The sequence below is a fragment of the Melanotaenia boesemani genome, chromosome 4 (genome assembly GCF_017639745.1).
Source record: "Melanotaenia boesemani isolate fMelBoe1 chromosome 4, fMelBoe1.pri, whole genome shotgun sequence".
Lineage (NCBI taxonomy): Eukaryota > Metazoa > Chordata > Actinopteri > Atheriniformes > Melanotaeniidae > Melanotaenia > Melanotaenia boesemani.
This window is the reverse complement of record NC_055685.1, coordinates 2,924,963-3,041,092: the sequence shown is the minus strand read 5'-3', so window position 1 is coordinate 3,041,092 and position 116,130 is coordinate 2,924,963. Positions and strand designations below refer to the sequence as shown.

At 40.7% G+C, this 116,130-nt stretch overlaps 4 protein-coding genes and 2 long non-coding RNA genes across 9 annotated transcripts; 5 read left to right on the top strand and 1 right to left on the bottom strand.

Annotated features, from left to right (window-relative positions):
- Window positions 1-19,042: 19,042 nt before the first annotated feature.
- Window positions 19,043-19,696, top strand: LOC121638587 (39S ribosomal protein L4, mitochondrial-like). The gene is made up of 3 exons (XM_041983448.1): window positions 19,043-19,260; window positions 19,338-19,411; window positions 19,515-19,696. Exons 1-3 carry the CDS (start codon window positions 19,250-19,252, stop codon window positions 19,658-19,660), a joined length of 231 nt encoding a protein of 76 aa, XP_041839382.1. The 5' UTR covers window positions 19,043-19,249; the 3' UTR covers window positions 19,661-19,696.
- Window positions 19,697-26,154: 6,458 nt separating this feature from the next.
- LOC121637951 lies at window positions 26,155-27,425 on the top strand. Its single transcript, XR_006009972.1, has 3 exons — window positions 26,155-26,201; window positions 26,314-26,376; window positions 27,371-27,425. It is a non-coding gene; the product is annotated as an uncharacterized LOC121637951 (long non-coding RNA).
- Window positions 27,426-27,740: 315 nt separating this feature from the next.
- LOC121638581 (neuroblast differentiation-associated protein AHNAK-like) lies at window positions 27,741-43,232 on the top strand. 3 transcript variants are annotated; one of them, XM_041983438.1, is made up of 5 exons: window positions 27,741-27,821; window positions 33,484-33,522; window positions 33,668-33,785; window positions 40,575-40,706; window positions 40,866-43,232. In XM_041983438.1, the coding sequence occupies exon 5, from the start codon at window positions 41,208-41,210 to the stop codon at window positions 43,071-43,073; it is 1,866 nt and encodes a 621-aa protein (XP_041839372.1). In that variant the 5' UTR covers window positions 27,741-27,821; window positions 33,484-33,522; window positions 33,668-33,785; window positions 40,575-40,706; window positions 40,866-41,207; the 3' UTR covers window positions 43,074-43,232. The 3 variants fall into 3 exon arrangements, with proteins under 3 accessions (XP_041839372.1, XP_041839373.1, XP_041839374.1); XM_041983439.1 differs by lacking the exons at window positions 27,741-27,821; window positions 33,484-33,522; window positions 33,668-33,785 and adding an exon at window positions 39,660-39,753; XM_041983440.1 differs by lacking the exons at window positions 27,741-27,821; window positions 33,484-33,522; window positions 33,668-33,785 and adding an exon at window positions 39,660-39,753 and having other exon boundaries at window positions 40,866-41,208.
- Window positions 43,233-44,592: 1,360 nt separating this feature from the next.
- On the top strand, window positions 44,593-51,974 carry LOC121637682. Its single transcript, XR_006009921.1, has 2 exons — window positions 44,593-50,009; window positions 50,189-51,974. It is a non-coding gene; the product is annotated as an uncharacterized LOC121637682 (long non-coding RNA).
- Window positions 51,975-65,905: 13,931 nt separating this feature from the next.
- On the bottom strand, window positions 65,906-88,490 carry LOC121637755 (ectonucleoside triphosphate diphosphohydrolase 4-like). Of its 2 annotated transcripts, XM_041982004.1 has the most exons (14): window positions 88,307-88,490; window positions 85,077-85,178; window positions 84,803-84,988; window positions 82,673-82,878; window positions 72,898-73,048; window positions 72,587-72,690; window positions 71,489-71,551; window positions 71,254-71,402; window positions 71,001-71,167; window positions 70,206-70,407; window positions 69,738-69,857; window positions 67,519-67,604; window positions 67,062-67,223; window positions 65,907-66,696 (listed from the first exon to the last, which is right to left on the bottom strand). In XM_041982004.1, exons 2-14 carry the CDS (start codon window positions 85,082-85,084, stop codon window positions 66,480-66,482), a joined length of 1,821 nt encoding a protein of 606 aa, XP_041837938.1. In that variant the 5' UTR covers window positions 85,085-85,178; window positions 88,307-88,490; the 3' UTR covers window positions 65,907-66,479. The 2 variants fall into 2 exon arrangements, with proteins under 2 accessions (XP_041837940.1, XP_041837938.1); XM_041982006.1 differs by lacking the exons at window positions 84,803-84,988; window positions 85,077-85,178; window positions 88,307-88,490 and adding an exon at window positions 83,061-83,146 and having other exon boundaries at window positions 65,906-66,696.
- Window positions 88,491-92,921: 4,431 nt separating this feature from the next.
- Window positions 92,922-105,208, top strand: LOC121637756 (mitoferrin-2-like). The gene is made up of 4 exons (XM_041982007.1): window positions 92,922-93,405; window positions 99,071-99,299; window positions 99,436-99,492; window positions 103,023-105,208. The coding sequence occupies exons 1-4, from the start codon at window positions 93,064-93,066 to the stop codon at window positions 103,604-103,606; spliced, it is 1,212 nt and encodes a 403-aa protein (XP_041837941.1). The 5' UTR covers window positions 92,922-93,063; the 3' UTR covers window positions 103,607-105,208.
- Window positions 105,209-116,130: the final 10,922 nt, after the last annotated feature.

The following is a 116,130-nucleotide window of genomic DNA, read 5'->3' as shown; positions in this document are numbered from 1 at the left end:
ACAGTAATTAGCTGGTGAGCAATAACACTTAAGCTAAGTCTGAACATGGCTAGCCGCTATGCTAACGGTAGCTAACGTAACCTTGTCATGTGAGCGCAGACATGCAGGAAATGGTGAAGATGACACATTTTTCACCTATTTTACAATTAGAATTTGAAACGAGAGCTTACCTGCAAGTGACACGCTAGCTTGAACTCGCTGTTGTTTTTTATTGATTTTTTCAAATGTTTTTCTCTGTCCTGTCCCGACTGGTGATGTCCCTCCTCTCTGTGAGCTGTCAGCCCTTAGCTGCAGGTCAGGCTCGAGGTGGTCATCATGACAGAATATTGTAGCTTGTTATAATAGTTGTAATTTGTTTGTTGTGCTAGTTTACCATAGAAAAATACATTTTTCTGAAAAAAAAACAAACAAAAAAAAACTATTATTTGATTCCTATTCCATTTACTCATAAATAATAATTACATGTTTTGTTTGTTTGTCTATGGCAAATAATGAGGGCACATTGGCGCCCCAGGAAAGGCAGGTGAAGTGTCTTGCCCAAGGACACAATGGCAGATGACTGGCGGAGCGGGAATCGAACCCCCTCTATATATAGGTTCATACTAACGAAGAACCCACTCCAACACACGAGACACTGCCGCCACCGATCATTCTATGACAATCAATATCTGTCTGGTGCTTGCTGGTTCAGCACAATGGACTTATCCAGCGGCTACTGGCAGGTTGAGCTTGAGCCACAGGACGGAGGAAAATCAGCATTTAAAACCAGCAAATGGCCTGTTCCAGTTCAAGCTCATGCCAGTGGGTTTGACAAATGCTCCTACTTTTCAAAGACTGATGGAGCTCAAGCTCCATGGTTTGCACTGGATAGACTGTTTGCTTTATCTGGATGATGTCCTCATCTTCAATCACTCCTTTGCTGATCATCTTCAGAGCCTCGGTGAGGTGTGTTGCAGATTTCGCTCAGCCAGTTAGAGTTAAAGGCCAGGAAGTGTCAGCTGGCACAGACACAGATAACATTCCTTGGACATGCTGTTTCCAGCCAGGATCTCCTGCCGGATGCAAAGAATCTGGAGAAAGTGCGTGGTTGCCTGTTGCAAGAACAGCCACAGAGACGAGAGTGTTTGTCGGACTGTGTTCCTACAATCGTAGATTTGTCAAGAACTTTTCCATCATTGCTGCTCCACTGCACGCTCTCACACACAAGGGAGCCTTATTTACATGGACTGTTAAATGTGAAGATGCATTTCAGTCACTGAAACACGCCCTCACAAATCCTCCAGTTGTGATCCATCCCATCTTCACACAACCTTTCTTACTGTATACTGATGCATCACAGATGGGAATTGGTGCAGTATTCACACAGCGTCAGGACAATGGAGAACATGTTATTGCCTATGCCAGTCACTCACTCAGCCCGTCTGAAAGGAAGTGGTCTACCTTTGACTGCAGGCTTTGGGCAGAGCTCTGTGGATAATGATGGCAGACGTAGCCGATGGTTATCAGAGCTGGTTGTATATAACTTCAATCTCATACACAGAGAAGGAAAGCAGCGTGCCAATGCAGATGTCATAATAATAAATAATAATATTACATTTTATTTAAAAGCGCCTTTCAAAACACCCAAGGACACTGTACAAAGGAACATTAAAATAGTTTAAAAACCACTATGTACAAAACAAACATTAAAACAGTTAAAAACAATAAGTACAAAACTAAACAGAATGGAGGACAACAGAAAGAAGGAGAATGACTAGATGGTATAGGACTGTCTGAACAAATGTGTTCTTGTGTTGTTCTCACTCAACAATGTTAGATTAAATTTCCTTGCAGATTATATCCCCCTTCATGACTAAAAACACTTTTTGTATGTGGTCAGGTAGTAAATTATTTCAGGCTTCATACATTATTATTGCTGTTTGTAACTCCACAAAAATCCCTGAATTCTAACGTTTTAACGTCCAAAACAGTACATTGTGTTTACTTGATGATTTTTGTCTGTAATTAGTGACTTGGTGTTTGGCAAATTAGATGAAAGATGATATAATGGCAAATTAGACTGAGTTATTTCTCATCGTTGTGTCTTGAATTTAGGAATTGCTGTGCTCCATTTAAAATCCCCAACTACACCACTGATGAACATCTACACTGGGATTGATGGGAAAGATTGGGACAAACACAGAGCCAAGACCAGCCTCGCACGTCCTCAGACCAGCCCACCTTGCAGCATTCAGATCTTCCACCGTCAACCTCCGTGACTTCAGCCAAGCTGTTTCACTTTCCAGCCCTGTGCCAGCCTGATGACCAAGATCCTTCTGCCTTTATAATGTGCCTTACTATAACTGCTCTGTATGTATCAGCCACCAGAGTTCTTAAAGAAAGCTTTTGTTTTTGCCTTTTTCATGTTTCTTTGTATCTGGATGTTTTACTAAAAGACACACGCATGAATCGTCTGAACTGAAAAAAATCGACTAACTGAAAAAAATGAGTGAGAATTTGTTTATTGTTGTTTTATTTATGTCAGCTTTAGGTGACGGTGACACTGTTGTTTACCAAATTGTATTAAAATGAATATAACTCCACATCTGTTTGGCACAGTTAACCCTACACCTGAGTTTAGTTACCAGGATGTTTTACTTTGAGGATGACTCTAGTTTTTATCCACAATTGAAACTTTAAGAAGACGTGTTTAGAGTCGCATAGAGTAACAAAGAGCCAGAGTTCACAAAGTGTGCTCAGAGTCCACTTTTGAATAGGTTCAGGTTACCTCTCTCTGTACCTGTGAAAGGCAGCCATTGCACTGGCTGCACATGAAGGAGAATAAGGAATGTCAGTAATATTTGTTCTAAACTCAGTTTTTATTGAATCCTCCTCTCTGGAAAATAAATATTCATGTTCTGATCCGTGTTGAAAAAGTCATGGATGGACACAGTAGCAACGTAATTGTGCTAAGTGATCATATATTCACTACAAATGTCCATTTTGTTTGGGGATTTAACATAAATGAACTAAACATAAGTTGAAGTATTTGTTTGTTTTGCTTTTGTTTATGTTTTTTTATTTCTCACTAAAATGCCATGTTCAAAGTTGTCCATAATATTCTTCAGTAATGAATAACAATCCCTTCTGCTTTTTGCACGTCTTTACCTGAATTTTAAACCTCTTTGGCAACTGTATCCTTGTCTTTAAGGTTGAAAAGTGTTCATGTGATGTGAATAAAGAAATGATAGAATCCTGCAAATGTCTCTTTTTGTATGATGGGGAGGGGAAACTGGGACATAAATGAAAGCAGATATTTAATTTTGACCATGTTAGCAGTCTGACTACACATGCAAACCTGACTTTCTTTTGCAAGCTGTGAGCTGAGGAGCTAAATTTATACAAATCTATAAATTTTATACAACTAAAAACCACCAACCAGGCCAGAAATCTGGGTGTAGTGATGGACTCAGACCTTAACTTTGAGAAACACATTAAGGGAATTACAAAATCAGCTCACTATCACCTTAAGAACATGTCAAGGGTAAAAGATCTGATGTCTCAGCAGGACCTGGAAAAACTAGTCCATGCATTCATCTTTAGTCGGCTTGATGATTGTAACAGTGTCTTCACAGGTCTACCTAAAAAATCAATTAGACACCTGCAGCTTATTCAGAGCTCTGCTGCTCGAGTCCTCACTAAGACCAAGAAAGTGGACCACATCAGTCCAGCTCTGAGGTCTTTACACTGGCTGCCTGTTGGCCAGAGGATAGACTTTAAAGTTCTGCTGCTGGTCTAGAAAGATCTGAATGGTTTAGGACCAAAATACATCAGAGACCTCTTGACCCAGTATGAACCTACCAGAACCCTCAGGTCATCTGGATCCAGTTTCTTATCAGTCCCCAGAGTCAGAACCAGACATGGAGAAGCTGTATTCAGCTTCTATGCTCCACATGTCTGGAACAAACTCCCAGAAAGCCTCAGATCAGCTGAAACACTCAGTTTATTTAGATCCCGGTTAAAGAGCCGCCTGTTCTCTGCTGCACACGTTGTAGCCTTACAACCATCTTTACAACTTTATTAATAGACAACAGGGCTGGACTGGGACAAAAAAAGTGGACATTTTGAACCGAGACTGGCCCACCAGGTATTGATGGAAAGACGACCACGCCTATGAATGAAAAATATCTTTCTTATGAGACTGCTTATACACTGCCTTCTTAATTTATACAGACGTGGACAAACTTTTTAACTCTTATTTATTTTTATTTATTTATTTATTTTTCCTTTTGTGTACCTTGGGTGTAGAAAGGCGCCAAGAAATAAAATTTATTATTATTAATTCACAAAGAAAACTTTGCTAACTGATGGCAATCTTGCTTTAACTGTCACGATGAGAGACTGTAGCTAGAAGGTGGACCCAAAAGAAGAAAGAGGGGAGTGGTGAGAAAGAATACATTTTATTTTATGCTTGGGTTCATCTGTTGGTGACTTGGTCCGGGTGATGATTACGTCTCCTTGATTGATTGGTGATGATTACGAGGACAGAGGATTAGAGGAGGCTGGATGGAAATTCTTAAGGGGTGCGTCTGGAAAACAGCTTTGTGTTTGGTGGCAGGCAGTGCGAGCAGGCAGGTTGGCAAGGCGTGAACGAGGCTGGAAGTCCTGATGCACCGTTCTTTTCAGAGGCTCTCCAGCAGCTTGTTGAAGCCACCTGAAAACCTGAGGAAAATACAAATAGCCAGGTGAGGGCTGTATGGATCCACGAGTAGACTTACAGAAGAAGACCTGATTACCACAACAAACGTTCTGCGCGAGACGCCGTTGCCATGGTAACTGCTGAAGGAGCTCGGAGTATGAGAGAAGGACGGAGCAGGCGGTACCTTCAACATCACAGGTAAGCTTAATTCCCCTTTCTTTATATAGATGTTTTTTAAATAGCCTTGCAAAGAGCAGACTTTAAAGTTAATCATAAACTTCAACCAGAAGCATCAGAGGAAACATCTCAGTCTGCAGCTGCAGAGAAAAAACCACAACCTGCAGGACCTTAGACACCAAGCTGGTTTCTGATCATCATACGCAGAGAATGTAATGATTTTAAACTTGGTTAATTACAATTTTGTTCTTGTGTTTCTTTCAGGTGCAATCTCTCCAAAGCTGGAGAGTTAGTGTGCCAGAAGAGGAGCAGACTGAAGTCTGACAGAAAATACGTTTTTAAATAAAAATCTATGACACATCACAAAGTTGTCAAAGTTTTTTTTCTCATAATACGTTTCAAGATTCAAAGTGTCTTTGTCATTTGCACAGTTAGGAAACAAGTTTCCCTGAACAATGAAAATCTTACTTTGCCGTCCAACCTGAATGCCATAAAACATTATAAAATAAAAATAAACAATTTGAAAAAAAAAAAACTAGATAGACGATAAAAAAAAAACTGAGTAAATAATCTATGTACATAAATGTGCAGTGTGCTATAAACTGTTGTTCCACATTTAACAACGATCAGCTATGCAAAAGAAAACAACTCATGAGGTAGACGAAAACACGCATTTGCAATATCTATTATAAATAATAAGACACATAAAACAGTAAACAATTTTATTACAACGGTATAAAATAACTAACACAGTCACTATACCTGTTACACAAACACTCCTTCCCTCATGCCTTCCCACTGAGTAACTACTATCATTACAGATTGGTTTACTTAAGTTAAACCACAATTCAGTTACCTAAACAAATGTTACCTAATACCCCTCCTTGTTATTTATATGAACAACAGAAAATAAATATTCACGCAGTCATGAGAGATAATCCAGCAAAGACTGGAGCTCCTGCTGGATCTTAAATAGCAGCCTGATGACAGCAGGTGGATCCAATTGTTGCTCCAGACTCTGCCCTGAATCGTTCAGGAAACATGCTCACCCCAACCTGAAACACCTGCAACACTCAACACACACAGCCAGGGCATAAACATGACATTAACTTTAAGTATGAAAACTCTTAATTACTCGCTGGCTGCCTGCACACCTGCAATGTTGATAAAAACAAGCCTGTCTACGTGACTCTTAAGAAACAACAAAAGCTGTGATTACCGTAATCTGAAGTGCTGGGAAACAATATCTTGACTTTCAAATATATACTCACATAGCCTTTTTTGGAGTAGGGATCTTTTAGAGAAGGGAACAATGTCACTATCCTCATGCACACTGTTCTTTTGTCCATAGGTGGAGCACGCCTGTGGGGGTTAATGACACCATGTATAAAATCCAAGGTAAAGAAAATCCTAGAATCCTAAAAAGATGTGCTTCATACACTGCATTAGTAGTATTACCAAGATTTAGTTTGGCATCCATCTGTGTTATTGCTTTTTTGATATCTTGGGGGCAATCCTTTCCTTCTGTTATGAAGAACCTTTCTCCCTCCAATCACGATACCCGCCCTCTGTAATAGTCTACGGCAGGACCAGATCTTAGTGCCATCAAAAGTGACACGCTTTGGGGTGTCAGAGTGTAGGCACCAGATGAAGAGGTTGCAGTATGATAACCTTTAGGGCACTACTAATAGTAGGTAATTGCTGCCAGATGATTCAAAGCCACAGCTCATTGGACATGTAAAAGTACTCGTCACTAAAAGTGCCATGAAGAATTTCCCTTACCCAGACTTTTCCACCAGATCAGCTACAACAATGTTGACAAGTCCACGCCGTGTTCGCTCCTTCATCTCTCCTCTCACTGCATATGCTTTAAGCATCTTCTCCCCCCAGGCTTTTGTTCCACAACTCTTTTGACCAGCTTGGTAACAGGAAAATTAAACAGTGTTACAACCAGCCTTAAGGTTATAACAAAACAACGCCGAACAACCAAGAAAACCAATTATAATTATTTATTAAACCCAAAAATTAAGACAAAATAATATAATCATGAAGTGTGATTTTCTGTAATATCAGTAATGTCAGAGCGTGCTTGGTGGTGTGTATAAATATAATGAATGCAGTGTTATATGATGTAGAACTAAACCTAAAACAACAACGCGGTGCAGCGGCGCAGGTCCGGCCTGGGAGCGGAGCCAAGAAAAAAGACCTCTGGCCGATTGTAGGCGGGTCTTATATACGCCCCGCCGAATACTCCAGCTGCACCTGCACACAAACATAATTAACAAAGCCACAAAAGAAGAAGGGGTCGTAACACCACCCCCCATAAAAACGGGGGTCATGGGGAGTCATCCCCGTGAACCACCGAAACAAAACCAAAACATCAAAACACAAACGTGTACAAACACCCAACCAAATTTACCCTCACCATCACCTCCACCGGCACCTAAAGGGGAAGAGAATGTGAGAAACAGGGCAACCACCACACACCAGGGAACCCACAGACCGAACCACAGGAGCTCTCGACAACGCATCAGCCCTAATAAAGTCACGCCCCGATCAAACAGAGTAGGGGTCATCCGGCACCGGAACCGACGGTGCCAGATGACCGGCACTGACAGACCCAGCACGTTTTAAGAAAAGCAGACACATCTTTTTTCGCCCCCGGCCAGAAAAAATGCCTGCGTAGATGCAAATATGTTTTCCGCACACCAAAATGACCAGAGTCGTCATGAGCAACTCCGAGGACAACAGTGCGAAATATAGATGGAACCACAAGCTGAAACACAACCTCACGCACCCGGTCGCCCCCAAATGTCCACTTCCGAAACAATAAATCATCATGCAGAAAGTACCCACTCGCCACGCTTGCTATTTCCGCCCCCGGGACAGCCAGACCAAAGGCCACTGTCAAAGACGGATCAGCACACTGTTCCCGGACCAACTCCTCGTGAAACACCTCAAGAGGAAAATCTGCCACAGACAAACCAACGTCCTCCCTCACAGCGACCGCATCCAGCGAAGCCGCGCACATAGCACGCGTATCGGCACACTCTGGAAACACCCTAGGAGACGGAGACAATCCACCCCCCTGAACAGACGGACACAGCGCAACCACAGGGGAGACTGTCACACGAACACCACTGTCACCAACAAGCGAACCGGCAGCGCGCAGCAAGAAGGGAGAAGCAGACCAAACACGGCCGCCCGCCAGGCCATTCCCCAAAATAAAATGAATTCCATCCACGGGCAACGCGGCCCGCACGCCCACAGACACTTCCCCACGCACCAGCTCACAGTCCAAAACCACTCTATGCAATGGAGTAGGCAACGTTGTCAAGCCCATGCCACGACCCACAACATAATCACCAGTAGCCGAACGGGAAGAGAACGGGAGGACCGAACACACAACATACGAATCATACGCCCCCGTGTCTCTCAGAATCCGAATAGGTGTTTTCGCGCCACCTGTCAAGGACACAAACCCAGTCCGAACAAAAGGGGCATACGAAGCCAGCGCGTCGGGGACATGCAAAGGATATGAAGTGCACACTCCAGCAGCGGCAACAGGAGAACCATCCGGATCTGCAAACGCGGCCGGATTAACATTCTGAGTCGAGGTTTTCCCCCTAGATGACAACACAGGACAATCCCCCTTCCAGTGGCCCCTCTCACGGCAGTAGTGGCACACGTCCGCCCCGGCACGCCCGTCAGGCGGAACATCCCCACGACGCACGGACGCAGCGCGGCGCTCACCACGCTCACTACCCGGAGAAGGCTCATCACTATACAGAAACTGGGACTTATGAGTCAAAACATAGTCATCCGCCAGCGCCGCAGCCACAGTCTCGGCCTTTTGCTCACAGATGTACGTGGCAACCGCACACGGCACCGAATCCTTCAGCTGTTCCAAGAGAATCAACTCACACAGCCGACCAAAATCAGCCACTTTCGCAGCTGAGCACCAGCGCGTGAAATGCAACCTCAAAACCCGAGCAAACTCGAGATAACTCTGCCCAGCGGCCTTTCCGCAAGACCGAAACCGCTGTCGGTATGCCTCAGGCACCAGCTCATAAGCCTGCAAAACAGCTGCCTTCACCTTAACATAATCCTGGCTATCCGACACGGACAGCACAGAAAACGCCTCCTGAGCGCGGCCCACCAAAACGCACTGCAACAACAAAACGCGCGCCGAACTGTCCCACTTACGTGCGTCGGCCAACCGATCGAAAATCAGGAAAAAAGAGTCCGGATCGTTCTCCTGAAACTGAGGCAAAAGGCGCAAGTTACCAAGAACATCAAAAGTGTCGGCAGCAGAGGAACCCGACAACGAGCGCACCGCAGCGTCACTGAGCCGACATGCCCTTAGTGACTCCAGCTTCACGCGTTCAATCTCAAACTGCAAGCGCAGCAATTCCTTTTGCTGCTCAAACGTCAAACCCGGCGGTAACGAAGCCGCACCCGGCGTCAGCGAAGCCGCACCCGGCAAAGAATCCGACGGAGGCTTAGCCAAAAAACACCTTTCTCAGTCAAATTGGCAATCAGGATGGCCTTAAAATTCTCCTTAAGACGTTTGCTATCAATCTCAACGTCATAATAACGACCAATCTCCAGCAGCTGATCTTTCGTACACTCCTCCAAAAATTCCAGCGAGGGAGAGCGAAAAAACTCCGACACTCACCATGACTGTCCCCACACAACACAAACACCGCAAGCCAAACGACAAAAACAGCACCAACAAACAGCAGCAGACCAAATGCCCCGCTACCACACCTGCCCAACAAAACTTACCTAACACCAAGCTCAACCCTAGTCTTCACGCAGGTCAGCGGCGGGCACTTATGCACTGAAAACCAGCGGGGACGCGAGGCAATCCACACAGATCACCCCCACAAACCCCGCGGACGTGCTCCCGAGATCACTGCTGGCGCAGCGAACACTAGCCGCGCCCCCGCAACACTAAAAAAAAAACACAGACGAAGCCCAAAGGAGCAACGTCTCCACACCTAACCGGGGCACCGAGCCTGCAACCGACCGGCTAAGCCGCAAAAAGCGAATACTCAACTCACCCCGGCCAAACGAAACTCCACTCCCAGCCAACGACGTCAGCCGCACGCGCCAAACACCAAACAAAGAACAACCAAAACAAACCACCCAACGCAAACTCAAAAGAACAACCACGGCGCACCAAACGAGAACACAAAAACCCGAGAAAAACACGGACGAGCCCCCATTTGTTACAACCAGCCTTAAGGTTATAACAAAACAACGCCGAACAACCAAGAAAACCAATTATAATTATTTATTAAACCCAAAAATTAAGACAAAATAATATAATCATGAAGTGTGATTTTCTGTAATATCAGTAATGTCAGAGCGTGCTTGGTGGTGTGTATAAATATAATGAATGCAGTGTTGTATGATGTAGAACTAAACCAAAAACAACAACGCGGTGCAGCGGCGCAGGTCCGGCCTGGGAGCGGAGCCAAGAAAAAAGACCTCTGGCCGATTGTAGGCGGGTCTTATATACGCCCCGCCGAATACTCCAGCTGCACCTGCACACAAACATAATTAACAAAGCCACAAAAGAAGAAGGGGTCGTAACAACAGTAGGACCTCCAAACAAAAGATTTATTCTAAAAATATACACTACTTACAACATAAGGAGAAATGTTATAGAAGAAAACATCACCTCTTTGGCCTGTGAAGAACTGTCATCAATATGCCGACTTTTCAGGACATCAGAAAGATGTCATCAATGCGCTGTCTTTTTGCTGACATCAGAGAAGCATCACTGTCTGAGCATGATGATAGTGACAAGGTGTCTGTACACCAGGACAGCACACAAGTATCTGAGAAGGAAGAACACATCATTTTCACAAAACATCTTTTCCCTGTAGTTTCATTCAACAATCCACAGGCTCAGGAGTTGAGATAGTATGTGTAGACTGTAGACTATGTGCTATTGATTCCAAGCCTTTTGGTGCTTGATGTGTGCCATGTTTTAAGCAGTATAGGCCATGATAGGTAGCCAGCTAGATGGCAAGACTGACTGCTTGCAAGACTCAGCGCTGTTATCGGCCAATCCACTGATGAGATCTGAAAGATTGGTAGTTGTGGCAACAACAGAAAACAAATCCAAAAGGACACTGCTTAAAACCTGATGGGTTATTTTTCAACACAAAACTGCAAGTCTATAATGTACACAGTAATCATAAATAATGTCAAGTGCACCATTTTAGGATTATTTTAAAGAGAAATAACATGAACTGATTTAGATTTAAGAGAATAAAATAAACCATTAAGTTATTTTCTTGTGAAGAACAAACACTTATTCAGACTTGTTAATAGCTGAAGCAAATATAAACATGGATGAGAACCAGCTGCCTCTGATTTGCAGCATACCCACCTTTTTCCTCTTTCTGCATTCCTCACTATTAAAACTACTTTGCAGCACTTCTGTTTCAAAGTTTGACATCAGAACTTCTCTTTAGTTAAATGATTTTACTATTTAAAACACTCCAGAAGATGTAGATGATCCTTTTCTTCTTTGTATTGCATCACTGTATCTGCATTAATGTGAAGAGAAAGAGCAGAAACTGAATAAAGTATGAGAAATATCTTTTTACCGTCTCACCAAGAGTAAATCCGAAGCATGGGAGAGTGTTTGGGAATCTCCTCTGATCGACCTCCTCAAGTCTCATATCAGTCCGACTCCCTGCCTCCATCCTGTGGCGAGTCGGCAAATAGCAAAAGAATAAAAATCAGCTGATCATTGCTCACTAAGCTTTTACAACAATTTAAGATTTCAAATTTGCAGTAAAATACCCAAACGGATGCTAGCAATTAACCAGGTATAGTAAGTGTAAAATAAATGAGCTGCAGCGGCTTGAAAACTGACATTTACTTGAAGCACAATTGCATACTGCTGTCAACTTCCACCAGTATGAAGTCCAGATGGACTTCACTAAAACGGTTTCCATCAGCATGTTTGTGAGCACTAAGATGAAACATAGTAAGTGGTTCTGCTACCGTGAGGTTGCTAACGAGGATTGAGGACAGCAGGCAGACAGAAGCGTTTTAAGCTGTAATTTAAATGAGTTTTGGGGGATTAAAAAACTATGTAGGAAAAAAGAAAGCAAAAAAAAGCCAGCGAGCCTTGATCCACTTGTGGTGCCAACTGGAGGCAAGTGTCTTGCCCAAGGACACAATGGCAGCTGACTGGGGGAGCGGGGAGATATATCCAATTTTGTGGCCTGCTGGCTGGTTCGCCTGCTGCTACCGACGGCGGGAGGTGGTATTGAACCCGGTCTCGCCAATCTTTTGATTTCTGGTTCCCTGCTCAACCCTCTAAGCCACTGGCGTCCCCAACTGTTTTAGGACTGTTAGGATGTTTTATTTGGAAAAGTTTGAGAAATTAAAAAAAAAAAAAAAAGAGTCAATTATGCTTGTGAAATGTTAAGCAGTATTTTGTATTACACAATGAAATTTTATTGCTGCCACTCAGCTATTGCTGCTAGCTACTATTGAGTGTTACTTTGTTAGCTTGCTAATCATTTTGCTAGCTAACGTAACTTCATACGTGCTGGGAGTAGGGATGGTGAAAGCGAGGCCTCATGAAGCATTGAGCCAACTTTGACCCAAATGCTTGAAAATGGCTTAGTGTTCTGAATCATTTGACCAAACCAAAGAGCTCCATCTGCTGGCTGTGGGTGTCTGATGTATCAGAAGGACAGCACTGACATCTCACATCTGTCATCCCTATCTCAACTTTGAATACGTGTTCAATAAACGATACGTAATCTACCATCAGAGTGAATATTTATTTTCTGTTGTTCATATAAATAACAAGGAGGAGTGTTAGGTAACATTTGTTTAGGTAACTGAATTGTGGTTTAACTTAAGTAAACCAATCTGTAATGATAGTAGTTACTCACAGTGGGAAGGCATGAGGGAAGGGTGTTTGTGCAACGGGTATAGTGACTGTGTTAGTTATTTTATACAGTTGTAATAAAATTGTTTACTGTTTTATGGGTCTTATTATTCATGAGTTGTTTTCTTTTGTATAGCTGATTGTTGTTAAATGTGGCACAACAGTTTATAGCACACTGCACATTTATGTACATAGATTATTTACTCAGTTTATTTTGTTTATCTTCTATCTAGTTTTTTTTTTTCAAATTGTTTATTTTTATTTTATAATGTTTTATGGCATTCAGGTTGGACGGCAAAGTAAGATTTTCATTGTTCAGGGAAGCTTGTTTCCTTACTGTGCAAATGACAAAGACACTTTGAATCTTGAAATGTATTATGAGAAAAAAAACTTTGGTAACTTGGTGATGGGTCATAGATTTTTATTTAAAAACGTATTTTCTGTCAGGCTTCAGTCTGCTCCTCTTCTGGCACACTACCTCTCCAGCTTTGGAGAGGTTGCACCTGAAAGAAACACAATAACAAAATTGTAATTAACCAAGTTTAAAATCATTAAATTCTCTGCTGATGGTGATCAGAAACCAGCTTGGTGTCTAAGGTCCTGCAGGTGGTGGTTTTCCTCTGCAGCTGTAGACTGAGACGTTTCCTCTGATGCTTCTGGTTGAAGTTTATGATTAACTTTAAAGTCTGCTCTTTGCAAGGCTATTTAAAAAACATCTATATAAAGAAAGGGGAATTAAGCTTACCTGTGATGTTGAAGGCACCACCTGCTCCGTCCTTCTCTCATACTCCGAGCTCCTTCAGCAGTTACTCTGGCAACGGCGTCTTGCGCAGACGTTTGTTTCCCCAAATCTCTAAAAGCTAAATGTCATTCAATATAAGCTCATGCTGATGTGATGCTTTTCCTAAATTTGTTTTCAAAATGCAATGTCGCACAATCGCTACAGAATCTCCTCTCAAAAACCCGCAAATAGCAAAAGAATAAAAATCAGCTGATCATTGCTCACCAGGCTTTTACAACAATTTAAGATTTCAAATTTGCAGTAAAATACCCACACAACATTTATTATTATTATTATTATTATTATTATTATTTTATTTATTTATTTTTTTTGCATCTTTTTTTTATGACAACTATTTTGCACTTGTTTTATAAGGTGAATTAAAAAATTTTCACATTTTGTTATGGTCAACTTTGTTCTTTACATGCTTGTTTAAAAAGAAGGTATTTTTGTCATTTAATCCCAAAGCTTCTTCTTTATAAGTGATGTTCAAACCAAAGGAGGAAATCAGTGGATATAATAATAATTATTCTGAAATTATGGTTGATTTTATTGAGTGAACAGTAAGATATTAAGTTTTTTGTCATTTTAGTTTGTATGATATTGTTAAGCTCTTTTATATATATATATATATATATATATATATATGTATAGATATAGATATATATCACTCATTTTTGGGAATTGGGACAAAAGAGGTTTAAAAAAGTCTTTGCTATTTAACCGTGTAAAGTAACAGGCTATAAATATTAAAACTTTTTTTAAAATGTACCTTTTTCCTGTTTGAACTTGATTTGTGTCAACTCCGTCAGTATTTTCCCTCCAAAACCAGCTAGCTACTCTGCAGCTTGCTGGTTTTTTCTAAGTTGCTAGCTGTTTTAATAACCTCACTTAAATGCTTAAATTAGACTCATGTGGTTTAAAACACTTTATCATAACAGAGACGGTGTTGACATAATCCAGCTGTGACCGTGGGAATATTGACACTGCTTGTCTAAAATTTAAAAAAGTTTTAAACTCACCAGAGTGTGTGTGAGGGTGTGTTTCATTCAGCACCATAGAAATCTATACAAGGGCTAGATGCTTTATTTCGGAGCTTTGAACGGCCTCACGCGGCGGCCATCTTTCATCAGGGTTGCTCTCTTGCGGGATCTATTGTATCTAAGGGAAAGTAAGTGAGCTGCACAAACATAAATACTCTTATTTTACTGAAATCTTGATGGATTTTCAAATGGTTTGGTTTCTTATAAAACTTATTAACATTCTGGATACCTGATCATGTTGAAATTGAAGCTGTTGTCTTTGGAAAACAACTTAAATGTGCAGCATAGTTGTGTTCTTCATCAGAAGGCACACTGAGGCTCATCAGAGCAGCAAGGGCTCATTCAAGTTCCAGCCAATCACAGCCCATCAGACTGCTGGAGGTCCTGTACGGAAGAGGACCAGGTTGGTAGATGTGTTTTTGCTCGAGCAGGACATCGGCTGCACACAGTATGGCGTAGACAGTTACCGCCATGCTGCTGACATTAGTTGTATGTTTTTTAAGCTAAAGCTGCACCACGTGAATATCTCCACAATAGTATAGTTGTCAGTAGAGGGTGTGGAGTTTAACAAGCTGCATTCCTGCATGTAAATCTTGTACGCATTTTGTTTTCCAATAAATGTCACTTTTATATATCCAAGATTTTGCAGACATTGACGAGAATGCAAATCAAGTACTATGTGTTATTATATAAATATGACTAAAATAATAAAATAATTTCAGTTATTACATGTTTAAACTAAACATGTAATAATTCAATTGAAATATATGCATGTGTGTGTATATATATATATATATATATATATATATATATAGTGCTGGGCACGTTAACACGTTAATCGCGCGTTAATGCAACGATTAATTAACGCCGATAATTTTTTAAATCACGTGTTAATTTTTTTTTTTCCTTTTTTGCTGGCTGCTGGCTTTGATGACAGAAACGTGGCGTCCACGTCTCCCTTCCCTGCTGCATCGGTGCGTCTGATGTAATCAGGAGAGAGCGGGTTTATTAAAATGAAGAGATTGTTTTCTGTCTGGAACTTAAGAAAGAAGAAGAACCGACGTTTCTCTTTGTCTAAACCCATGCAGATGGCAGAACATTGTGATTTTTGGATGGGAAACTGCTTCCAAAAGACAACAAGAAGCTTTTTATTTATTTATTTTTAATAAATGCAGCTTTAATTTATGCAAGACAGCAAAGATAAGACATGTTTTCTGACTTTTACAAACTTAAATCATAAATCAGGCCTTCTTCTGCCTCTGGTTTGGTGAATCTTGGTCGTAGCGAGATGAAACTTCCAGCTGTGAATCTGTGAGATGTGAGCTTTCAGTAGAGGAGTCGTTTGTTCGTGTTCATGCCGTGGGGTGGACACGGGGAGACATCATTTGTGTTTACATATTTTTCAGACTTTGTGTACCTGGTCTTTAAATTGTTTGTTGTCTTAACTGTGTTTGTTGGTGATAGAAATGGTTTTACTGAGCTGGTAGCTGAGATTCTTGACTTTCTGTGGATACCACACATGTTTATAGTTACATCTACAGACCTGACGTTACACCTGGAAACGAGATGTTAACCCCTTAACTCCCGATAGTGGAGGCTTCAGGTGCAGTCAAACTAAGTCTGAAAGGTTAGAGAATTTAGAAATCTGGATAATGAAGCCCTGAAGGTGCATGGATGGAAGTTATTGTGCATATTGTGAATATTTCTCTCTCCTCACCATCTAGAAGCTGTGAGATTCTAATCCTGCTTTCTGTCTGTTCACCTGATGCTGATATTCATCACATAATGTTCCTTCTGTGTTTAGAAGGAAGCAGCTTCACAGCTTTAAATTCATCCTGCTGACTTTTTACCTTTTAGTTAGTAAATCCTGAACATTTCATCCTTCTTATAAATATTTGATTTTATAAATATACAGTGCCTTGCGAAAGTATTCGGCCCCCTTGAACCTTGCAACCTTTCGCCACATTTCAGGTGTCAAACATAAAGATATAAACTTTAAATTTTTAGTCAAGAATCAACAACAAGTGGGACACAATCGTGAAGTGGAACGAAATTTATTGGATAATTTAAACTTTTATAACAAATAAAAAACTGAAAAGTGGGGCGTGCAATATTATTCGGCCCCCTTGCATTAATACTTTGTAGCGCCACCTTTTGCTCCAATTACAGCTGCAAGTCGCTTGGGGTATGTTTCTATCAGTTTTGCACATTGAGAGACTGAAATTCTTGCCCATTCTTCCTTGCAAAACAGCTCGAGCTCAGTGAGGTTGGATGGAGAGCGTTTGTGAACAGCAGTCTTCAGCTCTATCCACAGATTCTCGATTGGATTCAGGTCTGGACTTTGACTTGGCCATTCTAACACCTGGATACGTTTCTTTGTGAACCATTCCATTGTAGATTTGGCTTTATGTTTTGGATCATTGTCCTGTTGGAAGATAAATCTCCGTCCCAGTCTCAGGTCTTGTGCAGACTCCAACAGGTTTTCTTCCAGAATGGTCCTGTATTTGGCTCCATCCATCTTCCCGTCAATTTTAACCAACCTTTATTAGAAATATGTTAAAAAGAAGTAGCAGGCCTAAACGTAGTAGGAAGGCGGCCGTTGGCTAACGTCGTTCCGGACTTGCCTTCTCCTTCTCTTTTGAAGAACTTTAAAGAATTAAGATTGAGCTGGATAGCTTCAAATGCTTCTTGAAGCTTTAAAATGGGCTCAGCAGGTGTCAACAATAGATGAGCACACACATTTAATATGGCAGCTCAGAAAGTGTGTGTTTAAACGCCGCCTACTGCACACACCCCAATGACCAACTTCCCCGACCACACCAAGCTGCAAACTCCATCCTCTCACCGGCGCCATGGGAGCACCACAACATGCTACCTGGTCTGTGGGAAACACTGTAGTGTAGATTTAATCAGGACCCCTGTAAGCGCAGCTGTTCTCTGAACTTTTTGAGGAGAACGGGGAAACACTCAGCTGTGAATCTGCTGGTGAAGCTCTGACTGGCGAGGTCTGGTGTTTTCTGGTGTGTTTGAGCTCCAAAGAAACCATAGAACCAAAAGCTTAAACATAGTAAATGACTCTGTTTGGACTCAGCAACACTTCTAAAAACTATTGATAGTGAACACATCACTGCAACCACACAAAAGAAAAACAAAACCTTCTAATGGACCAGTCTCGATTAAGATGGATGGAGCTGAAGGAGAAAACAAAGCAGCTGGACCTGATACCAGACACCCAAAAGGTGTGTCCCAATTCAGGGTCTGCGCACTTCGAAGTGTGCAGACCCTGAATTGGGACACACCTTTTGTGTCTTTCCAAGCTCTGTAGCTCCAAATCTGTACGTCCTAGCCCAAAATGAGCTCCTGATAAATTAAAGCCAACTTAAAAACCTACGTTTTGATGTAAAAATTGTGTCTGTAGAGCAAAAACTCTGGCCGTGAGAGAACTTTGTTTAAGCATGTCTCGTAGAAGCAAAAGCTAGAGTGAGGGGACAGTGACAGCAGCTTCACATTTTTTTACTAAAACTTAAACAGTGATTTTGATTAAACTATAAAAGATATGAAAATGCCCTTCAGACCAGTGATAGATTTATCTTTCGTGACCCATTTAAACTTTAAATGGTGTTTCTAGGTGAATGTATGGCTGAGCTGTAGGCTTCCAAAGTGACCTATGTTTTTCTGGCTGATCTCAGCCAAATCCCATTCATTCCTATGGGAAAACACGAATCCAAAAAAACCGCGGTTTATTGCGATTTACTCGAGAACCGCCAGACTTTTGTACGAGAAAAGTCATAGCACACTTCTCCCGATCAAGACGCACAGTTTGATGTAACTTTTGTGGGGGTAGAGTCAAAGCTGTAGGAGGAGATAGCTGCCAAAGTTTGGAGCGAAAAACGGAAAGCGTAATAATAAGCGGAATATACGCAGAGCGATAGTGATATGTTGCCAGTGCCTTTAGCATTGGCACCCATAAATATACGCAGAGCGATAGTAATATGTTGCCAATGCCTTACAGCATTTGGTGAGGTCTATGTTCAGCAACATTATGTGTCCAAAGAATGAGGTCAGCTGATATACTGAATGAGCAGGTTCTTCCATCTTCCCTGATGGCTCAGTGCCAGGATTCATGGGGCTCAGATTGTGAAAAAAGTGGTTCAGGGAACAGGAGACATCATTTTCACACATGGATTGGAGTCCATGGAGTCCAGAGTCCAGACCTGAACCCCACAGAGAATCTTTGGGATGTGCTGGTTTAACTCTCCCATCATCAGTACAAGATCTTTGAGGAAAATGAAGGAGGGAACACTGAGTATACCACGTCTTATAACCAATGAAATGGCACCAAATATTCAAATCAGTCACTTCTGGGGTCAGTTGTACCAACGAAGCCTCCAAGATCTTCAGTCATGTGACCATGACGTCTGCTTCAGAGCCTCAGCGTTCACCTTGTTACAGGTCCAGTTCTGCGTTAAACTCTTCAGACCTGTTTTTAATTTTCTCACATTTTTCCTGTAGACCTTTAATTAATTTCCCTGTTTCTTCAGGACTACCTTCACATTGTGGACTCCTTGAACATCCCCACGCCGGACTCTCAGTACCTGCTGGAGCTGATCAGAGACAGATACTGGGGCCAGTCGGTGCTGATGGTGGATGTGTAAGTTTCCTCCTCAGCAGCTGCAGACGCCCTGCGCTGCCCTCTGGTCTGACGCTGGTGATTCTCGTTGCTTACAGGTGTGAAGAGTTTCCTGAAAACATCCGTCAGGCCACAGCAAGCTTAAAGACGGTGAACATCATTCCTGCCATCGGTAAGTTTTTCTGTCACTCCGATGCTCAGGTAGTTTCTATATTTAGCTGTATAAGTAAATGATGTTTTTAAATGTTAACTTGTAACTTTGTTTTCCCCGTCAGGTCTGAACGTTCACAGCATCCTGAAACACGAAGCCGTCATCCTCACCTTGGAAACCGTCAAGTTTCTGGAGGAGAAGCTGCTGTGGCATGACCAGCGTTACTCGCCTCTGTACCCGTTCAGACTGCCGTACTCTGACTTCCCCTGAGAGCAAATGACTTGGAATAAACTCACTGACATCGAGGAGGTGGTTTTTCCTTTGTGTTTATTATGTTTAACAACAAAAAGTCAATAAATTATGCTACAAAAAAATGTTTGATGCAAAGTTTTAATAGAAGTAAGTTAAAGAGAAGCAGCAGGAGTTCAAGGCCTGGTGGTAGGAATGCGGCCGTTGACTATGTCGTTCCGGACTTGCCAGATGAGCTCCTTGCGCTTCTTCTCAGTTGGCGGGATGTAGGTGTTGGGAACAAGAACAATCCGAGGCTTGGTCTGAAATGATATAAAAACAGCTTTAGCTGCTTTTCCAAATCACTGGGTCAGGTTTGTATGCGTCATGAAGACGGCATCATCTGGTCCGCTCTCTTTTCAGTCGCTTTCATACTTCATACCAGCGGTTCTGGCTCTTGGACTTACCGTCAGTGTGTTAGAAGTCGATCTGTGACTTTTATCTGAAAACTGTCTGCAGAGCATGAAGCCCAACGATTAAGAAGACATCTTGAGACTCCCATTAAAAATTAAAAGTTACTGGTACCACAAGCAGGAAATAAAACTAAAAATCAGGCATACTGGCTCTGAACTAAACGTGGTGATGAATAAAGTTATTAGTGCAGGTTCCCTACCTACAGATTCCTCCCGCCTTTTTATTTCAAAATAAAAAGATAAGGGCTGTAACGCGTTAACTGTGGTAACTAATTTATGTAATTAACTGCGTTAAAATGTACATCACATTTAAGGCGCGCATGGCATGACAAGCCCCAAACATCCGTCATCTCTGTTAATACGCCGAATGAAAGCTGAATGAATTATTGCAACAGGAAGGCAAAACCTCCAGCAGAACCCGTCTCAGAGAGGACGGCCATCTGCCTCGACCGGTTGGGTGGAGACGACAGGAAAGAGACCATCAGACTCTGCAACGTTTAGCCAGGAAGAGCTGCTGTGGGCTCAGGTTGTGTGTATATTACATACATGGATGTGATTCTGTAGCTTTAAGAACTGTTTGGACTCAGCAACACTTCTAAAAATTATTGATAGTGAACACATCACTGCAACCACAAAAAAGAAAAACAAAAACCTTCTAATGGACCAGTCTCGATTAAGATGGATGGAGCTGAAGGAGAAAACAAAGCAGCTGGACCTGATACCAGACAAAACTGGACTCATGATCTTGTACCAGACTGAGGAAAAACTGGTTAAAGCAGCTAACAGGTGGAGTACTTACAGGTGGCGGCTGGTAGGCAAGTTTCTCCTGAGGAGAAAGAAGACAGAAAGCATGTTTCAGACACATGTTACATCAATGTTTTCATCACCTGTTCAGGTCAGATGATTCATGTCTGAATCAGGAGCACACATTTAACCAAGCGAAGCTTCGTTTTTACCTCAGATCATGTCTTAGAATTCTGATCATTGAGCCAAGCTCACGGTAGCATGTAAAACAGCTGCTGTCATGGACTCCAGATAATTACATAAGATGGAGCAAAAGCTGCAGCTCAGGCAGTTTTTAACTGTTTCTCTAGTTCCTTTGTTTCAGAGGCTGAGAGGAAAAAAAAGATGGCTGCAGCTGAGGAGGAGCCGCTGTCAGGTGGAGGGAAACACAGAAAAGCTCCTGATGGTTGCTTGGAGGGAAAATGCTGTCGGTCTGTAAAGCTTTTTACTGAACGACATGTTCATACCGCACGTTACCCTCAGCACGCTGCAGCTTCATGGAGCAGCCTTGGAGAAAAACCTTTACAGCTGACACGTCAGAATAGTTGTTTATCAGTTTACAAAAAAGAACAAAAGGAATAAAATGACGGCACCTAAACATGAACAAAGAGTCCGAGTCAGCCATTTTTTAAACAGATTGCACTGCAGACGTGTTTTCTTGCCTTAATCTCTGAGCGGACAGAGCTCCTGTCACTCTCTCCGGGAGGTTTAAACTTGTCCCAGAATTTCTTGTACTGAAAATACCTGCAGGGACAAAAAACCCTCGCGGCCCCTGAGGTCTTCCGGTACTGGCCCCATCAAGCTCATTCAGGTCTGTGCTAAACAAGCTTTTCCAAATCTAAATCCTTCATTACCGGGTTTCAAACTTACCTGGCCACGACATCTGTTTTCTTGATGGTCGGTTGCGTCATCACTGGTTGGATGACAAACACAAATTTGTTTGATGAATTAGAGACGGGAATGAATGAAAACAGCAGGAGTACTGACCAATGAGAGGTCAGCAATGCTGTCAGAGCAAACCGCATCACAAGTCATTTTAACCAACAAACAGCCTGCAGCACAACCACAAGCTTTCTGTGGACTTACAGGATTTGTTTATCGGCCTGACATCACCGCTTTTCTGAGACCGAGTCTGTGCAAAAGAAAATGACAGGCAGTTATTGATAATTACTTTAATAATCAGCACAACTAATATCTGCCGCAGATACAACAATGTTTACAGGTTGTGAGAAAAAAAAGAAGTGACCTGATACCAGACAAAACTGGACTCATGATCTTGTACCAGACTGAGGAAAAACTGGTTAAAGCAGCTAGCAGGTGGAGTATTTACAGGTGGCGGCTGGCAGGCAAATTTCTTCTTATCTGCTTTCTTCGTCGGTTGAGTCATTACTGGTCGGACGACAAACACAAATTTGTTTGATGAATTAGAGACGGGAATGAATTAAAACAGCAGGAGTACTGATCTTAGAATGCTTAAAACAAGTTACCACCCCGGGCCCGACCGGCCACCTGGCCAGGGGCCGACGGACACCGACCCAGGCACCCCGGCAGCCACCCCCCACCGCCACGAGGCAGCCCCACCCCGGGGCCCACCCAATGCCACCCGCCCAGATCGGAACCCCCAGCCGACCCAACAGTGGAGCAGCCGAGATCCCCACCCAGGAGACAACCGGAGACCCGAAGCCACCAGGGACCCCCTACCCACATCCACCGTCATCCCAGCGAAGCCGCAATCCTCCACCTACTTTAAGTGATGTAGCCAGTCACAGGGGACCAGAGGGAATGAAAGTCATCTGATTGGTTCCTGGAGGAGGCAGACATTGTCTCAATGCTGATGTGGTCTAACAGGAGATTTCTAAACTGCTGGATATACAAATTATTCTTATCTTTCCAGTTCACAAGAATAGTTTTCTTTGCGATGCATAAGGCTGCGAGGACCAAGTTTATGGAGTGTATTCCTATGTTGGTGTCGCCCAGGTCGCCCAGTAGGCAAAGTGTGGGGTTTGCAGAAAAACTGGTTTTAAACCATTTTGAGAGATCTTCACACACCTTAATCCAGAACCTTTGGACAGGTGTGCAGGACCACAGCGCATGGATGTAGCTATCAGAAGTGTTCTCAGAGCAGTGTGGGCAGATATCTGATGGTGAAAGGCCCATCCTGAACATCCTGTGTCCTGTATAATGAGTTCTATGGAGAATTTTGAATTGTATTAGTTGTATATTTGAATTCTGAGTCATTTTAAACGTGTTTAAACATATTTGTGACCATCTTTTCTTATCAAAGTTATTAGATAAATCATCTTCCCATTTTGAAGTTGGGAGAGATATCCTGTCTTCTAGCTTTGCAAGTAATCTATATATTTTTGATAATAATTTTGGAGTATTAAGATTCAAGAATTCTGCTATTCTGACAGGAAGCTGCAAGTCTAACTGTACAGGGGTATACTTCTTATATATAATTGATTTTAGTTGGTGGTACTCTAAGAATTTATTACTGATGATTCCATACTGTGAGATTATTGTGCTGAAAGATACCAAGTTTCCATTTTCTATTATCTGTCCTAACTGTTGTATTCCTTTAGTCTTCCATTGAGTGAAGTTTATCATCTTTTTGTAACAGGGACGCTGTTAAGCAACACAGTAACCAGGGCAACAGCCGTTTGAAATAGAGATGTGACGTTCATGAACGAATCGATTCTTTTGAACTACTCTTTTAAATGAACGATGAGAACCGATTCACAGCTATGGGTCGTTCATTTGTGAGCCATTCTTTTTATATACAAACTTTTGACACTGCCTTCATCAAATCAAATCAAACTTTATTTATAAAGCGCTGTTCATGCCATAGGCAACACAACGTTCTTTACATGATTAAAAACACAAGAATAAAAACACTCAACGAAATCTTTCACACAGTCACACACACTCATGTCACACTCACACATGCCAAGCCCAATCCCCCCACCCCCCTTCAAGCTAAAAATGAATGAATGAATAAATAAATGAATAAATAAGTAAATAAGAAGTAGTACAGTTGAGTAAAATGAAAATAAAATAAATAACATTTGTGACATCATAGAAGTCTGATGTCCAACATGCTCCATTCATGTGAAGCATCTATGGGCAGAGAGTATTGTTTAGAAACAAATACTGTGAGTTCTATCCAAAACATTTACTAGAATTTGCTCTGACTGCTCAGGTTTATCCTTTTTTATCTATATTTTTCCTATAATTTTTTAATCTTGTATAGTAGATTTCATATAGGTACATATTTTGATTGTTTGTCATTCTTATATATTGTCAAATTTTGTAAGATATTGTAAGAACGAGCCAGTCTTTTGAATGGCTCTTTGAAAGGAATGGCTCCTCAAGATCCGGCTCCCTTCAAAGAGCCATAAATCCCATCTCTAGTTTGAAAACGGCGCCTGACAGCTTACGTCAACAACTAACATCCGGGTTTTTTCTTCTTCTTCTTTGTTTAACTTTATTGACGTTAGTTCATACACTAACTACCGCCATCTATCGGACTGGAGGACACAAAAACACAACAACTTTTGTTCAGCATTTAAAAATTAATTGAAGCTCATCTAGAATAAAATTGTCATGTGATCACTTTTAATAAAATAAAATAAAATAAATTTAATCTGATATTATGATATGTCAGTAAATTTCATGCTTTTGTATCATAATTTACAAATGATTGTTTATCTAATATACAGTATCATGTCTATGTAATCATGAAGCAAATTTTGTATTTATTATTAATTTTTTTATGATTGTTTCTGCCCAGTTGGCAGACATAAATTACTGCATTCATGTTTGCAGCTCCTGTCTTAAAAAGTGGATAAAGTTTGTTCATTTTGGAGATGAGATAAATTAGTTTCTGCTACTTACCTGAATGAAAACAGAACAAGTTTTACCTGTGGATCATGAGATGTTGTTGAAATCCTTAACAAAGTCTGGTGAGCTATAAGCATGCCCCAAGTTTAGAAAAAAAATTATATTTAATGATCATAATGCAATAAAAAAATCAGTAATTAAGTCAGGTCAAGGTTGGGTTTTATTAATTTATTTCTTTTTGTCTTCCAGCTTTTAAAGACAGAAGTATCCCACACCATTGCCAGTACAGAGAACTCCTCCTCCTTGGATCAGCTTCTCAAGGATAATCAGGGCTCTCTTACAACGTCTCCTTCCAGCAGGCAGTGGGGCTTCAGTCGGGGGAACACTGGCAGGTGGACTGTCTGAAAACTCTGCTCAATCTGGGAAAAGGGAATTTTAGCATCTTCCAGGGTCAGTGGGAAGACCATGGCTCCATCCAGGACCTGTCAGGAGTCTTTGTTGGTTCTTTTGTTGCAGATCTTGCTGATTTGCTCGGCTCAGGTAAGAGATAGGTGTAGTTTTCCTTCCCTCTGTGGATCTTTTTTGGGTTTTATTTCCTTTGCAGCATTATAATAGAACATTTAATGAGTGTGAGGTTAATATTTAGCTTTGATTTATAGTTTTATCAGTGTTCTTTTGTGTTATATTTTATATTCCTGTTGTTCAGCTTGTCTGAGCTGCTCAGAAATAAGCTGAAGTAAATCAACCTCGTCGTTCTTATTTTTCCTGATATGATACCTGTGAAAACTACATGTAGTTAGAGCCTTTTAAGTAATTTATTAAATCCAATATTTTTAATATCCTGCTTTAGAAGTGCTATAAGCTGCGTGACTGTTAGAAACAAATGGAATTCAGGCAGAATTAGCATTTTTTTCACCAACTTAATTAAAAAGTGTTTTTGACTGTTTTGGATGTTCATCTAAAAAGCTGCTTTGGCAGCACACGCAGCTGGCAGCAATAAGCTCCAGACAGCAGCAGTAATCTGAACACATGCTGTTATTAGGGACCTGATGGATTGTAATGAGAAACCAGGCTTGCTTTCATGACCTTGGTCTTGACATCTTGCAGACAATGGCTGCAAACAGTAACATGACTGCATCAGCACTCAACACACTTATTGGAAACCATTTGTTGTGTGTTTGGTTCCTGTAACCCATCACCAGAGAGATGACAGGAAATGAGAGGATGCGTCACCGTAACTGCTTGACCACCAGAACATCCGTTAGCTTTTGGTTGGCCTGAAAGATCTACAGGAGACAGTCTGAACCAGAAGTTTAGAAACATCTGGCTGCATCAAGCATTCATTTTGTTTTGTGAAGAAACCTGAAAGAAATATCTTAAACACTGAAACAAACCAGTGTTTCCATGACTACTGCTGTCATTTCAACATCCTTTAAATGTGTCTGCAGGGGGATCGAGGAGAAGACTCCACAGTGGTTGGAGGACTGGTGAGCTAGCTTTATTTTGTTGTTTTTTCTTTGTTTTTCCCCAAGTAAAAAACTAACTTTGGGGTTTATTAGTTAAAATAAACTGTGCTAAAGCTGATTCTTTTGCTTTCAGGGACCTGATGGAGACAACGGTAAAGATGGGACTCCTGGAGCGCCAGGCCTTCCAGGCGCAGATGTGAGTAAAACAGAGACACTCTTCCAGCTCATGCAGCTGATTTATTTCTGCTCCACAAACCGAGGAAAGACGTTTGAATCCAGCAGCAGCTTTAATCCAGAAGACCAGTTTTAAGTTCTGAGTGAGAGGATGTGTTAAATCTCTGGAAGATCTGAGCTGGACGACCTGAGATTAACATCAGCTGCTGTGTGAACAGTTTGTCTTGGCCTCCACTGAGCAGAAATGTTGAGGAAGAAAAAGCTGCCTTGAATAAACCAATCTGGCTGTTTAGGGGAGAGTTTCAAATAACGTCCTGACAGAAACAGGGGTCCTTTTGTGCATGAACGGCGTTAGCAAGGAGAATCGGCTGCCCAGAGATGGCTGACAGGAAAGAAGTGTGTGCTGGAGAAGGTGGAGCAGAATGGTGGCAGTGTTTCTGCTGTCAGACAGACTGAGAAAAAAAACGCACGAAAAGTTACAGCAAGCGTTTGTAAAATCAAACAACAGAAGAGTTTCTTTACTGTTAGCAACAGGAAACAAAACAACGGAGAAATTTGTCCGAACTAGCTTTGAGTTTGGTCGTCCATCTTTCTCTGCTCTCCAAATTTAACTAGGTGATGTTTCCAGAGTTTCTGGTTTTTTTTTTTGGGAAAAGGAAGGTGAGGGGAGGAGCCAGAAGTGTGAAAACAGGTCCCACCCTCTATCTCATTACCTCAGAATGAGCGAAACCATCAGTTTTCTAAGAACCATATTTTTGGTTCTTGTAGTCATTATAAATTTATAACTGGTGGCATAAATGATGGAAAACAGCTTCTTTGTACAAAATGGTAAAATCTTTGGTCATAATCTGCAGTCATAATAAACTTTGATCTATAAATATATCTATAAACTACAGTATTTGGAACATTTGGACATAAAATGTAAACATAATAATAATGTTTAAAGACTTAAAAACAGATGATTATGTAAATGAAATATTTTCGTGACATTTTAGAGTTTCGTGTCATCTTTGCAGGGACCTGTGGGACCTCCTGGGGATTCAGGCCCAGTGGGTCGAAAGGGATCAAAGGTAAACTCTGAAACTGGATTAATGGATCTGTTTTTGTTGAATCTCAACAAGAATCAGTGAGACTAGTTTATTTTTCTGTATGAACAACGTGTATCTGCAGGAGAAGATGTGTAGCTGTTTGATAAAAAGCAGGTCAGAGCTGTAGAGTGTGTTTTTGTTTTAAATAGCTGTGAGGTAGTCTGGGTGTGTGTATGATGTGAACGTGCATGTTTGTATCTGTTGACACGGAAAGTTGGCAGGACATTTAAGGTGGAACCTGTTTGACAGCTTCAGGTTGAATATTCATCCACCTGACCGGCGCGCCTCTACTCAGTGACGACCTGCAGAGCTGTCAGCATGGACTGATCACACATCTTTGTCTGCTGTCACCTAAAACACCTGCCTGATGGATCCTGAGGTCAGTTTTATTTCTTAACTTCATGTTTGTTTTTTTTTTGTGGTGTTTCACGCTGTGTGGTTCTGGGCTCTGACTGTGCAGGTTCTCGGTCACTGCAGGTTCTACATTGCTAACATGCAGGTAGTTTCTGTGAAACCAGCACCTGTGCACTGTGAACTACACACCTACGACTGAAACTGGTGCACTTTGGCTCACCTGCGAGGTGTTTAATACATGATGTTTTAAGTTGTAAACTAGCAGCTCCGTTCCCTCGGGTGTTATTTGGAGCACAATTAGTTTGTGATGAGATTTGACATGAGATTTTTATTACAACTGAACAACAGCTCTTTTTAAAAGCTTCTTTTTTTTTTTTTAAATTTCACTCAAAATAAATCATTTAACCCTTTAAAGCAGGGAGGTGAAGCTCATTTAGTTCAGGGGCCACATTCAGTTTGAACTCAAGTTTGAACTTAGACCAGTAAAATAACAGCTTAATAACCTGTAAATAAATAAAACTTCACCTATTTCCAAGGGTTTTAGTGCAATAATTACAACATATAATGAACTAAAACCAATTATGAACCTTCAATTTCTCGAGAAAAACAAGTGTAGTTTTAACAATATTTTACCTTATTTGATCATTTACACATTCATTACAGCTTCCAGGTCACAATACTTCAACAAGATCACCAAACCCACTATTTCACATCATGATCAGAGCAACGCTTTAAGATCTACAAGTTATTCTAGATGTACATACATGTACATTTCCACATGTAGCAGTAATCCCACCACCTGAACTGACTCACCTCATAATAAAACAACTATAAAGTGTGAAAGATAGAACAAAGTTATTCTTCTGCCTTGGAAATTGACAAATTAGGAAATATAGCTACTTTTATTAAATAACTGCACTTAACATCTTCAGTTAATGTGTGTTTTTCACTTTCACATTTTTACCAAATTCATCCTATGGACCCACTGGAGCCTCTGGTTGGCCGGATTTGGCCCCCAGGCCGTATGTTTCACAATGTTTAGGGACATTTAGGGTCCTCGGGAAATGTACTGCCAGTTTTGATACTATGTCTGAGTAAATAAAACAAAGGAGAGATGTCAGATTTCTCTCCTCAGAGGGTAACACCAGGTTAGCGATGATCCAACCATCCATTATCTATACCGCTGTGTCCAATGATGGGTGACGGGGAAGCTGGAGCCTAAGCCAGCATTGAGAGGCAGGTACAACCTACACAGGTCACCAGTCGTTAACAATGATTCCGTACATAAAAAAGTAATTGAAGTATTAATTTGAATTAAATTTAATAAAATTAAATTGAACTGAACATGTAGGACAGAACATGTAGGATGGAACATGTGGAACAGAACATGTAGGACAGAACATGTAGGATGGAACATGTGGAACAGAACATGCAGGGCGGAACATGTGGGGCAGAACATGTAGGATGGAACATGTGGAACAGAACATGTAGAACAGAACATGTAGGATGGAACATGTAGGACAGAACATGTGGAACAGAACATGTGGGACAGAACATGTAGGACTGAACATGTTGGACGGAACATGTAGGGCAGAACATGTAGGATGGAACATGTAGGGCAGAACATGTGGGACAGAACATGTAGGACAGAACTTGTAGAACTGAACATGTAGGACATAACATGTAGGACAGAACATGTGGAACTGAACATGTAGGACAGAACATGTAGGATGGAACATGTGGAACAGAACATGTAGGACAGAACATGTAGGATGGACCATGTAGGATGGAACATGTGGAACAGAACATGCAGGGCGGAACATGTGGGGCAGAACATGTAGGACGGAACATGTAGGACAGAACTTGTAGAACTGAACATGTAGGACAGAACATGTAGGATGGAACATGTGGAACAGAAAGTGTGGGACAGAACATGTAGGATGGAACATGTGGAACAGAACATGTAGGGCGGAACATGTGGGGCAGAACATGTAGGACGGAACATGTGGGACAAAACATGTAGGACGGAACACGTGGGACAGAACATGTAAGACAGAACATGTAGGACAGAAAGTGTGGGACAGAAAGTGTAGGACAGAACATGTAGGACAGAACATGTGGAACAGAACATGTAGGACAGAACATGTAGGATGGAACATGTGGAACAGAACATGTAGGATGGAACATGTGGAACAGAACATGCAGGGCGGAACATGTGGGGCAGAACATGTAGGACGGAACATGTGGAACAGAACATGTAGAACAGAACATGTAGGGCAGAACATGTGGGATGGAACATGTGGGACAGAACATGTAGGATGGAACATGTAGGACAGAACATGTGGAACAGAACATGTAGAACTGAACATGTAGGACAGAACATGTGGAACTGAACATGTAGGACAGAACATGTATAACTGAACATGTGGAACATAACATGTAGGACAGAACATGTAGGATGGAACATGTAGGATGGAACATGTGGAATAGAACATGCAGGGCGGAACATGTGGGGCAGAACATGTAGGATGGAACATGTAGGACAGAACTTGTAGAACTGAACATGTAGGAGAGAACATGTAGGACGGAACATGTGGAACAGAAAGTGTAGGACAGAACATGTAGGATGGAACATGTGGAACAGAACATGTAGGGCGGAACATGTGGGGCAGAACATGGAGGACGGAACATGTGGGACAAAACATGTAGGACGGAACACGTGGGACAGAACATTTAGGACAGAACATGTAGGACAGGAAGTGTAGGACAGAAAGTGTAGGACAGAACATGTAGGACAGAACATGTGGAACAGAACATGTAGGACAGAACATGTAGGATGGAACATGTGGAACAGAACATGTAGGACAGAACATGTAGGATGGAACATGTGGAACAGAACATGCAGGACGGAACATGTGGAACAGAACATGTAGAACAGAACATGTAGGATGGAATATGTAGGACAGAACATGTGGGACAGAACATGTAGGACTGAACATGTTGGACGGAACATGTAGGGCAGAACATGGAGGACGGAACATGTGGGACAAAACATGTAGGACGGAACACGTGGGACAGAACATTTAGGACAGAACATGTAGGACAGGAAGTGTAGGACAGAAAGTGTAGGACAGAACATGTAGGACAGAACATGTGGAACAGAACATGTAGGACAGAACATGTAGGATGGAACATGTGGAACAGAACATGTAGGACAGAACATGTAGGATGGAACATGTGGAACAGAACATGCAGGACGGAACATGTGGAACAGAACATGTAGAACAGAACATGTAGGATGGAATATGTAGGACAGAACATGGAGGACGGAACATGTGGGACAAAACATGTAGGACGGAACACGTGGGACAGAACACTTAGGACAGAACATGTAGGACAGGAAGTGTAGGACAGAAAGTGTAGGACAGAACATGTAGGACAGAACATGTGGAACAGAACATGTAGGACAGAACATGTAGGATGGAACATGTGGAACAGAACATGTAGGACAGAACATGTAGGATGGAACATGTGGAACAGAACATGCAGGACGGAACATGTGGAACAGAACATGTAGAACAGAACATGTAGGATGGAATATGTAGGACAGAACATGTGGGACAGAACATGTAGGACTGAACATGTTGGACGGAACATGTAGGGCAGAACATGGAGGACGGAACATGTGGGACAAAACATGTAGGACGGAACACGTGGGACAGAACATTTAGGACAGAACATGTAGGACAGGAAGTGTAGGACAGAAAGTGTAGGACAGAACATGTAGGACAGAACATGTGGAACAGAACATGTAGGACAGAACATGTAGGATGGAACATGTGGAACAGAACATGTAGGACAGAACATGTAGGATGGAACATGTGGAACAGAACATGCAGGACGGAACATGTGGAACAGAACATGTAGAACAGAACATGTAGGATGGAATATGTAGGACAGAACATGTGGGACAGAACATGTAGGACTGAACATGTTGGACGGAACATGTAGGGCAGAACATGTGGGACAGAACATGTGGGACAGAACATGTAGGATGGAACATGTAGGGCAGAACATGTGGGATGGAACATGTAGGACAGAACATGTGGAACAGAACATGTAGAACTGAACATGTAGGACAGAACATGTGGAACTGAACATGTAGGACAGAACATGTATAACTGAACATGTGGAACATAACATGTAGGACAGAACATGTAGGATGGAACATGTAGGATGGAACATGTGGAATAGAACATGCAGGGCGGAACATGTGGGGCAGAACATGTAGGACGGAACATGTAGGACAGAACTTGTAGAACTGAACATGTAGGACAGAACATGTAGGATGGAACATGTGGAACAGAAAGTGTAGGACAGAACATGTAGGATGGAACATGTGGAACAGAACATGTAGGGCGGAACATGTGGGGCAGAACATGGAGGACGGAACATGTGGGACAAAACATGTAGGACGGAACACGTGGGACAGAACATTTAGGACAGAACATGTAGGACAGGAAGTGTAGGACAGAAAGTGTAGGACAGAACATGTAGGACAGAACATTTGGAACAGATCATGTAGGACAGAACATGTAGGATGGAACATGTGGAACAGAACATGCAGGACGGAACATGTGGGAAAGAACATGTAGGACGGAACATGTGGGACAGAACATGTAGGACGGAACATGTAGGACAGAAAGTGTAGGACAGAACATGTAGGACAGAACATGTGGAACAGAACATGTAGGATGGAACATGTAGGACAGAACATATGGGACAGAACATGCAGGGCGGAACATGTGGGGTAGAACATGCAGGACGGAACATGTGGGACAGAACATGTAGGACAGAACATGTAGGACAGAAAGTGTAGGACAGAACATGTAGGACGGAGCACGTGGGACAGAACATGTAGGACAGAAAGTGTAGGACAGAAAGTGTAGGACAGAACATGTGGAACAGAACATGTAGGACAGAACATGTGGAACAGAACATGTAGGACAGAACATGTAGGACAGAACATGTAGGATGGAACATGTGGAACACAACATGTAGGACAGAACATGTAGGACAGGAAGCGTAGGACAGAACATGTAGGACGGAACATGTGGAACAGAACATGTAGAACAGAACATGTAGGATGGAACATGTAGGACAGAACATGTGGAACAGAACATATAGGACAGAACATGTAGGATGGAACATGTGGAACAGAACATGTAGGACAGAACATGTAGGACAGGAAGCGTAGGACGGAACATGTAGAACGGAACATGTAGAACAGAACATGTAGGATGGAACATGTAGGACAGAACATGTGGAACAGAACATGTAGGACAGAACATGTAGGATGGAACATGTGGAACAGAACATGTAGGACAGAACATGTAGGACAGGAAGTGTAGGACAGAACATGTAGAACGGAACATGTGGAACAGAACATGTAGGACAGAAAGTGTAGGACATTGTGTAATCTGAGTTCTGGTTAAGAGGGCCAGAGTTCAGTCTGTAACATCATCTCTTTCGTACCTCTCTGTGATGAATAAAACAGTTGCTATGATCACGGCTCTTCCAGGATGATCTACTTCAGCTGTTGGAGACTTCCAGATGTTCTGTTGCTGTTAAATATGATATATTTTACCTTCTCCTCAATCACAATCTCTTTGATTGTTTTTCTCTAGATTCAGTGAGAGATCCAACTATCACCATCAAGAATAATGGTATGAAGCATCAGCAGTTGTTCATTAGTTATTTAAATAGTTAAAAAGTACATTTATGTAAATTTTTAACTGAATTTTCTTTTTAAATTTGCCCTGTGGACGAATCCCTCTGTTGTCAATACTTGATTAAATATTTTGTGTTCAGCCACGTCATCGAAGGGGAAGGAGCCTCTCCGAGGCCTTGACCCTGGAGCAGTCTGAGGAAGGTGGCCTGGTCATTTCCAGTATCAGCAATGCCTCACGTGACCAGGGTCTGAAGGAAGGTATGAGCTCTGACCTCCTACTGAAACTGTCTGACTGCTTTAACTGGAAGATAACAATAATAAATAATGTCATAATATCAATGTCCCAGTTTTACATAAAATACATGTTTGACACAAGATTTCACAAGAAAACACCATCCATCCATCCATCCATCCATCCATCCATCCAATATTTATGCTGCTGATCCGGGGTAAGGAAGCCCAGATTCCACATGTCCATTAAGCACAAGCAGTTTGTTTGGACGAACTCCCATGCTCCCTCCAAGACCCTGAGGAGGGTGTAGAGCTGGTCCATTGTTCTACGACCGAGACGAAAACCACACTGCACCTTCTCAATCTGAGGTTTGACTATCCAACAAACCCTCCTCTCCAGGACTCCTTAAGACTGAGAAGTAATAATAATAATAATAATACATTTTATTTAAAAAGCACCTTTCAAAACACCCAAGGACACTGTACAAAAGAACATTAAAATGGTTAAAAACAATAAGTACAAAACAAAACGGAACAGAGAACAACATAAAGATGGTGAGTGTGTGACTAGATGTAGGTCTCCAGACTAACGTTTTTTATGAGGAGCACAGTGGCCCCTAACTTAAATTTTTAGGAGCGCAAACAGAAAATTTAGGGGTGCACACTGAAATTGCATTGCATAGCAAATATTCACATTTCCTCTAATTTTCATTGTATTAGTGATAAATACTTGAACAATAAATTTAGAAATTACAATGTTTACATTCACATTTTTTGTGCAGCAGTTGACATGAAAAAAAAAAACATCTTACAGGTCGCACTAATACAAAACAAGTAGAAATAGAACTAGAAAATTAAATCAAATCAAATGAGATTTGATATTCACTTTGTAGTCGAAGCAGAACGGCAACTTTGTCACCCCCCCCCCCATAGGGCACGGTATGACAGGTCCATGTAGTTCCTGGAAATAAACAGCTTCAGGGACTGACACTCCTCTCCAGCCACTGTTCCCACTCCTCAGTAAGAAAAGTAGCACTTAACTTTTTAAATATTTTTGTCCACACTCTTCATTAAAAGACATTACTGTGACGGTAAGCCAGCGCAGGAACCTCCAGCAGCAGCTTTGTACGTTTCATTTTCAACTTGGTCATGAAACAGAGGTGAACTTCTGCTTCTTTGTTGGTGTTCGTCTCCTTAGTTAGTTTGAGTCGGCAAACCAGCAGCTAATTTGTGCATTACTGTGAACTACTAGGCTGAAGAGGGGAGCAGAAGTTTGTTAGCGACAAAATAAGGTAATTTATAACTACTACAAGAAAAACACCGGCAAATGTATTAGTCGCCATTGTGCGAGTAGATGAAAAATTCACTCGCACTGTCTGACATTTTAGTTGCAAAATGCAACCATTTGGTGGAGCCCTGAGATTACATAGAACTGTCTGAACAAATGTGTTTTGAGTTGTGATTTGAAGAGTTGAAGAGAGTCTATGGTACGGATATAAGGGGGAAGAGAGTTCCAGAGATGGGGAGCAGAGCGGCTGAATGCTCAGCTCCCCATAGTGATGAGACAGGAAGGGGGGACAAGAAGCTGGAGAGAGGAGGAGGAACAAAGTGAAGGAACAGGAGTAGCAATGTGCAGGAGATCAGATATATATGGTGGGGCCACATTGTGGAGTGCTTTGAATGTAATGAGGGTAATTTTGAAGTTAATTCTTTGTTTTATGGGGAGCCAGTGAAGTTTTTGCAAGATGGAGGTGATGTGGTGAGTAGTAGGGATCTGTGTAATGATGCGTGCTGCAGAGTTTTGTAGAAGCTGCAATTTCTGGAGGGATTTGTTGGGGAGACCTAAAAGAAGTGAGTTCCAGTAGTCAATCCAGGAGGTAACAAAACTGTGGATGAGGACGGCAGTGGTGTGGGGGGTGAAAGATGGGCGGAGACGAGAAATGTTTCTCAAATAAGTATATGGAGACTGGGTGATACTGTTGATGTGGGAGTGAAAAGAAGGTGTGCTGTCGAAGACGACATCCAGACCCAACCCAGGACAGTTGAGTTGTTTATGGAAATGGGAAAACTGTTAGATTTGGACAGAGTGTGGGGCATGCCTACCAGGAGGACTTCTGTTTTCGAACTGTTGAGTTTGAGGAATTTGAATGAAAGCCAAGAATGAATTTCTTGTAGACAGGTGGTGAGGGAGGTTGGTGGAAGTGAAGAGGAGGGTTTGGTGGAGAGGTAGAGCTGGGTGTTGTCCGCGTAGCAATGAAAATTAATATTGTGTCTGCGAAAGATGTAACCAAGTGGAAGAATATAGATTATGAAAAGGAGGGGCCCCAGGACTGAGCCCTGGGGCACACCAGCAGAGACAGGGAAAGAGTTTGATTCATGAGATTTCAGTCGAATGAATTGTGTGCGGCCAGAAAGGTAAGAAGTGAACCAGGCGAGGGGGGCATGAGTGATGCTGATGGATGACAGTCTGTCAAAGAGAGTGCTGTGAGAAGTGATGTCAAATGCCTCTGTGAGGTCAAGGAGGAGGAGAATGGATAGTAAAGCAGAATCTGAATCTACGAGAAGGTCATTGGAGATTTGAGAAGTGCTGTTTCAGTACTGTGAAACGGACGTAAACTGGATTGAAACGGCTCATAAATATTGTTGATGATAAGATGGTTATGAAGTTGAGAAGAAACAGACTTTTCGAGGATTTTGGAAATGAAGGGTAAATTGGAAACTGGACGAAGGTTATTGAAATTAGTGAGGTTCAAGCCAGGTTTTTTCAAGATAGGTGTGACTGAAGCGGGTTTAAGTGCAAGAGGGATGGTTCCAGAGATTAGGGAAGAGTGAATGATGTTGGTGATAAGGGGAGCAAGTGAAGAAAGGCAGGTTTTAACAAGATCAGTAGGGACTGGATCGAGCTGACAAGTAGCGGGTTTGGATTTTAGGATAAATTCAGAGATGGCTTAGATAGGGAGGAGAATCAAACTGGAGAATGTGGTTATGGGGGATGAGTAGGGGGCAGTGAAGTCCACTCCAGAGACTGCAGCTCCCCACGAGGCCAGGTGTTGGTGAATGTCAGAGATTTTGGAGAAAAAGAAAGACATGAGTGTGTTACAGAAGTCAGTGGATTGCATGTGGTGGGGAAGAGAGTTAGATGGCTTTGTAATATTGGTGAGGAGAGAGAAGAGTTTTGGAGTTGTGTTGATTGGCCTGAATTACACCAGAGTAGTAAGCGTACACCAGTGTAGTTCAAACACACCCTCCGTTCCCCCATCATGAAGAGGGGGACTACTACCCCAGTGTGCCAGTCCAGTGGTACCAGATGTCCACATAATGCTACACTTCTCAGCATGTCAGCCAAGACAGAGCCTTAAGGAACTCAGGACAGATCTTGTCCACCCCCAGGGCCCTGCCACTGAGGAGCTTTTTAACCACCTCATCAACCTCAGCCCATCTGGGTTCCCAGATTCTGCTTCTTCATTGTAAGATATGTCAGTGGGATTGAGGAAGTCTTTAAAGTAATCCTCCCACTGACCCACAACATCCTGAGTCAAGATCAGCAGCCCCCCATCCCCACTGTTGATGGTGCACTGCTTCCCCCTCCTGAGGCAATGGACGATTGACCAGAATCTCCTCGAAATCATTCTCTATTGCCTCTCTGGACTCTTCCCAACCCAGAGTTTTTGCCATATCCATCAGCTGCCTCCAGAGTCCCACAGGCCAATAAGGCCAGATATGACTCTTTCTTTAGCTTGACGGCATCCCTCACTGCTGGTGTCCACAAATGAGTTTGGGGATTTCTGCCACGACAAGCACCGACAACCTTAAGGCCACAGCGCCAGTTGGCTGCCTCAACAATAGAGGCACAAAACACAGGCCACTCGGACTCAATGTCCCCCACCTCAATCTGGACATAGTTAAAGCTCTGCCAAAGGTGGGAATTGAAGCTCTTTCTGACAGGGGACTCTGCCAGATATTCCAAGTAGACCCTCACAACACATATGGGTCTGTCAGGCCTGACCGGCATCCTCCCACACCATCTGGAGATCAGGTGGTGATCAGGTGACAGCTCCATTCCTCTCTTCACCCTTGTGTCCAAGACATGCAGCTACAAGTCTGATGAAACGACTACAAAGTTACAAAGCTGATCCTTAAACTGCAGCCTAGAGTTTCCTGGTGCCAAGTGCACATGTGGACACTTATGCTTGAACATGGTGTTCATTATGGACAATCCTTGACGAGCACATTAGTCCAATAACAAAACACCACTTGGATTCAGATCAGGCAGATGCTTTTCTCTCCCTCTCTGTATCCACTTTGCCCTGCTACTTCTTTGTTATGTCATAGCTATCTGAGCCTCTTTATGCATTCCCTTCTGAATCCTAAACCATGGATCTGGTTGGCTGGTCTCTCAATGCAGTTGATTAAATCTTTACTACTCGCAGAACGGGCATAGGGGAGCCCGCTTGTCCTGGCGGAAAGTTCATAGCTGGATACATGATGGACTGGGGCAAGTGGAAGGTCATGTGTCTGTTGCTCGTTTTTGTTGAGGATGTGGAAGATATCTACAGGATTGGATTCATGATAACTGGGTTTCTGTTGATTGGAGCGAACGGTTTCCTGGTGGATCGCAAATTTTGAGTTTGGCGGCAACTGGCTAACTGCCAGACTTTTGTGATGGTGTGTGCCGCGATCTTAATACTCAGTCTATAGTGTTGCATGAGCTAAATTATCCAGTTTAGGATGCCATTCTTGCCCAAAATTGCAAGCAGGTTACGATTCCTGAGCTCGTCCGCACAGTAGGTAACAGCTTGGAGAAGCTGTCAACTTGGCTGGGTGGAAACTGACCCCAGATTCGGCTGTTTGGAGTCGTTAATGAGACCACTGAGAGACTTAAGGCAGACAAAACATGCTCTAGCCCAGGGGTGGCCACACTTGGCTTAAACTAATGAGTCATTGTGCAGATCCTTATAGGCTGTTGGATCCATTTAATGTGAGTCAGGTGTGCTGGAGCAGGGAAATTTGGAAAACCTGCAGGATTGTGGCTCTCGAGGACTGAAGTTGGCCACCCCTGCTCTAGCCTGACCCAAAACAATTGCTGTTATCTCAGTCTGGCTCCTCAGACTGGCCTTGAATGGCTGATTATCACGTTCCCTTGGAATGTTATGCAGACTGATGCTCTGCCCCCCCCCCATCTTCTTAGGCTTGTGGACCTTCCTGGATCAGCTCCCAATGTCACCCCATCCCATCATCAGGCAGCAGAGACTTGAGAAATGAACTGGGGGAAGTTCACAGACTCACTTACTTACGCATACGCACGCACACTCACGCACACACATGCACACACATGCACACGTACACTGGGCCTGGGCAGCTGCTGCCTCAGTCTCCCTGATACTGTTTATGTTTATATGTTGCTGATGTCTACTCTAGGATGGGTTGTACTGGAAAAAAAATTTGTTGCACCTGTTGCAATGACAATAAAGTTTCATTCATTCACACGACCATTGAAGTCTCCCAGCAGAATGAGGGAGTCCCCGGAAGGAGTGCTCTCTCATCCGAGAACACTCCTTCCAAGAACTCTAAAGAGGGTGGGTACTCTGAACTGCTGTTTGGTGCATAAGTACAAACAACAGTCAGGACCCATCCCCCCACCTGAAGGCATCCACCGGGATAAACCCCAACATAAAGGCACCAAGCTGGGTCCAATGAGTATGTCCACACCTGCTCTGCGCCGCTTACTGGGAGCAAGTCCAGAATGTAAGAGGGTTCAGTCCTTCTCGAGGACACCAGTTCCAGAGCCCAAGCCGTGCGTTGAGGTAAATCCAAATATATCTAGCCAGAAACGCTTAACGTCGCTCACCAGCTCAGGCTACTTCCCTGCTAAAAAGGTGATGTTCCCTATCCCTAAAGCCAGCTTCTGCAGCCGAGGATTGGACTGCAAGTGTCCCCACCTTTCGGCCGCCACCCAGGTCAAACTGCACCCGACCCCTAAAACCCCTGCCCAGTGGTGAGTCCACAGGAGGGGGTAATTTCACATTTCTCTAAAACTAAAAAAAATCTCTGTTAATCCAATACGTGTTCCATCCATCCATCTATCCATCCATCTATCCATTGATTGATTTTTCTGATCATGTGTTCATTTGATTATTGATAAAAAAAAAAACATTGCTTGTCAGTTCTCAAATGTTAAAAACTCTTCGCTGGTTTATATGATTAACTTGTGATTCCTGTACACACAAGCGCATGCACAGACACACACACACACACACACACACACACACACACACACACACACACACACACACACACACATACAAATTTTGAAAATAAATAAGTAGTTTGGTGTGTAAGGAACCTATGGGCATTTTATTTTTTTCTGTAATATTTTAAGTTAAATGAATATATTTGTATATCATTATAGATTCAGTCGGAGCCTGCCAAATGGTGTGTGTCTGTGTTTATGTTATTTAAATTGTGTCATTTGTCAATGTTTTATTTGTAGTAGATGTACAGTATGATGTGTTATGTTATGTATTTATGTTATGTGTATAGTGATGAGTAGTGTGAATGTGTATTGTATTGTCACCATGTAAATTGTGCAGACCCCAGGAAGAATAGCTGCTGCAAAAGCTAATGGGGATCTTGAACAAACAAACAAACAAACAAACAAACAAACCTGTGCACAATGCCAATAATCAATGCCCACTTTAGACTGTTGATTCTGAAGCTCCTCGCCTGGGATGTAATGCATGATTTGCACGCATGAGCTCATGGGAATGTTCTGGAAGATGCTGCTGTTTTATGTAAATACTTGATTTGTCTTTTTAGGGTATGAAATTTTGGGGGCAACAATCAACTTTGAACAACTATCAAAAGAGGAGGTATTATCAAGTCCTGACTCAGAGCAGCCTGAGCAAGAGCCTCGGCAATTTGGACGAGAGCGGCAGGAGTCCTGAAGAAGTAGGTGGAATACTGTTAACATTAACTGAATTAACAGATTAGTAAATTAATATTTTTTAATTGCATGATGCAGCAGTGGCTCACAGCTCACACTTTTATAAATATTCCAATGTCTATGAAAGGAAATTCCAATCACCTAGTTGTGACTTGTGTTTCTAGATGCTGAAGGAGTCCTACAGCAAACTCTACAATACCAAAATAAAGAGGTTTATGAAGGATGACCCGTCTGGAGCTGATGAGGAATGTGTGGACGGGAAGGTTACAACAGAACCCACTTCATCCACGGTCAGCCTAAAGCATGATGCAAAGTTGCCTCGACTTGGAGTTGATTTTGGACTTTTGAAATCCAGAAATCTGAGCACAGATGGTGATTGTGATTCACAGTCTGATGCCAGAGAGTTAACAGACAGCAACCTGAACCTTCCTCCTCTGGGTCTCAGTTCGAATGGGTTTACTCTACCTGGGGCTGAGGCGCCAAGATGAAAACTTGGTGAGAGAAGTATGGAGCTAAAAGTTTCAGACTTCAATCAGTCTGGAACATTCCCAGATAATCCAAATGGAAACGCTGCTTCTGGTATGAACCTGCCAAATACTGACTGTACTCCAGAAATGGGTTTGGACTTAAAAGGCTCTGATGTTAACACCCCTGAAATGGAGATGGACCTGAACAGGGAAAATATCACTGGTCCATCTTTTAATCCTGGTGTTCCAAAAGTGGACATTAAAGTAATAACTCCAGACTTCAACATGCCGAAATTCAAAGTGCCACGTCTGTCTCTGTCTGGACCTCCTATTGGTATCCCAGAATATGAGGTGAGGGCACCTGAAATAGAAACCCCAAAAATCACCTCAGGTAAACAATCTAGGAGGCAGAAAAAGCCAGATTTAAATGTTGACGATCTCTCCAGTTTTGTAGGAACGTCCACGTTTAAGCTGTCTGGAAAACTGCCTGAAAAACCAGGCTTTGATCTAAACGGGGCCTACACTGATATGACTTTGGGCAATGTCAAAGTGTCTCTTAAGAAACCAAAGACTGATCTTAAATCTCCAGCTTTATATGTGGATGATCCACCTGGTTCACTTACATGTATAAATGATGTTGAAACACATGAGCTAAGTCTGAAAACACCAAAGATAAAAAGTGGCACCTCATCTGATCTGAATCTAGCCAAACCCGACCTAAAAGGAAGACATTTTAAAATTAACACTCCATCAGCTAATGCTAAGGGGCAGTCTGGAAAATACAAGGCTCCAAAGTTTACAATGCCTAAATTTGATTTGCCAGATATTCAAGTTCCAGATTTGAATGGTGACTTGGAGCAACCACATGCTGACTTACCAGGAGTTAAATGCCCTGAAAATGAATTAAAAACTCCTGACATGGATGTAGCAGCTCCAAAATTCAAAGGAGGCAATAACTTCCCCAGATCCCCAGATCTGATTGGAAATGCATCAGGAAAAGTGGATTTGCCTGGTTTCAGAGTCCCAGATTTGGGACTATCTAGTCCAAAGCTGAATGGGTTTGACAGTGATCTTAAAACCCCAGACTTTGATCTTTCAAAACCTGAATTTAAAGGAGCCATTGGTTCAGCTGATTTTGATATGCCTGACATAAGTCTTCAAAAGTCCAAACTAGATCTCTCTGGAGCCAATACTAGTTTTGATATGCCCTCAAGTAAATTCAGAATGTCTAAATTTAATCTTCCAAAGGCATTTCCAAAAGGACTAGATTTGGACACAAACACAGATCTAACATCACCAGATCTAAGTCTCAACATGCCAAAAATTAAGGGTGGGATTGATGCTCGAAATTTTGCGTCATCAGACATTGATCTCAAGGCTCCAGATCTGGAAATGAACACTCCAAATCTCAACATTGGCTCAGCCACATCGAAATTACAGATGCCAAAATTTAGCCTCCCAAATATTAAGGGACCTGAAATTGATGGCAGCCTAGATGGCCCAGATATAGATGTAAATGCACCTGATGTCAACTTCAAGGGTCCTAAGACTGATGTAGATCTTTCTGGTCCATCTGGGAAATTTAAAAAGCCAAACTTGAACCTGCCTGACATGAAGTTTTCTGGCCCAAAGTTAGACGGCCCAAACCTGGACCTAGGAACACCTGACCTAGATTTATCTGGTCCCAATCACAGTGGTGGGATAAGCGCACCAAGCATAAATATGCCCAAGTTTGACCTTAAAACTCCCAAACTGGACCTCAATGCCCCAGATGTTGGCTTAGACATGCCATCAGGCAAAGTGAAAATGCCAGAACTTCATGCTCCAGACTGGGATCTTAAAGCTCCCTCAGGTAAATTAAAGATGCCTAAAAGGTGGAGGCTGAAGGTGGTTGTAGTTTCTTGATACCAGAGGTTGCCAGTACAGAAGTAGAAGTAGATTTTTCTTCCTGGAGGTGGATGCTTTGCAGGTGGGTGTCAGAGACTGCAGGTGGAGCTGTGTCATTTTAGTTTGAAAGACATTTAAAATTCTGAGTGTCAAAGCAGAAGGTGGAGGACTCCATCAGCCAGGCTGCAGGTACAGAGGAACATAAAAATACCTCAAGTTAATGGAGCTAGATGGAAGATGAGATGGAGCTGAAGAGAGGGTGTTACCATGGAGACAATTCAGGTGGAGGTTTAATGTGTAGTTCTGTTTGTAACAGTGTAAGTTGGAAGATGGGCTGGATGGAGGTGTGGGGGTTAGCACTGTGGCCTCCCAGCAAGAAGGTTCCTGGATTGAAGCTCGGCTGGAGCCTTTCTGTGTGGAGTCTGCATGTTCTCCTTGTTCATGTGCGGCTTCTCTACAGGTACTCTGGCTTCTGAGTGAGCGTGGGTGCTTGTTTGTCTCTGTGTTGGTCCTGCGATGGACTGCTGACTTGTCCAAGGTGGACCTTGTCTCTTGTCTGGTAGCTGCTGGGATAAGCTCCAACCCCTCCCACCATGACCCTGCAGTGGAATAAGTAAATATAGACAATGGATCAATCAAATTTTCTGAAGCTGGATGGTAGAGGCTGCAGGTGGAGGATGAAGGTGAGTTTTACCTGGATGTTGATGCCAGAAGGTGGAGGCCGAAGTTATTTCTGGAGATGGATCGCAGAGGTTACAGATGGAGACTCTAACGGTCCAGGTGGAGAGCGGAGGCTGGTGTTTAGCAAGCCGATGGTGGTGGCTGCAGGTGGAGAGCGGAGGCTGGTGTTTAGCAAGCCGATGGTGGTGGCTGCAGGTGGAGAGCGGAGGCTGGTGTTTAGCAAGCTGATGGTGGTGGCTGCAGGTGGAGAGAGTAGGCTGGTGTTCAGCAAGCCGGTGGTGGTGGCTGCGGGTGGAGAGCGGAGGCTGGTGTTTAGCAAGCCGATGGTGGTGGCTGCAGGTGGAGAGCGGAGGCTGGTGTTTAGCAAGCCGATGGTGGTGGCTGCGGGTGGAGAGCGGAGGCTGGTGTTTAGCAAGCCGATGGTGGTGGCTGCGGGTGGAGAGCGGAGGCTGGTGTTTAGCAAGCCGATGGTGGTGGCTGCGGGTGGAGAGCGGAGGCTGGTGTTTAGCAAGCCGATGGTGGTGGCTGCGGGTGGAGAGCGGAGGCTGGTGTTTAGCAAGCCGGTGGTGGTGGCTGCGGGTGGAGAGCGGAGGCTGGTGTTCAGCAAGCCGATGGTGGTGGCTGCGGGTGGAGAGCGGGGGCTGGTGTTCAGCAAGCCGATGGTGGTGGCTGCGGGTGGAGAGAGTAGGCTGGTGTTCAGCAAGCCGATGGTGGTGGCTGCAGGTGGAGAGCGGAGGCTGGTGTTCAGCAAGCCGATGGTGGTGGCTGCAGGTGGAGAGCGGAGGCTGGTGTTTAGCAAGCCGATGGTGGTGGCTGCAGGTGGAGAGAGTAGGCTGGTGTTCAGCAAGCCGATGGTGGTGGCTGCAGGTGGAGAGCGGAGGCTGGTGTTTAGTAAGCCGATGGTGGTGGCTGCAGGTGGAGAGCGGAGGCTTGTGTTTAGCAAGCCGTTGGTGGTGGCTGCAAGTGGAGAGCGGAGGCTGGTGTTTACCAAGCCGATGGTGGTGGCTGTGGGTGGAAACAGGAGGGTGGTGCTTTGCAAGCCGATGGTGGTGGCTGCAGGTGGAGGTGGCAGGTGGATGTTCTGCAGGTAGATGGTGCACACTGCAGAGGGACAGTTTATACAGAAAAGAAAAACTATTTTGAAATTTTAAATTAAATTTTGAATGAACTATTTACATGTAAAATGAAAAAACAAAACATGAAAGAACAAAAGTGAACTATATACAAAAGTTAAACATTTCATTGAAATGTAAAACTTAGTGAAGTGGTGATCTCAGGCGGGGTCCCAGAACTTCTGGTCAACCCTCTGGAAACACACTTCAAGACGGCCACTTAGACACCTACAAGAGACAGAAGACACATGAATGACATCATGATAATAAATAAATTACTCAGAAGCTTTTTTTAAATTAGGTCAACTTTTAGTTTTCTATTAAAAGCAGAAAGTGTGTCAGCCTTAAACTAAAAGTCCTGCCACCCCTTCTAGTTTCAGAAATTCTCGGTACCACAAGTTTCCCTATGTTTTGGGAATGATGGGAAATAAGAAACAATCACATATTTGAGACAAATTTTACAGAGAGCCAGTGTAGAGAGGCTAACTCAGGAGAAATGGGCTCTTTCTTGTCAGTAATCTGGCAGCAACATTTTGGATCAGCTGAAGAATTTTAAGGGCGTAGTTTGGGGATCCACTTAAGACGGTGTTACAGTAGTCCAACACAGATGGGATAAAATGTGTGGAGCAGATGTTCAGCATCACTTCAGGACAGGATGCTCCTTATGTTGGTGATATGATGGAAATGAAGCTACTCTAGAGACGTGTTTGATGTGAGCACTGAAAGACAAATCCTGGTCAAGAATGACTCCAAGCTTCCTGCCATTAACAGGAACTAACTAAACAACCATATATAAGGATTTTAGGGCCAAAAAAGTTCCCTAAAATTCTGAATAGGTGGAGTCTGTCTGGGCTAAAGGTGGTGCACAAGTCGAGGACCCAACAGGATCCACCAGGGTGTGGGGCTTACGTCATTAGCTTCAGGCGTTGCGTGGCTTTTTGACACATGCCAGCCCGTTGCAGTCATCACGCTTCCTCTTCCTGCAGCCACAAAACAGAACAAAATCAATCAGAGCAGAGCTGACCTGTTTCCATGGCAACTCACAAAAAGGCATAAACTTAATTCAATGACACAGATCAGGAGTGAGGAGAAGATCTGGAGTGAAAGCATCCAGAGAAAACTTACTGTGAGGGGTTCAGGGTGGCTGCAGCAGGACGGGCTGGCATCCTGCAGGAACACACACACACATTTTACAGCAGGAAGACAGTGTGGACATACAAACAGAAGCTCAGCTGCTGATGCTAAACATTGATCAGGATTTGTCTTTTACTTACTGGGATCCAAAAGGGACCAAGAACTGGCCATTAAGGAGCCGAAAACACGGCAGCTTCACTGAATAAAAATGGAACATTTCAAATTTTGAAGCTCATGAGGTTGTGCTGCTTCTAGAAAATAATCCTCCTCTGGATTTACATTTAATCTTGAGACAGAGGAGGTCTCAGTATGTTCTGATGTGGAGGGAGATGATGAGGCTCATGGAGGGTGTGTTGTCTGTTGGGCTGGAGGCAGGTGGTGGACTGAATGAAGAACATGTTCAGCTCATCAGCTCTGTCCAGACTTCCATCAGTCTGATCCTCTTTTAACGTGAAGCCAGTGATCTTTTTTATTCCTGACCATGCATCCCTCCTGTTGTTCTGCTGGAGGTGGTATCTACATTTTTACTGTAGTCCTCTTTGCACTTCTTAACCTTTAAGTTGTTTTTGTGTTTGTGACCTAGATAACTTCAACTTTGGGTTGTAATTACAGAACATCTGTTTAAGTGTTGACATACCTGAAAGGATCGCTAAAAATCACTGCATTTCACTTTAAGTTGTAAACTTCTCCTTCCTGGTTACTTATTCTTGGAGTAATCTATAAATTCCTTAGGCCCCTGTTGGTTTAAATTTAAATTTTGTTTGATAATTACGGATACATTTTCTGAATGGGTTGAACTATTTCCATGTGCACACCCAGATGCTAGAAATAGTAGCTAAAGCACTAGTAAGAGAAATAATTCCAAGATTTGGAGAAACCACAAAGAATTTACAGTGATAATGGAACACATTTTGTAAATCAGGTTATTCTATATATAGGACAAGCATTAGACATTCAATGTAAGATGGACATTACTTCATGACTTCTGTCCACAGCGACCATTTATCTCCTGACTGATGGAAAACTACCACTGAACCTGAATTAAATCCACACAAGTGTGTTAATATATCATTTTTATTGGGAATTTGATAGAAAATCAACATCTTACCTAGAATTGAAATCCCTTCTGGGAATCTCATGCATTCAAAAATCCTAGACAGAGCAAAATAATTCCAATGAAACCATGTTCCTAAACTTCTTTTAAACTCTAAGAAAGAAGATTTAAACATTTTTTGTATAAACAAAACTTTTCATGAAGCTGTGCTGCAAACATGTTCATGTCTACAACCCATTTACATCCATTTCATAAAGTATGGTTTTGTGAACGGAGGTAACAAGGCAGAGCTGAGAGGTGTGTGTGGTGTGTTAGCTAATGCTTTGCATTCCTGAAGCCTTCAACACTAAAGCTGCATCTAGCAAAGAAACATCCAACACTAACAAACAACAAAGAAATAAAGAAAATTGGCTACAGATGCTGAAAACATCTGTCAAGTTTGGCAATTCTGAAAAAAAGTTTATTAAATTAATTGTTTAATTAAATGTTTTCTCTTTAAATATAAACAAAAACCAGACATTTATCTACAGTTTATTTCATTTGAATGATCCTGAAAGGTGTAACTTGCTTACTGAAGAGAGCCTATGACAGCCTCTCAAGGACTTTCATGGTATGAGATGTTAGAGCAGCTGGTCTGTAGTCTGTTGATTCAGATGGTTGGGATTTTCTAAGTACTGGAACAAGGCGGTATGTTTTCCACAGCACAGGAACTCTTTTTTTGACTCAGGCTGGTGTTGAAAAACTGCTGAAGAACCCAACATGTTCTGTCATAATATAACAATGTGTGAGTATAAATGTGCAGGATGGTACTGCAGGAATGCAGGTTGTGGTGTTGATAGTCATCTTTAAAACTTTATGGATGCTTAAAGAACACAAACTAATAATGAATATTTTATTAATCCCAATTTAGAAGTTTTGTCTTTGCATTTATCCCAAATTAATAGCAGCCACATCCCTTTGTTGCCAGCCAGGTGACTTGACACCAGTGTTGTGCGTGAACAAGTTAAAATGACCACATTCATTGAAAACATTCATTTTTATGTGAATTATGAACTGAACACAACACATTTGTAAATAAAGACCTTGAACGTGAACTTGTTCAGGTTCAGTGAAGTCCTGTAACAGTCACTGTGTCCATTTGCACCTGAGCTATACCCACTTCACACTAAGTTACCCACCATGCATTGCACACTTTAGCACAACTAACCAGCAATGCTCCTCAGCAACTCCTCAGTCACATGCCTTGTGTGCTTATGATTACTTACGGGACTATTACGTACTGTCTGCAGAGGATTCCAGCAGTTAAAATCTAACATTTCTATGCAAGTTATGTCTGCCTGCACTTAAAAAGCAGGCAGACAAAAGTTAGAACGTCAGCCTCATCGGCTTCTAATTTGAGGAGACATGTAGAGTTGAAGCATCTATCCAGTTTGAGAGGATATCTGCAAGTCCTCGTCATAAAAAAAAAGCCATTAGGGAAGGGCAAGACCCCCTGCCAACAGCCCCAAACAACCCATCACACTGGTGCAGGGGTGTAGCACAAAAATCTGGGCCCTTTGTACAAACATTTCTGTGGGCCCCCAGGTGGACTTGATCAATAGTTCTCATGCACACTTTTCCTGTGGTATAAGACTAATGTCATAGTTTAACCTCTAAATGGTAAATGGCTTCTCTATCCATTTCCTGGTTCATCTGGCAGACACTCTTCTGCATTGCTCAACCTTTCACTGTCTTCCTGTTCCTCCTCTTTCCTCTCCTCACCCTCCTCACTACCTTCAGTGCAGATAGATACAAGATTATCTTAACATGCTTACAGCATAAAATACAATAGAATAAAACTTAATGTGTTCCTGAGATTATTTTGTTTGAACAAGCTACAGATGATTGATTATAAACTGACTAACATAACTGCCTCCATGAGCTCAGTGATCATCTGGACATGATGATGGACCTGCTGCTGTGTCTGAGAATGAGGACCATGTGGTTCATGATGTTAATCTTTGCTCATACTGATAATTGCAATGTTACAGTGGTACTGATAGGTTCAATATATGTGATTGTTAAGCATTAAACCTTTTGTTAGGCTACACCAACAAACACACGAGTCATGTTTTGTATTGTTCCTCCTGTCTGACTATGAACTTCTACTTTGTACCCTAAAACATGCAGGCTGGGCAGATTTCTGATTCATGTCACTCCGTTACTGAATAAAGTAATTCAGTAATAATTACAAGACAGCCCTTTTTCCAGGTTAGATATTTTTATAAGGAATTGACTCAAAAGCACCAACAGCAGGAGTTTTAATAATAATCAGACTCTGACTTATTCATCAGTCATTGTTTCATTTTATTAATTTATGGTAGATCATTTGTTATCAACATTACAGACTTCAGGGTCTGGTGCATTCACTTCTTCAGATAACACAATGTCAATAGCATCCTCACAAATGACAAATAATCCATTGATATCAAATATGTAATGACTGGTCACTGGGAAAGGACTAAATATGGACAGTAAGTGGATATGTTTTTATCACAAGGTCTGTAACATCAAACTATTTAATAACTTTGATGAATTTCTGATAGTAATACATGTGTGTTGTCCCCAAATGAATCCTAACATGTTCCCAAAGACACCTGCTGCTGATATCAGCTCAGACTGTTAGTTCAGGTGCTGCTCACCTCTTCTCTAACTAATGAATAAGAAGCAGCTGCCCCTCACTTCATTTTCTTACCCTGTGTTTTTTTCTCTCCCTTTTATGATTTCCAGACTTTACTTTCTTTGGCTGTCTGGCTGCTCGCTGTCGGCTAGTTCGGTCACGTGTCTGACAAAGCCAGATCAAACACTGCTTGTCTGGCTATACAATGTGCTTGAATACAGGTGAAAGTGAAGGGACATCCTGGGAAGCATCAGGCATTCACGGCACCAGTGTAACGCAGATGACAGAGTCCAGGGGCACGCAGCCTGAAGCAAGTAAGTCATTTGGAATGAATAATTTCAGCTCATAAGCATGTGAGAAAATGTACTGGACTATAAAGAAAAGAAAAGACATAGAAGTGCCAATAACATTTCATCCCTATGAAACAAATTTCAAGCACCATTTGAATGATTATTGCAAATTGAATTGATTGCCACTGACCTGGCTGATGCAGGTGATGTGGCCACATCTAGCATTCCAGGCACCAGTGAAACACAGAGCACTGAGACCACGGAAGCTCAGCCTGAAACAACTAAGCTCCTTGAATACTATCTATTAAAGCACAATTAAAAAGCTCAGTGACTTGTTTTCTCATCAAGCCAAGTTGACACTCTTCATTAATTGTTCTCAAACACTGCTGGTCTATTATGCTCTATCGGCTGGTCTCTATTAGATGCAGTATAGTAATGTTTAGTGTAAGCAGTCTACAATAGCTTAATCACACTGAAGTTATAATGTCCATTTTTGGGCCATGGGAACATGATAGACGTTTGTGTTTTATATGTGAAAAATGTATCTAAAATTTAAGCACTACTTGAGAAAACTAACTGCAATTCCAGCAGAACTATCAATGTCACGAAATAGAATGAAATAAGATTTCTTTTCCTCCCTTAAACACTTAATTGTGTTTTTATGTCCATATTATTGCTAAAGATTCAGAGGATTTGTGAGCCACAATCATTATGGCAAATACTGAAGAACAGAGGGAGGCCCAGCCCAGAGTGTGTCTCCCTCTAGAGAAGTGTGAGGCAGGCAGGGAACAGCCCTCTACCAGCCAGAATGAGGAAGATGAGCAACTAATTTACCCGGACCTGGCACCAGTGGCTTTCAACTGTTTACATCAGACCTGAAAATTCTGTAGCTCAGTTTCTATGCGGCTCTCTGGAACTTTGACTTTTGGATTGTTTTAAATTGTTGTTTTGTTTAAACACTTAAAAGTTCTTCAGATCAAGGCAGACCCTTTTATGATACTACAGTAAAGAAAAGCCAAGTTCTTTCGCCAAACCTAACCATGGCGAATGGCATCGAACGCCATGAAACAGGAAGTACTTGTAACTGACCCAATGTACTTCTGATCTCCACCAAACTCAGCAGAGAGGACAGTGGTCAGGCCTGGAACTGATTCAAATTGATGTATGCTGGAAATATGTCTCTGAATAAATATTTAATCTATCAGCCCCAACTACTGCTTTGACTAACATTAATGACATTTGGCATATTTATATAACATGCGAGGACATACACAAAAGCCTCTTCATGTCCAGATGTGGTCAACGCCATGGCCCCGCCCCGGCCAGATTAGCATCACAGGCATTTCTGAAAAAAGTGAACGGAATAACTGATCAAACTAAGTTCTTGCAGGTGTTTGCAGTATCATTTTGTGTTACAATTTCTATATTTTATCATGATCATTGAAAGGAGCCACTAACCTTGTTAAGATGGGGGAGAAGTGGTCCAACAGGAAGTTCAGCTCCTCTGTATCATAGTCCATCAGAAGATCTCGTTGCTCTGGCCAAGAATCATGATCAAATATCCTGAATGACCTTACTGCCTTTGCAGTTGCTGATGAGGAGGACCCTTAATCTATCAAGGGGTAGGAGAGAATGATTTAAGGAGGAGAAAGATGAAGTGTCCTAAAGATATATACATATGTATATATATATATATATATATATATATATATATATATAGTTATGTCTTTTCACTTGCCGAGTAGACTACCGAACCTCTGCTTCAAGTGCAGCACAGCGCAGTCAACAGTTGCTTTTACTGCTTGTTGCAAACGTGGCGTTCCTGCCATTGAGTGTCCATCTGTTCCTAGTCCAACAGCTTCTCAGCTTCCAACTTTAAGACAAATGCTTATTTAAAAAAACATAAAAAATAAAAAAAAATAAAAAAAATTCTCACCTGATATTTGAACAAAAGGTGAGCCTCACCATCACTCTCTTGTTGTCTTCTCTGAGCCTGAAGGTCTGCCAGTAATTTTGCCAGCCTACCACCTGGCTTGCATCTCACTGACATGGCTTCAACAGTTGCGATTAGATTCTCAATCCCATTCACAGCCTGTAAAATATTTTCCCTTGACATTTGAAATACAATAAGGAATAAAACTATACATGATTACATTCATTGATAATTTGTACTCTGTATTTATTAGGTTTATTTATAGTTATTAGATGCCTGCAGTTCTCTTATTGACTTGCTGCTGTAGTGGTAAGTCTTCCAAACCATGTTGAAGAGACTGTAGACATGATCCACCATGGGAATTTTCCTTTGCACTGATAGCATTGCCAGCTCCAATCTAAAATTAACGTGGATTCAGCTTTAATTTAAATATACAGCACAATGCTTAATACCCTGTCTTTAGCCTGAAGGTTCACCTGACCTACCTATGTGGCATACAATGAAATGGGATGATAAAAGCTCCTGCCTCAGCTTGGAGAAGGGCTATTACACCTCCTTTATGCCCAAGACTGACAGCTGCACCATCGGTTCCCATGGCAACTGTCTTCTCTAACCACCCTGTTTCTGTCCCAAACTTCTGAAAGGCCTCTTTGGTGGCATTATACACACCTTAAAATGAGATCACGTTAGGACTGTTGTGTAAAATTATTTATTAATCCTTGTAGACCAGAAACCACCATCCTGTCATCATGCCTAACAGCTTGATCAATATTATCATATGTTGAGCTCAAACAGTTTGATTTAAAACATACCTTGAGCATGTGTATGTTGCACTTCGATGTGGCCAATCAAAACATTTGTTGGTTTCCCTTGTTGCAGAATCCTTGCATATATGATTTCAAACTCCTTTGTTGAAACAGTGTCCCCATCGATCATGATAGACAGTTACGGAGCATCCTTAATCTTCTTGTACGTCGTCCATCTTAGCGTATCTGCTATGATGCCAACAAACTGTGCACATGCTGTGTCGTTATTGTAGGTTGCATTCAGTTACACACCGTTCTTCCTTAGCAGATCAATTTGCCCTTTAAATTTTGTAGCTAAAAGGCAGTTCTTCTATTGCAATGAAATAGGCCGAGTTAAACTTCAGAATCAATTGTTTCCTCAGCGCACTGGTTAGCAGCCTCCTGTTTTCTAAACGCAACTGGGAGTGAAGTTGCACTTTCATCACACAAGTCACGGCGCATTTTATGTCACAGACTGACACTGTGTTGAATCAAAGTGTCATGTTTTAGTTGTGTGGTGCTAGTTTTATCAGCAAATTTTGTGTTCCCTGCATGTTGTGGGTATCAACAGCAGAATTTGCAGTTCATTGACTTTGTGTCCTTAAAATTTCCGGGCTTTTTTCGCCACGACTGTCTCCTTGCAATCTGAGTCGGACTCATTTTCAGCATTGGGCTCGTCTGGAGCGCTAGGTTTACTGGGGAGAAAGTAAGAACTGATGAGTAAGTCCTGTTCGTCATCATTGTTTGTGGTGAAACCTAAGGATTCATGAGACAACCGCCCCAAGACCTGCACTTTTTTTTTTTTTTGACATATAAGCCAATCACAGTGGTCATTCGTCCCCGCTCACACACACATTGGCTGTCGTCTTCTTCTTTGTTGGTGTTCGTCGCTTTTATCATATTAAAGTTAGTTTGAAACGGCAAAACCAGCAGCTAATTTGTGCGTTGCTGTGAGCTACTGGGCTGAAGAGGGGAGCAGAAGTTTGCTAGCGACAAAATAGATTTAGTTTTAACTACTACAAGAAAATGACCGGCAAATGTATTGGTCGCCATGGCGCAAGTAGATGGCACTGTCTCACATGTTAGTCGCAAAATGCACCATTTGGTCGCAGTCTAGAGCTCTGCTTTGTTGATGGAGTATCTAGAAGCGATTGCCATATGGTAGTGAAATTATACTGTTTGTATCTTTGTAAAGAGTTCTGATTAAATTTATAAATTTGGGTCCAAAATAGAGATGGGATTTATGGCTCTTTGAAGGGAGCCGGATTTTGAGGACCCGTTCCTTTCAAAGAGCCATTCAAAAGACTGGCTCGTTCTCACAATATCTTACAAAATTTCACAATATATAAGAATGACAAACAATCAAAATATGTACCTATATAAAATCTATTATACAAGATTAAAAAATTATAGGAAAACATATAGATAAAAAGGATAAACCTGAGCAGTCAGTGCAAATTCTAGTAAATGTTTTGTATAGAACTCACGGTATTTGTTTCCAAACAAAACTCTCTGCCCATAGATGCTTCACATGAATGGAGCGTGTTGGACATCAGACTTCTATGATGTCACAAATGTTATTTATTTTATTTTTATTTTATGTAACTGTACTACTTCTTATTTACTTATTTATTCATTTATTTATTCATTCAGTCATTTTTAGCTGGAAGGGGGATGGGGGGATTGGGCTTGGCGTGTGTGTGTATACGTGTGTGTGTGTGTGACTGTGTGAAAGATTTCATTGAGTGTTTTTATTCTTATGTTTTTAATCATGTAAAGAACTTTGTGTTGCCTATGGCATGAAAAGCGCTTTATAAATAAAGTTTGATTTGATTTGATGAAGGCAGTGTCAAAAATTTGTATTTAGAAAGAATGACTCACAAATGAACGACTCACAGCTGTGAATCGGTTCCCATCGTTCATTTAAAAGAGTCGTTCAAAAGAATCGATTTGTTCATGAACGTCACATCTCTAGTCCAAAACCAAATAATTCTAAAGTGCGAAACATAAACTCATGTTAAATAGTATTGAAGGCTTTAAAAAATTCTAAGAACAAAATAAAGCCTTCGTCATCAATTAAATAATTATAATCTGGCAGATCAAGTACAAGATGGATATTGTTGTGAATTGAAAATCCTTTCAAAAAGCCAGACTCTGTATCTGAGGTAGTCTGAGGTATGCCAGTTTTCAGTCTGGAGGCATATTTACAAGTCAAGATTTTATAATCATTACTGAGCAGGATATTAAGTTGTCAACCAATCTAGAGTCTTTTCCCAGTTTAGGGATGAGTGTGATGATACCTTGCTTCATGGTAGTCAGAAGAGTGTAGGTATCAGATATTTCTTTTAATACAGGAAAGAGATCTTTTAGGTGTTCCCAGAAGTGTCTGTAAAAATTAATAGTCAGACCATCTGAACCTGGAGATTTATCTAAAGATAAACATCTCATGGTTCTTTCTACTTATTTCATGGTGATTTCCGCTTCACAGAGCTTTCAGAACACATCGTCCACTTTGGGAACCAGATATGGTCTGTTAGGAGCCCCTTTTTGTGTAGGGCCAAGGGCTGGTAACAAACCAGCCGGAGTCAGATCAAAATGGTATAAATTAAAATATATTCATTACAATTCCAAAATAAATGTACATTTCCTATAAACGTAAAAGAAAACAATTACTGGAAAAATAGCTATCCCAACAAATTATACCAAAACCGGTGACCAAGTTTAAAACACAACAAAAATAAAATGTCCACTATTGGCAATAAATGGAGCTATTATGAAGTACCCACAAGCTCTGGGACTTTAACACTATTCTTAGCTTTACCGCAAGTCTTAATTAAACACAAAAGGCATCTTATAAGGAGATAGTCTAAACAAAACAGTAATGAAAAACTATTACACAAAAGAACTGAGTCTTTTTCTCTAAACCACCACTACCTGAGGAAACTCTTACAAACTGAAACAGCCAACACAAACCCACACAGGGTGAAACTCAGAGAAATCCCAGTCTAGCAAACTGTGTGCCTATGGTACACAGCTGCCTCCAATGATGCCGATGATGATCCTTTATAGGGCAGATGTGCGTTAAGTCCTGCCGCCACAATGAATCCTGAACAGTAGTTGGCCAATCTTGAACAAGGAGGAAGACTGAAGGATCCCGAACAGCAGGCAGCAAATCCCGAACAAGGAGGGATGACGGAAGAGCCCAAACTGTAGGCGACCAATCACAACAGAGGAAGGAGTTCCGGAGCCAGTTCCACTTCCATTCAGTCCATATGTTGGTCTCACAACATCTCAATGATGGCTTCAGGCTGACAAGCCGGGGGCTGCATCATGGGGAGAATAAGAGGAGTACAACTCACTGAAGAATTAAAAGATTTCTTTTGTAATCTCCTCAGGATCTGTGGACTCTCTGTCATTAATAAGCAGTGGTTTTACAGCATTTCACTCTTGCCTTCTTTTTTCCAGTCTACAGAAATTTGTTGAACTATATTGTCCAGAGAAGATTGCAAAAGTATGAGCTTTTGTTTATCATTTTCATTTTGTACAAACTTGTGAGAAACAGAAGCACCTTCTTTGACAATTTCTATCTCCTTCTGTTCACCATCCCTGCTCAAACGTTTGCTCTATGTTATAGAAATCTGGCGTGCCTTAAATTTAAAAATATCCCATTTGTCTCGGTATGTGGTAAAGTGCATATGATTACTAATTTTATTAATTGCAGTAACAATTTCATGACAGTATTGTTCATCATTTAGGAGTTTAGAATTAAACTTCCAGTAACCTTTATTTTTGGGACAAGTATTACAAGTTTAATCATGCAATGATCTGTTAGTGGTGCAGCAGAAATGTTGGCTTTGGAAGTACAGTTTTGTCTCTTTTGACAACAACCAAAAGTCTAATCTAGATTTAGTCAAAGCATGAGGTCTTAACCAAGTAAAGGCTTGTTCATCAGGATTATCTTGGTGCCACAAGTCAGTTACATTTAAAGCTCTACAGAAGCAGAGGAGGATTGGATTGTAGTGGTGATTCTAAAATCTATTGAGCCATTCATCTTCCACAATATTAAAATCATCACCAACTATTAGGTTTGGGGTTGGATATCTCTGAGTTAGTTCTTTGATAGAACTGGCTAATTCAAACAGCATTAGTTTCTTTTGTGTAGCAGAGCTGTACCCATAGACATTCACCAAAACAATAAAATTTTCATCAATATGAAGGACACAAATTATCCAATGGCCAAATTCACATTTCTTTGTAATAATGCTTTTCCCTGGAAAATTGTTTAGAAGTATAGCCACACCCACTGATCTGTTGCTACCATGACTAAAGTATATTTTATGTCCCACTGATTAGACCATAATTTTTCATCAGTTTCATTGGAATGGGTTTCTTGAAGAAGAAACATTGAGCTTTTTGGTTTTTACAAAACAGAAAGGTAGATTTCCTTTTTATAGAATCTTGCAGACCCTTATAATTGATTGAAACATAAGAACAGACAGAAAGTAACAAAGACATATGAACCTAAAGAAGCTGGTGTTAGAACCAGAGCCGAAATGGGACAAAAAGTCAGACCAGGACACACTCTCTCACTCAGGCCACCCCTACTCATATGCTGCACACATATCCTCCAATCTATGTCTGGACAACCACAAATCCATGCACCCACATATGGGTAAGTAATCGTCAAAAGCCCATTATTCTATTTCAAATCAAATGTATATTTAACAGCCATGAACAGAAAACTAAAAGCCACCAGTCCCTTTCACTCCCCCACTCATCAAAACGTTCAGCACAACAGGATTCCTGATGAGCTAAACACCACTTTTATTTTTCTGTTAATTTTTTCTATGCCAGATTACTATAATAAATTTAATAGAAAATGAAAAACTTAAAAAGATAAGTCACTGTCCAACCTTATCAAGGGTTCCCAAACTTTTTCAGCTCACCTGTAGAGCCATGTTTGCTTCAGCAGAAGCCACCAAATATTTGTGTTTTGTTCATGTTTAAATGTTTAGGTTACTGTAAATCTTACACATTCATTACTCATTCTTGTAACAATTAGCCTCCTGTCCTGCTGTTGCTGTGTATCTGCTGCCAGGTCCTCTTTACTACTAGTGGAGTGTCCTCCCTCTGAAGCACCTGCATTATATCCATATTTGCAGCACACACACACACACACACACACACACACACACACACACACACACACACACACACACACACACACACACACACACACACACACACACACACACACACACACACATATTTCTTGGATTTGTGAACATAAACCTCAGACATCAAACAGCAATGATGAAAAGTTGCAATCATATCATTATAGTAAAACCAGATAAACAGTATTTAACCTGGACTGGATATGTTCTTCACGCTCACAGCTGTGCAACTACTTGTGTGTAGGACAGGGACAGATGTGAACAGTATATGTGGACAGACTGTTATAGCCAAGCAGCCAAAGTATTAAAATGTCCACCTCTCAGTTTAATAAAACACAAATAATCAACAAATTTTTTTATTTTATCCAGGTTATACCAGGAAACCCCAAATATGAGCTAGTGTATAGAAACGGTAGCATCTCCATGTGTAGTTGTGTGTTTGGGCTGATGTGGTTTAATAATAAAACAACAAACCAGTACATTTCCAACTAAATGAAGTTTAGACAGGAGGTAGTAGCCTCCCAGCTCATTATTACAGCTACATAAAGAGCTCATGGAGAATCTCAACCAGTGATCATCATGTTCAGATAAAAGTTTGCCCCCAAACAACACGGTGTCGTGTTCATTAGTTCTCGTGATGAAAATAAAACTTGAATACAAATATTTAATCAATCAAAAATTGGTGAAGGCGAAAACTGTGAACACAAATCATTTTCTTGGTGGGCGGTGCCAGTTTCTGCAGACCAATCAGCTGCACCAATGTAGTTCCGTTTTTTTTCCCTCCTCCAGTTAGGCCACTTAAGAGCCAAGGCCAACGGAAATAGTTCGGCTGCTCTTGACAGCCAGTCCGGGCCTGGTTAGAACCAAGTATTGACAAATCCCCTTAATAATTTCAGTCATAAAACTGAGGATTTAAACTGAGGATTGTGTTCACTTTCGGTTCCGGTATAGAGGGGATGGCAACTTAGCATCTGTGCTCTCGGCAAGCTTTACTAAAATTAGCCCCGAAAAGTGAATTAATTACCTATTGAAATACAAGAGGTGATGTAAGGGGCATAAATGTCATCCAAAAGGAACAAGAAAGGTAAACACCCAACTTTGAACCCAGTCAAAGATGACAACATGCAGCTAACAGAAGAAGCTAATGCTAGCTCTCCCCGGTCGGGTCGGTGTGTCTCTCCTGCCCTTAGCTATGCAGATGTCGAAATGGAGGATGAGCCAGCAAGTCTGGCAATGAAACTGAAAGAACTGAGGGTTGTCAGGAAAGAGGTGAAAGATTTTCGAAAAGATACAAAAACACAGCTACAGGAAATCAGGGGTGAGTTAGACAAAATGAACGTGTGGCTCAACGACGCGGAAACCAGGATTGCCGAACATGAGGACAAACTACAGACCACTGAGGAGATATTATCTGAGATGATAACAACGCAGGAAAAGCTTCAATTAAAACTGACATCACTCGAGGCCTACACGAGGAGGGAGACACTCAGAATATACGGGGTCCCGGAGGGAGCTAAATCAGGGTCTCCATCTATGACTATTTTGTGGAGAAGTTGATCCGGGAGAATCTCAATGCTCCCTCTTCGACACTGCTGCAGATCCAGAGGGCACATCGAGCGCTACCCGCCCTCCCTCTGGGTGGATCCCATCCGAGATCAATCTTGGTAAAATTCCTGTACTCCACTGTCGAAGAGGAAGTTCTCAGGTTGACATGGGAGAAGAAAGACTTTATGTGGAACGGCAATAAGATAAATCTTTACCATGATTATCCCCTGGAAACCATGGCGATGAGGAGGGAGTATGCAGAGGTGCGAAGGATTCTGAAAGAAAAACAAATTCGTTTTCGGTCCCTCTATCCGGCTCGCCTGAGGGTGCTTTATGAAGAAGGTGTGAAAACCTACAACACAGTGGAGGAAGAGACAGCGGATTTGGTGAACCCAGGGCTCCCGGTGGAGGTGATTAAACCATTGGCAACTCCCAGAGAGAAACTCCCAGAGATGGTTGGCATGGAGGGCGGTTGGAGGTCACCGCCCGTGGCAGATTCAAAGGGCTACAGGATATAAGGAGAAGCTGCAAGTATACAGACGCGAGGAGAATTGATAAAAGTTAAGCGTTTAATTTGGACGATTTGATGTAACATAATTATTGCGGAACAATAAGTGGCAGGAACTTTCGTTATTATGGGTGCTGTCACAGTGGAAGGCCTTCTAACTCAGGGAGTAATTAGGGGTTTTCCTTCAAGTTTTGAGGGAAGCAGTGGTAGTGAATCACTGCTTGAACTCTGGACACGAGCCTTTATGGTTCAGTTATACACAATCATTCTGGTTTACGTTTTCTTTTCTTTCCTTTTCTTTCCTTTTTCTGTTTATCCTTCTTTTTATTGTTACTGCTGCTCCAGGGGGTCTTTTTCCAGCTGCTGTTGTGGTTACACTGCAAGGTCGGACATTATATTTCAATGCAAAGTGATCCAGTGAAAATCATTTATTTTAATGTAAATGGGGTCTTGAATGTTATAAAGATGAGTAAGGTTATGACCAAATTAAGGAGAAAAAAGCCCAAATTGCCTTGCTTCAGGAGACACATTTGAGCCAAGCAGATCACTTAAGGTTAAAAGAAAAGGTTTTAAACATGTATTCTTCTCTTTGGTTAAATCCTATCTTACTTAATGACCCTGCTACAATGACTAAAATTAATTCTTAGTAATTAATGACACAGGGGAAGTATTGCCAACTATTTTATGGGATAAGCTTTAAACAGTAATGAGAGGTAAGCTGATCGCCATCTCTTCCCATTTAAAGAAAGTGAAAGGACAAAAATTCTTCAACAAGAAGATATAAATAACCCAAACCCCACCGTAAAACAGGAAATTACAAGGTTAAATTAATGACATTTACACACAGGAGGCCCAAAAAAATGTAACCTTTCTGAGGCAGAAATATTACGAGATAGGAGGGAAATCAGCAAAATATTTGGCATATAAACTTCACAAACAAGAGGAAAGTTCATTATATAAAATTAGGGACCCTGAAACTAATAATTTAGAAACTAAATTGGAAAAGATTCAGAGAGGTTTTGAAAATTTCTTTCGGGATTTATATTGACAACCCAGTGCTCCAGAGGATAACTGTATCAACACATTTCTCAGTTCTTTAGACCTACCTTCACTTTCAGACCTTCAAAATGAGGACTTAATAAAATCAATATCAGTGGAGGAAATCAACACGGCTCTTTCTAGAATGAAACCAGGAAAGGCAGTTGGACCAGATAGTTTCAATTCCCAGTGGTACTGCGGCTTGAGGTTGGATCTAGTCCCGCTATTATTGCAGACATTTAATTATATTTTACAGGAGGGAGTGGTCACCCCTTCTTAGAAGGAGTCTCAGTTATCCCGAAAGAGGGGAAAGACAGACATGAATGCGGGAACTATCGTCTGATCAGTGCCTTCAATTTGGATTACAAGCTGTTTATCTCCATTTTTGCCCATAGACTAGAGAGGTTGCTACCTGACCTTATTGACCTAGACCAGACTGGCTTTATTCGTGGAAGACAAACGACTGACAACTTTAGAAGAATACTACACATTTTAAGTCATATACAGAGACACAAAATTCCATCAGTCTTAGTTAGCCTGGATGTAGCGAAAGCCTTTGACTCTGTTAGATGGGGATTCCTGTAAAGACATTAAGGAAATTTGGCTTTCAGGATAAGTTTATTAGGGCCATCCAGGCTTTGTATGATAACCCATTAGTCCGCATTAAGATTAACGGGGATCTTTCCCAGGCTTTTATTTTGGAACGGGGATGAAGGCAGGGATGTGCAATCTCACCTCTCCTTTTTGATTTATTTACAGAAACACTGGGACAATCAGACAAAATAAAAAAAATTAAGGTATTGCAATGGCGGGAGTGGAACATAGAGCAGCCATGTTTGCTGATGATCTTTTGGTCTGCCTGGGGGAGCCAGAGGGGTCGTTCAATGAACTGATGTCTATTCTGTTGGATTTTGGGTCAATATCTCAAAAACCCAGGTGATGATACAGTACCTGAGATTTTATGTAAGAAGTTTGGGTTAGATTGGGATAATGAACATATCAAGTATTTAGGAATACACCTGGCTCTTCCAGGCAAATTATGAACCAGTATCCTTGGACATAAAAAGCTATTTATAGAACCTGGTCCATTTCCTGGGCATTAGCTCCAGAGTAAGTGCAGTAAAAACTACTATACCTATTGAGAAATTTGCCTATTGATGTGAACGAAGATCAATTTAAGGACTGGGATACATGGATTTCCAGATTTATTTGGCAAGGTTGGAAACCGAGGATCAAATATTCCACCCTGCAACTGCAATCATATATTAACCATGAATGTAAATTGACCGACCTTTCAGATGTTGAGTTAGTTTTTTACCAAATCCTGAAAAATGATAGGGATATGATCCCCTCCAAATCCTTCAAAGCTATGCAAAGCTGTTTCTGGTGCCAGAGCTGTATATAAGTATATAAAGACATATTGGGAAAGGGAATCTGGGATAGGTATTACTACAGATATGTGGAGTAATATTTGGTCTTTTCAATGGTTGACGTCCAGTTCCATGTCCTGGAGAGAACATTGGAAGAATATTATACAATACCTCAAGACCTCAAGGAAAGTTTTAACGGAGCTCCTATGGCATGCTGGAGACAGTGTGGCTCAACTGGTGCTAACCACTACCATAACTTTTCGGAATGTCCCAATTTAAAGACCTTCTGGCAGGATATACAGGCTTCCCTAAGCACAGTATTAGGGATTCAAATACCATTGAGGTTTGAAGTTCTCTACCTAGGCCGCATTACCTGTTTGAAACATAGAAATTAGGTTAAGTTTTTTCAACTAACTTTATTGGCAAGTAAAAAAGAAATTACAAAGAGGTGGTTGAGCCGGTCCAGCCAACCCTGGACGAAAGGATTGAAATTATTTTAGAGAATTTTAGGATGGAAAAATTGACCTACCAAATAAAATTTCAGAAGGGCAGATTGTTTTTTTACCAAATTAGGAACAAATGAATTTCATTTATCACCCCCACAAGAGCAGACTTTGTCTGATTGCATTGACGTTTTGATTATTGCAACTTTTTTTATTTACTTTTTCCTTTTTTTTTCCCTCAGTAGCATGGACACCCCCCACATCTAAATGTACTGTTTTATATTGCATGTTTTTTTGTTGTTGTTGTTGTTATTTACTAATTATTGGGTTTTTTATTGGTGATCAAGTGGGACATGTAGGTTTTATTCATGTAAGATACATTTACAGAACTGTAAAGAGGAGTGCATGTTCTCACTGATTACTGTTGCAGCTACATGGCTCCATACTTTAAAACAAAAACTGAATGACTGGATGTTTTTATTTTGTAATGTTATATTGCTGTAGATGTTTTTCTTGTCTTTCTTTAGCAAAGGCCATTTTTTTCTTTCCTTTTATTTAATTTTTTTAAGTATTAAAAGGTACAAATGTGATTTTTACTATTACAAATCAGCTTACATTCAGGTATAATAAGGTGAACATGGATATTTAACACTGTTCCTTTCAAATAGAATTTTGAGTTGAAGACCTTTAAAAGTGTGGATTTAACTGACGTAGGTCAAATTCACTTTCACTTTCTTTGTAAAAAAAAAAAAAAAAACATTATAAAATTAACTTAATTATTTTGGAAACAGCACCTTAAGCGTGCAACCTACGTATAGTTAGTTTCATTTTCTCCCTTTTTACTTATAATCAGGCTGATCCAAAACAAGCCTGTTACCGCTGATGTAGCCCACATGACCTCTGAAGAAGATGTTCTTGCAACCCGGGCTTGCTCCATCTCACCAAAAATTTGGATGATTAGTAGCCAGCGAGACCACTAAAGACTTAAGGCAGACGAAGCAAGCTCTAGCCTGGAAACAAAACAATTGCTGTTATCTGGCTCCCTGAACTGGCCTTGGATGGCTGGTTATCAAGTTCCTCTGGAATGTTATGCAGTCTGATGCTCTGTAAGTATATATAAATATATATATATACATATACACATTATATTGTATATAAACACACACTAAAAATATATATATATATATATATATATACACAGACAAAAATGATGGTACCCCAAGAAAAGACTATGACCAAAGGGACGTGTTAATCCAAGGTGTGCCCACTAATTTGCATCACAGGTGTCTACAATATAATCAGTCAGTGGGCCTATATATAGGGCAACAGGTAGTCACTGTGCTGTTTGGTGACATGGTGTGTCAACATGGACCAGAGGAAGCAAAGGAAAGAGTTGTCTCAGGTGATTAGAAAGAAAATGATAGACAAGCTTGTTAAAGGTAAAGGCTATAAGAATATATAGATAGATAGATAGATATGGGCGACTGTAGGCAAGACACTTAACCTCACATTCCCTCCTGATGTGCCAATCGGGACATGAATGTGTGTTAATGAGATGCGTAGTGTAAAGCGCTTTGAGGGGTCAAACTGACACTCAGTGCTAAAAAGTGCTATGTAAGTACAAGTCAATTTACAATTTATTATTTTCACTTTTTAATATTTAAAGTGCTGGGGTTCTACATGAGATCTTTCTCATGCAGGAAGATCTTCCTCATGCAGGTTGCCTTTTCAGTACATTAAACACATTTAATGTTTAATTATCAGACACTTTCTTCAGCTGTTTGTTGGACTTCTCCCAAACAGAGTTCAGATTTTACTTACTATCCACACTTGCTTTACTCAAAGACACAGCCACATTTATACATAAAAAAACTTTTATTGGACCAGAATTGATTCTGTTCACATTTATTTTACAGGTATTTGAATTAATAACATTTTAAAAAAGAGAACTCAAGTTTTCCATTTAGTAAATTATTGTTGAACATTGCACAACGCCCAGCTCTGGAAAGATTGGTCCTTTAACAAGAATTAAAAAACATCACAGAAGCAGCAGGAATCTAAAAATCCACATATGGATGGATCAGAAAGATGTCTGTACAGTTTGATTCATTTAACAGGAATTAGAGTTTCAAGTTTCTAACGTCTAGCTGCTATCAGGAGCTTCTGATGCTGCAGATTCACATGTGGAGAAAAATAGCAAAAAATAAGCCAAAAATAAACATGTCAGGACAAACAGAGAAGAAAACTTTTTTCTGATTCCAGTGTGTTGTCATGTCCTACCCCTCCGACTGAAAATTCATTCTAAATTACAGAAAGAAGAGAAGCTCCACACAGGTTCCCTCTGTGGACGTTTCACCAGGTGAGACTCATACCTGTCAGTCAGTGGCTTCATTCACGTCCTCTGAAATGTTCAGATGGAATAAAACTGGAATCTGGCTCAAAAGTGGGCAAAATGACAGGAGATCAACTGACCTTTCTCCTAAAAACAAGACACAAGTTTCCTCAAATCACTGAAGCTTAAAGCTGCAGGAGGAGGGGAGGGGTCACAGCAGGCTGAGGTCACAGGTGACAATGGAGGTCACGATTACATGATGTCACAATTGACATTATTTAATCATAAAGATCCCTTAATATCATGACTTTCCATAAAGGACCATATCTGACTCATATCATCAGATCAGGAAGGAAAACGAGGTTAAACAACATCTGTGTGTTACTGCTTGTGCTGCTTCATTTTCATTCCATGTTAGAGCAGAAAAGTCCGGCAGGGCAAGAGTTTTTCCCTCCAAACTAACAAATTAAATCATCCTGGTGGGATTTATTTGCTTCTAGAAAAAGATGAGGCAGGTGTGGTTGTGAAAGACGTCTCACCAGCCTGTAAAGCAGGACATAAAAGAGGAAAAACATCCAGTTTGTTTCACCGTTTCTATGATGTAGTCTCTGAAAAGAAGCCTAACAATTCCAGGTAGAGGTCCTGTAGCCTTTTCTATCTGTTTTCTCTGAGGTAGGATTGTAGGATATGTAGGATTTATTTATTCTTTACTTAGGGGATTTTTGTCCGCTTTACTTTCTTGTTCTATTATTTTATTATGTTGGCATCAAAAGATAGAAATAACTAAAACTTCATGTAATTTTACACAGTGCTGTTAGGGAAATGAATTAATGCAAAATAATCGTGATAATTTCTCTGGCAATAATTGTACCAACAAAATCTGTAATGCTGACATCTGTGACACACGGGAAATGGTTGTTGTGGTCTCACCTGCATGAAACTGCAGCATCACCCTCACAAATATTCAGCGCAACATCAACATCAGCGAAGTCGTCCTGCAGCTCTAAGAACTCACATGTTCCTAAACATGGACCCTCAATCTGGACCCATCCAACAACAGAAACCTGCAGGTCCACACGACGAGAAGCAGCATGAATCCTAACGGACTCAGAGGTCAGTGAGTAGTTGGTTCTGGTCGGGCGAGGAAAGTGAACCTGGGGAATCACTCCCCCACCTGGCCGCCCGCCCGCCCTCAGACTAAGGGGTTTAAACAGTACACAGAGCAGAATCTGATCTTCTGGCTTTACATCAGAACCTCCTGGCTTCTGTGCTGGTCCACATCCAGGATCTGGTCCACACACACTTCATTTTTGGCCCTGTGGTTTATGGTCCAATTCGTTGGGTTTGAGGTCTGCAGGAGTGTCTCTCAGGGGAGGAGGGCCTCTCCCTCCTCTGCCCAGAGGAGGTCCAGAACCTCAGCTTGCCTCAGCTCCCGCTGGTGGATCCTCCGCAGACGCAGGATGTAGAGCAGGATGGCCAGGACCACCACCAGGATGCAGAGCGAGAACAGGTGGTGGTTGTAGACGAAGGAGGGGCGCAACCAGCTGGGGTGGTTCTGTCGCAGAGTTTCCTGCTGCAGGTCCCTGAAGAGGCGTGGACAGACAGACACACGATCAGCATAAGCTAAAAAAACTCAGTGTTTGATAGACAGACCTGGTAGCTGATTAACATGTGCATGCAGTCAGGAGATTTTAGAGGAACTTGATGAAATGCGAGACTTCTCTTCCTGCCTCATAATCAGATAAAAATACCTTCTAATTGATGTTACTGGGTCGGAAAGATCCTGAAAGAATGTGAACTTATGTTTTGTTTCCTCTGTAAAATGAAACTTTCATATGAAAAATATTCCCCTGAAAAATGTAAATATTGTGATTTTCTCCTGAACAAATCCAGAGGTTGAACAGCCACTCAGTGTGTGCAGAGCGGTACATGTTAGAGAACGAGTTACCTGAGAGGCAGGAAGCGGGTTTTAAACAGGATGGCCCCCAGAGTCCACTGGACCTCTTTGTCAAAAACCAGCTGGGCGGTTTTCAGGCTCGGGTAGTCAACAGGGAAACGGAAACCAGAGTGCAAAACTTCATACATCCAGGCAGACTTAAAGCACTGGTACCTGGGAGAAGGAGCAGAATAATGAAGGGGAGGGAACAAGCTGAAAAACTGAGTTCTGTCCTGATGCTGTTTCCTCAGATCTGAGCTGCAGGTTGCAGATTTGACTGAACAGCGCCTCCCTGTGGACAACCTGCTTACACCTGAAAAACTTCTTCTTCCAACTTCCCGTAATTAGTGAAAATGAAGAGATTGTGTTGTGTGTGTTTTTCTGGTAATATACAGAGGATTGACCGGGTAACCAGCGCCACCTACAGACAGCTATGGTTCTCTGATCACAGTCGGAAAGGGGAGCTTACTTCAGTCTGCTGATGTCGGCCTGCTGGGAGAACAGCTGGCTGTCCAGACGCTGTTTCAGTGTTGACCACTTGGTGGCGCAGTAGTCCTGTTAAATAAACCAAAAGCAGCTGTTACAGTTACTGAGAAAACACAGATTAAATCTAAAATGAAACAGATTTTACATTTCAGAGAGACCAGCTCCAGTTTTAGGTAGCTCACAATTCTAGTTATTCTTGGATTAATTATTTTCCCAAAACTATAAATGTGTAAAACCACATGAACACTTCATATAGGTCTTTAAGTTTTATTTATTTTATCTTTTGATACCAACATAATAAAATAATATTAGTTATTTAACCAATTTAACCTTTACTTTGTGGCACAAAGCTGCTGGTGCAGGTGGTGAAACACGATGGATGTATTTTGTTTTTTATGACATCCTTACAGGCTGGTGAGCTGTCCTTCATAATGACATGAACATTTTTTCTGTAACCAAAGAAATCTGACAAGATTGATTTAATCCTTTTGTTTTAAGGGAACAACTCTTCCCCTGCCGTACTTTGCCGCTCTAACACGGAACGAAAACAAAGCAACACAAGCAGCAACACACAACATGCCTAGCTTGGAACGGGACGGGTTAGTTCGGTAAACCCTGATCTCTTTTGCGTTTACACAGCCAACTGTACCCTCGCCTGGTATAAGGCGTGTAGTGATATGGATTGTCAGCTGTGTGAAAGCGTGAAATCTTAGTAGTGCAACATCGTCCTTGAATGACAGCAAAGAAGAACGGAACACAGAAACAAAGCAGAGACTGGTGGCCATTCAGCAGTTCCTCTTCTTTCTTCTTGGCATGAAGAAAAAACAACAAAAACGCTGTATGTTTAATACGGAGCTGTTCCTGTTGTGATCTTCACACAGGGAGTCGTGATTCTTCCAGTCAATGGATGGCAGTGTGTTATGCTCCACCCTTTATGGTGGGGTCAGTGAAATTGTGACCCCAACAGAAAGATCCTAAAAGAAGTAGGATGGCTTGGATCGGATATTCCGGCACCCTTCCCAGTTTTCGCATACTGACCCGTACCGTATCGAGCCAGATCCGGTGATGTGAACGGTGCTTAGGTTTTGGTTTTCGGTCCAAGCGTGAGTCAAGTTGCTCTGATCTGCTGATGTGGTTCAGACATGATAACGCAATGATACTGAGGGATCGTAGGATTAACTAATCATGGTACTGTAATTAATAAGGATGTTCCGATACGATACCTGGGGTTTAGGTATCTGCCGATACCGAGTAGTGATCCTAGCAGACGTTAAACTAGAAAACATGAAATTTATATATCAGATTAATCGCAGTTTAAAAAGGAATTAATCGTGATTAATCACCAGTCGTGACTGCACCTGAAATATTTCCATTTGTACTGGATCATATAAACAGAAAGAGCCCGTGCTTACAAATATTAAATGTTTACTAACCTTTACTTGCCTTTTTTTTTTTCACTTTTCTACATTATATTAATCACTTTAGTTGTAATAACAAATTCAATATTTCATAAAGTCTAGACCTTAAAAAAGGTCTCATTTGTGCCCCCCTTGTCCCGGTCAATGCCAGGAGCAAGAGAGACGTGCTAGTAACAGAAAAGCCGATCAGCTGATCACCGACAGCCGGGGGGAGGAAGAGGAGGAGGAGAAGGCATATTGATACAGAACTGCAGGAAAAGTTTTTTTCTTTTTTGCCTTTAAATGAAGGAGTGCAGGTATTGAACCTTCTCAACGTGAAAAGTGTGGGGGATGAGGGAGCGTTAATTTAGTTTATAAAATTAATGCAATTAATTACATAAATTATTTACCGCCGTTAACACATTATTTTTAACAGGCTTAATATTTATTTATATTATTAATGTTTTATTAACACACGAACGAAGATTGCCACAGAACTTTTTAAATTATTGAGTAAATAAACTCGGATCAAAGAATTTCTATTAAAATCTGAGGGATCGTACCGTAAAACAACAGTAACAACAGATAACAGGTAACAGACTACGTAACTTCCTGAATTATGATTCCGTTTCCGTGGTATCTGATGGCGTTTAGACAGAAATACTTACTGATACCGATACGCTTTCTTTTGGCAGAAGTATTTCCGATGCTGGTATCGGTATCGGCCCAACACTAGCAATTAATTGCGAAAGTAATCATTGCACTTCTAGTTTGTGTGTGTGTGTATGTGTGTGTGTGTGTGCACCTTGGCAGCTTGGGAGTATTTCTCACTCTTGTACTGTCCTCCGATTCTCAGCACGTCCTCCATGCAGTAGTAGAACTCAGAGAAGCCATAGAACTCACTGTTACTGAAGTTGATTGGAGCCTGAAGGTCAGAACCAAAGTTAGAGCCCAGAACCAAACCCAGAACCAAACCCAGAACTAGAGATGCACAATGTTATCGGCAAGATATCTGTATGGCCAGTATTGGCTTCAAAATTAAATATGGGATATCAGCCAATAAAAAGTTGTAAATTATCGGTATATTGGATATCAGTCAAAAATCCAATATCGTGCATCCCTTCCCAAAACCAAACCCATAACCAAACCTAGAACCAACCCAGAACTAAACGTCGAACCAAACCCAAATCTGGCCCAGTATCAAACCTCAAACTACACTCAGACCTAAAATAAAAACTAGAACTAAACCCAGATCTTTCAAGTCTGTTCATACCTGGTAGACTCCCCGTGTGGACATGGTGCCGTTGTGGAGACCCAGGAAAGGTCGTACAGCCTCTTGACACCGAGTCCAGTCCCCCTGACCCCTCAGGTACAACGTGCGGTTGTCTCTGATGACTGTGTCTGACATGCCGACTGGTAAACAGGGGTCCAGGTATGGTTTGTCCATGCTCAGACCTGTCTGAGTGCTTAGAAACCTGAAGAAAAACAGAATCAGAAAAGTTCCGCTCACTGAGGTTTACTCTCAAGCCGGAAAAAGTAGTTTGAACTCCGTAGATTTAGAAAGAAATGTGACCATTAACTGGAACAATATTGGTGATTGGAGATTTGACTCGAGCTCGGAAGTCGGATCTGGGAATGACGTCACATCCCAGCTAAGAGCGTTCTTAATGACAGTCGGAAAATGAGCAAAACCCATATGTACGCCACCAGGAAGCTTTTTGCTCTCTCTCTCTCTCTCTCTCTCATTGTCTCTTTACAGAAGTTTATTAGACCAGTATATGGAAATTATCACAAAAGAATATGAAAGACATCCAAGATAAAAATTGTGAATATGTTTTACTGTATGAAAAAGACAGCAGATGTTTTGATGTAGTTTCTCACATGTGCACCTTGTTTTTGTTTAGTGTAGATAGAGTTTATAAAGGTATAAAGTTGGGTGAGGTTTGGGTTGGTGAGTTTGCCCCGACTTCAAGGGGCATTCGCGTTGTATTTCCAACTGGGAACTCAGAAAATCCTACTTCTGAGTACAAATCGAAAGCACTGTAGTAACCATGTAAAAACAAACAACCTGTTCTTGGTGAGCGTGCTGTTGACCAACTGGTCCTCGTAGCGCTGTCGGGCCATGTTTCCTCCAAAGCCCAGGAACGTGGTGACATAGACCCGGTACACGTGCTGCGTTCGCTCCACGTCACAGCCGAGGTTAAACTCTGCGAGGACGCCCTTCCCTGCCTCTTCCTGAAAACAGAGCAAGACTCAAACACACCGCTGCAGACAAAACCGGTGGTCAATGTAAACCTAGCTCATCAGTTGGTCCTCCTTACTTCCTGTGGTGAGCTGAAGGTGATGGCGCCGGGCACCTCATAGGCAATCTGAAGGGAGGCTCCTCCCATATCCATGATACCGACTGTGCGGCGCCGGCTGATTGCCGGCTGGTTCTCAGACCCCGTTTCCACCTCGACTGTGGCGTCCTCTGTAATGATACCAAAAATTTGGAGATTTCTATTAAGCACACTTTGGTTCCACACTCAAACATTAGCACCACATCTTCCAACGCACCTTCATCATCAGCATGATCAAAGCGGCCCAGGACGAAGTTGATGCCAATCCACGCGTACACACCTAGAAATACAGGACATTAATAAACCAATGTATTTTTATTGCACCAATTATAAACAAACTATGTGGTGACAATTTTTAGTGAAAAATTAAACTTTAAATTAGAATAGATGATAAATAATGCAAAAAATACATTTATCATTAAGTTTTCAGAAGTTGATAGAAATTATGGGGCTACAAAAGATGCTAAATTAGGAGCCGTTCAGGAGCCAAAAAAGCCGAACATCCCGTCACTAGTACAGTTGTAATGGATGCTACCGTGGAGAGCGATGTCGAGAGAAAGGAAAATGGATGAAAAGACAACCTAAAAATATTTAGAACAGCAAAAAAATAATAAAATTTAATTCTTCAGTCAATATTTGTTTTTTAAGTTTAATTTTATTGAGTGTAATTTGTTTTTTAATTAGGGGTCTGCAACATGTCACAACATTTTAAAATTTTTAAGTATTTATGTCCTCACTCTTCATTAACAAACATTACTATCTGACGGTAAGCCAGTGCAGCATCGGCGAGCAGCAGCTTTGTACATTTCATTTTCAGCCTGGTCATGAAACAGAGGCGACCATCTCCTGCTCTGAATGCTGCTGCTGCTGCTGCTGCGTGAGGACCAGGCCTTTTCTAAATGCTTTGGACGGGGGAGGGGTCTGCCCAGCACTCATTGAAGAGTAAACTATACGCTCTTTCAAGTTAGTCTCCAAAAGTCTCCAATATCACCAGAAAAATTGTTAGATTTGTCGCTAGACGCTTTTTTGAAAAAAGTTGGCAACACTGAGTACAACTAGCTGCCGACTGTAAAAGGTGACCCTTGTTATTTAGGCAGCTCAATAAGGCTTGGGCTTGCATTGGCCCCCTGGTGACTGGCAGACTACTGGTTGAGAATGGTGTGATCAGAGATGCAGCAAAGCCGCAGTTTGAATGTAAATATCGTTGATGATCCGGTTTATTTAATTGTGGCCACCAAAATTGTGATCACGATCAAAATCTGATTAATTGTGCAGCCCTAATACCCACATAAGCAAGAATCAACATTACGCTCACCTTCCTGTTTCCCTGAGATGACTTCAGCATGTGAGGGGGAAAACAGGAAGTCAAAGTCCAGAGGAACATCAGTGACCAGGTCCTCCAAGATGGCCGCCTGTTGGCTGCACATAGAGGAACAGCATGAACAAGACAAAGTTTGGAGACAAAAGCATGAAGATACAGTAAGTTTACTGAAAGAGGAACAAAGGCTGAGTTTACATCAACAATCACACAGAAAATCAGAAACAGATCACAGTTTTCTCAGAACAGCCATTTTGTAAAAAATACACATTGAAACAACGCCGGGTGACAAAGCGATCCTCCACTACCTGTCGGACAGCAGCCGCATCCCGGCAGTACAGAGTATGTAGAGCGGTGTCTCTTTGTGTTTGGCCTTCGGGATGTGAGCAGCAGCAAAGCTGAGGAGAGGCTGCAGGTAGTCACTGGCCTGCGTCGGCATGTTCGCCAGAGTGGAGATACCTGAGAGAAAACATCCAGGAGTCAAACTGAGTACAAATAAGCAAAATAACGCAGTTTTTGTTTCTGAAAAAAGGGGTAGGGGAAAAAAAAAGTGAACCAAACTAATTCATCAGTTGAAACGTCCTCTTCATCAGGTCCATCCGTTCAATGAGTCATTAACACAAATATCTAATCAGCTAATCACGTGGCAGCAACTCAAAAAAATTAGTCATGGTCAGGATGACTTTCTGTAGTTCAAACTGAGCATCAGCATGAGGAAGAAAGGGGATTTAAATTACTTTGAACGTGGAATGGTTGTTGGCCTGACTATCCTCCAACTACAAGGGCGGTTTGTATAATTTTGTCTCAAAAGAAAGCTGAGATGGGTTACTACAGAAATGTCAGAATCAAGATATACGTTACTGTGTCAGAGTACACAGTAACATATATACCTGGAACACAGAAAATGTAAATGGTTATATCTCCTAAAAGAAAACTGTAATGAAAGGTATTCTTTTATTTTAAAACTTCTTGGCTTCTATTGGTTGTTAGAGTCACATGGGCAGGGTCACAGGTCAGATCGCACATCTTTTGTTGTCCAGAGCATCTCTCCTTTAATCTGGCGCATCCATCACCGTTGAGCCTTGAGCCCTTTGTTTGTGAGTTTATACATTTAAACTGTTTATAGTTGTGGATATTGATAGCTTATTTTATACTGTTCAGCTAATAGTAATAGTCCTATTTTTATTGTTTGTTGCAAGTAGCTCTATATTTTAAGCTAACAGTGCAATTTACCCTTTTCTGTATAAAAACAGCTTTTTGTGTTAATTTTTAGTTTCACAAGAAATGAAGTCTGACTTTGTAAGGCAACTGAGGAAGACAAACAGTAAAGCCTCAACTTAGGGCAGGGCGATTAATTGAATTTTAATCTGGATTTTCAACGATCATAAAAATGAAATGATACGATTATTTGCTCCTTCTCATTTTACTCTTATGTTGTTTTCAGTTGCAAATCGAGTACCACCAGCATTGCAGCGCTCTGCTGCAGACTCCTCCCACAGCCCCAACCGCTTTGGTTTAATTCAATGCGAGTTGCCAACACCTCTCAAATTAAACTGAAGAGTCGCGACTAAATGATCAACCAGCTCCCAATGACACAAAGATAATAACAAATGTAACACCATGGTCTGGGTGAACACTCGATTCCGATTGGCTGGAGGGTGTCCATTAAAAAGTGATAATGGACACCTATAAAAGTAGTTCCGGCCAAATAGCCTTATTGCTGTAAATTATTACGCTGACTAAACGGTAGTTATCATCAAACAAGGTGTGGGAATATTCCTCCCCGTGCTTAAGTGTAAACATGGGTAATGTAAGCTCCAAAACACCGGCGACGCCCCGCGGTGAACTCTTTGAGTTCATGGAACGTAAGTATGGGAAGATGTGTGTGGAAATGTGTGCGGAGTAGATCCAGAATGGTATTTTTCCAGCCGAAGGCTCTTTGAGCCCGGCGGCATTAAAAATAACCAAAGAAGGTTTAGATAGGATGAGGGACAAATTAAAGTCACAGAAACGGGTGAAGGTCTCAGATTGGGACCGCTTAGAAAACATCAGGCGGCTTTAACAAACTGGCTCGCAGAATGTGAGCTTCGGCAGAGAAAACAGAACGCCAGAGTTCTTCCAAAACTTACTGAACCTCCACAGACTGACCTGCACCGACCTGACAACAGCCATGATAAGCGGACGACAACCTCTGTTGCTGTGTCTCATTTTTCTCAGCTGAAAACTAACTCATTGTATCCCTCTCTACCTGCATGTCCATCATCGGGCCCGAGCGGCCAGAACACCTCATTCCCGTGCCCAGACCTGACGATGCTGGGAGCCTCTCCGGATCATTTTTTTCTAAAAAAAAAAAAAAAAAAAAAAAAAAAAAAAGTACTTGTAAGTAACAGTGGCAACAGAAACTCAGACGCCGGGCTGCAGACACTCCAGATCAGAGCAGCCTGCAGGCTTTTATTACACATGTAAGAAACTATCTGTGGACTTTAACTGTTTGAAACAAAATGTTGCATCATCCTCTGGACACACACAAGCTGTAAGAGCTGCACCCGCCCTCTGAAATGTGTGCGTCATGTACCATAACTATGGCTGATCGAGCTGTAGGTTCTGTGTCAGAGCACAGATAAATAAATTTCAGCAAGATGGCGGACGCTGTTTGTTTGTAGGCGGTTGGGTTTTTAATAAGTCAAAACATCACGTTTTTAATACGTTTTACTTTGTTTTTGTGCTGGATTTACCTGTCTGAGTGAACTTTATTGCGTTTTGGCTTTCTTTTGGGTCTGTACGTCTTTAAACCAGACTGTCGAGCGCCGATTGCCAGCCCAGTTGGTCATTTCGCTAGCTTGCTAGCCTGCTTGTTTTTAGCCGCCATGCACACTGAGGAACAAATCTACCGACTGAAAACAAATAAAATTAAAGCCGCAAGCGGCATCCATCGGGTCCGAGCCTCCTTGACCCTGCCACCCGATGCTAATATGTTGCCATGGCAACAGGTGTTGTAATGCGTTAAGGACCCAATGTGTATGAATCCTGTCAAGTTTGGTGCAGTTCCCATGTATTCCTATGGAGATATGAGCAAACAGTGTTTCATGGCGAGAAGGCGTTTTTCCGTCGGTTGTCACGGCAACACACTTTCTCCTATTAGAAAGATTTGAATAGCGTTTGGTCCCCAACTTGTCAGGAAGCTTCCCACCAAGTTTGGAGCCAGTCGCACGAATCCCCTCAGACTAGTTTGTTCAAATACGATGCGTATAACGTGGAAAAAATGGCAGTGAAATCCAAGATGGCGGGCACCCCGTTGCCATGGTAACAAGTCTTCGACTTTTTTGCTCGACTCGGGGTGATACACGTGTGTGCCGAGTTTCGTCTTCCTACGTCGATGTAGACTTCTGGGACCCCATTCATTTGGGGGTAATTTTTTTTTCTAGGTTTGAGCCTCTCCAACCGTTTCGCCGCCCTGATGGATGAAGCCTCGGCTCTTCCTGCTATACCTGAGCCTGAGACAAAGGATCCAAGCCCTCCATCCCAGACTGACGGCGCCCAGGTGGCTCCCGTGGCCGGCACGCTGGACCCGTCCCCACCACAGTGCAAGCACCATAGTCATCAGATAATCACCACAGCCAGTGGTTCCCTGACAAGGCAGACCGGCGGACAGAGGCAGCAGGACCCAGCTTGGCCAGCGGCTTCCTTCTCTCGCCGCAGACTGTTAAAGGAAGCTGTCATCAGGTGCTCTGGAAGGTTTTCTCATTCTGATACAGCGGGGAGCCCTCCTATGAGCTCCGTCAACACCGCAGTCGCTGGCCCTTCTTTACAACGGTCCCCTGCTCTGCCCCGCACCATCGTCGCTGCCACCGGCCTCGGGAGCTCTGAACAGGACGCCGCAGCCGTCCAACAGCCACCTTCCTCACCTCCACTGTCTCGATCCTCGGACTCGTCGCGGCATCTCTCCCCTCCGCCTCGGCCCCTGTTCTTACCCACAACACTTCTAGTGGGTGACTCCATAATACTGTATTGTATATTTTTTTAATGCCTCCACTTGCTGTTTTCCCGGAGCTACTGTGCGCACTTTGCTCGACAAACTACCGGGGCTGCTGCAGGCAGCGGACCCCACTATCAACAGGGTGATTATCCACGTAGGGACTAATGACACTGCACGTCGAAAGTCTGAAATTACAAAGTTAGAGTTTAAGCACCTCTTTGAGTTTTTATCAGCTTGTGGGAAGTCTGTTTTTATCTCTGGTCCGATTCCCACGCTGGGTCGTGGGGTCGGTTGTTTTTGGCAGGATTTTATCGCTGCACTCATGGCTCCAGCACACCTCCTCTACCCAAAACTTTGGTTTTATTGACTATTTTAATCTTTTCTGGACTCGTTCAGCCTTTTCAATGTGGATGGTCTCCACCTCAATTCACTAGGGAACCAGTTTTTAACATCCATGCTGTTCAGACACATAAACAAAATTGACTTGCCATTGACTGCCATTTTTAAGACCAACTTTAAATGTACTCCTGGTCCCTACAACCATTTTCTCATTTGAGCATCTGTGTTTTATCATATCGTGTAAAGAGCCTGTGTTTGGTTTAGTTATTTATAGACCCCCGAAACCCAATAATGCTTTTATTCAAGAATTATCTGATCTGTTATCCCAGGGTATGGCCCTCTACAACAAAGTGTTGATTCTTGGTGATTTTAATATTCACGTCTGTTGCCCTTCTCACTCTCTTACTTCTGATTTTATTGAAATTACTGACTCCTTTAATTTAACGCAAGCAGTTCACTTTCCCACTCACTCTAAGGGCCGTACCCTGGACTTGGTTTTATCCTTCGGTCTCAGCCTGGGCATTTTTTCAACTAAGGAAATCTGTGTCGGATCACAAAGCCGTTTTACTTAATGTTATTTTATCCCCAGAGTCTGTTACTCAGGGTTTACCTTTCCGATCTTGTGTTTTTAACTCCTCTTCTGCCTCTACGTTTTCTCAACTTTTTACCTCAGCTTCCTTGATTGCTTTTAACACAGATTTTATCCTGGTAAAGCTGGTCTCTTCTTTTTTTTATCAAACCTCAAACTCTATTTTAAATATTGTTGCTCCTTTTAAAGAGAGAAAGCCCAACTTAATTTCCCAACCCTGGCTCAATGAACACACCCAATTGTTAAAGAGGATTTGCAGGCAAAATGAGAGAAGATGGAAAAAGTCCAGATGTAAATGTATTTTATCTCGCATGAAAAGAAAGTCTTAAACCCTATCAACAAGCAGTCAAAGAAGCTAGGACAGCTTTTTATTCTAACATTATTACAAAAAATCAATCCAATCCTAGAGTTTTATTTAAGGTTTTAAACTTAATTACTAACCCTAAGCCCTGTCATTTTAATGATGCATCTCCAGAACTGTGTGAACTGTTTTTAAATCACTTTGTTAAAAAGGTCAGTGACATAAGAAATCAAATATTTGCTCTGAGTCACACCATCACTGTAAGAAGAGAATTTCCCAAGTGTTTTAATTGTTTTACTAATTTCACTCCTTTATCTCTCTCCTCTTTAGCTGATGTTTTATCTCACATGAAAACAACCACGTGCAGTCTTGATGTCATACCCACCACATTCCTCAAAGATGTTTTTATAACAGTTGGGCCCAGCATTTTATCCATCATTAACCTGTCCTTGTCAGAAGGTGTTGTCCCCTCCTGTTTTAAACATGCTGTGGTCCAGCTGCTTTTAAAAAAGCCTAATTTAAGCATCAATGATTTTAACAACATTAGACCGATCTCAAAGTCTGGTTTTAAAGCACTACACAGCACTGAAACAGCTCTCCTCAAAGTCTCTAATGACCTTCTTTTAGCCTCAGATAGAGGAGAGAGCATCATTTTAATTCTTTTAGATTTGATTGCTGCATTTGATACCGTTGATCACGCTATTTTAATTGATCGTCTTAAAACCTGTGTTGGCATCACAGACACTGCACTTGACTGGTTTTATTCTTGTCTTTTAGATAGAACCTTTGCGGTCACCACAGGTAATTATACTTCCTCCTCTGCCCCATTGCCTGTGGTGTACCGCAAGGTTCTATTCTAGGTCCCATTCTGTTTTCTATTCATATGCTCCCCCCAGGACACGTTATAGCTGTCATAACATGTCCTTCCACTGTTATGCGGACGACACATAGATATACCTCCCGCTGAGACCAGGGAACACTGGGAGCCTATCTGCTGTGTTAGAGTGTTTCAACGATGTCAACAGTTGTATGGCACAAAACTTTCTATAAGTCAATGTAATGGTTATAAAATGATTGTTGAGATGTGGAGCAAAAGAATGTAATTTGGTGGTACTATGTGGTAAAAATGTTATCTGCTTATAACCATCATAGTGCAAAAAAAAAAAAAAAAAAAGAGAGTTTATTCTGTGGTAACTGGAAGTTGCAGGACAAGTATACGATGAATGACAGATCGAGTGATCTATGATCGACTACTCGGGTCTTTAAGCCGCAATGCTATGAAAAGATACAGTAGGTTGATAAAATGCTTGAAAAATGCCATTGATTGAATGTTACTCAGTTCATCTTGATTATACGTGACTGAATTAAATATTTGTCTCAAGATTTTGTGTTAGTAGGGTTTGACCTGTTTATCGTGTTTCGATTGATTGTGCCTGAGTGAACGTAGGGGAAACGTGTTGCTTCTGCTCGTCCATTACAGCACTGGACGTGGCAGCAGTAACACCGTGTCTTGTGTTTGTTTGCATTATTCCCCTCTCAGGTAAAATCTTTATTTTATTAATGCATTTTTATGTCTGTGTTCATGTTTTGTGCAATACGGGAAACAAGTTTTAACCGAAAGAATGTTTAGAGTAGTAGTTTTAGGCAGTATTTAAGTTTTACTTGCCACAGTTTTCTTGCTAGTCGCATCACGTGGCAGAAGTAGCATTGCAGCACAGACGGTTGTATCGAGTGTGTGCAGTGTTTAGTATTCAGAGAAGATAGGCCTTATTATAAGTTATTGTGACCGGTTAAATATTTCTGTGTTTGTAAAATAGTAGTGCAAATGTTTTGAAAGACTGAATGCATCAGTTTGGTTTATTGTGACTGTTAAATAGCATAATATTTCTGTTTGTGAATGTACATGCTAACTTCTGAATATGACCGTAGTAATGTAGTTACCCATATTTAGAGTACAGTACTTATTCAGATTTGTGTTTGTATAGAGATTTTGGTAACTAATATGAAGTTATACCTAAGTTAAGTTTTATTTTTCAACGTCAAAATGTAATGTATTTGTGAGAATTGTGTTCTTGTGGAAAAAAACTGCATTACAGCACTGGACGTGGCAGCAGTAACACCGTGTCTTGTGTTTGTTTGCATTATTCCCCTCTCAGGGGCGTAACATCAACAGTTCTAAATCTGAAATGATCTTCATCAACCCTCCTCACTCCACCGCCCATATTGAAGACAGTCTCGGCCTTCTCTCCTCTAACATCACCCCCTCTGCCAGAAACCTAGGTGTCACATTTGATTCCAATCTTAATTTTCATCTTCACATCAAAAAAGTCACCCAGTCCTGTTTCCTTCACCTCCGCACCATCAGTAAAATTAAACCTGTCCTCTCCCGGCCCGATTTAGAAAAAGTTATCAATGCACTCATTTTCTCCAGACTCGACTACTGCAGCTCCCTCCTCTCCGGTCTTGACAATAAATCCCTCTCTCGCCTCCGACTTGTTGAAAACGCAGCAGCTCGGCTTCTCACTGGTTTTAGCAGAAGACAACATATGACCCTGTTTTAGCCTCGCTGCACTGGCTCCCTGTACGTTTTAGAATTGATTTTAAAGTTTTACTGATTACTTTTAAAGCTCGTTTAGGTCTGGCACCCGGCTACATGACAGAGTTACTGACACCCTACGAACCTCCCCGCAGCCTTAGATCCTCAGGCAGGTCCCTTTTAGCTGTGCCAGGGTCGAAACTCAAGACCAGAGGTGACCCAGCTTTTTCCGTCCGAGCCCCTCGACTCTGGAACGACCTGCCTGAGGAGATAAGGCTGGCACCATCAGTTCATCTTTTAACTCACTTCTTAAAACACACTTTTATCCACTGGCTTTTTTTTAACATTTCTGTTTACTTTATTTATGTTGTAATAAGACACAAGCATGTACTCATGCTTGTGTCTTGATTTTATTACCTTACTTTGCTGTGTGCTGTTCAGCACTTTGTAAACCTTGTTTTTTAAAAGTGCTATACAAATAAAGATCATAGAATTTTTATTTATTATTACTTTTGTCAGATTCAAGTTGTTTCTGTGACTATTGTGAGTTTTTCTTTCATTAACTGAAGGGTACCAACAATTTTGTCCATGTTTGTATGTTCTGCCAGCAGCTATGTTCTATCTCTGTCTCTATATCTATCTATTTATCTATATATCTATCTCTATCTCTACATCTATACATCGATAGATCGATGGATAATCCTGTTGTCATTCTGTATGCTGAGTTTTAGTAGCCTATTACTGTCAGCCTGTGTTTATTTTCACATGAAGTCCATGGTTAAAGCTCTGGTCTAGAATCTTTGGCTATAATTATTCATTATTATTCAATAGTATTATTCATAAGTATGCATTGTCATAGCTACATCTCTGGGGTTTGACCAATTAATAGTTATTTATAAAGTGCATGCACCATTAAAAGAATGTTATGGACAGCAAGCAGACTGTGGCAAGATGGCCACCAGTGCGGAAGTTCGACTCCATTGGTCAGTAGCACGGGTGAGACAGCCTTTATTCTAGATATCTATAGGTTTCAGCAGCAGAAGACCACACCAGGTGCCTCCTGCCAGCTAAGAACAGGAAACTGAGGCTACAATTCACACACACTGACCAACACTGGACAATAGAAGATGGAGAAGCGTTGCTGGTCTGATGAGTCTCCATTTCAGCTCCACATTCAGATGCTAGACTCAGAATCTGCTGGAAACATCATGAAAACATGGATCCATCCTGCCTTGGATCAACGCTTCAGGCTGCTGCTGGTGTAATGGTGGGGGAAGATTTTCTTGGTCCACTTTGGGCCCCTTAGTACCAACGTGGTCTGGTTTAACCAGCACAGCCTACCTGAGTATTATTGCTGACCATGTCCATCCCTTAATGACCACAGTGGAGCATCTTCTGATGCTACTTCCAGCAGGATAATGCACCATGTCACAAAGCTCAGATCATCTCCACCTGCTTTCTAGAACATGACGATGAGTTCACTGGACTCCAACGGCCTCCACAGCCACCAGATCTCAGTCCAGTAGAGCAGCTTTGGGATGTGGTGGAACGGGAGATTCTCATCATGGATGCAGCCGACAAACCTGCAGCAACTGTGTGATGCTGTCATGTTAATATGGAGAAAACCTCTGAGGAAGGTTTCACCACTTTGTTGAATCTATGACACCAAAAATTAAGACCGTTCTGATGGAAAAGGGGGTCAGACCCAGTAGATTTAATAGTTTGTCTCATCAACTTCAATAGGCATCCATGTTTGTGTTTCAAGCCTGAAACCCTTTTTAAGACAAAGTCAGGGTTTGTAGTTCAGCTGCTTCAAAAACATTCATTTGCTTATAACTGTTCTTATCCACTCATCATAATCAGTCCTGTACTGAGGACAAAAAGTTCCAGAGTGAAACGTTCCAGGTTCAAAGTTCGATTCAGCCCTTTTAATACTGCTCGTATCTAATCTGTCTGCTGAGGTGTGACATTGCCATGACTGACTACTCCTCATATGACGAATAAATCAGACTAACATCATACAAAAAGCACTCTTTGACAGTCTGTTCAACAAAAGATGAAGTGAATTATTCCATTCCAAACTGAATAAGTCCATTCCTGTTTGTTTTTTATTCTCTTTGCTCAGTTTTCCACATCTTCTGTTATCTCTTATTTCCATGTTTGGCAGTGAACCAAAGAAGCAGATGTTGAAATTCACTGATCATGACAGACACTAGGACTGGTCGATATGGCCTTCAACTAATATCCTGATATAATACCCTTTTGCCTTCTCCCGATACACAATATATATCTTGATGTTTTGTAATCTCCTCTAAAAGACTGTAAATGATTAATTCACTCACCTGGTTTGATCTTTTTGACAACAGGTCTGCGGTCGTGGTCCCTCATCTGTCTGATATCCAGTAGGGTATGAGGGTTCCCGTTGTGGGGGGGCCAGTAATACACAAAAACCCTGGAGCCGCTGCTGCCACAGTCCACCACAATGCCATAGTTTAGAGCAGCATTCAGAACATCAGTGGCTTCCATGGACTCTGCGATGGAGAGGTATCTAACAGGGAAAAAACAGGCTGATGAAGTAAACATGGTCCAGAATTGACATAAACACATCATCAGGGTTCAATTTATGCTGTTTGGTAGGAGTAAGTTATTGTCCTGGACCAGGGGTGCCCAAGTCCAGTTCTTGAGAGCTACTATTCTGCAACTTTTATATGCAACCCTTCCCCAACACACCTGAATGAAATAAATGGCTCGTTACCAGGCGTCTGCAGGGCTGAATGACGTGTGGATGAGGTAACTGAGCCATTTGATTCAGGTATAGGAGAAGGGTTGCATCAAGTTCCAGGATTGTAGATCTCGAGGACTGAGCTTGGGCACCCCTGCCCTGGACCACTTCTACATAAATCAAAACCAGTTAAACACACCAAGTTCTATTAACCACTCCATCAATCAATCATAATTTATTATACAGCACTTTTCATGTAGAAGTTGATGGAGCACAGAGTGCTTAAAATAACAAAAGATGTGTTTATATTGTAAACAACACTCAGAGGGTCTCAATGTTTTCACTGTTTAAAGGATCTTAAAGGCCAAAAAACAAGGAAAAAATTTAAAAAAATGAAATCCCAGAAATTTGTGTGAAGAAACACTAGCCAGAAAAAAAAAGTTGCAAGATCATTGAGTCAGGAAAAAATTAGAATCAAATTAGGGGGAAAAATAAATTAATAAATTAAATTTAATAAACAAGTATGTCAGTTAGTAAAACAGTAAAATAAGACTAACAAATAAAAACAGATTAAATCAGACTAAAAGTTCAATAAAATAAATTATATTCGCCAAAAAATGTAAAATCATTTGAAAGTCTGTGATTTATATTTTATTATCTTATAAAATATGCACGTGGTACATGTTTTATATGAGGCTCAGGGCGGATGAGTCTCATTCTGCTTGTTTCTGGCCAAAGGCTGATCTGAGAGGATCGATGTACATAAATAAAGGGCTTTGTGAAAACTGTGGGATTGATTACTGCCCATGCGGACTCACATATTAAAATAAATTAGCCTGAAATGAACGTAACAGAGCCCCTTGAAACATCAAGTGACAACTGCAGTCAGCTGTGAAGTCACATCTTCAAACTTCAAACAAAAATCACAGATGGCTGCAAACTGTCCAGCTTCTGAAATGTCCTGATGAAGTGAATAAAGATGGTTTTACTAAGTGGAGTCACTCTAAATATCCTTAAAGTTCAGATCACAGAAAACGTGTTGCGGTAAATCGAACCTACAAAGAATACTGGATCCATTTTAAGCCGTAATACGACTCAGAAATTCCTACAGCGAAGGTAGATTCAGCTTGTTCAGCTGCGTTTCCCTTGTTCCCAAAACAAAACACATGACATTTGTCTGATTTTCAGATGAAATAAGCAACATGTTTTCCAATATGCGATCTCTGCTATTGTATCTGCGCTTGTGTGCAGCATTGAAGCAGAACTCAGTGTGTTCAAAATGAAGTTTGAAGAGAGAAACGAGAAGCTGTGGTGTAACTCAGATAAATAACGTGTTATTTTCCCACCAGTCAGTGGAATTCTTGAGAAAACAGCAGCTGTGAAACTGTGTGATGTGAATCTGGAGGTGGTTGCACATGTGTCAGTACTTCTGTACAGAAATACAGAGCATACAGAATATTAACCTAAAAAGAAGCTAAACATCCACCTGCTCCCCTCTCTTTTATCTCTACTGCAGCTTCATGTTCTGGCAGACACATACATTGATGTCAGGTTGTTAAAGAGAATGTCTGCATGGCTCTTGCTCTGATTTCAGTCACTCTGAGCTCTCGAGCAGCAGCTCTCATAGAGCTGGTCCCAGTCCAGACTTCCAGTTTACATCACAACTTTCCCAACTTCCAGATAAATGAAACAGCTCAAACACCAAATCTACCTCAAGAATAAAACTCACTACTTCCTTAATTCCACTCACTTGTTGACTCGGGCCCCGGGCCTTTGCTGGGAGCCCCACAGCTGCCTCTGGTAGGTTCCCAGGAGAAGGAGGGCAGAGGTGATGAACAGCAGCAGCAGGAAGAGAAGCCTCTGCCTGGGTGCACAGCCCAGGGACAGCAGGGACACGCTGCAGTACCAGGAGGCCGGCAGGCAGGACAAGGTAATCCTGTGGAGGTAAAACACACCTTCAGTAACTGGACCCAAAGTCCCACCTTCCCATCAACCCCTCACACAGACACTTATCCGTTTACTACCTCGCCATGTGTCCAAGTCAGCTGAAGTACAAGATCTTCCAGTCGTCACCTCATGATGGCTGAAATCTGAGCAGGATCCCGTCCAGACTTTGAACTTTTCTCCTGACCAGTAGGAAGCAGGAGAAAACGTTTAGCTGCTGAACAATAATGCAGCATCTTTTACAAGTCATTGAGAGGAAAATAACAACAGCACTTTAAATCTGAACAGATGAGAATATGAAGCTTCTAAGTCATTCATCTATTTACTCATCCAAGAGTTTTCTTGTTATCGTTTTCTTTGTTATAACTACAACAGATTAAGCATGTGCATGCAAAATGTGTTTGTTTTGTTTATTTATTTATATGTATGAATGACAGTAATGAAAAAGTAAATAACGCCATAACTTTTCCACCGTATAAAAGGCTTTGTATCTTGTATAGAGAGATGCAACGCAACTGTATCCGTGATCTCTTTCCATCCGGATCCTTATCTTACGGGATCCACTGCAGAAATAATTCCCCTGATGTAACACATTGTATTTCTGTTTGTCCTTTAAAATACAAACACCACTCCGATGCGGAGGGAGGGCTGAGTCCACTGCTAACTATGGAAGCCCAAGGAGAGGTTTTGTGGTGCTGTTGAGAGGAAAAAAATCCAGGTTTTCATAAAAATTTCAAACCTAGCTAATTCCTAATCTAATGTGTTTAATGTGTGAAATAAAATTAGACATGGCGTGAAACATTGATCTGGTTCCAGCTGGAAGCCTGCAGGTAACACAGCCCGAGTGGTGCTCATCGGTTTTTTTAGACCCAAAAGTTGAATCTGAGATCCTACCTAAATATTTAGCTTCCTCTACATAGTTAATTTTTTGACCATTAACATCAACATTTTGAAAACTCTGCTGGTTCCACTTCTTAGTAAAACAAACTGTGACCATTTTCTTGATTTTCAGTGTAAAGCATGATGATTTAGGCTAGTCTGAAACATTATCCATGACATGCAACAACTTAGCAGAAACTTTTTCAGCCTGGTTCCCATATGACTGTGTCATCTGCATATATTAGAATTGCCATTTCATCACTTGTCTCTGCTTAAGTCCTAGTTTTGGTTTGTCAAACTCTTAACTTTGCTGTTTTCAGTTATTAAACTAATGAAATTGGAACAAATAATGTGTCTTACTAAAAGAGCCTAAAGATCGGATTTAAAACTGATTCTTTGCTAAGTTGTCTGTAATATGTCAACATAACACTGATTCATCTTTTGAGCTATGAGCCTTTTTTTCTGCCTGGATGATGCATAGGTCAGAGTTAAGTGGCTTATCTATCTATTTCTCTATCTATCTATAATCAAACTTTATATAGAACTTTTCATATAAATCAGAATCATTTCCAGTGCGGGTTGGACTCCGCCAAGGCTGCACTTTGTCACCGATTCTCTTCATAACTTTTATGGACAGAATTTCTAGGTGCAGCTGAGGTGTTGAGGGGATCCGGTTCAGTGGCCTCAAGATTGGGTCTCTGCTCTTTGCGGATTATGTGGTTCTGTTGGCTTCATCGGGCCATGATCTTCAGCTCTCACTGGAGCGATTCGCAGCCAAGTGTGAAGCGGCTGGGATGAGAGTCCCCACCTCTAAATCCGAGACCATGGTCCTCAGCCGGAAAAGGGTGGAGTGCTCTCTCCGGGTCTGCAATGTGGTCCTGCCCCAAGTGGAGGAGTTCACATATCTTGGGGTCTTGTTCACGAGTGAGGGAAGGATGGAGCGGGAGATGGACAGGCGGATCGATGCGGCGTCTGCAGTGACTCTGCATCGGTCTGTCGTGGTGAAGAAGGAGCTGAGCCAAAAGGGAAAGCTCTCAATTTACCGGTCGATCTACGTTCCTACCCTCACCTACGGTCACGAGCTGTGGGTAATGACCGAAAGAACAAGATCGCGAATACAAGCGGCCAAAATAAGTTTTCTTTGCAGGGTGGCCGGGCTCTCCCATAGAGATAGGGTGAGAAGCTCGGTGATTCGGGAGGGGCTCAGAGTAGAGCTGCTTCTCCTCCACATCGAGAGGAGCCAGATGAGGTGGCTCGGGCATCTGGTTAGCATGCCTCCTGGACGCCTCCCTGGTGAGGTGCTCCGGGCACATCCCACTGGAAAGAGGCCCCCGGAGAAGACCAAGGACACGCTGGACGGACTACATCTCTCGGCGGGCCTGGGAACGCTTCAGGATCCCCAGATGAGCTGGTGAATGTGGCCGGGGAGATGGAAATCTGGGTTTCCCTGCCGAGGCTGCCCCTGTGATCCGACTCCGGATAAGTGGCAGACAATGGATATATATATATATATATATATATATATATATATATATACACTCCTCTATCTCATGTTGTTCCATGTTGGTGATCAGCTGATCGTTCAGCTGAGAAGGAGGTATCTAGGGGTTCATGGTTCACACCGTCATATATTTACCTCAAAGTACTGTTTTTGGCAGGACCTTCTCTAACAGCGGCTGGCTGGTGGTAGACAGGGTTAATACTCTCGGGTGATGCTGCTGTAGGACTTTTATCACTGCTGCACAAACACTTACACTTCAGTGATAGGAAACACATGTTTTAATCCAGATCATCAGTTTTATCAGAGTTTCTTCATCAGTGTTGACTGTTTAACTTCAGTCGTCTCATCTGCTGGTTTTAGGACAGAAATTATCACCAAGGAGACAGTTGGTGAGATGATGATATATAAATTCTAAATTATGATCCAGAACTTGGTAGAGATGATTCAGAACAACATAAGTACATTACATGCTGCATTTACTGATCCTTGGCCACCTGACGTTTACCCAAGAGAAGGTCAGGTAACAGTATTTGTAGCATTGGCTCGTTCTGGTGATACAATACAGTAAAAACACGCAGAGTCCCGAATGGTGATTAATCATGATTAATTCACCACCAGTTACGTCCATTATGAAAGCTCAGACTTTAAAAAATAAAATAAAAAGAAAGAATACATTCATGACGTGCGATAGATAGATAGATAGATAGATAGATAGATAGATAGATAGATAGATAGATAGATAGATAGATAGATAGATAGATAGATAGATAGATAGAACACCAGCCAGTAAAACAAAATAACAGCAATATTTCATAAAATTGATGCTTCCCATGGTAACTGTATTATCTGTTGGTTACAACCGGCTAGCGGTGTGTTAACACGCTGATGTTAACTGTCTCCATATGTCATCTGTTCGCCGTAAAAACTTACCGGAAGTCGCCTTTCCTCCTCGTGATAGTAAACTACGTCAATTAAATTAGTATTTCCTCGAAGGAAAATAGGGTAACATATTATGTTCTCTAAGTTCACTAAACGGAGACTATTTTAAAACTGAACGACGGAGCAAAAAGCAGGAAACCAGAGACATAGCTTAGACTCCTCCAGTGACGTTGAATTATCTAAAAACGTCACCAACGGCGTGTTACCTTCAGAACCGTAGGAATATTCATGATCACGCGTCAAAGGGCATGTTTCGTGTTTAATTCTTGTTCTAGGTTTCTTCTTGTTATCTTCTTATGTTTAAGTATATTTTATAAAACTTTATTTTTTTAACTATTTCTGATTAAATATTTAATGTAAATATCTTATAGCACAGAAAAGCAGCTACTTTTTAATCTATGACCCACACAGCCCAAACGCATCTTACGCTGGCTCAAGGGCCCTCCCACCAGAGCCCCCGATATACTCAGAGTTGCGACATCCGTTGACTTCGCTGTAAGAGCGGTCACGTGGGTCATGGAGCCTCCGATAGTTCCAAACAAACCACCTGCTGCTAGACTCTACTACGGAACAGACAGCAGCGATCGGATTAATGAGGGTGAAAACTAAATAATCATATTATTGCTGCACATACACGTTTGTCACTGAATGTATTATTATGTTAATGTTGATTTAAGTGATGAGCAAGTCATGTTTGACAATACATTAAATAAGTGTAACCAGCACAATAATTTTATACATTTTGCAGGGTGGGGGCCCTTGAAAATTCTGGATTGAAAAGTTATTTTGTGCTCCATTTTAAAATGTCAAATTATGATAATAAAAATCAGTTTGCATGAATTAAGGTGCAGGCAAAGTGAATTTTACATTATAACAATGATGGATGTTCTTAGAGGCCCTATCACCCCTCTAAAAGTAAGACAGGAGGTACAATACAAAACATGACTCATGTGTTTGTTGGTGTATCCTAACAAATGGCTTATTGCATAACAATCATATATATATTGAACCTTAAAGCACCACTTTAACATTGTAACATCAGTGTTGGGAAACACTAACATCATGAACCACATGGTCCTCAGTCTCAGACCCAGCAGCAGGTCCATCACTTTCCACGTGCTGTAACCATTTTCGTACTGTCTCACCACCTCAATCATCTGTTAAGGCCTCAAAAATGCCAAAAGCCAGTTTGACAAGGCACACAGAGAAATTTTTATTATTGTGAAACTCTGTGTGTCTTGTTTCAGTGTCCCTTCTTCTGTGTAGTTGAGTTGGTTCCTGTTTTATTTTAAAGTTTCTGTTGGTACTTTCAAGACTTCTAATTAACCTTTTTTTTTTACATTTTGTTCCTCCTGGATGCTATATTTTATGATAAAACCTACACAAAATGAGTTTTATGTCTTGCAGCTGTGTATGTGGCAAAATTTTGGTTGGTTCCACCAAATCTCACTCCAAGGATTATTTAAAAGTTGGCAGCTCTGCAACACCGAAGTTCCCTATCAGACAGGACCGTGTCTCTCAGCTGCATTTCAATTGTTTGTATTTAAAAGTCTAAATCTGCACTGTCTCTTAAGCTGGATTTTTTTAAAAACTTGATCATGCTTAGTTTATGTTCTTCCCTTTTTGTCTTGTTTTTATTTTAAATCACGCTTCATATATTCTTATGTTTTAATGTCTTTGTAAAGCCCTTTGAATCACCATGTTGTTGAATTGTGCTGTACAAATAAAGTTGCTTTGCTTTGAATGTAAAAGGAAATGTCTCACTGAGTAACAACTTGGTTTAACTAAAAACTCATCTGTCCTAGTGGTGGGACTGGCACCCACAGGACAAGAAAACAAGGGAAACCTTTCATAAAACAAACTTTTTATTGACATAAGACAACAGGGCAAGACAATAATGTAAATAAATCAGTTTCAGTGTGCATAATCAAATGATAAAAATAAACTTTGGGGAAAGAAAAATGACAAAGTGATGGATGTCAGTGTTCCTGTCTGCTGCTCCTGAATACAGAATGCTTTAAATAATGACAGTAATGGCTAAATTTGCTATAGAACGTAAATGTAGAACAGCTGTAACATGAGCTAATATCAGTGAGTGTTACCAAATAAGTGAACAAGTATGTGTGAAAGAGTAAAGAGGGAAGATAAAACAGTGATAGGGAGAGAATAAAGATGCACAGGGAATCAGTGAAATATAAGTTAATTAGGAATAAATTTGGGTGATTATTAGTCAGTTATTGGTGAAACATGGAAAGCAAAAGGGGACAAGGCAGTTTTAATAAATATTTAGAATAGAATAGAAATACTTTATTAATCCATTTGGAGAGTCCTCAGGGAAATTTGGGATTTAAACAGTTTAAATAAAATTTAATGGAGAAGTCAGTAGGCTCTGGATAATTTCCTAACAGGTCAACCACTCTGGTTTTCTATTTTATGTAATGAGAACATTTTACAGACAAGAAAACTGTCAATCATGGTGAACTGTGCAGCATTTGGATGCTCCAACCAGTCTGAGAGGCTTCCCAATGTATGGATTCCTGAGGGACCCTGAACGGAGAAAGAGGTGGCTTGTAACGGTCGGCAGGTAGGATTTCAATAGCTGCACAAATAAGCAACAATAAGAAACTGTATGAGGTACCACGTTATGTCTACAGAGGTGACAGAAAAATACATTTTTATTCATTTTTAATACGTTTCCACTAACCCAAGTCATACTGAACATCAAATTCTATGAATCTATAAATAACAATGCGCTTGATCAATAAACTGAAATAAATAATATGACCACACTTATTCGAACTAAACAAAAAAGCTGGGAGTACATGGAGTAAAAGGACTAAATCTATAACATACAAAGACAAAATACATTTAAACAAAAACTTATCACATTGAACAGACATAATTATTTTAATGCAGGGTGTCCGACAGAATGTACATGCATTTTCGTGACTTAAATGACTGATTTTGAATCGACTTACCTCTGAAAACGAATGAATAATAGTTCCAACCATTGGTGGTTGGAACTATTAAAGGTCTCCAGTAACCCGGAAAATCGCCGCCATTGTTTGTACACAGGAGTCAACGAGTGTGTCGCAACTCTGAGTTTACCGAGGGCTCTGGTTTCCACCTTTCATTCGTTCCAGCACAAGTAATGGATCCAAAATTGTAAGAACTAGTGTATTTATCAATAACTAAGTGAATATAATTTTTAAAATTATTATTTGGGATTTGCTTTTGATCACGAGAATTTACTAATACTGAATATTTTTCACATTTGATGAATTTTTGACTGACATGATATAGCTAAATAGCACACCCTAACATCAAGAAGTAGCATTTATGTCAAATGAACTGAGAGATTAGCTTAACTCCGGGGTTCAGATAAAACTAGAGATGATTTGTCAGCTTCTGCAGATGATGATAGCAACAGTCCAGCCACAACACATTGACAAAAATAATATAATGTTAACAATGTAATAACACAAATGTGGACAAATCTAGCTGTATTCCGTTATTACGAAGCTTCACTGTTAAGACCTAATTAGACTTTCATGATTCATATTCATTAGCTGAGGTTTTTAAAGAACTGGTAACGAACTGACGAAACGTCAGCCTGTGATCATAACATAGTTAAAGTAATACTGAAATAGAAGTCAGCGTGTGACAAGGATTAGAAGGAACTTCTTCCTGAGCACTATATATAAATATTACACAAAGGAGTCACATAAAGTAGAAGATTATGTTCTCAACTGATGCTGGGAACATCTTGTCTCATCACGTGGCAGAGACAGTAAGTTCATCTATAAAGCAGTAAAGTCAGAACAATTTGTGACTCAGCACTGGAACTTGGTGAGTTCCTAGTCCTGCTTCTCTGGTTAATAATAATAATAATCATAAACACATTTCAAACACACTACCTCCTCTGTGGTGGATAAATATAATCACATTCACGCATTGTGTGTAAGCTCCCGTAGGTGGAGGTGAAGATTGTTAAATTGTTTCACGTCAATGTAAAGCTGCTTTGTTGTTGGTAAGTATTTTAGCAATGTATTCAGAACTTTGTAAGTGTTTTGCAATTGCATCAGTGATTGGAAAAGTGTTTTTTTTTCTGATATGTAAAGTTGTTTAGTCCTTGATAAAAGTGTTTCGGCATTGTACTTTTGTTTTGTAAACATGGTTTATATTATGGAAATGTGCATCATGGCAATGTAAAAGTGTTTTACTCGATTTATTATTGTTTTGCACTTCCCGGCCACCGTAATTTCCTGTTCACTGTAGTTGTGTAATACATCCACAGTCATAGTTAAATCATATAATATGGAATATTATTAGAATATATAATATATATATATATATATATATATATATATATATATATATATATATATATATATTGCGTCTGTGTTAAATAAGAGTAGAACACGTTCCTGTATTTCACCCTGTTACAAAATCGTCAACGCCCACTTCCGCCTGGCGCCTGCTGTACGAGTCCGCCTTATTATAAGACAAAACTGTCCAATTGAAACGGACTGGTAATGATTGACAGGAGTATTAGCGAATCAGATTACTTAGTGTACCAATTTACAAACCCACTGAGGTTCCATCCAGCCCACCTCAATTCCTTCCCGGGCTTCCCTCTTCTACCTCCGTGGTTTCCTTCAACCGGTTGGGTTACCCAGTAACTCACCGGCAGGATCACACCAACAGCCGCCCCGCCGGTGTTGTAGGCCAGACAGTTTTTCGTCTGAATGGAAGCGAACGGTTTCGTTTCCCGTCGAACGTCCCTGGAAACACCGGGTGTTGACCGGCGGGTCACTGGCACAACAGCCGGGACAGGGTTTCAAATCCTGGGCGGCAGATTCTTAGATGCCACGGGCGGATTTGCCGGGTCTTTTTTACCCAGAATGGCAGGGGAGCAGGAATTTGTGTCGGTACTGCATAGGACAAGTCCAGAGCCCTCGACCTCCTTCGAGCCAGAAGTAGACTATGAAGGACTGCCTCAGGGAGTAGCCACCAGAACACACATGCTGGCAGGAGCCGTGGCTGGAATCATGGAGCACTGCCTAATGTACCCCATCGACTGTGTTAAGGTATCACAGAAATTCACAACGGGGCTTTTTACGAAGCATGTCGGGGCCTAGTTTATGTCATGCTGGTTGCGTAAACCAGGAGCCAACAGGCCAGAGAACAAGCCTGAGCTCAGTTGTCGTTAGCCGACAAGCGAACATGGGTAACCTTGCTAACAGAGGTCAGTTCACTAACTACCCCAACCCCGACATTAAACAAGGCAAGACAAGGAGTTTAAAGACGAATTATAAAATAGATATGTACAATTACATCTGTCCTTGTTCATTTAGGACAGAAAAGCAATGTAAAGTAGTAATGTAAATTATCCGGTTAACTTAATGGACTGTTTCCCAACTAGCCAACATACATTTACTTTTACACATTATTGTAATACTTTTAATCCCCAGTAGACGTTACTTATCATGTACCATATCGCTAGTGTTTCTGATAATATTGAAGACAGATTTGTTACATAAGTCAGTTAAAGTATTTTCAGACTTTTAGCAGAATGAAATATAACCATTGTTTCCTTAAATGAGCTAATTTAACCCATTTACAAAACCAGTAAGTTTGTACTTTACTGGGTTATTGGTAAGACAAGGCAGAAGTTAGTGCTCAAACTACAAAGACTTCAAAAACATGTGTATTTGATATTGAACACAACAATTCATTGACATAACTGTAGGGATTTTGGTTTTAGACTCATCTGAGCTCTTGTCAGTCTATGTGGATGCTCAGGACCATTACTTTATACTGGAAGATGTCTCGTGGAAAGTCCAGTGAGACCACATAAAGGAGGAAACTAGGTTGAGAAAGACAGTTTCGGTAATCAGTTTCTAACTGTGGAATGAGGATGAAGGAACTACTGGAAATGAAGCTGGCATTGGCTCAGCATGAGGAGGTGTGGTACTGTACAGTTACGTACCAGCCAATCATATTTTGACAGTTTGAGTGTTTATAACTACATAATTATATATTTTGTCTTTAGTCTGTGTCAAGGTTAGGACTAACTTATCTGTGCACTTCGTTTAGCCCTTGTATGTTTTGGTAAAACGTGGTTTATTTTTCTTGTATGATTGGAAAAAAGAATTAGCAGGTCAGCAGCGTGTGTGAGCAGAGTGCAGTCAAACATCTGTATGTATGAGAAACATCAGGTTTCTCATACAGAACATAGCATTCTTTTTTTTTTTTTTATAGCAGAACAGTCTGGATTGATAATCCTTGTTGATGATATCCATTTCTGTTGCAAAGCGTTGCAGTAGTCACATCATGCGCAACAAATTGTTTTTATGCCTAAATGTCTGAAAGTATTATCACTCACAAGGGAAAATGTAGTTATTTCCGCTTCTTGTTTTGGCTACCGACACAGAGAATGAAAATGTCTCAAAGAAATTAATACTGAGATTATTACTTTCTATTTTTATAAACCCTTCATCAAGATGAACAAAGACTCTAAAATACAAGCTGGATCTTAATCCTGGTTGTAAAATATTTGTAGTTCAAAGGAAGAGGAAAGCAGTCTTAACAGAGCGACTCTGTCAGCCCTGAATATGAAGAAGGAAGTGTTTCTGAATTTTGTGGTGTTTCAGCAGAAGGAAGTCAGTCTAAATTTTGATTACATTAATGTGTAGATAAAATATATCTGATAAAACCATGTTTCTCTGATTATTTGATTTATTATTCTTACAAATGAATTTGTTATCTTCATGTCTCAGCTGACAGAATTGTATAGTGATCACTTCAATGTTGCTCCAATTATATTAGAAACTAATGTGTAGAAAACAAGCCAGTTCAACAGATATGTTGACGAGATGTTTTTGTTAAAATAAACCCTGTTGTTTAACAGCAGTGTAGAGACTCTTCGAGGATAAATTCACATGACATGAAGAGAAAACATAAATCGTGATAATATCCTTTGTGAATGCAAATGATGGGCTGCAAACGTCCAGGTAAATTCATCTGAGGTCATCGTTTGCTACCATGCCGGCCTGAGACGACATTCATGAAACAACAGCCACAGCAACCAAAAGAGTCCTGGCTGCTGGAGGTTCACATCAGGGAGCTCTTTACAAAAAAACACAAGACCGGAAGATTTTTTAATTTATTTTTTTTTAATGAGTGAGCACATGCTTTAGGTTACCATTTCCCAGGGGCAGCACATAGGAATGTCCATGTTGTTTCTTAGAAAAAAAAAAAAAAAAAAAGGAATGTCCATGTTGTTTCTTAGAAAAAAAAAAAAAAATGGAATGTCCATGTTGTTTCTTAGAAAAAAAAAAAAAAATGGAATGTCCATGTTGTTTCTTCGAAAAAAAAAAAAAAAAAGGAATGTCCATGTTGTTTCTTAGAAAAAAAAAAAAATGGAATGTCCATGTTGTTTCTTAGAAAAAAAAAAAATGGAATGTCCATGTTGTTTCTTAGAAAAAAAAAAAAAAAATGGAATGTCCATGTTGTTTCTTAGAAAAAAAAAAAAAAAAATGGAATGTCCATGTTGTTTCTTAGAAAAAAAAAAAAAAAAATGGAATGTCCATGTTGTTTCTTAGAAAAAAAAAAAAAAATGGAATGTTCATGTTGTTTCTTAGAAAAAAAAAAAAAAAAATGGAATGTCCATGTTGTTTCTTAGAAAAAAAAAAAAAAATGGAATGTCCATGTTGTTTCTTAGAAAAAAAAAAAAAAAATGGAATGTCCATGTTGTTTCTTAGAAAAAAAAAAAAAAAAAGGAACGTCCATGTTGTTTCTTAGAAAAAAAAAAAAAATGGAATGTCCATGTTGTTTCTTAGAAAAAAAAAAAAAAAAATGGAATGTCCATGTTGTTTCTTAGAAAAAAAAAAAAAATGGAATGTCCATGTTGTTTCTTAGAAAAAAAAAAAAAAAAAAGGAATGTCCATGTTGTTTCTTAGAAAAAAAAAAAAAAAATGGAATGTCCATGTTGTTTCTTAGAAAAAAAAAAAAAAAAATGGAATGTCCATGTTGTTTCTTAGAAAAAAAAAAAAAAAATGGAATGTCCATGTTGTTTCTTAGAAAAAAAAAAAAAAAAAGAAATGTCCATGTTGTTTCTTAGAAAAAAAAAAGGAATGTCCATGTTGTTTCTTAGAAAAAGAAAAAAAAATGGAATGTTCATGTTGTTTCTTAGAAAAAAAAAAAAAAAAGGAATGTCCATGTTGTTTCTTAGAAAAAAAAAAAAAAAGGAATGTCCATGTTGTTTCTTAGAAAAAAAAAAGGAATGTCCATGTTGTTTCTTAGAAAAAGAAAAAAAATGGAATGTACATGTTGTTAGAAAAAAAAAAAGGAATGTCCATGTTGTTTCTTAGAAAAAAAAAAAAAGGAATGTCCATGTTGTTTCTTAGAAAAAGAAAAAAAAAAATGGAATGTCCATGTTGTTTCTTAGAAAAAAAAAAAAAAAGGAATGTCCATGTTGTTTCTTAGAAAAAAAAAAAAAAAAAAGGAATGTCCATGTTGTTTCTTAGGAAAAAAAAAAAAAAGGAATGTCCATGTTGTTTCTTAGAAAAAAAAAAAAAAAAAGGAATGTCCATGTTGTTTCTTAGAAAAAAAAAAAAAAAAAAGGAATGTCCATGTTGTTTCTTAGAAAAAAAAAAAAAAAAAGGAATGTCCATGTTGTTTCTTAGAAAAAGAAAAAAAAAATGGAATGTCCATGTTGTTTCTTAGAAAAAAAAAAAAAAAAAGGAATGTCCATGTTGTTTCTTAGGAAAAAAAAAAAAAAAAGGAATGTCCATGTTGTTTCTTAGAAAAAAAAAAAAAAATGGAATGTCCATGTTGTTTCTTAGAAAAAAAAAAAAATGGAATGTTCATGTTGTTTCTTAGAAAAAAAAAAAAAAAAAGGAATGTCCATGTTGTTTCTTAGAAAAAAAAAAAAAAAAGGAATGTCCATGTTGTTTCTTAGGAAAAAAAAAAAAAAAAAGGAATGTCCATGTTGTTTCTTAGAAAAAAAAAAAAAAAAAGGAACGTCCATGTTGTTTCTTAGAAAAAAAAAAAAAAAAAGGAATGTCCATGTTGTTTCTTAGAAAAAGAAAAAAAAATGGAATGTCCATGTTGTTTCTTAGAAAAAAAAAAAAAATGGAATGTCCATGTTGTTTCTTAGAAAAAAAAAAAAAAAAAGGAATGTCCATGTTGTTTCTTAGAAAAAAAAAAAAAAAAAAGGAATGTCCATGTTGTTTCTTAGGAAAAAAAAAAAAAAAAGGAATGTCCATGTTGTTTCTTAGAAAAAGAAAAAAAAAAAAAGGAACGTCCATGTTGTTTCTTAGAAAAAGAAAAAAAAAAAAGGAACGTCCATGTTGTTTCTTAGAAAAAAAAAAAAAATGGAATGTCCATGTTGTTTCTTAGAAAAAAAAAAAAAAGGAACGTCCATGTTGTTTCTTAGAAAAAAAAAAAAAAAGGGAACGTCCATGTTGTTTCTTAGAAAAAGAAAAAAAAAAAAAAAGGAATGTCCATGTTGTTTCTTAAAAAAAAAAAAAAAAAAAAAGGAATGTCCATGTTGTTTCTTAGAAAAAGAAAAAGAAAAAAAGGAATGTCCATGTTGTTTCTTAGAAAAAGAAAAAAAAAAAAAAGGAATGTCCATGTTGTTTCTTAAAAAAAAAAAAAAAAAAGAGGAATGTCCATGTTGTTTCTTAGAAAAAGAAAAAGAAAAAAAGGAATGTCCATGTTGTTTCTTAAAAAAAAAAAAAAAAAGGAATGTCCATGTTGTTTCTTAGAAAAAAAAAAAAGGAATGTCCATGTTGTTTCTTAGAAAAAAAAAAAAAAAAGGAATGTCCATGTTGTTTCTTAGAAAAAGAAAAAAAAAAGGAATGTCCATGTTGTTTCTTAGAAAAAAAAAAAAAAGGAATGTCCATGTTGTTTCTTAGGGAAAAAAAAAAAAAAGGAATGTCCATGTTGTTTCTTAGAAAAAGAAAAAAAAAAGGAATGTCCATGTTGTTTCTGAGAAAAAAAAAAAAAAATGGAATGTCCATGTTGTTTCTTAGAAAAAAAAAAAAAAGGAATGTCCATGTTGTTTCTTAGAAAAAAAAAAAGGGAATGTCCATGTTGTTTCTTAGAAAAATAAAAAAAATGGAATGTCCATGTTTCTTAGAAAAAAAAAAAAAAGGGAATGTCCATGTTGCCCTGCAGGGGGCGGCAGTGTCCCGTCAGAGGGTGTAACGTTGGCTGTGAGGAAGACTGCTTTATGGACACTGAATGTGGTGGAAAGTCAAATATTTCATGTTACAAGTTATTCAGAGATGGCTGCATCTTTAGTTAGTTTTTAATCTTTTTCCCATTTTGTTGTCATGGTAACCTGTTTGTTTCTTAGTCCACACACAGATTGGCTGACGTCTCTTGTCCCTGTCCAGCAGCAGACAGACACGTCTTTTTTGGCTCTAAGCAGCACTTTAATTGTGGCTTGAACTGTGTCTATGTGCAGTAACCCACCTGTTAGATATAGAATAAAAAGGTTTTTAGTAGCCGACCTCTTAGATTTAGATGACAACTCTCTTGATGTGTTTTGTTTGGAAGTGTCAGTGTTATGAAATCCCACACAGTGTGGAGTGAAATGAATGGCTTTTACTCCACCATCATGAAGGCGCTGACAATCTCGTGAATACTCAAGTAGTCAGCTGATTGATCTCTAAAGGACGGGTGGTTGAGTCTGTGTTTGAGATTAACCTGAATTATTGTTTGTACTTGTTTGTGCTGCCTTAGACTCGCATGCAGAGCCTCCATCCTGAACCAGGAGCACGGTACAGGAACGTGATGGATGCCCTGCGACAGATCATCCGGACTGAGGGTTTGTGGCGGCCAATCAGGGGAGTGAATGTGCTGGCGGTGGGTGCAGGACCTGCCCACGCTCTTTACTTCGCCTGCTACGAGAAAATCAAGTTCTCGCTCAGCGATGCTGTTCATCCTGGCACCAACAGCCACTTTGCAAATGGTGAGGTGGTCTGTGATGTTCAAACCTCATGTTATTAAAAGGCATCATGTTTACTCTACTGGGAAATGAGCTGATTCCGGAGTGGACCAAAGACTGTTTGGAAGTTTTTAACTTTCTCCTCTTGTGTTTTGTGCAGGAGTTGCAGGCTGCATGGCCACCGTGCTGCACGACGCCATCATGAACCCAGCTGAAGGTAAAACCTCCAACTCCTCTGTTTTGCACAGCACACCGTGCACAGTGAACATTTTATGTCGGTGTAGTTTTAGAGTCTGAGGCTCCGTCCAGTTCCAGAAAATGTGATGCATGTTTTGATCAGGACACTTGGTGGCGCTGCATGCTGTTAATGATAGTTAGATAGAGTTACTGAGAGAGGTTGATTTACTTCAGACACTAAAACATATTTTCTGTAATCACAAAAAATGAGATAGAGGAGAATTTTTTTTATTATTTGGATAATTTTTTGTATTAAATTTAATCATTTGAATTAATTTCAAGTGATGAATGTTGCCACAGTTTATTGGTAATATAACGGGAAAAAAGCAGAGTTGCTGTTGAATTTAAACTACTTTTGCTTTAAAGTGCTCATGACACGATTCTGACTTTTTGTTTTGCCATGTTTTATAAACCAGAAAGTGATTCCTGATGATTTTGTTAAGAGCTAAAAGCGCGTGTGCATAAAGCAGTTATAAGCATGAAAACCTGGCATTCGAGGAAATTTGACCGAACGGACTGTGGCGCTGCGCACCGACTTATGTCAGCGCGAGAACGCCTGTCAGCTCTGTTAACAGGAAGCCAGCAGCTTCGTAGCAGACACAAGTTTTTTCTTAGTTTACCCATGAGCGGTTAGAGCCAAGCCTTCACGTTGTATTGCAGGTTGAGCTGGTTCATTCAGACACATGGTGAAACAGCACGTTCGGAGTTTTCTGCTTCACCTGCTCCTGACAGCAAACACTCTCCCCGTTGTCATGCTCTCTCACAGATCACACTAGCACCTACAAAACTGGAAAATAGAAAGACATCTTTTTATTTTAACACTAGAACGGTCATGACTCTATAACTAGACACAAAAACAACGACTAGTGGTAATTTTGATCGCTACATGTAAACTTAAATTCCATTTATAGCTAACTACACAGCTAAAAGTACAGTTACCTTATTATAATGATATTATTATAATTAAAGCTGATAGCCCTAATCAAATGATGTTTTACAAAATAAAGTATGAAGCAACAAATGTAGCCTTGTTTTCCACAGAAACTAAATCTAAACTTCAGTTTGCGCAGCCTGAATATTTATATAAAAAACCTGAAGTGTTAGAAAACACCCAGACAACATGACACAAGTAAGAGTGAGGCTAGATGATACTGTCATGATAATCTACACAGCTTACTATCAGACTAAAACAACTTTATATTCGTGACAGCAGCTCAGATCACGTCTCTGCTCCTGCAGCAGCATCAGTGCTGCCGATGTCGGAGGTTTCATTTCCCCCCAGCCTCTCTGTACCTCGCACCGCCTCCTTTCAGGAGTCTGCTGCAGCTTCGAGTTCCTCTGCAGCTGCTGCAGGAACCCCTGTGAGCTGGTTGGGTTCCAGCACTTCTTGATGATGACGTGAACATTTATTCCTATAAGGTCCAGCATGATGTAAAATACATCATTGATCCATCTCCACCCTTTACAGAATACTTCCACATGATCTGATCCGGAACGTTGTAAATCTAAAAACTGAACAATGCAACATCCTGTGTGTCTGATAGGGCTGGGCGATTAATTGAATTTTAATCTCAATTACCATCTGGGTTTTCAAGAATCATAAAAATGAAGTGATTTTGCGTTGTTCAATTTTTAGATTTACGTCGTTCCGGATACAATCCAATGCTATGGACCTGTGGTCAAGCTGCACCATAGAGCTGTACATAAACGTCTTGCTAGATTTCATTGACGTAGATTTCTACCTGAAACCAAAATGTCTCCAGAGTCATTTTTTCCAGATCTCACCAAGGCAAAGCAGTTTATTTGTATAGCACATTTCATGTACAGGACAATTCAAAGTGCTTTACATAAAACAAAGACATTACAGATATTTAGAAATAGTAAAAGGCATCAACACATAATCACAATAAAATAATAAATTACATCAAAATGATTTTAAAGCAAGATAAGTTAAAAAGTTTCCGTGCAGATTTCATGCATAGGTGCATGAGAAAAGAAATGTTTTTAACCTGGATTTAAAAATGTCTACATTTGGGGAAAGTTTAATCTCCACTGGCAGTTTGTTCCATTTGTTTGCAGCATAACAGCTTAAATGCTGCTTCTCCATCTTTAGTCTGGACTCTGGTCTGGACTAGTTGACCAGAGTCTTTGGATCTAAGAGCTCTGCTAGGTTTATATTCTCTGAACATATCACAGATGTATTCTGGGCCTAAACCATTCTGGGATTTGTAAACAAGCAGAAGGGTTTTAAAATCTGTTCTGTGACTGACTGGAAACCAGTATAAACTGGAAGCCAGTGTAAAGATTTAAAAACTGGTGTGATGTGTTCAGATCTCTTAGTCCTGGTTAAAACTCTAGCAGCAGCGTTCTGGATGAGCTGCAGATGTTTAATGCTCTTTTTAGGAAGTCCTGTTAAAAGACCAGTACAGTAATCCAGTCTACTGGAGATGGATGCACCAGGCAGAACAAAGCTGCTGGTCTGAGACAAACAATAGCTACGGGGACCTGGTGGAAAGAAACTAGTCTGTATTACCACAGACAAGCTTCAAATGTCACACTGGCTGCCCCGCCCCCACCCATCTCTCTTTCTCTAATTGTGTTAAATAATTGAGATTTCACTTTCAATCAAAATAATCATGATTATCATTTTTCCCATAATCGAGCAGCTTTATTGTCCAACTCTTCGCCTCTGGCCACACAGGTAGAAATGATCGTATTTTCTCTGTTCTTTACACACTAAATATTAAAACTAATTTTAATGAAAAGTCATGTCGTTGTAGGGAAAGTCAGGGTCCAGCAAGGCTTCATGATTTTATTTGACAAAGTTATTGAAAATCGGCTAAATATTTAAATTTTAATATAAATACACTACAATGATTTGATTTGAAAATCAGGTTTAAATAAATTACTTTTACAAATATATAATAAAAACAGATCATTTATTTATAACATATTTAACACGGGCGTCAACCAACCTGTGCTCCCCTGCCGCCTGTTCGCCTCTCCACCATCGATCTCTGACTCAGAGTCGGACTGGGTGGTCAGGAAGTCCGCTCGATACGGTTTGGTCCTCCACCATATTTCCCAGCACCACGCCACTCTCCTGAACTGGAATTAGCTGATGATCCACCACACAAACCAGGCTTGATGTACTGGAACCGTTATGCATGTTTCCAGCCGCTTACATCACGTGTGTAGATGGTTAGCCAGCCGCAAGCTGTTCCCCGCTGACGTCACAACATGGTGGGGGGATGTCCAACCACTGGTGCGGAGCTCTTTTCAACGTTGGATATTTGCGTGACAACAAGCCTGTTTGACTTCTAACTGCACAGAACCACCAATTTCATCATGTTGTATTATTGTATTGCAAAATTACATGAAGTCTAAATTGTGTCATGAGCACTTTAAACAATGATTTATTATTTTCACTTCATATTTTGCATATTTCTGCTTTTCTTCTGGTAAGATTTCATTTATTAATTTATGTTTATTTGTAAACTCCCTGTGTAGTTGTCAAGCAGCGAATGCAGATGTTTAACTCGCCGTACCGCGGCGTTTTGGACTGCATGGGTTCTGTTCTGAGACAGGAGGGTGCGACGGCTTTCTACCGCAGCTACACCACCCAGCTGACCATGAATGTGCCCTTCCAGGCGCTACACTTCATGACCTACGAGTACCTGCAGGAACTTCTCAACCCTCACAGACAGTACAACCCTTCCTCCCACGTCGTGTCTGGCGCGCTCGCCGGCGCCTTGGCAGCCGCTGCCACCACACCGCTCGACGTCTGTAAGACCCTCCTCAACACGCAGGAAGCTCAGCCCATTCACGTGGTCCAGGCCGAGGCAGCCGGAGCGGTCGGAGCAGCCGCCGCCTCGGGCCCCGGCAGCCGCTACATCTCTGGGCTGGGCGAGGCCTTCCGGACTGTCTACAGAATGGGAGGCATGCCGGCCTTCTTCAAGGGTGTCCAGGCCAGGATTATCTACCAGATGCCCTCCACTGCCATCAGCTGGTCTGTTTACGAGTTTTTCAAATACATCATCACCAAGCGGCAGCACCAGAGACGGCTGCGTGGAGACCGGGATGGAGACCAGTAAACATCAGCTCAGAGGGTCACTGAACGGTAGTGATCACTGATATCTGTACTGATTTCTAAACATCCTGAGGTTTAGAAAGCACTTAATTCATGGCAGAAAAAGTCAGTCTCTCTTATTTACGGATATCAGTTCTGATGATATCTGAACCAGTTCAGTCAGACAGCTTCTCATCAGATCTCAGGATACAGAACGTCATTTATTTGAATGAGACCTGGAAATATGAAACAGAAGGAAGTTCTGGCTAAAATTTTCTTTGTTCCTCATGACAAACTCCACTTATTGGCTAACTTAAAAGGGAAATCCTTCAGAGGCAGAGTTTACCCCATTAAATACAAGTGTTAAGGAGAATGCAGATTGTGGAAGATGTCTTTAATCTGGTTTCTCTGCATGTAAGGAACTATCATGTCTTCCCACCCAGATGCACTTCAGAGGAACATGTTTCAGGTCCAGCAGCTGACTCAGAGGGTGAAGTGCTGACTCTGAGCTGTTTCTGCTCTCTTTCTATAAACAGTGTAGCAATGCAAGTTTCTTTTTTGGCCCAACACCCCCCAGGAATTATAAAAAGTTCAACAGTAGGAAAATACTCATTTCCCTGGAAAGCTCCATCGCTCCTGTGTGTCCCGATCATGACAAGTTAAGGTGAGCTGTAAACGTAGCTCATCTTTTATCCAGAGGGGGGCGCTGCTCTGTTTAAACAACTAAACTAAACACTGGAAAAAAAAAAACAGCTGCATGATGCAGAATCAGTTTGTTCCTTTTGAAAGTATTTAGCTTCATTATGAAGACAAGTCCAGAGGTTTCTGAGGCCAAATGTCCAAATAATGGAGGAAGAACTTTGAGGGGAATCATCCAGCTTTTTCTCTTGCACATTGCTACAGAGTCGGTCCTGTCTGGAAGCCTTAAACTGCTCAGAGCAATGAACAAAAACTTGAAACGAATGTAGAAAATAAAGCTTGTATTACATGCAAGTTACTAGTTCTGAGCAGTCAGAAAGTTGAGTGTTTGGGTGGAGCAGGTGGAGCTGAGCTTCACTGTTCAAGGAAAAAACAATGCAGACATGAATTTAATTCCTAACAGATAAAAATGGAACAGTAAAAGTCTTTTTTTAAGCTACTACATCAGCATTTTTGGTTCTCACAGCTGTCTGGTTCCTGATCCTGTGGCTCCCAAAGATCAACTTTTTTTCTTTAGTCAGAATGACCTTTTTTAAAAAACTGCACAGTATCGTAGCACTTAAAGCAGCTTCTTTATCCGACTAAATAAACCCAGTGAACAGGAAGTCTGACTCATGCCTTCAGTTAGCCGCCGTACTGTCAACGCACAACAACCACGAACACATCCTCAGATGTACGCACGTTTTAAAGCCATTAAATGAAACAAAGTTGCACAGAATACATCTAAAGTTAGGAAACCAAAAACCAAACGATGGAGAGAGAAAAGTGGAGGAAACGTGTCTGTCAGTGACAACACTAATGTGAAATGCTTGAAGAGATTTTAAAGGTGACACCTGTATTTTGTGAATTGTAAATAAACTTGCTAAGGCAGCTCCTCGCAGAAGCAGGGTCTTCTCTTGGTGCTGGCTCTCCAAGCGCTGAGAGACTATTAACGTGTCTACGTGTCTTCTTTCCTCACCCTCTTTTCTTTCTAATGGGATGCAACAAAAACATCCACAAATACTTGATAAGATGGTGAAGATGGCGTCTTCAGATGAGATTTTATCCAGCAGACGGTTGTTAACAGAGGGATTTACTTTCATTTAGAAGAGCTGAAGGTGGCTCCATCAACGTGTATTAATGTTTTTTTTTATACAGACAACCAGCAGTGATGATTTAATCTCTTTTTCACTCATCTATGCCAACTTTTGAGTGTGTTTAAGCTCCTGTAATAAACTGAGCCAAGGTTACAAGAGCTGCTGAGGCATTACAACTAATGGTGTACAACTATGGATTTTACTGTATGCTGTTAATTTAATTTTATCCTTGTTTTTTAAAGTTTACACTAAGGGAAATGGGAGAGAAAGAAAACCTATGATTGTTGGGAATATACTTCTGGGAAATGTGACAGAATTTTACTTTGTTTTATTTAAAAATGTTCTGACATAATTTATTAAAGAGCATCAGAATGAAGAAGAAATGGGAGTTAAGTGACTTTGAATGTGTCATGGTTGTTGGTCTGAGTATTTACTGGGATTTTCACACACAACCATCTCTAGGGTTTACAGAGATGGTCTGAAGAAGAGAAAATATCCAGCGAGCAGCAGTTGTCTGGACCAAAATGTCTGGTTTAGGTCAGAGGAGAACGGGCAGACTGGTTGGGGATTATAAAAGGAAACAGGAAGTCCAGTAAGCACTGGTTCCTACCAAGGTCTGCAGAACAGCATCTCTGAGCACACAACACGTCCAGCCTTGAAGCAGATGGACTACAGCAGCAGAAGACACACCGGGTGCCTCCTGTCAGCTAAGAACAGGAAACTGAGGCTACAATTCACACACACTCACCAACACTGGACAATAGAAGATGGAGAAACGTTGCTGGTCTGATGAGTCTCCATTTCAGCTCCACATTCAGATGCTAGACTCAGAATCTGCTGGAAACATCATGAAAACATGGATCCATCCTGCCTTGGATCAACGCTTCAGGCTGCTGCTGGTGTAATGGTGGGGGGAGATTTTCTTGGTCCACTTTGGTCCCCTTAGTACCAACGTGGCCTGGTTTAACCAGCACAGCCTACCTGAGTATTGTTGCTGACCATGTCCATCCCTTTATGACCACAGTGGAGCATCTTCTGATGCTACTTCCAGCAGGATAATGCACCATGTCACAAAGCTCAGATCATCTCCACCTGCTTTCTAGAACATGACGATGAGTTCACTGGACTCCAACGGCCTCCACAGCCACCAGATCTCAGTCCAGTAGAGCAGCTTTGGGATGTGGTGGAACGGGAGATTCTCATCATGGATGCAGCCGACAAACCTGCAGCAACTGTGTGATGCTGTCATGTCAATATGGAGAAAACCTCTGAGGAAGGTTTCCACCACCTGCTTCATCTATCACACCAGGATTAAAAAGATGAAGATGAAGTGGACGGAGGGTGGGGGGGGATAGATTGCTGGATGAAATGTTGCTTTGCCACGGAAATGAACATTTTTGTTTCAGTTTTTTTTATTTGATTACCAGTATTAATCTATTAATATGACAAACGCTTTCTGATGGGTTTTTGTTTTGTTTCCAAAAATTAGACGCAGGAGAATAAAGAGGGTGTGTAGCAAACAGTAATGGAATAATTTAGGCCATTTTAAACGTAATAATGCCAGTAATGTAATAAGTTAATATGCTATGATTTGGTTATGGACCTAGCATGAAAATATTCTTTAAAATTATAACTGCAGCCCATATTGTAATAACAATTAGTTTTTGTGCAGTTTACTAATAAAAATAAGTATATTTACATAACTGGCAAGTTATTGCAATATTTGCTATTTTATATTTAAAACAGCCAAAACTATTACATTATTGGTTGCTACAGGGGCTACCATCATACATCTTTTCCATATCTGATAATAAAAGGTGTTTTCCTGTGGTTGTTGGTATGCTGTAGGACTCCACAGGTCAGAAAACACCACCTCCCACTTCTCTCCAAATTAAATCCTGTTTCTTTCCATTATCTATGTTTGTTGTCATTGCCTGCAGCCTACAAGCAGAAATGTCTCCTCAAGTCTCTCATCTCACTTTACCCCTCCCATCACTCTCCTCCCTCTGTTGTTGTACGCTCTGAAATGTAAGGGGATCCTTTTAGTCAGACAGGAAGGTCTTGACTAGTGGGGTCATGCTCCTGTCTTGAGGGTACAAGGCAGCAGGTCTGGTCAGAGCCAAGGTCAACATCAGGCGTGTGTGTAGCTAAGTACAAAGACAAATGAGGTAACTGAGACCCAACTCACACTCTGAAAAGGCCTTTAACCATCAACCGCAGAGCACATTTGTCTGTTTAGCTGGGGAAGACGAAACAAGGAGAGCTTCGGATCAGTAAGGACCTCACCTCTATGTCTGATAAATAGTCTGTCAGCGTAAGTGAGCATCAGATGTGTCTCTAATCCCTCTGCTATTGATGCTCCACCCGCAGGTCACATTAATAAGATAAAACTATTTTTCACTGTGAAGATGAGCCCATGCCAAGAACATGTCCTGAAACCACCTCATCATGATAAATGTCTTCTCACGCAGGACCACACAACAAATACAACATCCTCTTAAAATGAAAACTATCTTTCATATGATTTGGTGGACTTTTGGAATACAAAAAATACTTTTATTTGTATTAGGCTTGCTGCAACCTCTCTTTTAAATATTATTTTCTAGGCTTTTGTACAGCCTCCTCCACGTGGAGGTGTCATTCTGGCATGCTGACCTTTTATCAACAGCATGTTTCCCTTTTCCAGAGCAGGTGACTTAAACTGCTGTCATTTCTCTGAGGTCTTTGTATCACTCATACTCTGACTCCTCTCCCTCGTTTGCCTGCAGAGACCCTACCAGGGTGTAATGTTGCTGACAACAGGATCTCATGGGAGTACTCAAACCCCAGATGTTTACCTTCTGGACTAGGCCCCCTGTACAGGCGGCAGCATGCAAAGACAATGTTCGCAGACACCAGGAAGCAGCAATGCTAACATGTAGCATAGCAACATGACGAGGAGAAACTCAGCTAAAAGACTCCACCAAGCACTAGGATCCACCACAAAAACAAGCAGTCGTATGACAGCAGAGACTCTGCTGGTTACAAAGACGTCTGTCTCATCACTGTGGGACAGAAACTCTGGAGCTAGCAGCCAGAATCAGAAATCATGTCTTACTTTTGCTGTTTTGTGGTGAAAAGTTTGATTCCAGCTCTAAAAACTCTGCTAACATGTTCTCCGATGACTCTGCCTTAGTTTGAAATGAACCATGAAGGTCCTGCTGGTTTCCATGGAGATGAAGGAGGTTTTACAGAGAAGTAACTATTCCTATCATAGACTATCTTGGTCTTCACTTCTTTCTGGACCCTCATGGTGTTTCTAAGGTGAATGTGGGGCTATCCCTGGATCCTCCTGACTCTGACCATTGATAGAGGTGTCCATCATCATCATCGGCTGATAGCTTCCTGAGATATTTACCTGCGTAACTCCTGTAATCCTTTAATTCCTGGGATCACAATATCCAATTTCCATGAGTACTATACTGTAGTGTTCTGAGCTAACACAACCGCAAAGGCTCATGGGTAGACATGTCTTAATAGGAACAGCCCTTTGATTATTGTTAGCAGTTAAGTTCAAGTGATGTTATTTGTAACGAAGCAGAGGTTCGTTACGTGGATTTTGTAGAATAATTGTACAGCACTCTAGATTGGTTTATCAAGCACATTTTGCACAAAATGTTTGATTTTTTGTTGTTTTTATTGAGCAATGGAATAATGACATCCGACTCTGTCTTCCATGTACCTGTGAAAGAGAGCCGTTGGTAATATTATGATTGTGGAAGACAGGAAATTTTGTGTGTGTATATGTAAAGTACATAAGGTAAATTAATGGTGCAATGGTGTTGACTCACCTGACTCATGTCCTCTCCAGGGCGTTCGGGCAAATGGGTTTCAGGTGGCCTCGATGCTCTTTTGTGGTTTGAGAGACCATGGGGCAGAGGGGTTAAGAGAGTATTTGTATATTGGTTTTGAGTTAACTTTATTTTGGGGGTGTTAAGTACTTTGTGTGCAAATAATTTTAATATTTTGCATAAGTTAATTTTAGCAGGAAAGGTTTGTTGTATAATTGAATAAACACCTGTTGGGATAGTTGTTAAAAATAAATGACTGTCAGGCTTTAACACCAGATTGGTGTTTGAGCTGCTCATTACACTACTTATTCCTAGTAGTACTTTACCAACTCTTTAGACTATTTACTAATTTCTAGAACAACTTTACTTATTTCAAGGATTACTTTCTCTAATTCCTAATTCCCTAGAAGAACTTTGCTAATTTCTGGGAAAACTATACTAAATCCTAGGACAACAGTACTAATTCCCAGGTACTACTTTACTCATTCCAAAGACTGCCACACCAATTCCTAGGAGTACTAAACCAGTTCCTAGGACTGTTTTACTCCTTTTTTAGCACTACTTCACTAATTCACAACTTTTTTACTTGGTAGGACAAGGGGTCTGCAACCTTTACAGTCCACAGAGCCATTTCCCCCTCAGCCCAGCTGAATAAAAATTTGTTTAGAGACGTAAATATTACGAGACCTTTTGGAAAAATACAGCTTATCATTTTTGGTAAATATCTACCACAGGAAATTTGTTGTTATTTTTGAAGAACCACATTTTTATTTCTGTTTTTAGGTTTTTAAATAAAGAAAAACAAAACTTTTGCAAAAAGAGACATTTAGACAATTTTACACATATAATATTTTACATCTATTTTACATGATTTTATTATGACTTTTGCACACCTTTAATCATGTTTTATTTTAATTTAGCTTCTTTTTATATTATTTTATGTACTTTTTAATGCTTCTTCTGCACCCCAATGTTTTTGAAGTTTATTTGCCAACAAAACAAAACCTGCCTTGCCTTGTTCAGTCAGAGGCTTCTTCAGGTCCACCAAATGATCTTTCATGATCTTTTTCATTTTTAGTTCTTTTGTTAAATTGAACATATTTACATGACCTTTGGAGGAATTAAGTGACTTTTTATTTAAATTAGATTTTAATTAAAAACAAAGAATAGATGCCATTTTATTTAATAAAAAAAAAGGAGGGAAATGTGAGCCTCGTACTCTGATGAAAAAGTCAGAGAATCTCTAATAAGATTTATCACCTTCATGATTATTTTCTCTAGATCTAATAAACACACGTAGTTTGGACTGAAGCTGGTAATGTATATGCAGTCATGTCCATTTGATACTGTTAGTTTATGGTACTTTGATTTAATTGATTTTAACACTTTTTAACCATTAAAGTTTACAGTGTGAATTTATATATCTTTTTTACAAGGGCAATATGATCCATGAGTAAAACTCATGACCATAAATACTTAAAAGAAATGCTTCTGAAATTATAATAAAATATAATTATGAACCTCATGGGTCTTTGAGGTGCATCACAAAGTTTAGCTCTCCCCACCGTTTATCATACAAACGTGATGGATGGTCCTCTCTGAAGGCAAACACATTTATGAAGCTATTCGCTGCTTCCCTCCCACCCTAGCCGATCAGGACCTTCCAGTCTTCATCCACAGGACCTAGGATTATTTTCAGTCCCGGTTGTGTGACGTGAGGAAGGAATAAGGTTTTCCTGTCTGCTGCCCCCAGTGCCTGGATCACACTGCATAAAGACTGGAAACTTCATGACCTAGGCTCATGGGACGCTGCTTAGAAAATGCTGCATTATTTGAAGACAGATTTTTCTGTTTGCAGATGTTTTTCATTTGTTTTGATACTTGAGTCAGTTTAAATGTGTGTTTGTAAATTTTTAATTGTGCTGCTGTCTTGCCTGGACACTCTTTTTTATTCACTTTCATTTTTATCTCAAAGAAGCTTTTCCTGGTAAAAAAAAATAAAGGTTATATAAAAATAATAATAATCATGAGTAAATAAAATGAAAGGAGATGAAAATAAATCTTTTTAAACGATTAAACAATTTCACAAAAAACTGATGTAATTTCTCAAATTGAATGTAATAAAATATATAGTAGTGGTTCTCAAATTGGGGGTCGGGACCCCATGGGAGTCACAAGATCATTTCAAGGGGTTGCCAAATAATTGTAAAAAAATATATAGCCTACATTTATCAAATAAATGTGGGAATTTTACAAGGGCTACCAAAATCAAACCATTAATCAAGAGATAAATCTTTTACTACATTAACACACAAACAACAAAGTTAGCACATGCCATATTAAAAACCTGAATTTGACATTATCTCCGCAAGAAAAGCAAATTTTGGGCATGTAGGTGTCTTGTCACATCAGTGAACCACCCAAAACCACTTTATCCTCCTTATTTATGGAGATTCTGGCAGTTTTCTATATTACGTTTAGCAGATGCTGCAGGATCGTCGTCGTGTGGGGGTTGCAAATGCCAACGTATGTTATCAAAAAGTTTGAGAAACACTGATATATAGTAATAATATAAATATAATGAAATATCGTGTCCAAGAATTGGCATTAAACCATTAAAATGTTACATTGATGCATGAATTAATAAAAAAGCAGCCACAATTTTACACATAAAATATTCACGTCTGCAAACATTTATAGTGATGCTGTACTTTATTTTATTTTATTTTTTAATCTTATTTAACTTTTTATTTAGTTAATTTATCTATAAAATTTATTCTATGAAACATTTATTTTGTCGCTATTCGAGCCTCATCTGGGGAGGGGGGGAGTATTGAACCCGGGTGGTGGTGGTCTTTCTTTGTGTTGAGTTTGCATGTTCTCCCCGTGTGTGTGGGAGTTCTCTCCAGCTTCCTCCCTCCGTCCAAAGGCATGCATGGTAGGTTACCTGGTCACTCTAAATTCTCCCTAGTAGTGAGTGTGAATGGTTATTTATCTCTCTGTCGGCCCTGTGATGGACTGCAGACCTGTCCAGGTGGACCTGCCTCTCACCTTCTAAAATGCTGAGATAGGCTCCAGCTTCCCTTCGACCTGTAATGGACAAAGCGGTTCAGAGAACAAATGAATGAATGAATGAATGATTTATAAAATAATGTGCTGTATTATTTAAATTTAAAAATCAAAAATTCTTTGAAAACAGAGCTGCATCATTTTCCTGTCACTGAGGCAAACTTGGTAATCACGACATGTGTAAACACTACTGGTCAAACGTTTGGACACACTTTCCCATTGGGTTTAATGGAATTGTATGATATGTTTATTTATTCTTCAGTGGGTGGCAGTGTCATGGATGACTCACTAATGTCCACTGCAAAGGCTAATTTGAAAATGTACCATCCTCATCCATTTAAATCTGCCGTTAAATATGCATCCAGTGTAAGGGACACTACGCATCAAGGGGTTAAAACACAACATCTTCACCGCTATAGCAGCATCATCATGACATCTGATAGGCAAAGATCATTTCACACATAATCTTACTGCCTAAATCTCTCAGAGGTGAAAACAAGATGAATGTTTGTATCAGTATAGTGGTATCAATAAAGTTTCAACTCCGATATTTTGACTGGTAGGTCGACTCCAGAGTTTTGCCCATCTATAAAATGAATCCCTGTTCTACTCACTGAAGCATAAATAATTGTCAGAGATGAGTCAGTGTTAGTGCGTCTGTTAGACCAAATACAATCTTAACTCAAGACTGGAGCAACAGGCTGCTGAAGTCAGATTTAGATCGATTTCAGGAAATCTGAGCTAATATACATAAAATATTCCCGATAAAGAGCATGCAGTCTGTCGGAAATCTGAAGACTTCGTGTTCTTGAGTTCCTGCCTTTGGCTTTTGTGCTACACCCTGCTCAAGGATGAAGGCCATCCCCCCAGAGCATATGACACATAGGCTACCTGTTTTTTTTTTGTTTTGTTTTGTTCTTTATAAATCATTTTAATAACTTTATTCAGGTGAAACTGATCGTAGTTTCCTCTGTCAGTGTCCCAGATTTTCCCAGCTGGTTCAAGCCTCAAATGAATGCTTGTAATTATTTTTGCTCTCTCTCTCTCTCTCTCTCTCTCTCTCTCTCTCTCTCTCTCTCTCTCTCTCTCTCACACACACACACACACACACATATGCTAGAATTTATGTGTGTTATTGCAAACCCTGACAGTTTCTGACAAATCTCTGTGGGTAGCATTGGATAAACACTGTGTAGTTGTGTATCTTCCCAGAAACATTATGTTTTAGCCCCAGAAAGCTGCACCAGTTAATGGATAAATGTGGATCAGAGGATAAATATTTAGATGTCTCAGGCTGATGGATGAGTTGAAGTCGTTCTCTTGGCTGGCCTTTCTCCCGTCTCCCACCTCAGGACACGGGAAACCAGTTAAAAAGACATTTCCAAACATCCACAACATTGCAAAATCTATTACGTTGACGTCAGCAGGCATTACATTACATGGGCTGAGAAGATGATGTGCAGTCTCCAGAAAGCACTTCTACTAAAGTTTGCAGGTGTCAGCGCTACAATTGGTGGATTTCTCTTTTTAGAGCCAAACTCCCACAGCTGTGATCATAGAGATCAGGACAGGAGACGCTTCTCTGATATTTAACAGACGGACTCTGTAGCAGTTAGAATATCTTTATTTTTAACTTATAGTCCAAGTCAGAACTTAGTTTATCTGCAGTAAACTGTGATATACACAGATTTACACCCACTGTTGATGAGGCAAAGAGCAGCATCGTCCTAAATGGAGTTATGCTCATGTTTTCTAACTGCAAACGTTTCTCTGTTCTGCTGCAACTTTTCTACAAGATCAGACATGTAGTTCTGATCGTTTTTACATCTAAACTTCCCCACTTGATCCTAGTTCAGACTGGTCAAAATAAAATAAAATAAAATAAAATAAAATAAAATAAAATAAAATAAAATTAAATTAAATTAAATTAAATTAAATTAAATTAAATTAAATAAAATAAACTCACAACCTCTGACTTTGTTATTGTCTTTGTTATTGACTGATTTTGGTCTGAACACCATCTGAGATCCCTGAGTTAGTTTCTGACATTTGAAATTAAATTAAAAAATTTTTTATGAAAAGAAAGTATGTTTTTAATTGCAGAGGAAATTACAAAGAATGAGCTGCTATATAGAATTTATTTCTATATTAAATATGATTATTATTGAAAATGTATTCTATGAGGATAATGGTGATTTTAAATCAACAGATGATTTTAGGGGGCTCATTTTTATAGCAGTGGTTCTCAAACTCTCAAGCTGTGACCCCCAACATGAGTCTGCTTATTTCACAGATTAATCTCTTTGCATTAGCGCATTAAAATATATATATTGTGACAATTGCTGCAGCTGCATCATCTGACTCCAGCTATCAGGATAGAGGCAGTAGTAGTAGATGAGATTTCACTGGATCCAGCCTGTCTGGGCCTGTTGGGACTCTGCAGCTGAGTGGCTTGTTGACAGTCTGATGGGAGAACTGCTGCTTTTAATGGCCAAAGGTGAGAGGAAGCAGCAGCTTCCATGGCAGCCTCTGCAACAATGAGAGGCCCACGGACTGTCTCTGAACTTGTAATGATACCCAGACAGTGGTGCAGTGGTTCTGTTCTGACACTCTGGGATATCTTCATCAACACAGAACACATGGTCCAGTTTTTAAACCTACCTCAAAACAACAAAATGGATCAGGAGAGGTTGGGGTGCAGCAGAAGAGACAATAGTAAAGACAAAAGATGTTTTTCTCTCGTTTTCCAACAGTAGAGTCTCCCAATGTGGATTTTCTCCTCCAGTGAAACGGCCAGATGTTTCTATGTGTTTCACATATAGGAGTTCTGCACTAAATCTGCGTCAGACTTAGAGCGTCAGAGGTGAAGTCAAACTGATCTGTTCTACGCAGAACAGTAGATTGATCTTGGTTCTGGAGGTTCTGGAGATCTGGATGGTTCTGGAGTTCTGGAGGTTCTGGAGATCTGGATGGTTCTGGAGATCTGGATGGTTCTGGAGGATTCTGGAGTTGAGTGAGGGTCAGAAATGATCTTCATTTTGTTGCTCTTTGCTCTGCCTACACCAGCTGCTACAAGCCCAAGGCCACCCCTGAACGTTCGTTGGTCATTCCTGTGGCCACCCCAAATCTGACTGGTATCTCATCAAGTTTGTTTACACCAAAGAACAGAAGTAAATTCCACTCTTCTTGACTTTATCATTAATTATTGTTATTTGCAATATGTAGGATTATTTTTCAGTTATTCATTTGTTTTATTACAATTACTTTTAATGTGCAATGTCATGTTCTTCTATTCATTTGTTAAAGTGTTTTTAAGTGGAATACAAAAAATATTAATCTGTTTTCTGAATCAGTGACAGACGGTGACAACCAATATTAAGAATGTAATTGTTCAAAAGAGTCAATATGTGGTTAACCAGTGTGTGAAGTATGGGTGGACATGGGTGAGAGTGGTGGGAGTTGAGGTGGTGGGTAACTCTGTCAGCAGATCCCAGCAGCAGCAGAAACAGCTGCACTTGTGTAGCTTGATTGATTATTGGATATAAACTCAGAGAAAGACCAAAAATCACAAGTGCAGCTGTACTCTGTCATCTTTAAAGTATATATTTCCTCTTTGAGATAAGGACTTTTGGTTTGTTATGCCAGTTAGCTATTTTACAAAGTTCATATCTTGTTTAATATTCTAGTATTCTAACAATTTAAAATCTGAAAACATCATAAAAACCCAAAATTGGGATTTTTTGTGAGATTCCAGACATCCAAGAATCCCTGCACTGATTCTAACCCAAGTTAACAATGATACTGATGGACACGACAGCCAGTGAAATGTATTGACTGGCCACCCGACACTAACCTGTCTCATCTTGGCTACCCCA

Coding starts and splice junctions, on each gene's coding strand:
- LOC121638587 (XM_041983448.1), top strand. Junction 19,412..19,514: donor GAACATCATTCCTGCCATCG/GTAAGTTTTTCT, acceptor TTTCCCCGTCAG/GTCTGAACGTTCACAGCATC.
- LOC121638581 (XM_041983438.1), top strand. CDS start 41,208: ATGGAGCTAAAAGTTTCAGACTTCAATCAGTCTGGAACATTCCCAGAT.
- LOC121637755 (XM_041982004.1), bottom strand. Junction 67,224..67,518: donor GCCGACATCAGCAGACTGAA/GTAAGCTCCCCT, acceptor TCCTTCTCCCAG/GTACCAGTGCTTTAAGTCTG. Junction 66,697..67,061: donor ACCCGCTTCCTGCCTCTCAG/GTAACTCGTTCT, acceptor ACGCCTCTTCAG/GGACCTGCAGCAGGAAACTC.
- LOC121637756 (XM_041982007.1), top strand. CDS start 93,064: ATGGAAGCGAACGGTTTCGTTTCCCGTCGAACGTCCCTGGAAACACCG. Junction 93,406..99,070: donor ACCCCATCGACTGTGTTAAG/GTATCACAGAAA, acceptor GTGCTGCCTTAG/ACTCGCATGCAGAGCCTCCA. Junction 99,493..103,022: donor CATCATGAACCCAGCTGAAG/GTAAAACCTCCA, acceptor CTCCCTGTGTAG/TTGTCAAGCAGCGAATGCAG.